The sequence below is a fragment of the Perna viridis genome, chromosome 1 (genome assembly GCF_037379345.1).
Source record: "Perna viridis isolate PV_CMFRI_1.1 ecotype Kerala chromosome 1, ASM3737934v1, whole genome shotgun sequence".
Taxonomy (NCBI): Eukaryota; Metazoa; Mollusca; class Bivalvia; order Mytilida; family Mytilidae; genus Perna; species Perna viridis.
The window spans coordinates 48,583,117-48,696,091 of record NC_142445.1 but is presented as its reverse complement, the minus strand read 5'-3'; the positions used below and the strand labels follow the sequence as shown (position 1 = coordinate 48,696,091).

The following is a 112,975-nucleotide window of genomic DNA, read 5'->3' as shown; positions in this document are numbered from 1 at the left end:
ACTTCTGTAAAATCATTCCACAAAATTAATCCAAATATATGAACAAAACGGAGATTTCAAAACCAGAAACCTTCACCTCGGTACATTAGACGTGTATTATGGTAATAAACTTATATATATAGTTGTAGCTAAAATACATTGATCAGCTGTAAAATGTTAAATATTTCCTGTTTTCAGGAAAATGTAATAAATGAAAATAACAATTTTTACCATCCTAAACACACAGCTTGAGATCTCGATGTCGATACCACAGTTTGTTTGTTTGTTGTTTGTTTTGTTTTTTTTTTTGGCGGGTGGGTGGGGGGTCGGCTTAGTAAACAATCAATATTTATTCATATGCAGGATTATTCAAGGGAACTAAGATGCCAGATTTCCATGCTGAGGTTACTGATATTATATATGTTACCAATTAAAGATAATATTATTCTAATATAGCATTATTGAGAGCCCCAACCTATAACATATTTTATTAACTGATGACTTAAAATACAATGTAAATTGCCCCTTTAATACAACAGGAGGTTTTAGCAACCATAATTTACACAGGGCAATTGCCCTGTATTAATTTAATACAGGGTACATGCCCTGTATTAATTCTGGCCCTGTATAAAAGTTAAACTTGTCCGCCATTTTGTTTGAAACAGACTATAGAGTTTTGTTTGCCAAAACTGGATCTGGAGTGTTACAGTCTTCACTAGGAAATATGTCATACTGAGCTGTATTTAAAGGTTTGTACAGATAACTCCTGTTATTTTAAGTCATCAGTTAATAAAGGGATCATAAAATGGTTATAAGCCTCGGGCCAATACAAGTGGTCGAAACCCAATACGACTGTACTTGGACATAATACAGGATTAATATGAAAATAACCATTTAATAACCCTATATTATCAATCGAAGTACAGTTAGATTTGAAAAGGATACATGACATATGAAAGCTTATCAAATTTACTTTTATATATGTATGCAAACACCGGTAGAGTTGCACATGTGAAAATTTGCTTTTTTATGTAAATTTTTGTCAAGAGAAATGACATCACACACAGAATTGTCAAATAATTTTCCTTAGCCAAATATTTCAACATTAATATGAAATAATACAAAAACATCAAGCAGCAAATGTAACCCGTCAATTACAGAACTCAGCCAGTGGCAAACCAAATACAGAGGAAACGTCGGTACATCGAAACAGATGCATACAATGTATATTGTTCTTTATATTTTTAGCATGAAAAGTTTCCTTCCTTCAAAAATTAAGTTGCAAACTTATTTTTCGACAGAATTACAAAGACAGACTTTTTGGTTGGGAGATGCATTCTTACTTAGGAATGTGTTCTGAAAGATCAGACTTTTTGTTTCATTTTTGATACTCTGACATTTATTCCATTGATATGTTTTGTTTTTAATTTGTTGTAATTTGGTGTAGCACTATGAACATTTACATACTGTAATAAACTGTAACCTTAGTGTAACTAAGTCCGTAATAATTATATTATATTATATTATATATATATATATATATATATATATATATATAGAGAGAGAGAGAGAGAGAGAGAGAGAGGAGGAGGAGGAATTACCCGACCATGTATGTATGTATTCATTTGCACTAATTGGTTCTTAACATGTAACGACAAATTAACTCAATATTAAATATGACTTTAATTTCCATTTTCTGACGTTCCAAAAACAATGAAAAATATTTCAACTACGTAAACTTTTTAAACTTTCAACTACGACCTACTTTTACTGTTAAATATACGCATGTTTGTTTTTCAAGAGGCTATAAAAAGTGTGATTATGTAAATAAACAACATTGCATTTCTAAGATTAGAGTATATACCAAAATAATTTAAAAAAGGACATGAAAATACTAATCCAACCTAAACTTAATTTATTTAAAGATTTACCTATGTTATCTAATAGTCAAATGTTTGAAAAGTGAAAGAATGGAAAACACAAAAAGCAATATGTAATGGAGTTATAAATAATGAAGACAAAATTATTTTGGGTTATCGTATATCAGCAGCGTGCCGTAATATGTCCATAAAAGGGCCGGGTAAAAAACAAGGACTAAAATGCCAACAAAATAAAACAAAACGATAAAAAACACACACAAAAAAATCCAACAAATTGTCCGATCACAGTTAGATTGGTCCTTCCAAAAAAGTCCGGAAATCAAAGTGCAATATTATTAAATAGAAGGTCGTTGCTTAACTATTGTCTTATCACTTTACAAAGAAGTACGCACAACAGACATAATCGGTAACAACAAACTTGCTGAACCGATAACATTAGACAATAAAGGACCATGATCTATCAAAGTTGTTCGGTCAATTCAAAATTCGAAAAAGTATATAAGAGATGAAATTACATTTTCTCTTATGGGGCACCATACTACATAGTCACAGCTTTATGTACTATGCTAACTTAAAAACTTTGTTTCACCATATTTTTAAGTGTTTTCTAAGACGCCGACAAACTCTCATTTCTCATTACAGAGTTTTTCTTTTTATTATTTGGAAAATACTTATCGATTTTATTACTGTTGTACAATGAATACACTAATAGTCTTCCCCACTCGTGCAGAGTTGCTCATTTGCTTTTGTTACTTTGTATGTATTATTTTAGCTACTTCTTGTTCTTTGTTGTGTATGTCTGTTTTCTATGGCTGGTCTATGTCCGTGGATTACATTCTTCTGATTACCGCTATAATATTGTTTCCCTTGATTATTCTTTCAATTAAGTTGAAGAAATGGATGTGCATACTACCATAATATGTTATAAAATAAACTCGTAAATTAATAAAAGAACAAATATGTAAATAATTTTATGATTACTCATTGCAATCAGTAATAATTGCCTACATTATTTAAGCAATACCAATTAAAAAATTTTTTTTTTCTTTTACCTTTTGTGCAGGTAAATAATTTTTTTCATCAATGAACATAATAACAACAAAATAACTTAATATAATATGAAGCAAAACAAAATCATAAGCCATAAGACATAAGAAAGTGAATATTTTCGCTGTATTTTACAGTTTATGTATTTGTATACCAAGGTTCCTGTTCTAAAAGGCAATCTCTGACGAACTTGAAACAAAACTCATCTTGCTACTGAAAGACAGAATCATTCCTCTGAGGAAAATTGAATCAAATAAAGTGAATTTGTGATTTGACAAAAATATACATACAGAAAAAAATAAAATATTACGAGTTTTTCGAGACGAAATAAAAACGTTAATGATGTTTTCTTTATGTATTACACATACCTTATTCCGTCTGAAATATGAAACAGAAATCAGTATGCCGTGATTTTGTTTTTAATTTCCTACATACAGTTCTAATGATTGACATGATTGACCCGGGAAAAAAAACCGTATTACATAAATCAAAATAACAAGGAAGCTCCCACTGATTTTAAATTTCAGAACCCCTTGCCCTGCTTTCGAATTTACAATCATTTTAAGATTTAACATTTTGTCAGAAACTAATTTTGAAAATAGGTGTCCTAGTAAGAGTAGGGACAACAATAGCTTGTTCTTAAGTTTAAGAAGAAAGAAAACGAATTTCAGAAAAAAAAATCAAACAACAAAACAAAACAAAACAAACAAAAAAGTGAACAAAAATTGGAACAAACAACAAGACAAACACCCCTAAAATAAACAGTATGCAGGGAGAGGCAATACAGTTCCCGAAACTTGTAAATTCTCGTTTTGTATCGAAACTTATGCCACATGAACATGGTCGAAAGATGATTTTTTTCACTGGTTTTAACGCAAAGTTAGTGTCATGGCGTGGTCTATGATTTTTTTTTTTTGATTTGATAGAAACATGAAAAAAAAAAACTTTTAAATATAATCACACACTTAAGTAATTGATCATGGGCGACGCTTTTGCATTTTGTTGATACAACATTTTTTTTTGTAATTAAATTCAAAATCAAATGAATAATAACTTTTAGGACAACTTTACAAAATTACAAACCTACATAGTTAGTGAAAAATTCTGGTCTGCGTATCTGCATATTTCGAACTATTTACTTCATTATCTAAATCCATTTTTTTCTAGCACCAAACTTATGGCAACATATAGCCCACATTTGCTGCATCCATTTCTATACAAAAATCGTACGTTCTGTAAATCAAATGTTGAATGTAACGTCCAATAACTTGTTTATTTATTTGTAATTGAACCTGATTTTACTGATAGATGTTTTATATGAATTACTTCCAAAAAATTAAAGATTCCTATGTAACCAAAGTGTTTAACTTGAACAAAATATTGGAATCAGCACAAAATATATAGTGAAAACAGTATATTAAGATTTCAAACATTTAAGAGGTTGTCCATTTAATCATCAGGCCAATCCTATGATATGGGAAACGTCAAAATATATATATATTGGTAGGCCCCGTAGCATTGTTGCACCGTTTATTCAAGGTTCTTTGAAAAACATATGCTTCGCAGCATGACACGACTATAGAGATCGAACACTTGTCAATTGGGACACATATGAACGATACATCTTGATAAGTCTGATATATAAAAGTTTGGGTTTGAAGGTTTGAGCCAGCACAGATTTTGAGTACTGAATAAATGTGGAAATAGAACTTAAACTCTGGAATTGGAAATTATTATTCGAAGAAAGAAATTTAAAAAAAAGGATAATACTCAGTAATATTCGGCATATCTTAAAACCCGAAAAACACATTTTCTTTTAAACACAAGTTTTGAGGTTTTAATGAAATTTTTTGTAGGTAAAAATGAATAAATTTATTTAATGAGATCTGAAATGAACCACGTATTAGTCATTATGTAGAATAAAACACAAAATGAATGAAGGTCTTGTTTATTTTCTTAAACAATTTGAAATACTTTGAGCAAGCCAACAACGAATAATCCCCAGGTTCGTGTAGTTTTTGTGCATTAAAATACTTAAGTTTGATTATTTACCCTTGCATGATACACGTCAGCTTCCGTCATGCATATTTACACATAGTGATTATAACAGTATGGAGTTTCATTAAAATATATTGAGTAGTTGAAAAGAATTTGGTTACAAGGTTTTTTTTTAACATGTAATACTCTCAAGTTGGGTAACTTGCCTTTCTAGATATCCGACAATGATATTTTCATGAATATCAAGATAGGATGACTAACATCCCTAAACAGTTTCATCAAAATCCATAAAGGAGTAGTAGCGCGCACGAGGTTTTGTACTTTTTAAGTAAGGTTACCTCCTTTCTCAAAGAACGACTTATAATTATGTTCTATCGTGTTGCTCTGCAACGGATGCCTGACCTTTATATGTTTTGTCGTCAAAACACGTTGAAAAGGGGATATTGTTATCATGTGTGGACGTATTGATAGACTGGCATTCAGACAGGGTAATTCTACTAAACACCAAAGCATAAAATCTAAAGACAAAAAGACAAAATAAAAAATGATATAAACTCATCCTACCTTAAGCTTTAGAATGACATATATGTTTTAGATATTTCATTATCTTTGTGTACACTGAACTTCTCATATATGAGAGGTGCATCGTCGTCAGGACATATTTGGGCATTCTATAATAATCGAAAATAATGTTACTTTAAAATAATTCAAAGCTAATATATCAAACAATATCAAAAGATAGTAAGTAGATAAAAAAACCTTTACTCCACATAATACATTTAGAAAACAAGTAATTAAAGATTAAATTAATTGCATTACAGGGGTAATTTTGACTGTTAATAACCACAAGTAATCATTTCATCCCAACGTAACCGAAGAAGTAATTAACTGGTGAATATGACTCCTGGTGATTAGACAATTTTAACCATTTTTCGATTCTTAAAGGACCACAAATTGTGTGCGATTGACAAAACGTTTCAATGATGTCTGATTTCAGACCGTTAATCGTTAATAACGTTAACATTATGTATAACTTTGTTTCTCCACGAGTGTTTATTCATTACCGTTGTATGAGTTAAATGTATGTAAATCAGAAATTGCATTTAACATATACATGTAACTTTGATCAAATATGATATTTCGTCTAAACGCTGCTTACAACGTTTGGACGGTCCAGTAAAACAATTAGTTCACAAACATGATCATATACCATCGTCCAAAACATCAACAACTGTAGATTCCAAAGGACACTGGGTGACAAGAAATAATCATTGTTTGAGAATCCCTATCGAAAGTATATTAGTATAAAAGCATGGAAAATCGTGAAAAAGACATGTAAAAAACTGAAGTTAATGTACAGATTGGATATATATTTTCTCATACTTGACGTCACACGTATTAAATAACATTGAAATCTAAATAAAATATATCGGTTATTACCTACTACTGCTGATTAAATTATATCGTATCATAAAACGTTTCTACATAACATTTATATGTTCAAATTCGGTACTTTCGTAGCCATCTATTACTAGCACCTGTTTTTTTGATATTGCTCGATCAGCAGTGATTCCGTACCTGAGGCTATGTAAGATTATAATGATTCTACTCATAACATACTTTACCCAAAATTATCGAGACTAAAATCGACATACAGGAAATTATAACTAATGTTTAATTGTATATTTTCAAACTCGCGGAAAAAACCTATCTGTGATCGTACAATATAAAAAAAACCACAACTGCTGTTTGTCAACAATATGGTGGTCGTAAATAAGGCTGGCGGATTTACAAATTGAATTCTAAGTAGGTATAAGATTTAAGCTATATAAACAGTAAGTATTGATTAAAGTATTTTACTCGCAGGTAATCTGAAAAAAATAACAAGAAAGACAACTCTGACTGTAGAAAAAAGGGTTAATAAAACATGGTGATTATATCAAAAAGAGACTGAACTAATTTTGCACGTAGGACATATATTCATTATACACAAACAACTAACATAACGTTTTAAATTCACTTGAACAGGATATATTATTAGAACTAATTTGTCGTGGTGTCTTACTGGTATAATGACGGCATTGATGTAGTCATTCCTGTTCCTAGCATAAGACATCAAGAAAGGTCTGTAACTATCATCTACAAAAATAATCTCATGTTTCATGGAACGCTTTCACAATCCAAAAACCTTACCATATTTTCTTACCATTGATACAGTAAAATAAAGCATGATAAAAACAAAGCTAAAATACAATTTTTTTTAAGACTATTAGCTAGCACAATTTTGGTGGCTTATACGTTTACAGTTTTCATAAGAATGCAGTCCCCATTTTTCACATAATGATGACACTGTAGAAAGAGTAATCAAGGGAACCAAGGTTATAGCGGTAATCAAAATAATGTTATTCAGGGACAAAGACCAGTCATGGAATACAAACACAACAAAAAACATAAAGTAACTAAAATCATACATACAAAATAACAAAAGCAAATGAGCAAATCGGACTCCACTAAAAACTGGGAAAATGGACCAGTTGCACCGGTAGGGTAAGCGATCTTTGCTTTTGTGGAAACACCGGCCGAGTTGCTCATAAAAAGTCAAGTCCGGGGTAGACAGACGAGGAAAGGAAAGCTATGACCCGTTGAATAAATCAGTTTTAATGGTGCAGATGGAAACACCATATGATCCACGAGTTCATGATGACGGCCATAAAACTTTTGTAGTGAGTACTGATGACTTCATTCTTGAAGCAACATAATCCTGCTCCAGAAGCCTATTTGTTAGAATTCTAGCGCGATACAAAAAGTCTGCGTAGTCTCGACAAGCTCTGGCATACCGTATGAGTGATATGAATATTCCTTACACAGGTGCTGAAGGGATGTTGCCACAGATAAAAGGAAAGTTGACAATTTTGAATGAAAAGTCATCACGTTTGTCGTAAAGTTTGGTCAATAGTTTTCCTTTACCATCGATTTCTAAGTGTAGGTCAAGATATGAGGCTGACTACAGTGTCTGTAGTATCCTTTATCTCAAGTTCTTTGGGGTAGATGTATAAAATCGGTAAATCTTCTGAACAAAATTGATTCCTTTCCTATTCTATAAGTATTTTTCTGTCTTTCCACTCTGTCTTTTTTATTGTCAAATGAAATAACGTTTGGCCATTTTTCAAGCAGCTGTTTTTAAATGCTAGTATTTATTTGTATTGATCATTTTACTGGCAAAGAAAGGGTACAATCTAAAGGCAACAATGAACAAAAGGCTCTAAAGAGCCTGAATTGCTCACATGACTAATCGAGCCACATTATATTTTTTATTGAAGCTGTGTTGTCTTACCTCTCTATTCTATTTTTTGGTAAAAACGGTGGTCAAACATTCATAACAATTTTGGTTTTAATTCGTCAAGTATTTCAGGAGAAGATTAAAAAAATAGTAACGAGGACAACGACGACGACGGACGCCAAATGATGGAAATTTCTCACATCGCCCAGGTGAGCTAAAAAGTAGAAAAACTGCAGTGAAAAGCGAGAGGAAATCAGGGAACGACAAACAAGCGGAATGATATTCAGACAACCAGTTAAAACCGAAACAAACAAAACGAATTCATGAACGAATACAACTTAGTTAAAATGATAAAACAATATGACAACAGATAGCAGGTATACGTTAATAAATACAGTAAAATATTTTTCACTTTCCAGTTTTTCTTTTTTTTTTATTGAGAACTCTGATAGTTTTTACCTGGAACTGTTTTGGTTTGATGTCAACCGTTCTTTCTCTTCAATGATTCTACAGAAATCTGACGTTGGAATGGATGAATTCAAATAACGTAATAATGTGATTAAATAAAGAATGAATTCGGGTAAAGCTAGTTTTCTTCTCAAACAAATTTCGTCCTTTAAAACCATGATAAATTTTGCACTGTTTCGTTTACCAAAATGCGGGACAATTAAAACAATTAGCTTAATAGTATTGATATTCAACAATTTAAGCGCTTCAAGAGTAATGTATAAACGAGTAATTAAGTAACATAAGTGTGTTTGTATCATTCATTCTGTCTTTTCGCATTAATTGTACATACTCCATTACATCTACCTCACCAGTTTCTTTCCCGTGTGAATAGAGGGCATCAATTGCTATAAATGTCCCAGTTCGTCCAAGTCCAGCACTTTAATTAAAGAAAATTCAAAATGACTCATAAGAATTTTTGTAAATGGCATGAAGGTCTTTAATTTCTTACCAATGCATTTTATTGTCTCAAAACGACAGTAACTCACTTTTGTACAACGTGTTGTAATTTGATATGGCCATGCGTTATCACTGATTTATGTTTACAGTATGAAATGTATTTCATTCCTTGAAACACTGTCCATACGCCGTCTCTTTTCTTTACGCTCGATATTTCGAATAAGATATATGACAAAATTAGGAATTTCCAATAATCTTTTATTTGAAAAGTCTATAAAAACTTTTAAATATTTTAAATGTTATGAATAAAGATAAGTAGTATACCTGCTATAAACAAGTAGAGGAGCATCTTCAGCGTTATTTTGTTTTTTAACCTTTCTGTAAAATGTTACTAGTTTGAGTTTTTGAGGAACGCCATGATCTGGCCATTGTGTAAAATGAAGAAGATGCACTTCTCTTTGATTAATTGTCTAGAAGTAAGTATAACATTCCTTAATATTAATTTTTATATTACTACATCACAAACAAGTCTGATGGTAAATAATTAACATACAAGAATTTTTAACCATTTTTGTATCCATTCTCTTCTTTTCTTATGTTTACGAAGAAGGAAACCCTTAATTTTGTAGTAAAATTTCAAAATGAAAAAATAAGCATCTCGAATACTCGTTATAATTGATGACAGTAGATTTAAGGACAATGACTTGTATTTACATGTGTCCCCTGTTCTTTTGTAGTTTTAGTCCAACAATTTTATTTACATAAAGGCAATTTTGATTTCAAAAATTGTTTTTTTATTTGCAGAATGTTCTCTTGTTTCCTGATTTTTCTTGTAGACACATTTTATATAGTAAGTGTTGATCTAACTCCAAACTCAAACAATCACATCAGTAGTTTATGAAGCTCGTTCTCAATGATATTACCTTTTTACTAGTTATTAAAATACATCTGTGGTCGTATACTGAATCACGTGTCTCTGATGACGTCACTAGCTTATATGAATCTAATCCCATGGATTTGTTAACTTCACTGGGCCAATACTGTTCACACTTTCCCTAAATTGAAATGTACAAGACAAAAAAAATGACTAAGTATGCAGTATCTACCTATGAATATATCAAAATATATGGTTATATACTTCAATGATGTAACGTGCGTTTTACATATAAACTGTCGATTTATAAAAAAAAAATATTTTATTATTTTTACCACACAGAAATAAAAACCAGTTATCCTGATAGACAAAGGCTTGATTATACACAAAACATTCAAGTTTAACGAATAACGTTACAGTCATTAGCAACAGTGTGTGAATAGTTGATGTACAGCGTGATCAAATATCATTATTGTCATTTTATGAATCATGAAACTAGCATATAGTTACCCTTCCTACTTCTTTTATTCATAAACAATATCATTTGAATTGTGTAACGATACGAAGGGTTAACCTAAACATGATTGTTATTTAATGTATCATATATTTACCCTCCCTCCTTCTTCTAAGTTCGTGACCATTACAATGATGCCAACACCATCTTGCCAAACCATATGCCAAAAGTCTTTTATTGTGTTCTTCTATCGTCCTTAACTACGATAAGGAAGCCATTCGAAGTAAAAGTAAAAATTCGTGATAGTTGTCTAAATGATACAATCTATTCAGTGCTTCCTTTTTATAAAACCAGGAAATCTTCCTCGGGCAGTAAAGTATTTCAGTTAAATGGTTTCAGTATCATGATCAAGTATTAAAATACGGAATTGACAAAGTTATGAACCAAAAATATAGTATGTCCCGTAATATGTTAGGTTAACGTTGCATTAAAGAGTCCATAAGAGTCATAAATTAAAATATAGCTTGTTTTATATTTCTTTAATTGCAATACAGCTCACTGGCTTATTAATGGCAATACAGCTTACTGGCTTATTAATGGCAATACAGCTTACTGGCTTATTAATGGCAATACAGCTTACTGGCTTATTAATGGCAATACAGCTTACTGGCTTATTAATTGCAACACGGCTCACTGGCTTATTAATGGCAATTTGATCGAACACGAACAAAACTAAAAATGAAACAAAAGTTAAAACAAACAAATATGTATTAATAAATGATGATTAAACACAGAACAGACAAATCAACATTCACACTGGCAAAATAAAAGTAATTGTTACTTTATTTGAAGTTTATAATAGATATCTTATATCTTAATTTAAAAAGCAACAATAACAGCAGCAATTACAACACCAATTACTCCAACATTACTGGTATCGCTCTCTTCTAGAGCTTGAGCTGGAATAGTTAACGTGTATATAATTATAATTATTAATTAGAATATCTTATACTATTTTACAAGAATGCGACTATATTTAAGCCAAAATCATAATTTGAACCAAGATGATAATCTAGTTATGACATTAATTAATGTGACATAAGATTTCCCCGGCTGCTTAAAATTCCTTCGTACCCGTATAATCAAATAACCTTTTCCCTTTTTGCCACAAAAGACGACAAACATTGCAAACAAGTTAAGACCACTTTTTTATTTCCCTAAAAATTGATAAATGATACTGAACCTAAAAACTGACAAGTTGTTCCAGTATACCCAGGTATACATCCAATAGTGTAGTTACCATCAAAAGGGTCACATATCATATTGAAATAGTTATTACAATTTTCTGTACTGACTTTGATGAAAAAATATAACATACTTCAGTATTGCATTTAAACATGTTATTACATTCCCGAAATACAAGGTGACACTGAAAGAGATAAAAGAAAAGAAAACAAAACAAAACAAAAACAAAAACAAAAGAAAAGAAAAGACGAAAAAACACTATTTTATCAAATTCAAAATACATATGTATGCAAGTAGTTAAGTTATTTACAAACAAAACTTGTTCATTAATATTTTACTTGTGTTACATGTATCTGTCCTCCGACCTTTCGCACAACCTTGTTCACATATTCCTTTTTGTTTGTTACAAGGTTTGGTTCGACAGTTGCATACCTCGGAGCAATTGTACCCAAATTTCAAGACATCACAAACTGTAATAGAACAAGACGTCAATTATGTAACAGTCATTTTTGCTAAAAAAAATGTACAATTTGTAATTGAAAATATGGAAGATGAAGATGTAATCATAACTTGTCTATGATAAAGTTCAGAACGTCAAATGATTTCTTTGTTTTTATGGAATCAAATGTTTTATCAATGTTTACTGTTATTTACCGAATGTTGGTTGCTTTTTCCAATTTTAGTTTTACTTTTGATTATTTGAACATCGTTAATCAAACTTTCAACTATCTCTTGTCAAGAGAGGCAATTTTGATTTTAAATAATACTCCAGCTTCGCCTGTATATAAGGTTTTTTACTATAGGATTACACTTTGATTTTCCGCAATTTATCGTGAACAGACCGATTTAACGCATCCATAAATTCTGGAAAAACAGTGTTAGATCCTTATAATTCCAATCTCCCACTATCTTAGATATATCAATGGTTTGTTTTTGTAGACTCTCATGCAGTGAAATTGACACCCGAATTGACATTACAAATGGGGCATTTAACCGACAATGTAACATGTTGTCAGTTTCAATATTTAAAGTATTTACGGGCTACTGATAAATGTATTCTTTCAAAAAATGTTGTTTCGAACACACTATGTCGTAATGAATAGAATAAAGCAGATAATACCGTTATAAGCCTCTAAACGAAACGGCTATATCATTTGTCGAAGCGATGGTAGCTAAGTTGTTTACGATATGTATATTGAATTTACAATGTTGTAAAAACTGTCATCGCTGAGGTACTAAAAGGTGAACAATCAATCATAATGTACGAAAAAGGCATATGTTAATTACATAGGAATTATTCCTATTCGTTTTTCGTTTTTTCGTTGTATTCGTTTAGCTAAATATAAAGGCCATTATATAAACTTCTTTAGTGTCTAACGGCTTACATTCAAGTACCTGGACAAAATCATGTTGTTCATAGATTCAAGTCGTCGCTTTGACGGTTCATAGACATCACCATGATCTCATTGATAGACATGGAGTGTCTGTTTAAATATATTTCTTGGCATTCTGGCTTCGTTTTGTCCCCGATTCATCCTAATTTAAAACTTCATCAGTATTCATTCTGACTTTATAACGTTGCTTTCTTTAATGAAACGTTTAATCCTACTCTGTCTTTTCTCTTGTCCGTAATGTATTTGACTTTTCAAATGATGGCTTTATTGAAATATTAAAAATAAATAATTCAAAAAGTAAATAATTGATATGACATTGATATCATTACATTATCTGATTATTTTTATAACAAATCTTGTTTAAATTTTGGACCGAACATATACCCAGGTTTACAGCTTGTTTTATTTGTACATAATCCATCAAATTGGTCGCACTCGTTGGATACACAGCCATCGCAGGTTTCTGAACAATTTATCCATTATCTTCCTCTAACTTGTTCTGAAATGTTGTTAATGAAATATCAGATAGAAAGGAAATCGACAAATTTTAAGTTTATTAAATAATTGATGAAAAATTGAGACCGAAAATTGAAAAAAATACAAAAGACAAAACATACAAAATATAATTTTACTTGATAATCGAAAAAAGATATTAGAACATAATACACGTAATATTTTTTTTAAATATCAATCAAACATTCAGTACATTTGAATGATCTCCAGCATTTTTTACAACCATCACAGTCCCCGTTTACATGGTGGCAGGGTAGTTTAACACAGTGTTAAAGAACACTGAAGTATACCGTTGTGGCCAAAGAAGCCAGCATTGCATGCTACAAGAAACACACAAAATAACAGTTAATGCAAATTCGATTATGTTCAGGTTATTTGGTAATTTGTATTTTCTTCCTGATGTTATTAAAAAGAAAAACAAACATATAAACGATTTCTTCTTAAATGCAAAATCAGTTCTCATGACGATCCACGAATTTATGATGAAGATCATAAAACGTATATATCTATTGTTACTGTCGAAAAAAAAAGAAATAATGCATACTATTTTGAGATATTGTGTTATTCTTTATATTTTAAAATATTATTTTTATCATTACTTGACATGAAGTTTACCTTGATCACAAAAGTCATCTTGCCAGCCATTTGTGCAGTCAATAGTGTATTTTCCACTTTCCAAGTCACAGGCGCCCTCACAATTAATAGGACATGTCATATTACAAGACCTTCCATAAATATCAGCTGCACAGCCGATTTCCGGAAAAACAGACAAAATACCATAAACTAGACAAATTGGATTGGAGAAAAGGCATGGGAAATAACCAATAAATGAGCAATCCGGACAGTACTACGACTTGAAGTCCTCTGCTTTATAGAAACGTCCGCTTATTTAATGTCAAATCTGGACTTAGAGTGAATGAAATATTGTGAACATTTCTGGTCTCCTGGTGTAAGTGGAAACATCGTAACGATCAACTATTTAACGTAAAATGATGACTTAGGAGTTAACAAAATCTTGTTCTTATATCTTATGTTTACAATGACCAAAAAATCTGTGTAAGTTCGGCGGTCTTTTTTTAACGAAAGGGCTGTAATTAAAAACTCCATTCACAAGGGCTTAGTGAATATTGCAACAGACAAATGGAAAAATGACGGTTTAAAATGATTCATGGTGATTGTTGTTCTCTAATAGTTGATCAAAACAGTCCAATGTTTGTAGTGTGCGTTATCGTAGGGCAAAATATCATTTAAGAAGCGGAAACTAATTTAAGATGAAAAGTGCTGTTTATTCTTTTGAAAAGAATCCGGTATGAAGTCTGTCTCTCAATACTGAAGTACAGGTCGCGGTGAGCAGATTGGCACAATACGTTCTCATTAGAATGCCGACCATCTGTTAAAAAAAAAACAGGATAAAAATATGTCTACCACCCTGAACAGGTATGTTTTCGGTAAGTTTTAGCATTCTTACAACATCTTTCACATATCAAATACACGTTTTAAGAGCTTATAGAAATTCTAGTAAGATGACCATCCAATATACAAAGTAAACTTTATAAAAATAAAGATGGTCTTAAAGATTTCTTTGAGTTATGCTTGATGATACAATAAAGGCCAACAATCTGACCTTATCATGAAAGTTATGGTTTCAATTTGCATAATACATGCGTTGTTAAATGCAGTATATTTTTTTCTGTTTATAAAAAACAGAAACATAAAGTGTATACGTGAACCCATTACGTTAAATGTGATAAATGCAAAAAATTGAATGAACAGCATTTGAAATCAATCGTTAATAATCGATAATAATTGTCAATCGTGTATTTTTCGTAGATTAAAACTTTTACTATCTTATCTACCGGTGCACCTGGTCCATGCTCCCAGTTTTTTAGTGGAGTCCGAGTTGCTCATTTACTTTTGTTACTTTGTATGTATGATTTTAATTACTTTATGTTCTTTGTTGTGTATGTCTGTTTTCCATGTCTGGTCTTTGTCCCTGGATTACATTCTTTTGATTACCGCTATAACCTTGGTTCCCTTGATTACTCTATGACAATCAACATTTTGTGTTATTCTGGCTGTGTTGTCTTTTACATCCTTGTAACACACCTCAAAGTGTGCTACAGCACTAGGATCATTTGTAACAGAGAGACGGAAACCGTCCTTTCTACTTGGCCCTACTAAAAATACTTGAGTACATTTCTTATCTTGGATTCATTATTCGACAAAAACCGCCACTTGAATGCAAAAGACATTTGAATTTAATGTTTGTAATTTAATTATGGATATTATATAAAACAATTCTCTTAAAATTATTTGCAGAGAAAGTTTTACTTCATATCAAAGACTTAATGTTCATTACAAATGCATTTTTATATGTAATTATGTAAAATGACAGAAGAAAGAATCATTGTAATAGGTTTGATACAACTTAATGAAGCCATTTGTTTTGTCAAAATTTAAAATTCCAAAATGTTCCGTTTATACTTAATCAATCATATGAATGGTGTTGTGGATTAAAACGTTTATTGAAACATTTTCACAAGTGCTGAACACGGTTTGGCTAAAAAGAATTAAAAACCAAAATAAAGATTTCATAGTAGTTCACTCCGTTAATATGGAGAGGATCACACACATGTTTCCATATTGGTCCTAAGAATATGTTTCAATATATTGTGAAACATATGAAAATATTTGTTGTATTTATGCTGTGGTGTATTTAAAACAAGAACGTATTAACTTTGCATAAGCTCATGTTTTCATATATTTTAATAAGGTTATTGCTTTTAGCATTATTGTTTTTTTACGTAGTGATATTAATATATCTTAAAAGTAAATTCTTATTATTCTCATTTGATATTTGTTCATATTTGTATTGAATATGATGATTGCTTTCGAGGGTTCGAATAGACTCTATTTGTGTAGATAAAATGCCATGGCTACAAGTTGTCTATATTTTACTTAAATTTTGGTGTCTGACGACTTGCTCTATATACATATATTTTGCTCTGTAGTAAATGTCTACAGACGAAATGTATACAATCCTGGGAAATTTTATTGTCCACCAATTGTAAGCGTGCCTCTCGGCTGTATGTGTGCATAATACTGTATCTCCGTTTATCCATTTGTTGCTGTTTGGCGTATTGATTCCATTTTCTGGTCCGTAACGCACTTCATTTTTTTCCATAAATTGAACTCTGTGACACTTTGCCAAATGGAGATAAATTATCTGCCAAAAAAACACCAAATATTAATATAAAGGACCTAACTGGGATAGCCTACGGATGTTTTTTTTTCAGAGGTTCTTTTTATTTGTTGAAAAATAGTATTTACACTCTTTTCTTAAAAAAAAGCCTAAATAAACAAACTGAAAAACGAACAAGACAACACATGGATCTAGACATATTATTTAGGTATAATAAACGTTGCAATTATTGAAGTACAAATCCTTCTCGATTCCTAATGTGTTAAAGACAAGCCACGAGCAGGCGGTATCAAATATTCAAAAGGCATAAGCTAAAAAAAGAACTTTAAGTCGAACTATGGAATTGGTTTCCTAATAGTTCCTCTTTTGTTTTGGGGTTCAATACAGCAGGATTTATCTGAACGTCACAAGGATGTTGGCTGATATATGAAGGTGCAAAAATGTACTTTTTTTGTTTTTGTTTTGATAGCTTTGTTTAATTAAATGCAAGCAAAGACAACCTTCATAATTCAATATAAATTACAAACAAAAAAGTTACGGTCAATATCATGCTAACCCAATAATCATAGAAAATCATTTAGACTGAATGATTTAATTGAGACTTTTAGCAAAACTAATTGTCGGAATTTGATAAGTACTCATATTGTGCCATTGATGTGCAAACTAAACTTCTTGATAAAAAGTACAAGATATGGAAATCCATTGACTTAATCGGATCAGAATTACCCTTAAAAAATGTGCATGATTTGAAAAAGAAAACAGAATAGAAAAAATAGTAGAAGCAACAATCAACGTACAATTATCAAAAGAAAAAACATTGGAGAAATGAAAAGCCCAAACTCTTAAAGACAAAACAAAAATTATAATATCAAGAAATTGCGTAACAATGTGCATCAGATTTATTTGACAATATATGATACAATGCTACGATATTCAAATTGTAACGCCCCAACAGTCTCGGGAGTTGACTATACGTTTTTGGGATCTTTATGTAGGAATTAGTGATAAAGATTGGATTGAAGTTCAATAATTTATATAAATATCATTTTTATATTCTTCATACATAGGCGCAACAACAAAATAATATTGTGATACAGATGATCATAATAACAGAAATCTTTAACACGTGTGATAGGTGAAAACTGCACTTGATGCAGTTTGGTGCAGATTCATAAACATTTTTTAAAAAAAGGGACAATTTAAAAAATATCTTTAACTTTATAAGGAAATATTTCAAGCGATAAACTGCCCCCAGCTAATGTCGGAGCAGTCTGCAGGTAATGATATAGGAACAGTATTAAAGTTTAAAATTAATCGAAAATTACCAATTTCTGGTCAGAATCAATTCGAGAAATAATTTGGTTCTACTTAGTTCAATTCATATATACAGCAGATATGCTTCTGCAACCGAATTGTCAAAGATCAAAGGGAAATGTGTGACAGTTTGGTGAAAAGTAAATAACTACTCATAATTACATATCACAAGGATTGAACCGAATTCGATGTGTAACTCTGAACACGGAGATAAATTAACAATTATACAATCAAACGATAAAATCATTTTTACAGGTATGACTTATAACAGAGAAACCAATCCTTTAGTCCAAACACCAATCGTTACAAAAGTAACGAATATATTGCATGTCATAAGACCGTTGATGGCAAAAATTAAACAAAAAAGATTATAAACAAAAATATGTCCGACACTGTATTTCACCGGGAGTAACAATATGATTATACTAAAGTCAACTTCTGTACATCAGGAAAATGCTTGTTCCTGACGCCTTGTTCTGTTTATGGAAGGACAACCTCCACAACAACAACAACAACAAAAAAGTTGCAATGAAAAAAGTCAGAACATTTTACTATGGTATGAAGTATTGGCAGTTTAAAGGAATACACAATAGTTTGAAAGTAATATCACATTTTACGTATATGATTAGATCAAACGACGGATATAAGCACGATGAGGATAATTTAAAATTACCTTCAATATTGATGTTTCCTCTCAAACACTACTGTAATGCTAAAAGATGTAGTTCCAATATTAACATGTTTATTTATATCTTTTACAATACTAATTCATTTCTTTTTTACACTGTGGTATAGTCGTTGGTTTCTCTTCTAAAACCTAAACACATGTGTATAACTTTTTCCCGGAAGTAAGAGAAGCAAGTTCGAACACATTACATGTTATATGTAAGTGTGGTAGTAAATATTTTTTTACGATTCAGTCAGTAGCAATCAACCAGTAAAATGACAACTATTTGGAAAAGTCATCGTACTTGAGTTTCTACTTCTTCATTCCACTTAATAAACTTAAATATAAAAGTTAAAAATAACGACAAAGTCTAAAGAAAAAAATAAAAACCAAAAGCAATGCAATTTATTAGCATTAAGAAAAACCTATTTGTACTATTTCAAAGAAAAACGTATCGTGGGAACATAAGAGTTAACATGGACAGATATAAAAAAAAAGGGGAATAACGAAATGCACAAAGTAAGCAAAAATAAGAATTTAGATAGGGTTTTAGTAAATATATTGACGGATTTTACTTTATTCACAGGTTTATTCGCATGCTAGGCATGAATGTTGCATATTCAGTGAAATGTTTTGATCTTGCATTTCATTATTCAGTTTGATGTTTATTTATGTTCAACAGATGACAGATGTGTGCAAAACGATTGATATATTTCTTTCCTTGATTAAGGTTGGTTATACAAGATTCAAGCAAGTTGAAAAATAAGCCCGAATTTGGAAGCCATTTTAAAAATGGCTGTGCAAAACAAATTTTCGTCATCACCATTCAACTCAGGATACTGTGTTCACCCTGAAAAAATCTTTCATCTTCATTTCTAATTCAGGAAAACAAAACAAAATACTGCAGTTTGACTCATAAATTGTATGTTGTCTTTTTGTCAGTAACAGCGGCCATGTTTTCTTTATCCAATCAAAAATCCAAGCATCAAGTTTTTGTAAGATATCCAAAAGGAACAATCTAACTAAGAAAAGAAGATTTTTAAAATAATGGCATCAAAAATAGCCACAAATGTCAAATAAGAGCAATTACTCAAAACCAGTTGTTAAGTTATCACGAAAATCGGCGCACAGGTAGCTATCATCATGCTAAACACTTTACCCCTGACAGAATTCGACTTAATCTAATGGTTTTCGAGATATTTGCAGAAAACTGTTGCTTGACCCAATGTTCTATTTTTAGTAACGCAGTCAAGTTTTTGGACGGATCAAAAGTCGAAGCATAAATTTTTTGCAAGATAATTATGTTAAGATTCAACCAAATGCATTCAGTAATTTCAGAAGGGAAGATGTATGAAAATTGTTTACGACGACAAAGACGCCGATGGACGTCAAGTCGTAACAATGTAAGCTAAACATTGAATTGACAACTTTTTTTCTGTCTTTGCGCCACTATTTTGGCACAATTAGCATTTGACTATCATTATCTATTAGGTATTGTATCTGAAATCATGAAATATATTCATAACAAATAAAAGTCATGTTGTTCAAGAACAAATATTATTACTTGTATAACACGATCAACATATTTTTTTTTTTTGATAGATAAAGTGAAACATGTAGAAAAGTAAAACGATGATACAAACCTGGTTGTAGTTTAAGAAAGAACATGGTATTTGTTTTGTTTGCTTAAAACTTTCATATATTACAATATGCAGTTTCCGATTTTTTTAGAATTTAAATCGTATTTGAGTGTTCATCCTTTTGTGTCGTATTGAGCCTACAAACTACTAAACTACAGACATTTTTTCAAACCTTATGATGGGAAAATTGTAATGTTTTTACATTTCATCATTTTAAGAGTTCCATTATTTGGTCCCATTTTAAGTCAAATTTAAACCACATACACATGTCTATTTTTCCTCACGGAAACCTTGTTTTGTTGCTTTAGGCTTGAGTAAACAAAGAGGATTTTGAATTTTTACGTTTAAGGGAACAAGAGATTCCCAGGAGCCTGAATCGCTCACCTGGTTAAATTTGTCTTTCAAGGGCAATAAATCTAACAAGAAGACTTTTTAGGACTTATCATGAGGATCATTTCAGTGATTGAAAGTTTCTTTCTATCTATAACAGTTTTCAAGATATTGGTTTAAAACTGTAAAAAAAAGTCGTTTTTTATTTTTCAAGGGCAATAACTTTTACAAAGAGTCGCCTGACAACTTTGATCTCTGAAGAATTTTGAGACTTTATTATTAGGGTCTTTTCAGCAATGAAATAATTTTGCCAAACCTAACGGTTTTGGAGACATATGCAAAAAAAAATACTGTCTGACCCCTATGTTTTATTTTTAGTTACAGCGGCCATGTTTTTCAACGGATCAAATATCCCAGTTCTATGCAGAATACCCCAAGGAACATTCATTACAAGTTTAACTTAAATTGGTCATGTGGTATCAGACGAGAAGAGTTTTGAAAAATTAATAACGACGACGACGACGGACGCCAAGTGGTGGTAATAGCTCACCTAACAGACAGTTAATTTGTAAAGTATATCGTTTGATACAAAGTAATGACTATTTTAACACCAAATAAATGAAAGACATAATTCATGGTTTGTGTGAAAATTCGACGGAGCAAAGTTACTGTATGTAGCTCTAAACAGATAAAAACACTTCCCAAAAAATGTATTATAAATTGGCATGTAAATGTACCTACAGAATGATAATCAGAGTACTCTTCATGTTGCTACAGAGTACTTTTTATGTTTCATGTTGCTACAAGATTAAAGTCATGACTACAGAAGTTTTTGGTCGTCACCGGTGCACCTGGTCCATGCTCCCAGTTTTTAATGGAGTCCGAGTTACTTATTTGCTTTTGTTACTTTGTATGTATGATTTTAGTTACTTAATGTTCTTTGTTGTGTATGTCTGTTTTCCATGTCTGGTCTTTGTCCCTGGATTACATTCTTTTGATTATCGCTATAACCTTGGTTCCCTTGATTACTCTTTCATATAATAGCATACACTTCAATTAGTTTTTCAGTTAATTATTGCATTTTACCTTCATGAATACGTTTTACTAGTTGACATTCACCACAAAAGACAAACAAAACAAAAATATCTATTCCTACTCAAAACCACCATTCCTTCAATGTAAAAATTACTTCATAAGGAAAATTTTGTCCCGTTATTAATCTTTCAACGTTTGTATCTAAAAATCAAAAGAATGTAATCCAGGGAAAAAAACAGACAATGAAACCAGACATACACAACAAAGAACATAAAGTAACTAAAATCATACATACAAACTAACAAAAGCAAATGAGCAACTCGGACTCCACTAAAAACTGGGAGCATGGATCAGGTGCACAGGTAGGGTAAGCGTCCTATACTTGCCTAGAAATACCAGTCGAGTTGCTAATAAAAGTCGTCCAGGAAAGGCCAATGAGGAAAAAAATTATGACATTTTGAACAAGTCAGATCTCATGGCGCATATGGATACACGGTAACCATATAAGGCTGACTTCCCAGTGTCTCTAGTATCCTTTATCTCAAGTTCTTTTGGGTTGATGTAATATATATAATACCCGATTGTTTCACTATAATACGTCATCTACGGAAACGTAGATTAAAGGTTTTAGCTAAACGATGTTCCTTCATCTGAATCAGATCCGATATAAAGTCAGCCTAAAACTAATGATTAAAAGAAAACGGAACAGCATTGTGTTTCCTTGAAAAAAAAACTCTCACACTGATTAATTGGAAGTTTAAGAAGTGACTGATATCAAGAATAATTGCTAATGGTCACTGCAAAGGCAAACAAGGGTCAGTTACAGAGGTATTCTGGGTCGTTCTTAAAAATTAGTATGAATAAAAGCAAAATATAAGTATGTGAAGGTGTTTTGTAAAATTTATTATTAAAAGACTATTTCTCCTATTTAGAGGTCTGAAATCTGAAATAGAATATAAATAAGTGACATAAGGGTTTTGAAGTAGAGATATTGCAATTACACTGGAGATTTTTTTTTCTTTTTTTTTCTTTTCCTTTGCATAAATGGCAAAAAATACCAGGAAGTCGTAAATACTATAGATTCTTTTATTCTAACGAGATTGCGTGACTGGTTGCTAGTATATAAATTAAATCATATAACCAACTCTCTAATAATTTGCGTGTTGTTCATTTTTACCTTCGATTAAAATGATAAGATAATTTCTTAGTTGGGTTCAAATGACTGCTTTTATTTAATTTGAAAAGATTTAAAGGTGTCGATAGTGTTGAGGGCTAGTTAGTACCGTATTGTTCTATTTTCACCGGAACTTTAGAACTAAATAAATAATTAATCAAGTTCGATCAATTTATACCTTGTCGCAAACCCATTTTAGTTATGGGTACAATGACAAACATTGTTAACGCATTGTCCACTGTGAGGGGAACAATGTGCTGCACAATCTTGGGAGCTGTGACACTGTTGCTGACGTTTACTACAAACAAATTTTGAAAGTAAGAAATATTGAAATTTGTCCGTAATACGAAAGATTGTTTAAACTTTGTTTACTTTTTGCTTAAACGCATTTGAATATGTTTGCTCTGTTGTTCACTCATGGTAAGTGGCTCTTTTGATTTTTTTATCATCCAGTTTAACTAGGATCTTTGTCACTTTATCTTTGTTGCACTACCAGGAAGCAGCCTCCAAACAACACTTTTTACGCTTACGTGTCTGTGATGTGACATTATACGTGTGTTTTATTGCATGAAATACGCAATTTTAAACTTTCAATATCAAATTAGAGTGACTTAAACTTAGAATACTACAACAAGATACAGATGGACTGAAAGGAACGTAAATTGGCTCATGTAACAAATTGATATCAGTTTTTATCTTGATTTTGGTCGAATTTATATAAATGTTATTGCAATTTATTGCAAATCATACATCCGTACGAAAATTAAAGAAAACGTCATATTCGATAAATAAAAATAATGCTTTTGGTTTAAACATGAAAATTCCACGCTCAGGAAACTGCGTTCTATTCAAGGAAAGTCGTTTATGAAAAAGGGTCACTATGGCTGGCTCACAAATACTAACCGCATTTTAAATGTATTTCGCTGCCATTTACTTCATTATTGAAAACCTTATGTTGAATCGTACTTACAACTCTTATATATAATAGCGTCAAATTGCAATGAAACAATAATAAAAAATAAAACAAAACTTTTGAAACAATAATGTAAGAAGTTCTTACCCTACACCATGATCATGAAGACATTCACAATGATGATGACTACAGTTTGGTACCTGACCATGTGGACAGGAGCAGTCATTGTCATCTTGGCATCTGTAAAACGGGATTCAGGCTAAACCCGATAATGTAACATGCATGTGGAAAATTGAAATCAACAATTCTTCAGATACTCCTAAAGTTTTGTTCTCAAAATGACCTCATGATTGTTTATTCGTTGCCTTTTTTTTATTACAACGCGTATTTAATCTTCAATCCTTTACTACAATGACTTTAATGACAATGTGTCATCGAATGTTTCATACTTTTTTCACGCTTAGATATAAATGTTTTGTTTTGTTTTTTTTATTCGATTTTTTTATCATAGAATGTGAACAACTTATGGATATGTGCGTTGGTAAATTGTGATAAACTTGTAATATCGTTCCTCCGAAGTACATGTGCAAGAAGTGTAAAGTATGTTTCTATTGATGCACTCAATGAAATCTGAAAGAAGAAGCATTATTTATGTCGAACTAAAACATATTGTAAAAATTCATAATAAAACCTAGTACACATGAATGGGATATAGAATACTTACGCCTGTCCATAGACAACGACAACTAAAAAAACAAAGGAAATATAAATAAAATGTTTGAATTCCTGTGGGATCATTTGAATTGAAATATATTAAGAATAACTTTTCATTGATACCTCCATGAAATGTGTTCCGTATTCCTACAAGGTACACAAGGTACGTGATTAATATTAGTCATGAAGTCGGGGCATTCAACTGAATATGTTCCTTTTTCTGTGTAACGTAAGTTTTGTTTCTTTTGTCAGTTATTTTTCCCCATAGAATATTGTATGAATTAATATATTTTCTCTTTACAAAACTGAATTTTTTCAAACGTACCAACAAGATTCCTTTAACTACATATGGAGCTGTCCTGAATCGTACAAGAAGCGATCAATGGATTACTGGTTTTACTTTAAATTGTTCTTAAGAATGCTTCAAAGTATTGGAATTTTTCAATGGCGTCATAAGATCCTTCTTCTAGAAGCAGAAAATGCCAATGGAATGCATTATCATTTTCTTTTAAAGGACAAGACACTATTCTGATATTCTGAAGTCCTCATAACAATGGTCAATAAGAATGAGAATGAGTCCAATTTCAGTCTGAGAGGAAGTTAATCTGTAACACCGTCTAAGGATTTTTACAACTGCATGTTTTTAACAATAACAAATATTTCTCGAATTATAGCTCAATCTTAAAATTTGTTTAATTATGAAGAAAATTAGATCAACTGTATATATCCAACGTCGTCCGCTCACGGGTTACACCTGCCTCATATATTGTTTAAATGTAGTTAAGCATTTATACATAGACAGATGTAATATATGTAATGGCAAACAGGTGTAATGTAAAGGAAGAATGGTATCCGGAACGTTTCAGTCCCCTGCCGTATTAGGTTCTCTCCTCAGCATCAGATGGCTGATTTTCAAAATACCTTATTTCGCACGAACTTTTGGAACTAAAATTGTGAGAGAATGAATCGAAATGGGTCAATTTATTTTTACCCTTTTTCCAACTACTCCATGCATCCTTTCATCCTGTGGTAGTGTCTAAGTGCCTGATATTTCATAAAACATAGTAATTGGCTGATAGTTTTGGAAAGGCATCCCTGATTTGTACTAAAACTCAGTAATATGTTTTCAGTATGTTACCATGGCTACTGGATTTTATAACAATAATCACTAAATTACTTATAGATGACTTGAACCTCCACAAACCATGGATATCAAAAATATGCACTTTTTATGACAAAACACTAGAAATTTCTCTGCAGACTGCCTCAAAACAGCTTTATTTCAGCAAAATGAGACCAAATATTCAGAAATGACTTAACTGCATTGTACTTCTTTAAGAGAAGACTTTAACAAATCAACGTCCAATCCATAAGCATAATGCTTCAAGATATTAAAATGGCAAAATATGATACTTTGTCGAACGAATCGCTTATTTCTTTTTATGGATGATTCTGGGGTAGACTGCTATTTTTATATTTGTGTAATACGATGTATATTTCTTTTATCATTACAAAAAAATAATTCTAGACTCTAATAATTCATTCATTTAAGTTTTTTTCTTATAAAAAGACTAAGTCCGAGGACAGTTCTGAATATCCTGTTGAATCGATCTAATTAGATTATTAAAGCTTATAGTACTAGTAATAACATAGTGTTAACACCATTAGAAACATATATGAAACTGCTTTTGAAATATGATAATACATAAAAAAAAATTAAAAAAAACATTCATACTTCATGGAATAAATAAGATTTGCCATCCACATATAAAAATCACTCCAAATATAAATTTATGTGACAATTTACAAGAAACTTACCCAAACAAAGCAGAATAAGTGCGCACTTCATATTTTATGTTCCTTTATCTAAGACTGAAAACACCTTTCACGTCTGTCAATTGGGTTTTTAAAGGCAAAGATAAATGTTATCTTAAACCGTCAGCTTTTTGGTCCGGTTTTATTTATGCCATAGTTCGAACTTTTGTAAATGTGAAACACAATAAACATCGAGCGCTTTGAAAATGTTAAGTTTTTTTCATGTTTAAAGGCGAACCAGCGCCAGAAGGTTTTAGCTCATAAGACAGACGTTTTGGTGTAAATTCTGGCATATATATCGATTTTCTGGGTCTTCCAGCTAACACAAGCTAAATTGGGCAGAGATGTATTGCAAATGAGTCAAAGTCGTCGCCTAAAATTGCAATGGTCGACAGCATAACCCTATGCAACACTAATCAACCTCTATTTGTTTTTTGTTCCGGTATTTGCTCTTTATATGCTGTTTTTGTTGTGTTTCTATTTCTGATTTTCTCCAGACTTATACTTTGTGCATGGTAATTATATACTTCAACAATAACTAAATACATGCAGGTGTATTCATTTAAACTTATATTACTCTTTGATACAACGTTTATAGACTTTTCATCCAGAATTGTCAACTTTCCTATCATCTGTGGCAACATCCCTTCAGCACCTGCGTATGGAGTGTTCGTATCACAACTCATACGTTATGCCAGAGCTTGCCATAACTATGCAGACTTTTTGTATCGCGCTAGAACTCTAACAAATAGGCTTCTGAAACAGGGTTATGGTGCTACAAGATTGAAGTCATCACTACAAAAGTTTTATGGTCGTCATCATGAACTCGTGGATCGTTATGGTGTATCCATATGCACCATGAAAACTGATTTATTCAACGGGCCATAGTTTACCTTTCCTCGTTTGTCTACCCCGGACTTAGCATTTTATGAGCAACTCGGCGGATGTTTCTAGAAAAGCAGAGGGCACTTACCCTACCGGTGCACCTGGTACATGCTCCCAGTTTTTAGTGGAGTCCGAGTTGCTCATTTGCTTTTGTTACTTTGTATGTATGATTTTAGTTATTATATGTTCTTTGTTGTGTATGTCTGTTTTTCATGTCTGGTCTTTGTCCCTGGATTACATTCTTTTGATTACCGCTATAACCTTGGTTCCCTTGATAACTCTTATATAAAATAAAGAGGAACAAAGTTGTTTTCCCTATTTGATTTTATAAAGAAAATACAAATAAGCTTTTTGATGAGCAGTAAGTTCAACTGAAACCCAAATTTGTCATAAAGAGATGTTAATAGTTAACTTTGCCACTATAAATCTTATCAAGAACCGTTTAATATGCATCGATATTTCTTTTATCTTGCTTTTTTTATTTTTTGGTTCGTTTAAGCAGATCTTTTAAAAGAACTACAGATGATTAAATTAATCATTAAATTGGAAGGGCTCATTTTATAGTTATATAAAGTAATATAATGAAAAATTAATACATGACCACTAAAATATCTTTGGTTTCATTTTAATTAGTAGTCTTTGTAAAAACCATGCAAAATCTGTAATATGTGATACATCCCAAAAATGCTACACATCTTGTTTCTGTTATTAAATTGCTTTATAGGTCTATATGATGAATATATAATTACTCATTCCAATCTGTCTGCTCTTAGGAAATAATTGACATTGAAAAATCCAACAGTTTCTATTGTATTTCAGTGTTATTTACCTTTGTCTCCCTTACTTTTGAATTTTACAGTACATTCTACATATTTTTTATCTCCTAAGAACAAGGGTAAACGAAAAGCCACATGTTCATATCATTTACTATAACATTTTTAAAAAGAATATCAAAAAATAAAAATATGAAGGCTTTCCAAAAATGAATAACATTTTGCTTGATTCTTATCTGGATTGCTACTAAAGTACATACCACAACTTCAGATTGTGCAACCGTTTGTACGATTTTTTGGTACACTTACTACAACATTACTATAACATTTTTAAAAAGAATATCAAAAAATAAAAATATGAAGGCTTTCCAAAAATGAATAACATTTTGCTTGATTCTTATCTGGATTGCTACTAAAGTACATACCACAACTTCAGATTGTGCAACCGTTTGTACGATTTTTTGGTACACTTACTACAAATTGTAATGCACCATTTAAACCGATGTTGATAACATGTTGTTTTACTTTTGTGTTTTTATTTTTCTACATTCTCTTTGTTATGTTGTCCTTTCTAACAGCTTGTTCAACAAAAAACGTGAAAAGATCCTTTAAAAAGATTGTTTGTCATTTCTTGCTGGCTGATTTTTGTTCCGTACATGTAATCACATATTCTACATTATATATTACTGAAAATCGCGACTTTACAGTTCCTCGCTTTTCAAATATAATTAAGAAAACTGATCCAATAAACTAAGAAAGAATTCGTGCAAACAACGGCAGACAACTAACTTTCAATAGTCAATGTTTAGATTGTAAATAGTTGTATGAGGGTTTCCTCAGTTTTTTTTGGTTTTTGTTTTTTTTTTTCTTTGGGGGGGGGGGGGGGTTGCGCAAACCATCGTCACAAACTTAAGTTAATTGAGCCACTTTTAAATATTTGGGGTAAATATTATCATGATAGTGACAAAGAATTATCGATGCATTATAGGATTGCACATTCAATAACTATAAGTCGTTGTGAGATTAATTGATCCCATGATTTTGTTATTTATTGACTTTTCCCAACTTTGAATTAAGCAATCAGGGAAAAACTTATTTGTTCCATTATTCTCCTTTTGAGAAATTTCACTATAAAGACCTTTATTTCAAAATGTCATCATTTAAAGGTAAAGTTGAAGTTTTTATACCTTCAGTCTTTATAGTATATAAACAAAATAATCAAACATCCATTTTCCAAACTTCGGACCAATCCCTACATATTATCGTGTATAAGACAAGATTTTTGTCCTATAAAAATTGGACCAAGATTTTCTTCAAGTTCAAGGTTTATTATCCTGATAATTGGTAGGCATTTTTGTTCACAATAAAATCAGTTCTCTACCTTTGTTCCGGTAGGCATATTTGTTTATCATCAATTTTAGTGATGGTTATTGGTCAATTGAAGTATTAAGATAAGGTTTTTATTTCTGAATTGTAAAGACAGTACTTAATGAATTTCAGTAGATAAATAAACTTGCACTTTTCAAAAAAAATATTCAGTTTTGCTCCTTATTTAATAAAGGAATCGTACCTAACAATTCTTAAATGAACAAACCATGCTAACAGTATCATGCATATTCAGAACAGAAAACTTCAGTCTTTATTTTTTAATACTTAGATTCGTGTTTAAAACAAAAATAATTGAAACAACCTTTATACAAGTACGTATATAGTTCTCCATGTCATTACAAACATCTAATGCACATCATGGTTAAACAGAATGGCAAAGATTTATCAAGAATTCAAGAATAATTCATTTAGTAATACACAGTCCACTTTCCACCAAAGAATTTACATACAAGTGTCATGATTTTTTCAAAAATATCTTATAAGACGGGAATGTAACCGGTCTAGGCATTACTATATTCATCGAATTATGTTGATCAAAAGTCCAATTTATACGATAAACAAAGAGAAAAAAAATCACATACACACACAACTGAAAATGAATTTCAACTTTCAAAATGTTTGGATTATCGTATAACAGTCTATAGACATGCAGGTTTAACACATGCGCAATGAGAAGCAAAACAAATAAAACGTTCAAACAGAGAGACATTCGTCGGTAAACCACCCAATTATATAAAAAAAAAGGAATACAGAAAAAAATCCTGACTCAGATAACTTAAAACAAAGGTCCGAAAATCAAGCTGCATGAAAACTAATCACTGACCGTTACTCTATTTATAATAACCTTCCCCCACAAACTTGTCCAAATTAATGATAATTTTATTTTAAGGGAGCATAATAATTAACCTCTGAGCATAATTTTAATAAAAGCAATATCATAATAATGCGATAATTTACACTGTTAGTGCAGTCATGTTATTGACATTACAAAGTGATCATTTACTCTGTCAGTACAGCCATGTTAATGACATGTCAAAGTGATTATCTACTCTGTCATAGCAGCCATGTTTTGACAGTTTACGTATTTGCATATAAAGACTTCTCCTCTAATAGTAATCTTTGATAAATGTGTAACAGAACTCATACTGTTCCTGGAAAAAAACGGTTCAAAAAGTCTGTGTAGTAACGGCAAATTCTAGCATGAGGTATGAGTTGTGATATAAAAACTCCGTACGCAGGTGATAAGGGGATTTTGCCACAGATGAAAGGATTAACAGGCTTTATGAACATTGTTTTCACAAGAGGATGCTCAGATATTTATTTATTCCTGAGCATGTTGCAGCAGTGGTTTAGTAACTTTAAATCATCTTGATTTTAAAGGGCTTTAATTTGGTAATACAGAATTATTAATTAAAATGGTGACTGTTTTAATTTGGTCTATGACTACAGATTTTGGAAATAAAAAACAATCACGATTTTAATGGACCAAATGCAATGTTTATAATTAAAGTATATCTAGAAACATTTTATCTTTTTTATATTATGCCTACCTGATTACTGCTACAGCCAACCAGGACAAAATAAAAACTACTACTACAGCAGCACTGCCACCAACTACTCAAATATAAATACCACTACTTACGTGTTTTTTGAACAAATGCTAAAATGGTTCAATGATAAAGATGAAGGTTAACAAAATCAACTACTTCGTAAAACAAAACGAAAAATTTACGTTAACGTTTTACACGGGAAAGTATTATCACAGTATGAATGACGAATGCTGTACTAGTTACTGATATACTACAATTACTATGAGAATTCAATTTAATTCCAAACCTGTCAGGGTCCAAAACAAAATTTAGATTTACCTGTGAATTGACAGGTCGATCCAGTGTATCCTTTATTTTGTTGTATTGTCACTTTTCCACATAAAATAAATATACATGATCTAATGCTTTTCCTTGAAAGTTTGCATGGCTTGGCTTCATTTCTGGCTTGGCTTCATTTTTGGCTTGGCTTGGAAATGAATGGAATAATTTGATTAAGTTATATACCATAATATTATGAATTATAAATGGAGGGTGAATGATATCTCAACTTCATACCTTATTGCATGTATATGTCTCCCAACCCTTGTCACGCCTGTTTTCACACATTCCATTTACTTTATCACAAGACTTATTTCGACACTGACACCTATCAGAGCAGTAATGTCGAATTTCACACTCTGAAGGAAAATGTATTATTTATTCGTACCGTTTTAATTTAAATGCTTAGGTTTGATATTTCTATACAATTACGATAAATTAAACACTGCTCACATACACTTTGATTTCAAAACTTTTGTTTGAGTGGCAGTTGTGTTATCAAAATTATTTATTACTATGTGTTTGAGCTAAAGACAGATTCCATATATTGAACTATACTAAATTTATGTCAAGCAAGTGCTTTTTGACATTGCAAATTATTCAGTTTAGAAATTCTAACATGGTACCTAAAGAATTTTTCATATGTCTTTACACTGTCTTTTTAAAATATACATATCACAGATTCTATCTTGTACCCTAGGGTACAGGTTGAGATATTACGACACATTCCATTTATTGAATCACAGTCATCAGGATACAATCTTTACAAGTTTTTGAACAGTTACTTCCATATCGTCCACGTTTCATGGGATATGAATACAATTTTAACTCAATATGCTACTTATAGTTCTTTTTTTTTCTAATTTAGTATGTGAAGTCAGAAGGATTGCTCTTGTGTTATAAGTTGAAAGTATCAACAATGAAACAATTTTTAAAACAGCAACTTGAACTTACATTTCCATCAAATAAAAATAAAATATCAAAAAACAGAATTACTCTAAAATACAGAAACAAAAACGAAAAAGTTAAAAGCTGTAACTTTATACATAGGATCAGAAAAATCACAAAATCTTCGGTACAACTGTTAGACATCCAGGCTTTATTACAAACGCCGTCACAAAAGCCAGTCACCTGGCTAAAGGGTGGGTTTAAACAGTTCACAGAACAATTTTAAAGACATTGATTTCCATAAAAGCCCCTTTAGCACGCCTTAATAAATTTTACATTTTAAAAAAGTGCTATGCAAATATTCGTTCTTTACACAATAAAAATAACTAAAATTAATCAAAGCAGTTTCGATTATAAATCAGAAGAAATGCATTTTGTAATATATAGTAAAGTAAAGACATATGACGATATCACTTGATAATTTACGGTAAGGTATAAAAGGGGACACTTTCTAGTCTTAAATATTAGGGTGTGTGAAATGAATCGTAGTTCCCATCATGAATCAACTTTATTGAGAATATTCATAGTTCTTACTCCATTCATAGTCAGGAAAGGAAAAATCATTTTGAACATTATTTCATATACTGCCATGGCGAGGAAAAAAATTCACTTGCCACCTTTGTGAAAATCTGTTTTTGTTTGATGCTTCAAGTTTACATGGAATTAAAATATTTCAAGAAATGTCAAAATCCTAAGAATTAATACATCATATCAGTTTCAGTCGCGTTGTCGATGACGAACAAAAGTATGTCATCAGGACATTAACAATGATGTATTTAACAAAACAAAACATTAATGGGTTTTACCCGTATCACAGACGTCGCCAATCCAACCATCTTTTCATCCAATTTCTTCACATATTTCGATCTACAGTTAGTCAATATTTTTCTTTTATTTCTGGGTTTCCCTTTAGTTCCTGAAGCGGTAACATGAAGCTCTTCCATTCTCATTACACTAAGAAGTTTATGGACTGGTCATTAACCAAACCTTTATTATCAATGTTGTTTTCATTGTTTGTTTGCTGGTTTATTTATTTAATTGATAGCATTTTATTTTGCGGAAGCTCGGTAATCATTAGGCCAACTACTTGATAAGTAAACAAATGTGCTATAATTTTTATATGCATCACTAATATTGAATGATTGATATTCGATTCAATTAAAAATTTGGTAGACACAGTTGCAAAAATTTAACAAAGCTATGAAAAGTGATGCAACATCAATTCTATAAATACTAATGTAGGCAATTTAAAAGCTCATTTTGGGCACAATAAACATTCGAAATATGATACAATTCCAATTTCCAGAACCGGAACTCGTAGAGACATGGGATAACCATCATTCAATATAAGATCATTTGACCTTAAATTTCTTACAAGGTCAAGGTTTTATAATCATGTCGAGGTCACCAAAGTAACTCTTCAAAACAATAAAATTGCAATAACTTTTAAACAGACAGTCGAACAGTTTAAACGTAAGTTAAAAATATTTTTTTGTAAATTTTATATATACTTGTGTGCATTAATAACGTCGAAATGCTATTTTCCGATTGTTCAATCCGAAATCCACGTCACTGTTTTGGATGGTGTTTTTTGTTCATTTTGCTCAGTCTCTTGTAATGTTTATAGTTGAGGAAAATAATTCCATTTTTGTACCATTTTTATACACAAAATGAACTTTTATTCACAGGTGGAAGCAAACTCTATCATAACTGCATACCTAGAATGACATTGTTTCCTTATTTTTAACGCTTGATTTCATTGCAAAGCCAATCTTTTTAATAGGAATTTTATTTTCTGTTTTACCGGTTAAAGAAAGTAAATACTATCAAATTTAATGGAAATGATGCTTTACGTCCACTTTTTCCATCATATGTAACATGGTATATAGTGGTTTTTACGTACCGAATATACATATTTAGTGAAAATGTTTTTGTAGGGTAAGGTCAACGGATAAAAAACTCGATGATGGAGAAAAATCGCAGTAAAGCGTAAATAATTTTTATATTGTAAATTAAGACATTAGTGTGAAGTATAAGCAATATAATCTGAAAATAACGATTGCAATTCTTACGAAACGTACAATATCTCACCAAATCAAATATCCTATGGCAAGTTTAACTGAGCGAAACAACTTCCTTGTTACTTCTAGAAAGCATCGGAAAGTAGGATGAACATTTTCCTTTTTGTGTAATTTTTCAGCATGAAACTCCATTTTTAGGATAGTTTAAGTATTAGGTTTAACCTTGTCTCGTCTCTCTGTTAGTTAAACATTTGGCGTTGTGTTTTTCGATGAGTCGAATAGATATAATCTTATTGAAACTATTTGTATACATTAAAAAATCTCTATTAAGCACACATTCACAAATAACATAATGTTCCTGATTCATTTCCTGTTGATATAATTACTTATATCATTACTCGTTGTTATATTTAAGTTGCTCCCATTTAAATTATGTGGAAGGTAATTTAAATATGGAATTAGTTTACTCTATTTTACAATTAACCAGGACTTAAAGGAAAATTCCACTAATCAATTCTGACGCCAGGAATTTTGTATAATGACTGAAATGTTCCCGATCAAAAAGGAATGAAAATATACTGATAAAAATATAGACCACTTTCCTTATAATAAAAATATAGCCATTCCAAAGGTAGTGAAATCGGGAGTTTTTGTTATTTCCGAATTTGATTTAGACATCTGTGATCTGGTCAAATTGTTACAAGGGCTATTACAGAATAAAGAGAAGCGTATAGTCCAGTTCTTCAATTCAGATTTCGTTATGAAGATAGTTATCTCTAAATGGTAATAATTTTAAGGATAACTTACATCTTATAAACCCAAATGAATTGAAAGTAAAGAGACAACTAATACATCTTCGAGTACTTCATAGACCTTAATTTGTATATAAGTAAAGCAGGACGTTTTGAATTGAAACTAAGCGAATTTTTTTTATTTTGAATTCCCAATGATAACTTTTCCTTTTCTTAGTAGCGATATACCAATATCTCCACCCTATGGCGTATACATTTCAAAGTTCATCCGTTTATGTCAAGCCTGTAATCTAGAAACGTACCTTCTCTGTAGAGCGCGATTATTGTCAAATAAGCTTCTGTTTTTAGAAAAGCAGAGGACGCGAACCCTACCGGTGCACCTGGTCCATGGTCCCAGTTTTTCGTGGAGTCCGATTTTACTGTCAACTTCACAATTTGATTGGCCGATATGAAGTTTCTGTCTCATGGATAAGACAAAATATTTTCAATTAGATTCCATGTCTTATCGAATTGACTATCTACCGAATTTGACCCGTACTGACTGCAGTAATATAGCTCCTTTGACATAACAGTTTCCAAACAAGTTCGGTGGAGCATAGTCATATGTTAAACTTCGGTATTCTGTCAATTACAATTGTTAAAGCACACAACCATTTTGTAAGGGTATCACACAGAGACACATTTGAATTCCTTTGATTTTTTAGCAAGATTTTAAATCCATTATTTTGTTAATCGAGTTCAAGATCAGCGTTTGATATTTTCAAGTATATAGATAATAAAGTGTCAGGTTGTATTGTGATCTTTTAAAAACTTCATCTAGTTTGTCTATTTCGGATATCTTCTACCATTGCTGCATTATTTATTTTGTTCACATCATGGTATTTTGTTGATTGTTTGTTTGTTTGTTGGGGTTTAACGTCCGAGCAGCAATATTTCAGCTATATTCAGACGATGAATATGAAATGGATAATAAAATGAACATGAAATGATGATGAAATGAAAACTGGGATGGGACACAAAGACAGTAGGGTCGACAAATTTTGATTGCCACTAGAAATAGGGAGGGATGGGTAAGGTCGGGCAATTTAGCCTCCTGTGGCGGAGCGCAGTGGTTCCTACTCTTATCGAATACCACAGCAGGGTTCTTCAACGTGCGAGAAACGTGGCATCTTTCCCAACACGGTGCACCACTATGGTTTGCGGTCAGGTTTTCCGTATTATAGCCTGACAACCCCAGCATGTAACATGCCATTCCACCACCTGGGGCACACATCCCAGTTGCTCTGTGCGCAGAGCGCCTAGCCCCCGGCTAAGTTTCTGAGCACTATTTAGTCGCCTTATACGACAAGCTTAGCGCTGCTGCAGGCCTATTCTTTTGACACCCGGACCTGCACGGGGCGTATTTTGTTGAGGTGATATGTATTGCCTTGTTGTGAATTGCCCCGTGTATGTCCGGGTGTTATAGAATAGGCCTGCAGCAGCGCTAAGCTTGTCGTAAAAGGCGACTAAATAGTGCTCAGAAGCCAAGCCGGGGACTAGGGCGCTCTGCGCACAGAGCAACACATCTTAGATTTAAGACACGAGAATGCCTTCTTGTTGTATCTTACCATTAATGAATAAGTAATGTCGAATTAACATGAACAGTATCTATACACCTGATACAAATTAAGTTTATCTTCTGATTTACAATAAAAACTGTTTTGAAATATTTTATTTGTTGTGCAAGGTAAGAATATATGTATACCACATTTGTTTGAGAATGTCAAACTTGAAAAGAGAAATGACTTCTTTCTATAAGCATGTATAAATGGCTTTTATGGGAAACAGTGTCAACAAAAATGCTCTATTAACAGTTTACATCCACCTTGTAACTGGAATTTGCGATGACGGTTGTAATAAAGGCTGGATATCTGATAATTGTACTGAAGGTATGTGATCTATCTAAAGCAATGTTTAAATTATTATCTTCTGTATCTACCTTTTTTTCTTTTTTGTCTTTAATTTTTTTTTTCTTTTTTTTTGTCTTTTTTTTTTGGGGGGGGGGATGAATATTATTAATTGTTTGTTTGTTTGTTAAAATATGCATGATTCTACAAAATAGTTCTGTTAGTTGTTTTTCAGATTGACTTTATTGAATGTTTCAAAAGAGTAATGTTTGCATTTTCAAATTGATTCAGTATTTTGTAGTGTATATATATATATATTAAGCAAATCCAAATATTTTCCAAAATAACAGGATGCTTATATGGATTCTGGTGAGTTGAGTGCAAACAAATTAGCTTTCCAAACTGTGTCGGTGGCAATTGCTTTCCGGAAAACGGCAGTTGTGTTTGGGGAGACAATTGTAGGTATCGGTAAACTCCATCAAATATATTTCTTGATGAATGAGAAAATAATTCATTGGTCCACACATCTTTATGTAGAGTCTCATCAATTTAAACATATTTAGTACTTATATTATTCCATTCGTTATTTTTTTATTGATTAAAATTTATTTGTTGTTCAATAAGATATCGTTATTTGTCCTCTTTTCGGCACGACTATATTCCATATGTTTAATATATTGTCAGTTGAAATTGAATAGGTGTTAAGGTAATCTACAATATACTTATGGTTTCATTAGTCTTATCACTGTTCACTGTTTCATTATGACGTGTATGAAGATCACAGTGTTTCATGCACACAATTAGATATAAATTAAGATGCCCAATTTTCTAGGTTATAAAGTTAAAGACACAAGGTACACGCGGTATTAATAATGGCTAAGGATGACTGTAATGGACCGAGGCAACGCCGAGGACCATTACAGCCATCCGAGGTCATTATTAATACCAAGGACATGTTACAGGGCCACTATGGAAAAGGCCATGTATAAATCATGAAGGTTTTGTTGTCTTTTTAAACTCTCCCCCCCCCCCAAAAAAAAACCCGAAAAAAACAAAAAAAAACAAAAAACTTACCTAATAATTTCTATGGAGAAATTGCTATCACCAAAAATGAATATTCATGAGCTAATTAGTCACGTGACCAGTAGTCCGATAACCGACATCTCAAATACCTTGACTTTTAAGACATCCATAATTTACGGAATGTTTGGGTTGTTTCCGTGATCGTTCTTGGTTTTATTGATACTGTCCTAGTATGTGACCCGGGAAATTAAAAAAAGGAATAAATAGTTTGGCCATTTTTACGTAAAACCGAAGATTTAAATCTCAAGATTAAACATACCTAATTATTCAATATACTTAGTCCTAGCACCATCTTTCAGAAACTTTAAATATCCTAATCTAATTAATTGAATAATTAGGTCGTTCATAATTAAAGTTAAACTCAGTGAAATACGTTGTAAAGTGGTGTAGTGGCTATTGCCTTTCTTCTTTAATTGAAGTGCTGGTGGTGGACGAACTGGAACATTTATAGCAATAGATGCCTTATATTCACACGGAAAAAAAGCTGGTGAGGTAGATGTAATGGAGTATGTACAGATCATGAGGAAAGGCAGAATGAATATGATACACAAACACACGTATGACACTCTAAAACTTATTTGCTACTTATTGATAAATATGTATGTTAAACTGAAAATGAATTTTAACTATACATTTACTTTGATGAATTGTATACAAATGAGAAATTTCCGTTTCGTAAGTTTTTTTTAGTGTGCACTAAGTGACAGAAAAAGAATCACAGTAATTTCTTATTATTTAATTTAACGAGTAGATAGTCAAAAATGTCACAGCCACATCACAAAATTTGATCTATGAGATGATGGACAATCATTTGAATCCAGTCCTGAATTATGTTACTCTGAATTTATTTTAATTTGAAATAAAATTAAATGATTCGAAATGACACGCATCTATCCCATTAAAATAATGAGAAATGTAATTTTACTTTCTTTCTTTCTTTAAGCTATAACAAGACACACTACTCCACCAGGTTTGTTGGTAAGGCCAATGATTAATGAAAGCAGTCTCCAATTAATGTCATTTATTAAAGTGACGTATAGAAAAACACAGAACATATGTACACTATTCGAGCGCTCACATTCAAATCTTGTGACTAACAATGTACAATAAACTTTCAAAATGAAAAAAAATGCAGTCAAGCTTGTTTTAAAGATGCCCAACCAAATCGTTACTCTAACGTCATGGTCAGTCTTTGAAGGGACTACACATCAGCACGTGTCTGCTTTAGATACACCCGAATGTTCATTTGAGAAGTTTGAATTTAATTGATCGTATTTTTGGAATGTTGTAAAAGTTCAAACTTGTTTGTTTGTTTTGTTTTGTTTTGTTTTGTTTTGTTTTTTGTTTTTTGTTTTTTGTTTTTTGTTTTGTTTTTTGTTTTTTGTTTTGTTTTTTGTTTGTTTTTTTTTGGGGGGGGGGGGAGATTTGAGTGTTAAATGGGTTTATTGTTTGTAGTACATCAAGTAATAATAAGGTCTAGATAGTTACAAGAAAGGTACGTGCAATATGTACGTAAATATTAACTGAAATTTTGAATAAAAACTGTACTCGCCTGCATAATTTGAAAAAAAAAACAAGCAAATTAATTACTAGTATGTACATCCAGAACAGGAATGTCCTGTCTATGTGACGATAGGCAATCTTATCGATAAAAATAGTATGTGAAATACGTGTTACAGGTGTGTTAGACTATAAATATATATAACGGTTATTGACCTTTAAACCGTATTTAATAACAGCTTTCGTTTTCCTGTCAGTCAACCAATTAAACGTCATTAAAATTGTGTGTCCACTTACTTTATAATATCCTTGAACTGAAAAAAGAACAATTAATTATTATAAAGAGAAAATACTACACACTTAAAAACGTAATTCGAAATAAGATCTCTGTAGGATGTCTTCCCTCTCTTTATTCATTGGTCTTCGCTTACTTCCCGAACTGATTTTCCCCTATAATTATGCACAGAGCAAGGCCATTATAAATTGTACCGGGAAGTCTTGTGTACAGACCAAGTGATTACAACTCGATACATATGAACATACATGTACTTGATGTGCTTAACCCGTCAATATCACGATACTGATGATATTTAGAAGTTATTCACTGTGTTTATTATTATTTCCTGTAAAATCTGTTTTTTGAATCGTTTAGGGTTTTCGCAAAGTCACTTCGTTTCTTGGAATAAATGAACACGAAAACAGAAATGTGATATGTTTCCGGAAAATGAAAAATCCCCTTTAAAAAGAAACAGGTATATCAAAGATCGAACATATCAATTAGACAGACAGACCAATGGAGGCTACGGTGAGAATTTTAAGTTAAAACTGCGAAAAGAAATGCAATTAGTTTAATTGAATTAATTCAATGACGTTTAACTTGTCTTTTTGTAATTTTTTTTTTTTTATTTTTTGTTTTTCTCTTTTTTTTCTCTGCAAATTTAGTTTAGAAAGATTTTTGTCGGACTATTAGAGACTTAGCAAGAGCTTGTTTGTTTCATGTTGTGTGATTAACTTTGATATGGCATGGGTAGAACTAAGCTGCGACACCAGCACCTTTTCAAGGAAGAAAATCGATTTTTTAACTTTACCTTCAACTTTAACGCTTTAACAAAACCGTCAAACATGATTGAACTTAAAGTTCAGTCAAAGCAGGGATTACTTTCAGGACACTTGGATAGGTTTGAGATTTTTCTTGAAGGAAATTGAAATTTAACACCACAAAGGAAAACAAAGTCCAAGGCTTGCAATCATATCAACATCGATTAAATCGAAATGTCACCACCAGATCTCATTTCAGCTTAACCAATGCAACAAACGGGTTTTTTGTTTAAATTTCAGTTAAGTTCTGAATATTATTGTTTTTTTTTTCATTTTACTCTGAAGCTATTTTCTTTTATTATTTACCTTAAGAATTGATTTGGTTATTTTTTCTAATTTCTAAGAGATTTTTTTTATCAAACCGAGCTTTAGGTAAAAAGAACATTTGAAGACAATGTAACAATGCTGTCCGTGCGAGACCTAGGAAATGTAATCAGGGACGTTAATACCCTTTCAGTCAATTTTACATGAACAACCTGGTGATTACTTCACACTTCCGTTTCAGGAGAAATTTGGTTGTGAAAAGTACCAGTGTAGTTCACTAATGGATCAAAACCGACAATTGTCAGAGTTACCGGAACCGGAAACCAGTGGAATTTTTGTCATCAAAGAAGAGGGATCCATTATATATGTAGGCCAATCAGGAGACTGTATGAGAGAAAGGATACTGAGTCATTTATCAGGTTATGACGCTCAAACAGTTGGAACCTACCTCAAAAAATTTTCCAAGGAATACAAACAAGAACATATAAGTATAGGTTGGGTGCCGATAAAAGGAGCCAAGTTTAAGGAACACCATTACTTATCATGTATAGCACAGAGACAACACGAATGGCCCAAGTGTAATCTAAAACGAGGACGGCCAACTAAAAATTCACGCAGATCGAGTTCGTAAATTCAACGTTATAGTGACAATACTTTATATATTCTCATGTGCCAATGAACCCTGTGAAAAAAAAAACACTTAACCACAAAACGAATGTTACCTCATTTTCAGTTGTTTATTAATGTTGTTGTTTTTTTTTTTTTTTTTTTTTTTTTTGTTTTGTTTTTTTTTCTAATTATATAGTTATAATAAACTCGTTTCATTTTACTTCAGACTATAGTTGTTACTGTAGAATGATATTAAAGATGCATACAGATATTTGATAGTCATTACGAAACAGGTAATTACATTCTCGGAATTTGATGTAACGCATTATACTACTTTACATTTCACAGTAGTGCATTCTATTTCCGCCATTCTAGTTTGATTTGAATTTGTATGAACAAAACGAAGCCTGATCCAATACAACAAATAATTTTAATTGTACTTTGAGTAGATTGATTTGTGGATAAGGTTTTAACGATTAGACTTTTATTTCGAATCCAAAACATCTTAGAATATTTTTAAATACTAATTTCGGTTATTATGAAATTAAGTAATCGTTTTCCTTTTCAAGACAGTCATTCAAGAACCAGAGGTTGTTTTTTCTTGAGAATTCTTTGGTCAATTTTTTGTAACCTTTCATTTATTTTACCCCAGTTCAAATATCACTCTGGACAATTAATAATCATGAAGTTCATGCCTGAATATATTTTTTTGTGAGCGGAAGCATATATTTCTGATTCACCAACAGGTGGCAAATAGTTTTTGTCAAAAGAATGATACGTGTTTATCAGCACACCAACGATAAATAAGTCAGAAAGAGAAAAGGGTTGTTGCAAATTAACTGAAAGGTTTTATTATTTATATTTTTTAGTTGTTATTGTGTATGTGGGGAAATTAGTTGTCATGTGACCACGTTCATTCCTTAAATTCGTTAAAATTAATGCATTATCACGTGATTTAATGTCGATCGGTGTTCTAGTGATTCGATTTGTAATATGCACGCTATATACAGCGTTGTATAGCCTACGGCAGCATTTGCTGAATCTTTGACCCAGCAAAATACTTTTTTGGATAAAATCAACACTTTCCAGTGCATGTAAGACTGACATTACTACATGCCAGTCAATTGATGAGAAATTTCCAAGGCCGAAAAAAATAATGTTATGTTTTCGAGCACTATTCTAAAATTTTGTAGGGTCGGTAGGTAGGAATTTTTATTGTCATTTAATATTTTTGAAATGAGATATGTCATAAAGATTCAATGAAAACCAAATATGGAAAGACTAAACACATAAAAGACTTAGTCCACAACCTAATCCCTTTTTAGGATTCGGCGCATGAATATTTGTTTTGTTTTGATGGAGCTGGTAAAAACAAAAAAAATATCTCAAGTGCCGAATTCCAAAAAGGACACTCAAGACATGTGTGTTTTCCATTTTCTTCCTTTTTTTCTGAAAGACAATCGGCAGAATTTTTACGTTATTTTTTTTTCTTCGAAATTTCAAATAAAAACTTAAAAGTAGGGGGTCTGAAGGAGGGTCGGTAGGGTGACCGGAAAATCGTCTAAATATAGTTGAAATATTGCTGCTTGGACGTTAAACCCCTACAAACAAGTGACCGGAAACATTTTTGTTAGGCCTGAATGGATGGTCTATTTATTACTCCAGTAGCCTAGAGATTGTCTGACAAACTTTTTTCTGACTTGGCTTGGGGTATGAAAGAACGGACTTACAACCTCTTACATCAATTGTCTATATATGTATACAAATAAAAATTCTAAAGTTAATGTTTTGAAGTGCTGAATGTACATACACGTTATGTAAGTTTAGAAACAAAATGATAGTGGCAGTGCCTCTTGATATATTTTATACAGCTGCAAACAAGTAAACTGTTTTTGTCCAAGAAAACATTTTTCAGGCTACAAATGTATGTGACTATTTAAAATTAGATAAAATTGTTTGATACAAGATTTAGTTGAAATATTGATTTTGAAGTGTTAATTGTGGGTCAGTACCGATGGGTTTATCATTGAAGTCCTTTATATACCGGTATTGTATTGTTGTTTCATAAGAATTTCGAATGTTTTTCGTTGAGTACAAGACTGTAAGTGGGAATTTCTTCCATTAAGCAGTTTTATTCTCATTTGCTATAGAACTGTTTAACTAGGACTAGTGTAAAAACAAAGACATTATGGATGTTAATTCTTATCAAAGCATACATTACTAATTTGGTCCTATGGTTGAAAATGGTGCTGACAGCGACGTCAACGTCGGCGGCGTCCGTGTCATCGCCGTCCATATTCACTTGATTTCGTGCGATGACTTTATGATCAATTGTTATGAAATTTTGATATGATTTTACGAACTACTAATTAATGATTGTTCCTGTTTATTTTTTTTAGTTTATGGCCCCTACCATTTTAAAATTATTAACATGACAGAGCAAGTTCAACACATTCATGCAAGTACACCTTCAAGGAAGAATATGTATATGACATGTCTTATGGCTGTGGCAAGGGTCATTGTGGAATTTGTTCCCCATTTATTGATATCAGTAGATATTTAGTAACACATGTTAATATATATTTATAAACATGTGCATAATTCAATTATTGATTTCAGTGAATGGAGGAGTTTTCTGGACAATACAAACACGTTCACCCTACCGGTGCACCTGGGCCATGCTCCCAGTTTTAAGTGGAGTCCGAGTTTTTCATTTACTTTTGTTACTTTGTATGTATTATTTTATTTAATTTATGTTCATTGTTGTGTTTGTCTGGTCTTTGTCCCTGGATTACATTCATTTGATTTCCGCTAGAATCTTGGTTCCATTGGTTACTCTTGATCAAGACAAAACGTATGTATGTTCAAATTTGCACTTTTGGCAATACCAGTCTGCGTCCATACTTGCCTCTCAGGCAATACCAGTGTGTGTCCACATTTGTTTCATGAGAATAAAATTGTCTTAAAACACAAACAGGAACTGCAAGTAGGGGGAATAACTCCAGAAACTTTGAATAAACAATATTATTTAAGTTACATCATTTTTTTTTCAGATTAATTTTTTTTAATCGTATGACTAATGAAATGAAATTCTGGAATACTTCCTATCTCAAAATTATTTATAAAGCTCAAAAATGCATGGTATAAGGTATTGAACTTAAGAATTCAATATAATAGAATTAAACCAGTCGTTAGTTGATAAAAAGTATTAAACAGTTTAATCTCAAATTAACATACTATAACATAGTGAAAAATGCTAAGTAAAGTATCACAGTTTCGTGCATAATAACTTTGGTTTCTTTTTTGAGTTCGACCTGGATGTAATTTCCTGTCCGTCCGATTCAACTATTGCTAATAAACATTTTAAATGATTATTTTGAGATTGTAATTTGTTAAGTTTAGTTTGAAGTTCAATTTCAGATCGTTTCCAGAGCACCAACAAATCTTCTTTAGATAAAGCTTCAACGGCACATTCGTCAAACACAGATGTTGAATGACGTTTAAATTGTGCAAGTGCATGTCTTCTGATGGTAGATTTTACACGGTTATCTTTTAACCGCACGGAAGAACTGTAATAACATTTTGATTTCTGAGCAGATGGTGATGTGTTTGGTTCAGTTGCTGCCCCTTGTTGTGTGAACGTCGCGCTACTCTCCTCTGTAACTATTGGTGGGGATTCTGAAGCATGAGTTAATTTGGCTACTTTTCTTTTTAGTCGTTCCTGCTTCCTTGTGATGAATGACGTATCAGAATGTGATAATTGCAGTCTTTTCTTCTTCCTGTTTTCTAATTCAGAAGGAACGGTATGCTCAGATGTCACTTCAGATTGCAGTTTTTGATCCCACAAATGATTTACCTGTACATGTTTATCAAGGAAAGTGTCGGAGTTATTACGTGGCAGTGACGACGCATTATTTCTCCGTCCTGTATCCGGAATTTCTTCCAAGGAACTTGCCTCTGGGGAATCGCTGTAAAATACATCATCTGTTTCCTGAGATTCGATTTTAAATTTAACACCACGATTAATTGTTTCCTCCTCTTCAGATATATTATACAACTTGCCAGAAGAAGAACATGAAAAGACGGCACTGTCACCGTTACAAGTCGATCTATCTTCACTCTGTGATCTGTAAGAAGTAGGAAAACGGATGATGATGATAGCTTAAAATATAAATGTGCAGTTGTTATACTGGTATTGAAAAGAGGAAAAACAGTTATATTTATTACATAAATAGCTGTTATTTATCGTATAATCCCTGCGTAAAAAATGATAATTCACACTGTGAATAAAATTCGGTATTTTCACGTTCGAACTTTCTCCCGCCAAAACGTCACAACCCGAATATTAACCCGTCGATCACAAAATTATTAAAATCAGATGATTAAAATATAAATAAAGTATAGAGGGAATATATATAATAACAGGACAATTGATAACCAAAATACGATCATTCGTGCCATAAACGCATTTGAAATTTTACTCGTGTGCGGACCGGATCAAGTTCTGCTCCTTCGTGAAATCGAGTTATTTTCGTCAATTGTGATATTTTCCCAATTGATATTGTTTTCTTTTTTTTTTCTCATTAATTTCTTCTAATTTTTGTTCCGCTTCAACAGACAAAATATGTCCAGTAGTCAGAGAAAAACAGTATAGCCATACAAAGATATACTGTTGAATAATATTAGAGTGTCACGCTTTTTCTAGTTTCTAGTTAAAACACTTTTCATTCACGGTTACACATACCTCAACAGTATATCAGTTAGATTCATGAATTTAAGACCTTTCGGATGAGATCTTTGAACTGCTTTTTGCTGAAAATGAATGAGAGAACAAAAATTAAATCCGGTAAAGCCACGATTGAAATATTCAAATGACAAAAAATCGTTAACTCAGCCTTTTTTTAAATATAAATATTTACCTGTAGATATACCTGAAAGTATGGTCCAGAGTACGCAGTTTGCTTAAGGCAACACTTCAACTCATAGGAACGGACCACTACTTTGAGAATGTTCGGCATAAGAACTATTTAAGATATTTTAGTAGAATATCTAGCAAAATTCAATAAACCATTGTGTTGCAATCAGCTCCGGAGTGCGAATTTCATATTGATAAACAAAGTTAGTTGAGATAGCTAGGGAATTCCACGAGAAAGATGTCAAGTTTAAAGTTTAAAACATAAAATTGAGAACACTGAAAACTTATTTGAAGTTGTCTGAGGTAAATCAGTATTGTATCTTCTCCTTATTACAATTCTTTTTTTTTTTTGCATTAAGGTCAATCGCGGGAGTGGAAAATACCTTCTGATTTTTTCTTCTAAATAGCTTTTGATAGACTGTTGAACAGTGTTGTAGTTTTTAAAATACAAGGTTACGATAACTGTAACATTGAAGTCAACTAAGCCTACACTAAGAACTGGGAGCATGGGCAAGGTGCTCTGTTAAACAATTCGCCCTCTGCTTTCCTGAATGGTGATTGACTCGTGTATAAGGATGTAGTCTTAGTATTTGTGTTGTTTTCATTTGTTGTATATTAAAATAGAATACCATCTAAATTAAGGACTCGCAGTATTATAAAAAAAAATACTTTCTCGGATAATATATTTACTCAATTACCACAAGTTAGGATAAAATACTGTTAGAAAGATGATTCATCATCCTTTTTATAGCATTTTAAAAATAAAATATTTTTGTTTACATTTTGCAGGGTGCATTGAAAGAAAATAACTGTCAATAGATTTTAAGACATAATATTTAGTCCTTAGTAATCTTCTTAAATGTTAAGTAACTTACAAGAATATTTTAATTCATTTACTATTATCAGCCGGATAAACCGTATGATGAGATTCGATTTTTAATGCCAATTGTTCATGATTTACATACTGATCAAGCAAAATGCATGTTCTCTTCTACTTCCGGCATTGGTAATGTATTACCTGTTCTTTTAGCTCATTTTTCTGGAACATTTTTGCAAACTGTCGATCTTTCATTATTTTCATCATTTCCCGGGCGGTTTGTTGAGGTGACACTAATGTTTCGCTCATGACCGTTCTGTATAAACGCTTTAATAAAAGAACAGAATGTTTAATATCGAAGGGTTATTGGCAGCTTTATATATGAAAAACATCATTAGTATTATCATGCAATATGCAAAGTGGGGAAAATGTCAAGAACAAACTTGAATTTACTAGTTGTAGGCGTCTTAAAAGTATTTCAATTAAGCCAGATGAATTTAAAGCGAACTATTAAAAATACAAAAATACTAATGATCACATAAACATTACAAATATCTGTATGTTGGACCCGTTTTTCACGTTTCTATTCGTCATAAAAATACGGTGACGTTTCATGTTTTTTATTACAGCCTGATAAGATAATTCATAACAAGTTTTTTCTTCGTGATATAAATTTTTGCAACGTAAAAAGTGTCTGCTCAAAAGATTTTGACATTTTTAATGTCATATTTTTACATGTTCTGTATTTTACAACAGATGTCGGCAAATGGCAAGAAATTCCCCAAAAGAATGCGCTTTCCTTGCCAGTGCATCTGATCCTTGTGGAATCCGTTAGCCATTATCTATAAATATTATACGAACAATGGTTTCTGATGGATTCCATATAGAATATTAGTATTTTTTTAAATTACAATTTTAAAACCTGTTATGAAATTCAGACTCCAAAACCGGTTAAGACAGTGTTTGAATTGATGGTTTTGATTTTTCACTTGTACTTTACATTTTTTTAATTATTTTTTTGTTTTGTTTTTGTTTTTAGTTATGTTTTTTTTTGTTTCTTTTTTTTTTTTTTTTTTTTTTTTTTGGCCTTACCTAATGAAAACACTGACTTTGTTTTAACACCCACTTTAGCCTACTTTGGTCGCAACAAAAGTAATGATAAAGCAGTTACTTTATGAAATTTATTTCATACATAGCTTTAAAAGCGGAAACATACATTCCTGTATCCAATACCTGATTAAAAAATTCTAAGGTTCTTCTAGACCTCCACCTGCTGTCTGTGGCCTGTTTTCTCAGGTATGGTACTAAATACTTAAATGCAGCATGTTCTAAAACTAAGAGAAATACTGACAATGCCAGACCACAAACCAGCATGATGAACAAGCCTCCAGTTTGTTCCAGATCGTACGGTTCTACACTGTCCATCTTTTCAACACAATTTCTTGTAGATATGTACTTTTTCGACATCGTCAATAAGGAGCCAGACTCTTCATAGTTTAAGATATGTGATGACAACATTTCCTTAATGACAACAAAAATTTAAATATTATGTTATACTACTCATGGAATTGCTCTTAATTTTAGAAATTTATATATATATATATATTTGAATTCAATAATTTACTCTCAGACAAATAATATTTAATTAGCGGTCTTTATAAATATCAGACAGGAGGTCATTTGTGCATGTCACCCAGCGAATTCACTTTTATTTCTTGTTGGAATGGTTACTAAACCACTCTTAATTTTTCATTTGGTTTGTGTGCTTTTGAGATAAAAATTATATAAGTTGTACGTGAATGTGGCACTTTACAAGAGTTATCCTTCTTGATTTTGTTTGATTTGGTTGTATTTAGTGGGAATTAGATGTCCGATTTTTTTTTCAAATCTGAATACAGAAAATATTTATGTTATGAAAAAATATAGCATCTGTAGACCGTAAAAGCAACGTTTGTTCGGTGGGTCTTTTTACATCATGAATCACTTTAGCATAGTGTCTGAATTTTATATTGACTGGTAATAGAAATAATGAGGTTGATATTGTTTGTAATATTGACATCGATCATGGTAATCGTTTACACTAACATCAGCGAAATATACAACCAGAAAAATAAAAAAAAATACAACGGTTTACAGATAAATTCGAATGGGCATCAACACATTGTGAAAAGGAACATACTCTTATGCCGTAATACATACCTCTAACCAAATAGATCTTTTAGATAAACCTATTGCGTAGAAGTTTTCTCCGAATTCATTGCCAGAGAACTTAATGGTACACTTTGAATCAACTTCAGCCAGTTTGTATTCTAAGATAGGAGTGTCGTCGATGTAAATATCGAATTTGCCATCCCTAAAAACATTGACCTTTTTTATTTTATTCTTTCTTATTGTAGAAGAAAATTTCGCACTTGTGCTTATATACTGTTATTACAATGAAAGTAATCAAGGGAACCAAGGTTATAGCGGCAATCAAAAGAATGTAATCCATGGACACAGAATAGACATGGAAAACAGACATACACAACAAAGAACATAAAGTAACTAAAATCATAAATACAAAGTAACAAAAGCAAATGAGCAACTCGGACTCTACTAACTAAAACTGGGAGCATGGACCTGGTGCACCGGTAGGGTAAGCGTCCTCTGCTTTTCTAGAAACACCCGCCAAGTTGCTCATAAAAAGTCAACATTTCAATCTTTTTGGTTTTGAACATAATATTCTTTATGTTTTATTTACGAAGAAATGATATTTTTTATTTGTTTATCTGAAAATAGTATTTAATGTAAGAGTTGATTTCAAATTATCTTTACCTTAGTCCTTGAAGACCCTCTTCTAAGCTGTCGACATAGATTGGTCTCTTCAACTTTGTTTCGATTTTCTCTAGAAAGTCTGCTACAGCACTGGCCTCAATCAACGACATTGACTTTGTCTTCAACTAAAAGCAGTAAAGAATGACAAAGATGTCATTGAAAGATACATACAATGTTTTAATACTGTTTATAAAAAGGGTAGATGTAACAAAATGTTTTTAAAGAAGTTAGTTCGGTAAGGGCAAAATATGACCTCAAAAACAAAGTCTACATGAACAAAATTTGATGTTGTTTCTCCAGACCTTTAATGTGTTTTGTAGTCGATTTGATTGGTTTATGGTAAGAATTTGAACATTTACCGTCATATATGCTCTTAAAACTTGGCTGATGGCTGAAAATATGTTAAAAAGGCTGGAAACACCTAATTTTGTGCAGCTGTTCACTCTTTTAACAATGGACACATGCGTGTTGACTCTCGTGCTTCATATATTTTGTGTAAAAAATCTTGATAAAATAAAAAGTTCCGTATGTTATTACTCAGCTATATTTAAAAAAAAATCACAAAGTACATTTTATTCGACCTATTTTTAAAATGATTACTTAAATGTACATCAATACAATGTAATCAAATTTAATGAAATATCAAAATAATTTGCAGGGCGCAGGATGATTTGATCGTAAAGGTCATACATTGAATAGTTGAGGCATGTATGAAAGCCGTTTAAGCTTCGCACAGTTCGATTGATTGCAATTAAATATATAACTCCGGGTAAAAATTGGATCAGAATTGAGGTGGCCCCTTTTGCCACCTTATTCATAAATGGTCCAAGTCAGTACTTGCTCCTCTTGTCTAAACAGCTCTTGTCACAATTCAAAAATTCAATGACGGTCTTCTTTCATTATAAAGAGATTTTTTCACCTTAAGCCAAGTTACTGTCAAAACTTAAACTCAATGAAAGCGCTGGTTTCTAGGCGCTTTTTTGGTCAGTAATTTCAAGTTAGAACTTGGTTTAATATTAAGGGATCCATTGACATATAGTTAAGTTATTGCCCAGGTGTCAAGAAAATGCTTGTTCTTGTCCCTTTTGCCCCTAACTTCAAAATGATTCAAGTCAACCCGTCCCCAGCATAAATCAAAACCTTTCTTTGGTGGTATGGCACCTAATAGTTCAATTTTAAAGAGATAAATTCACTTATAGTCAAGTTACTAGGAAAATGCTTGTTTTTGGTCTCTTTTTGGTCCCTTAATCAAACGCTGTTCAAGCCACAATTCCTTAATAAATCCTAGTATTCCTTCCGTGGTACAACATATCGGGGTACAATTTCAAACACTTATACTCAAGTTGATGCCTGGAGACGAAATGTTTACGGATGACTGCATGATATCATTATTTGACTGCAATTTGGTTTGTTTATTTTTGTTTTTGTTTTTTTTTTTTTATATAAACTTAACTGGCGCTTTTCCGAAATGTGCCTCCATATAAAGAACTATTATAGACAGTAAAACAGATGATTGACAAATATATGATATACATGATATATGCCTTTTTATCGCTTTTACTAGGGAAATCCACGATTAGATGGCTAAGAAAAAAAATTGATAATCATATTATTACCACTTCGTCTTGTATTCCTGTTATTTCTCTCGTTTCATTTACAATACCAGCAAGATAAGCAGCAAGATTTGCTGTATAGCTAGCTACAATAAATATTGCCATTGCTGCCCAAACATTCTGAAGTACTTTACTAGGCCAACCCTTTGGTGGTTTTGTAGCCACTGTATGTCCAAACCACAATGAGAATACCATTGTCAATCCTGAGCCTAAAGTATAATTTTTGGCACGTTTCCTCGCCCAAGGATTCAGTCCAAATGGACTATTCCATTCTAACAGAGCTGTAGCAATACCTGTAGCTATAGCACTAAGAACTACCATCAACCAAACAGTTTCGTCAAATGGCTTCAAGAATGCATCCATTTCGGGATTGTTGGTTTCTTTTTTCATAACTAATGAATACCCTGAGAATGAGAATGGTTTTGAATATGCAATAAATTTAGATCTCAATGAGGTCAAACTAAATGCGCCAACTATCATATCAGCTACACCGGAAATAACATCCCCAACCATTCCAGTCATTGTTTCATTTACAAGTTTTCCATAGTTTGTATCGTTTTCAAAGTAAATAATGTAGTTAAAACTGAGATCTTTGGATAGTTCGTCTAACAATTCCATAGCTATTCCGCTGCAACAATAAACTGCATCCGAAATATTCTGAAAGCAATTGTCTATGAAGGCACTTTTGGCAATCGGCTCGGTCTGGCTAACTAAACAACATGGGAATGAACTGAAACAACTATTGTGATCATAAACTGGCCCATTGATAAACACATATGGCTCTGCTGGTCGAGTTACTACTCTATATTTTGGGCTTACATTGTCCACTGGTCCAAAAATGGTATATCCAGGCCAGTATATAGTATTTAAAGTAAAAATCTTGCTACCAACATATCCAATATCCTTCCAACCCGTAAAGTAATCTTTGAATTCTTTGTTCCGAACAACATACGACATATTTGTCCGTCGTCTGTTTTCGTCAAAAGATAAACCAATATCAGATCGTCCAGAAGTTGTTATGTGTCTATAAAAAATCAAACAAAAAGAAAAAGACAGCTATAGATATAAACTGAAGAAATTTTACTATAATAAAACGCATTTAGAAAGCAAACCTTTGGAGAGAAGCATAGATTATCGTTTTCTATGCTGTCTATAAAGAGCAATATCTAATAAGAGACTGAAGATTACAGTATAAAGAATGTTTTCATGGAAAATATTTTTTTCTTAATTAGTTCGAATCAAAACCACAACAAGTAGTAAACAAATTCATCAACAATGAAATGAAATGAAAACGGAGACGCATGATATAACTCAGGTAGGTGATCAGTATAAATTGTTATACTTCTCCCTTTAAAAAAGTTTTCTTCGATTTTTTATATTCAGTTTTCATCACATCAGGTCAAGTTTTCTCAAACTAAAAATTACTGAGCGCATGTTTTTGTGATATCGGGTTTATGAAACGCTAGGACAGTGACCAGAGGGAAAGACGCGACTAACGCTGAATTACTGTTTTGATTCTCATTGTTAAAATCATCTAAAAATCGTTTTCGCATTTAGGAAATAAAATAAATCAAATGTTATTATATATCAAAATATACTTCATTTGACTGGTTTTTATGAAAATATTTCATAAAATGGAAAAGAACAAGGAAAACATGCATGGTTTAACGATATCATAATTTAAGTTATAATTTATTATTCCTTTTTTTTTTCTAAGTGAAACCCAAAGTGATCTTACCGGTTTAAACTTTTTAATTGATCACCTACAAATGCTACAAAGTAGACACGAATATAAAGGACAACCAGTTTCAAATCCTGACACTGAGATTAACAAGTTGATCTAAGCTGTTAACTGTTTTTGTAATCTAACAACAAGTAATAAATAATTACACAAAATGGTAACTTGAAATATGATGTCATTTTTATCATGATAATGATGTATTCTTCTAATAACATCTTTTGTTTTCGAATCTTCAATTTATAAAATTGATATAGTATTTCATTTTAACCCATTTTAAAGATAAACAAGAAGTAATGCTTGAAAACTAACTCCTTAAGTTTGATGAAGATTCGTATACAAAGTAAGTCCTAAGGAGAAAGCTGTTTTACTCAAGATTTCATTATACGTTTTAAGTGAAGGCCGTGGCAGTGAGGCCAATATTTCTAGACGCATATAGCCTTTAATTTGTTGGATACATACTTAATACTGAAATACATCAAATTTTGAAAAAAGTGTCAGAGAATTTATCAAAATTAAGGATACATCACAAACGAAAAACAAGATTTCACATAATTTTCCTTGACATTCGCTATAAGTAGTTAAGCCATCAAAATATTCGCCTATATGTTCCTACTATTAATCATATCATTTACTGTACCAATATTAGGGGCGGATTCAGGAATTTAGATTTGGGAGAGTCAAAATTTCTCCGAGCGGAGAGAGTCGGACAATTTTTTTAGATTAATTTTTTGAAATATTCTTCTAGAGTGGGTGCAATGTAGATATCTTTTGTTATAAAATTAGCAAGAAATTAAAGTTTCAACCTAACACCGCCTAAATCTATCCCTGAAAATCCATGCTTTAAATTTAAGAGGACACACGCCCGCCACGCCCCGCCTGAATCCGCCCCTGTAATATGAATGTAATTATTGACGATTACATATCTGTTTGATATTAGTACTACTAAGACAGTAAGAACTAAAACCAGCCTATTAGGTCTCCATAGTACAATTTTGTGATTGCCAATTCCATAAAAGCTTTATCGATTCGGTTGTTTAAGTTTAAATTTCAGTTTCAGCGAGCATATAACGGATTTGAATATATCAGACTGTATATCCCCCTGACACAATAATCACATTACTAATTAATCGGAGAGTGATCGGATCATTAGAATGTTTTATCATCACTGAACACTTCAACCTTCAGTAAATAAAAAGTGCCGATTGACTTGTTAAAGTTAAAGGTACGATGAGCGCTGCTGAATATTTTATTCATAAAGACTTTACTTAGCTCAACTGATTAATATCTTTTGCATGGGTGACCCTTGGGTACTTCAAATCAATACTAAATTTTCTAGAATGACAAGTTTATAGATACGAACAAGCTACATTTTATAGGTTAGGTATTAAAGAACTGTATCTTCTTCCAGAAATGTACCTTCCATTGCCATTGAAGCAAAATCATCATCTTGTATATGTTACAGTTAAAGTGAATAATTAGTCATTATACATGATATCTGAAACTTTTGTACATATGTATAATTACTAAACATCTTCAAATATAAATAAATTCTTAACCTGAACAGGTTTTTTAAATATTTTTTGCACAAATTTCAGGTTTTAATTTGAGTAAATTTGTACAAAATCATAAATGAATATGTGATAATGTTAAATTATTTTACTCAATATGAAGAAACATTATACTAAATTAACTGTAGTAGACAGTTTTTTCCAAAATATTTTTTTTAAATTAACTAACTGTGTTACATATTTTAAAATAAATTCATCTAGCAGATTTTTGCTTTTTTTAGAAATCTGAAGCATTTTTTCGCCAATTTGAACTATGTCTGGCACTGAAAGAAATACAAAATGTTCAATTAAAAAATTGAATATCATATCAAATTCATTTTCAAATAGGTGATGTAGAACAAATAGGTGAAAACGGTTATTACATAAAACTCATAATCCATTTCTCGTACAAACATGGTATTTTATGGACCATTTATATTAAGGAGTAATCAAGGGAACCAATGTTATAGCGGTAATCAAAAGAATGTAATCCAGGGACAAAGACCAGTTAATTTGTTGAATTTGTTTTAAATGGCGTAATGTCCTATATGCTGACTTAGGATGTACAACAAAACAGTCAAAATACAGATCGTACATGGTGATGATATATAGGACTGTTATAACTATATTGATTCAACTTTAAATGCTTCAGATACTTAATATTCTCTCTCTTGATTATGTCTGAAAACCAAAACCTCTACACAGAGTGCAATTGTGAGTATTATCTGAAAGAGATATTTAACCTGTAAAAGAGATTTTATTGTCAATGACAAATGACAGTCAGCCAAAATTGTCAACATAATGGCTTTAATTTTATCAAATCACATGTTAATCATAATTTAAATCTAGAAACCATCATATTCCAACCTGACACATTCGATGTACTATTCCTCACTTTTTTAAATCTAATGTGCTTTCTATCCAAACCCGATTCAAATGACCCATATAAAGATCTTGATCTTTAATCTATTAACACGGATATCTCTTAACTTAATGAACTAAGTTCTAAGGTTTTAGAAAAAAAAAAACGAGAAACCATGAAATTGGTTCGTACCATTCGCTTAACGTTTTAATATCGGATAGCTGTGTCCATTGATTTTCTTTCTTAGAATAATATGAATTATTTTACAATACTTTACATTTGCAGATCAAAAGAACGTAATATTGCTATACGGTGTATGATTGAGTCAATCTAAATTTACCTGATAGCAGATTCGTAGAAATCAAAGCTACTCTGAAATGGCGTGGTGTTCGACAAATTATCCATAAAACTGAAAACTGAATTTAACGACCTCTGTACGAGTTGTCCCATCCCGTCCATTTCTTTTCTTTGTATTCCGAGTAATCCTGATGGGTAGAATGTTTCTTGGGCATCAGAAGCTGGCATTGATAGTTCAGATAATATCCATGCAAATCCAGGTTCAAAGTATCCTTGACCAAGACAAATGTCAAATACTCGTTTGATTTTAAAGTTAGGAATGTGAGCAATAATAACTCTATAGCCATGCTCTTTTATTTGAGAAAGTTTAAGGCTAAGAGTCGATATATCGTCTTCATTTCTGTATATGATAACTTGTGTGTTGTTCAAATCGAAATATCCAGATTTGTTGAAGAATCCTGACAGAAACTGATCGTTGAGATAGTGATGATCAACAATGAAGCAGGTCTTGGGTAAGAATTGTTGCTCTATGATTGCAGCTGTTGATTGCCCCAGTGTCCAAGGATCACCATGAAGTGGTATTACTCCAGAAGAAAAAATCTGAAAAAGACAAACTTTTGCGATAGTATAGTATCTAATTCTTGTTAGTAAGTAGTTAGTCAGTTCTGAATTACCATATTATCATTATGAGATTTATTAATTCGGCAAAACTTTGATACTGTGAATGCTTCAACTGAAGACTAACAAGCACATCAGGAAAGCATATTTTGAATACAAATATATATATATCGTTGGGAATTTTTCTGACCCTTCTATAAGATTACGTTATCTTCCCTGTATCAATTTGATCCGATGGAGCAGTGTAGCAAATAGAGTCGTCACATTCTGAGACGTTGTATAATATTGATATGTTGTGACATGCATCATTTATTTGATCCTTTATCCTACATAATAACACCTAGATAAACTGTCCCGTACTACCATACATCGTATACCAAGTTACAGACATAGATTAATTCTACGAGGAGGAATGACCCTGTCAGCGAAAGCTATATTTTTATATAGCCTAGCTGGCCGAGTGGTCAAGGGCGCTGGTCTCATTGCAGGCAGTGTTGCCATAGATGTCACAGCGGTACGAGTTCGAGTCCCGCGGAGGGAACGACCAAAAATTTGACATTCTAACATCGTTGGGAAATTTTCAGACCTATATATATATATATATACATTTGTTATTCATATAAAATGCTACTTTGCAATATATATATATATATAGAACGTCTCAGAATGTGACGACTCTATTTGCTACACTGCTCCATCGGATCAAATTGATACAGGGAAGATATATAAACGTATAGAAAGGTCTGAAAAATTCCCAACGATGTTAGAACTGTCAAATTTGTGATGCAAATTTTTGGTCGGTCCCTCCGCGGGACTCGAACCCGTACTGCTGTGACATCTATGGCAACACCGCCTGCACAAAATCCAGTGGTCTAGGGCGCTGGACTTTGTGCAGGCGGTGTTGCCATAGATGTCACAGCAGGACGAGTTCGAGTCCCGCGGAGGGAACGACCAAAATTTTTCAGACTTTATACGTTTATATATCTTCCCTGTATCAATTTGATCCGTTGGAGCAGTATAGCAAATAGAGTCGTCACATTCTGAGACGTTGTATAATATTGATTTGTTGTGGCATGCATCATTAGTTTGATCCTCTATCCTACATATTAACATCTAAATGAACTGTCCCGTACCACCATACATCGTGTACTAAGTTACAGCCCTAGATTAATCCTACGAGGAGGAATGACCCGGCCAGGGAAAGCTATATTTTTATATAGCCTAGCTGGCCGAGTGGTCTAGTGCGCTGGACTTTGTGCAGGCGGTGTTGCCATAGATGTCACAGCAGGACGAGTTCGAGTCCCGCAGAGGGAACGACCAAAAATTTGCATCGGAAATTTGACAGTTCTAACATCGTTGGGAATTTTTCTGACCTTTCTATATATATTGCAAAGTAGCATTTTATATGAATAGCAAATGTGGTCACAAACAAATCTATAATATATTCCCCTTATTCTTAGATAACCCTTAGTTGTATTGAGTTTCATTAGTCTCAATTGCGGGGCACCCAACCTATATTTTGTTATGTAATGTTGAATATGTAAATTGACAATTATTTTATTTGTTTTCAATATGTTTATCCATACAGAAAAATGTAAAGATTTTTTTTAATGTGGAAAATAATTCGTAGACAAAGATATATTGAACATGGATATGCATGTATAAAAAATTGCAGATTTGATTTAAAATGGTTTTTTTTTTCATGTTTAATGTGAATGATATGATTGTCATACAACATATTTCTCAACTTTGGTTATGCATATACCAAATCGTTGTCAGATACCTAATAGAAATGTTCATGGTTAGCCTTTTACAGGTTAAAAAAAGAACATAAAATGATATACAATGTATAGTTTCCCAGATAATGACCATGCAGTAAGGCAGAAGTTTTAATGTTTGGTAAGGCAAAGGTCTATAATATCTTATCTATAATAATTGTCCAAAGATTTTGCTATACGACGTTTATTTGATGTACATGTATCTCTAACATCTTAACTGCCTTATCTTCGTATCATAAGAAGGTGTATGCCAATTGTCTTCTTTCTGTAATTTTATGAGACCGGATTTTATAAATAAGGCACACTAAATAAGACTTGCATGCTTACAAAGTTTAACAGATATAACGTCTATCTTAAAATACTATTGTCCTAGTCTATCTATTTGTTAGTTCGATTTGTATATCTTTTCCGGATATGAAATATTGTTACAAGAAGCCATAAAAATGTATTTAGACAGTGTAATTTTTCACCATGAGATGAACGGCAATGGTACTCAACAATCCGGAAGTATCCAATAAAAACATATACATCAAATATTCACGTACTTTTGCCAGAAAGACAATCCAAATCTCATAGATAGGTCTCAACCAAATAACTCACCAAAACAACTTTAAATCTACTAACTGATTTCAGCTATTGTTGCCTTTATAGTTTCGATATAAACTTATTTGAACTTAACCAATCAATTGACCTCTATCGATTCTGTCTGAACATTTATACAACATGTATTTCTAACGAGCAATCAACAAACATCATTAATTCTTTGCTGGGCTAATTTACAAACATAACGATGTTGACGTAATTATTAATGAGTCCAATGCTACTCTAATGGCATATTCAAAGTAATATATTGCCGCCAACAATGCATCCTGTCTGACGGATTGAAACTAATTTGAAAACATTGATATTTTAATAAACAATATAAATAAATAAAGCCATTTCAGTTTGTACTAAACCTAAAATATATTTACAAGAACTATATTTTAGAAAACCAAAATACGGCTTTAAGCAATTCAAATAATACCAAACTATTCTAGTTATATATTTAATTTTTGAACCTCTACTCCTGCCACTTTACTAAAGATAATAAAGGTGATTATCGGGGAATTGGAAACGTCAATAATATGTTTTATTTAACGAGTATTTTTTGTAGAGTTTGCAGATTGTTATCGGTACCAAGGAGAAACCGTAACTGTTTATGTATATATTAACCATATACCATAACGGGACACAAAATACTTTCCTATGAATCATTTTATTGTCTAAAGCATTTCTTAAATCGTTTTCGTTAATTGTATCATCCGTAAAATTATTCATCTTTATGTCTCCTATGTAAAATAATTTTCAGATTTAATACTTCAAAATCCATATTTGCATACGACTATGTCTTGTCAATTTATAGATGAAAAATCACTTTTGTACGCAATATATGTCAAAATCAGTTCAAACAGCATGTTAATCGGAGATATAAAGTAATACATTAATGAAATAAGTAGACAAAGTGTCCCGGAGTGATGTCTGCATGAAATATTAATTGACTGCCACCAGTAGTACACTCTTACAATGATAAATGCGTATAGACAGGGTTTGTTTTCAATGGTAAGAAATTTATAATGTTAGTGAAAACAAAACTTTTAAAAGTAATCAAGGTAGATAGGTCTGAAGAAATACTTTAAATGTCATGTTTGGTTGTAAAATTAACAACCATCTCTAAAGAATACATCTGGCCTAAACGTAAAGATTTAAGCAATGCTTAATTTGTTTGCTTTTTTTTTTTTTTTTTTTTTTTGCTATTTATATTCCCACATACGTATAAGTTGTGACGGAGGACATTGACACAGATTCCTGACCTAAACATTTCATCTTATATCTACAAGATTAAAAAATGAATATACTACTACTGTCTTTGTTGTAATTCCTGTAACGTCCGAACGAACTACCATTATTGATAATAAGTAGTGTTAAGATGACCTCACATTTCCATGTATATGATCATATTAACCTATAATTGAAGACATAAATGGCCATTCCATGAAAATTAATAAGAATTTGGATGATTAGTTCATAAACAATTATAATTCATTTATGATGATTTTTCGATTTTCAAATTACCCAAGCTGCATATTATGCAGTCAATGACCTGAAAATTATACACATCTAAAAATGAGCTTTTGACACAGGTTCTATTCAGGAAAAGTTCATTTATAATTAGACACATCTATAAACGATAAATGAACGTTTGACGAAGGTACTATTCAGGATAAGTTTGAACACCAATCCTGTTTTATGTTTACATTCAATCTATTCTATCCTCAATAGGAATCGATAGTTATTTGAATTTTCATCATGTTTATGAGCGCTATTAACTTTTCTTTACGACCATACTAAAACATTGTTTGGAGTGTACGACTTCGAGATACTATAACTGTAACATTTCCTGGACAAACATCATTACAAAGTTTTATTTGTTTTATGCGTAGTTCGGAATCAGTTAATTGAAATATAAACTGTGGCAGAAAACCAACAAAACAAAAGGTCAAGTAGAATATCTTGCGAAAATTGTATGATTGTAGAACACACATTTATAACGTTATTAATGATTCAAGAACCAAGTATAGACTATTAAACAACTCGCTCTTCTACAGAAACTACACGCATGAACCTGTTGCAACGAAAAGGAAGCAGTCTTTTGCTTCCACTGTGTTTTATCTATCATAACGATAAATCAATCTATTATCGTTGGTAAGATAGGTTGACAAGTCGAGTAGTGTGACATGAGATTTTAGATGACATCGAAGCTACGTAGTCCTTCTCTATAGATTTACTGGCACGAAGTTAAGTCCTGTGGCAATGTTCCAGATACATAAAAAAAATTGAAACTTGATATTTTCGTACGCAGGATCGGATAAAATTTTACTGAAGATTAATCGAAAAGGAAATAAAAGTCTTACATTTTTTTGTCGTAGTTTTGTAATTTATTTTCCTCTTTTGAACATTTCATGATGTGCGTGCATTCTAGATTTTAGCAGTACACGTAGAAAGAAGGTAATTAGTTGCAAAAGATGTGATTATCTAAATACAGTGTTTGCGATTTGTTAAAAACCAAATTAAGTATACATTTTACACGGAACATCTTACTCCACAGTAAGTATATATGCCTATACAATACAAAAGTAATTTTGACATCATTCAAATGAGATTACTTGAAAGCTTTCGTTAAAAAGACATGTATTTACAGAAAAGATGATAAAATATATTAGAATTTATATAATAAAATCAGATATATTGATATATTACATGACATTGAATATTTTATTTAAATCATAAGGATGGTCAAATAATGTAAAGTCAATAATGAAATAAGGAAGTCATCATAATCAAAGTATTGTTTCTATTATATTTGATAACCCGCATTTACTGATATAAGTCAATATAATTATCCTCTAAGTGTTTGCGTATTACATAATATTCATTTTCAATAATCTTTTAATTCATCATAGGGTTTTTTTTTTAAATGAATCGAGAAATAAGGGGGCGATCATTTATTTCTGTCGGATATTAAATGAAGGTTTACAAATCATCTATTTCGATTGATATCGATATATAGTTATTTGAAGTTTAACATGTTATTCTCAGCACCATGGACTTTAATATCTTTTGCTTTATCACAGCGTCATGACGTACAAACAAAGCAAGAACAAATACATTCTTGAATATGTCAAACATAATTAATTTGAACCAAAATGCTCAGTTAGCATATACAGAGGCTAAATGATTTGATACAAGATCGGGACAAATACATTTTTTTTTTCAATACAAAAGTGACGGAATCATTTATATGCTCTCACTGGTTTCAAATCCGTAGGAATAACTAAGTTTACATGTAATAGACAAAAGAAACGCTATTAACATTTATTGGAAGCTTCTATGCACCGGATCGGGTATCAGACAAACGGATCAAGGACGGTGACGTATAAGGCTAAAAACCACTAATTCCACTTTCCATAGGCTTCTATGCTAATTTCACAATATTCAATGGCTTCTCTGGACTTTACCTTAACTTTAACCTGCAGAGGACTATATATCAGCATGATTCTACATATGTCAGCTCACAATCCTCAGAATGGCATGTGGGGTTAGCAGACTTGCAGTGCAGTGTTGGTCACCGGAAGTGAAGGGTCTATAAATAGCATGGGAAACTGTTTAAATTTTTAAAATAAGATAAGAACTTTTTTCACAGCACTATGAGGAACAGGGGTAATTTCTGCGTAGGACTATTTTTGCGTAAGTTCCAAATGCTCATTGGTTGAATTGGTGGTCTGTAACCTAAAGAGTTACTTTTTGTCTTAGAAAAAATAAATAACTATACAGGTTATATGATTCTACATATGTCAGCTCACAATCCTCAGAATGGCATGTGGGGTTAGCAGACTTGCAGTGCAGTACTGGTCACCGGAAGTGAAGGGTCTATAAATAGCATGGGAAATCCCAGTGTTTTCACAAGACAGGGGTATATTTAAAAATCATTATGGAGATTAGGCTTCACATCACAAGAAGCAAAATGCACCTATAAAATGTACAGAAATGTTTTTCCTTTCAGAAACTGTTTAAATTTTTAAAATAAGATGAGAACTTTTTTCACAGCACTATGAGGAACAGGGGTAATTTCTGCGTAGGACTATTTTTGCGTACGTTCCAAATGCTCATTGGTTGAATTGGTGGTCTGTAACCTATAATGATCCGGCACTCAAAGTAAACTCCAGGTAAAATAAAATCTACGGCTTACAAGATTAGTAAATTAATAATACTGAAATGCTAATGAAAATGGGGATATCAAAGAGCGTAATTTCATGGGCAAAAACATGTTTGCGAACAGATAAATAAGGATTTAAGTAAAAGCAGCACAAACTTAATCAAAAAGTCGAGACAGAATAATGTGCTGTGGATGGGTGAGACGTTCATGTACTTTGACCTTTCTGCCACATAAAGATCGTGTCAGATAAAGAGGACGAAAATCTGTCATAAATGATATTAGTTATTCTGGTAAAAATGCCATAACGATGTACTAGGTCATGGAGACGACCGTAAAACGTTCGAAACGGTACCTTCAGGCTATGAACAACATATCATTGCACCAATAGTTTCTTTATGTGTTCTTAAGCCCTTACAAGAACATTTGCATGGTGACCAAATGTCTAACTAACGCATGAGCTGTGAAAATGAAAATGTGATAAATTGGAGCAGCTGCAATATTACCACCAACAACTGAAAAGTCATTATTATATATCAATTAAAATCAATATTATCACATTACTCGTAGAGTTTGGCTTTTTACGTTCCCTTATAGTCTGTTTCGGTATGTCTTTAATTTCAAGCTATTTGAGGAAGACCGTCCCAAACGGAGCTCAAGTTGTCTCCTTTTTCCTTTTTTTCTGTTTCAACTTTCCAACACAAATTTGTAAATTATCTAACATATCTAAGGTGTTTTTTTTTCACAAACAAAATATTTTTATGTTCTAAAAAACCATGAATCATATTTTGAGGAAGTATTGTAAGGGGGTTCAGGAGGGACCAATAGCTCATTTCAATATCCATATCCATTTTCAACATTCATTTCCTTATTCGTCATTTTAGGTCGTAGAGAGTTGGGAAGGGTCGCAATCGAATCGGGAGTGGTCGAAGACCTCATTTCAACATTTATTTCCTTTTTCGACATTTGTTTTCTTATTCGCCATTTTGGGTCGCCCAAAGTTGGGAATTGTCGCAATCGACTCGTGAGGGGTCGGATATCTCAAATCAACATTCATTTCCTTACTCGCCATTTAAGGTGTCATAGAGTTGGGAATGGTTGCAATAAACTCGGATGAGATCATCGTCGCTTTTCAACTTTCATTTTGTTATTCGCCATTTTAGATCATTATTTGATCGTTTATGTATTCATTGTGCTAGGCGAGTCAATCATGCACCAACCCACTCATCAAAACACGATGGTTTTCAGGTACATTTGTATGTCCAATTTACGAATCAATTTGTCACAATGGTATCAAGCTGCCGTCACATTTACCGTTTTTTTGTGTTAAATGCAGACTACATGCCCCATGGTACCCCTCTGGGAAATACCAACTTCCAAAGTCTACAGACATTACGGATTGGTACCAGAAAATCCAGTGTTTAACACACACTTACATATATATATACGTCTCAGAATGTGACGACTCTACACTGCTCCATCGGATCAAATTGATACAGGGAAAATATGTAAACGTATAGAACGGTCTGAAAAATTCCCAACGATGTTAGAACTCTCAGATTTGCAATGCAAATTTTCGGTCGTTCCCTCCGCGGGACTCGAACTCGTACTGCTGTGACACTAGATTAATCCTACGAGGAGGAATCACCCGGCCAGCGAAAGCTATATTTTTATATGGCCTAGCTGGCCGAGTGGTCAAGGGCGCTGAACTTTGTGCAGGCGGTGTTGCCATATATGTCACAGCAGTACGAGTTCGAGTCCCGCGGAGGGAACGACCGAAAATTCGCATTGCAAATCCGAGAGTTCTAACATCGTTGGGAATTTTTCAGACCTTTCTATACGTTTATATATCTTCCGATATAGTAGCGAATAGAGACGTCACATTCAGAGAAGTATGTATATATTATTTAAACTTAGCTATTACAAAGGTAACTTTCTTCAACATTCCTAGACTGATTGTGCATGTTGAGTGTCCAGAATTGATATTTGACCTCGTATGAAAGTCCGGTATGAATGATTGATTAATTGTGTTACTTTCATAAATATTTGCCTAAACGCATAAATTTGTAATGATATTTTACTATGCTTAATTAATAGAGTGCTCATTTGACAATTCGAGTGGACCGCTCGAAAGTAAAAGTGTAAACCGATCGCATATTGTGGTCATAAAGTAATTGTTTTAAACTATAAATACAATACTAGTAAGTGATTTGTGATACTTTGTACTTTGTAATACAGTATCATTGGGGACTATTCCTTTGACCACTTACATATGGGCCTCTTGCAACGATATGTGAGGTAAGCAAAGTGTTATATGTTCTCCTGTTTTTGCTTTGCTTATTATTTTAACTTTTAATGTTATCTTACTTTGCAATGTTATTACGCCGGAATGGAAGAGGGGAGTTTAGCGCGCTGTAAAACCTAGATTTAACCCACCATTTCGTCTGAAGTGCCTGTACCAAGTCAGGACCATTGCGGTACTAGCTGCTTCGTTGGTGTAATATCCATTTTGCCAGATTTATGTTGGACTTGACTTGATTATGAATCTGATTAGTGTTCAGTAATCTTGTCGTTACCTTTATTTGCAGGATGTTGTTATTTGTCTTGCACTGTGTATTAAATATAACTGTATTTCACAGGGCATTAATCTTTAATGGCGATAAGGCATATAGAACCCTAGAAATTAGAGTTTTTTTTAATCAACCTTGACAAGAAGGTTGTGACAAAAGCAATGTTGGGTATTATTGTTTTATTCATCAGTTCAGGCGACTATTGCTCAATTTCATGGGGTGTCATCCTGGTTTGCCCGCTTTTAATTAATGGTTTAAATAAACATAGTGGGTTGTGTTGTTTTAACAATTAAAGTTTGTTTCTGAAATGTAGGTATAATTTTACCCGATGTAACTTAAACGTTTATCAGCATTCAATTTTATTTGGCTGCAGCGCGTATGACACATTAAGATCATCAACACCTGAGTTAAGGAACGAAAGTCGTACAATACAGTAACACAAAAAGTGACGTATAAAAAGTCACAAGAAAAAAAGTCGCCGGAAATAAAGTCATGGTTTATATATAGTGGAGTATTTAGAGAAAATATCAATTGTAAATTTTAAAAATGTGTACTTCATCATACATTTTATATCATTTAATACTGAAATTAAATAATTTTATAGTATGTTTGCATATTAATGTCTGATAAGTTGAAAGTTCAATTTTCAAATAAAAAAAATCCAATTGTCACAGAAGCCATTTAGTTTCTTACTTATTGTTTGTACTTATAAAGTGGCCAGATCTACCAGAACAGTTGGAAGACAAATGAAAAGATGAAATAAAAACATTTTCTTTAGTATAGACTGTCTGGTAGTATTTTGTAAAATTTTAATAAAAAATAAGTATTATATTAAAATATGTACTTTTTTTCCTTTTTTTCTACATTTTTATGCATTAAAGAAGCAAGCAAAAATGGCTTCAAATATACATAGAAACATACATGTATGACACCTTTTTTGAAATAAACTATACAAATTCATGGTCAGTGAACCCTTTGTATAATTGGGGTAATTCGAAGTGGACAAACCAGGAGAGAACATTTCATGGTGACAATTATGAGCTATTCATAAAAAAGGGAAACTTTCGGAATATCATATTTTCGTCCATTTCAACTGTAATGGTTTTTTTTTTCAAACACCGTACTTCAAACAATATTGTGTATATCAAAATACAGTTATATGGTATCTAAGCTTTCAGATGAGCCCATTTAAAAATTATTTCAACTTTTTCAAGTCCAATTAGGTGAATAAATCCCACCCCTACCCATGGAAAAAAAATACTTCAAGATTAACCAAAATAATAAGCATAAAAACGATGTTGAAAAGACATGATCAGCATTATTATTTTAATTAATGCTATATTCAATAAACGTACTCATTTCTGGAGATTATTTCTCAGTTCCAAAGTGGCAATATTAACCTTTCCATAAAAAAAGGAAATTTTGGGAATTCATATTTTCTACCATTTAACATGTATTGGGCATGTTTTTTTCAAATATCGCATTTCAAACAAGCGTTATATAGCATCTTAACATTCCAATGAGGCAAAGTAATGTATAATTAAATTTAGTCAATGTCATTTATGGGAAAGAAATGTACCCCTTACCCCGCTAAAATCTGCATCAATATAAAAGAAAATGAACGTTTATAGCAGAGACAAATTGTACATAATTTACATGCACTCTTTGTGCATTTATGATGAAGATATCCATGACATCCCTTGCAGAATAGGCACTAAGATGTCCGCTTTCTGGTCACAGTAATTATAAATAAATATAAAGAGTGCTAAAATTTTAGTTATCACATTTGATATGTGATACATACCTATATGTCACATTTGTTGAGAATGATACGGCTTTCCCATTAGAACTCCGATTTGTCATGAAAAGTATATTTGGTTTGTTCAGACTATCAATAAAATAATCTTAAGGGAATAACTTTTTTAAATATCTTTAATATTTTTTAAGATTTCTATGTTGTTGTAGTTAAATTTAGTCATAAGATAGAATTATATAAAAAAATTTAGGAACTCTGGTGATTGATAGAAAAAAAAATGATTAAAGACAACTTTTAAAAACAGCTTACGTATGCTTTTTTGATTGACTGAATGAGAAAATAGTTTAAAAAATCATTGAAAACCCATAGATTGCGTGTTACGTTAGCATTTACGGTATGGGGTATATGTGTGTCAATCGTATCTCGTAGTTGCATTTTTATACCTAAGAGGCCGGCTATCAAAATAATGATAGCAAGTTAAACAAATTAAAACTGGAATATTTAAAACCAAAAAAAAATGCAATATACATGTACTGGTAAAATGAGTGATAATCTGTAATTCTGAAATTTCCCTTTCTTAAATATTTCATCATTTCTGATCATCTAAGCAGATAAATTAATCATACATGCTAGATAAAGTTGACGTTGGCTGAGATAAGGCCGGTACCTATCATTAACCAAAAACATATGGTTTTCAGGTATCCTTATACCTCCCAGGTATGAGGTATATGTTAACTGAAGGACCAAATCCAAGTCGAAAACGAAGAAGACGACCAGATGACCTGGATGGACGGATACTTAGAGTAATATGTAAAAATGTATATGATAAAAAAAACATTAATTATTCCATTGTGTTGTATTACATATGTTGGATCAATCGTTATCTTAATTCTAAATGACCTAAATGTGAGTGTTGTTATCCTGCAAAATGAGCGGTTGGTTTCATACTGAGATCTGTTTTATAGGGGTTGAGCTAATATTGATAATTATATTGAAAATGTTCATAGTTGAAAATTAGTTTTCCTTTGTTTCATGTTGTAGAGTATTGAAATATATATCGAAACGTCTTTGTGTTACAACAATTAGTAAAATTGATCAGTCTTTGTAGAAAAATTCGAAAATCCTACTTTCAGCAATTTTTAATAAATTACGACTTTTGCAACAAGTCATCGAAATGAGTCCAAAAGTATCAATTGTGATACTGTAACAAAACCAAAAAATACAAATAAGCCATACTTTTAGTCTAGCATAAGTATTTTCAGAGGTTTTGGCATATTGGCAAAAATATCAATTTAAGCGATTTTCAAGGTTTAAAACTGTACATTTAACTAAATAAATCGTCTGACTGAAACCTCTTGATAACAATTAGATGTGGCATAGAGCTGTCTGATGATAATCAAGGTGTTATTTGAATAACTTAATTTGTGATATCAAATGATGACCAATAGGTTTGAACAATTTCCTTTACCAGATAGTGCATGAATGTAGACTTTAACTGAAACAGAATTGTTTTGTGACAAATTCTTTCGTAAATGGGACATACAGAAGAGCATCGTGTGTTGCTGAGTCGGGTGGTACATGGTTGACTCGCCCATCCCAGTGAGTACATAAACGACAAAAGAAGTCACCTAAAATTGCAAATAAGGAAATGAATGTTAAAAAGAGATTTCTGACACCTCCCGAGTCGATTGTGACCACTCCCAACTATGTGCGATTTAAAATGGCGAATTAGGAAATGAATGTTGAAATGAGATATCTGACCCCTCCCGAATAGATTGCGACCATTCCCATCTTTGCGCAACCTGAAATGGAGAATAAGGAAATGAGGTTGAAAGTGTAAATGGATGTTCAAATGAGATCTCTGACCCCTCCGGAGTCGATTGCGACCATTCCCAACTCGTTGCGAACTTAAATGGCGAATAAGGAAATGAATGTTGAAAAGGGAAATGGATGTTGAAATGAGACCACAGACCCCTCCATCTATTGCGACTATTCCCATAACTGTACGACCTTCATGATTTGTTAGAGGTTAAAGATATTTTTTGTGAAAACACTTTTGAGATGTTTCCTATGATAATTTCCAATTATTTATTTGAATGTTGAAAAAGGAAAAAGGAGACGACTTGAGCTCCCTTTGTAGAAGGTGAAATAAAAAGTATCACCAAACCTAGGATTGTTCAGTAAAAGAACGTCAGAAAAATAGCGTATATATATAATCGCTGTCAAAAACATAGGCTCGTTTTGTCTAGAGCACAACTAAATTCATAAAAGCGAATTTCGGTCTAAACTCTAGGCATTAGAGTTTTCGGTAGTCTTTACTCATCACAAAATTATCACCAATATCGACGAGATACGATGTATTGAATAAGCCGTATAAATCATTATATATATATGATACTTTGTGGAGACAGAATTACACACACACAACCGACGCTGTTAGATGAATTAGAGGAATCTTAGTTGGTAACATTACGCTTATAATCAGTTGTCGTATTGAAACGCGTGCGAAAGAATTTCTTTTTTACACTTTATAAGCATAAGCATTGTGTGTTATTTTGATATTAATACCACAATAACTGATTATGTGTCACCTAAAATGCACGAACTGTTGTGATCTGTTATGATTAACTTTTATGATGAGCTGCTATCGCGAATTATATATTTGGCTGTAGTATTTCATCTCCCACATCGCGGAAAGATACACATGTTGCTGGATTCGATGTCAAACACAATCAATCCAATATCTTGTTATCTGTCGCAAGACGTTGTTTTTTAAATCTATTCATCTTCACTCTAAAGACTGGTTTTCAAATTCAAAAAAAGGAAAAAATGCTATTTTCCTTATTTCAACACCATAAACCATTGGATAAAGATGAAAGTAAAAAAAAATGAAAATTAATTCTTTTCTTTTCAAGACAATGGGCATTTTATTTAATTAAATTATGTTCTAGACCATAAATGGCTATTTGGGTTATAAGCGTATAGACCAAACCATTTTGGCCGAGGCCAACGAGCTGGACCTCATGAATATGTAGACCATATGCACATAATTTGACAAAAACTATGAACTAACTTAAAACTATTTCAATAGATTGAATTCATGTTGCTAAAAATGACACATGATGAAAAATTAATTTGAACAAATGAAAATATCATTATATTTCATAGATTGATATTGTAAACATTGATTACAAAACATTTAACGGCTTTGCTGCTCGACACAAGTTATTTCTAGTTTTGGTTTACAGGTTTTATTTCATTCACTATTTTTCATTCCTATTTCAGACAAATTCGTTGGAAACGATTCATATTAAGTAAAATGTTAAGGAAATGAATGTTGAGATTGATTTCCGCAATCGATCGATTGTTCAGACTCCATGCACATAGCTGGACGTTTGCATACGGGTGTTTGTGACTATGTATAACTTTTGTACCTTTCCCATGTTCATTACTTTGGTAGATGTTAAGTTGTTGTATTGTTAAATATTCTAGTGTTTTCTTTTTAGTTGCATTTTTTTATTTCGTTGTTTTTGTTTTTAAGCACGTGTTTGCTATTGATACCTGACCTCATCGTCAAAATTACTTCATTATAAGTGGTTATAAAATTGGCATGAAGAATGTAGATTTGTATATAGCTTTGGTTCAGATGCTTTTGACAGGTTGAAGTAATTCTGTGAATACGAATCTTATTCAAGAGATTAAAATAAATCTAAATAACGATTGATAAAAGTGAGAACGCCATATAAAATACTTCATGTATGAATTAAAGTTCATTAAGTTGTTTGTTTGTTTGTTTGTTGGGGTTTAACGTCCGAGCAGCAATATTTCAGCTACATTCAGACAATGAACATGAAATTGATTAATGAACATGAAATGATGATGAAATGAAAGAGGGATGGGACACAAGGACAATGGGGTCGACAAATTTTGATTACCACTAGAAATAGGGAGAGGTGGGTAGGGTCGGGCAATTTAGGGAGAATACCACAGTAGGGTTCTTTAACATGCGAGGAACGTGGCAAGTCATTAAGATGTTGGGTACAATAGTCTAATCAAACATGTAGAAGTCACACGTTGTATTAATGTTCTTGATATCTTAGCAAGGGCTGATGAATGCCTTCATCTAAATACCTTATGGAGATGTGTTTATATGTATTTAAGTAGCAGTCTTTATAAAAACCAAACAGAGGGTGATACAAACTTAGTTTTATTTCTTGGTCAAAAACTGTTTTAGATCACATATCCAGTCTTAGTTTTTCATTTGGGGGTTGCGCTTTTGAGATAAAATTTATATAGATTGTACATGAAATTTGCAAGAGTTATTGTTCTTGATTTGGTCTGATTTGGTTGATTTTAGTGGGAAGTTAAATTGTAGTTTTCTCAAAAGTACAGATTTAAATACAGAAAAGACTACTGTCACATAAAATTGTAGCATATGTAAACCAAAAAAAGCATCATTTGTTTCGTGGGGTTTTCTACACCATGAATCACCTTACCATAGGCAGTGTCTGGATTTTATATGGTCTGGTACTAAAATACGTTTCTTTGGTATGTTGTCGTTCAGTACATGTTTTAAGTGTTGCTAACTTCTGTTTATTCCATGCAAATTGTTTGATTCTTACATTTATGTATAAAGTTTAATACGACTTATTTTTAATCTTGGCTTTTCATTTGGTTCTATGGTACGTTCACAACATTTATATGATTGGTATTTTGGTTTTTATATCTATGCATGTTTCTAAATTATCTTGAGGCAAATTATTTATTAAACGTTCCTTGGTTTCCCTTGCTAAAAATATCCATGAAATTGTTTATAGTGAACAACGAAAAACTCGTGCTTCTTGCATGCAATAGCTGATAACTCTAGAGGTAATTGAAGAGTGTGTAGAAAGCATGCAGGTCCTGAGATATGGGTGCACAAAGTAAATTTTATCCCACCAATTTCTTTTATTACTATTTTTTTTATTTTTATTTTTTTTATTTTTTTATTTTTATTATTTTTTGTTTGTTGGGTTGTTTGTTTGCTTGTTAATTCCAACGCAATGCTGAACTCATTATGATGCCGGGAAAAAAAACGTATCGATAGTGGTTGACTCAGAAATCAGAAACAAATCAGCCAAATTATAAAGAGATTAAATAGTTGTTTCCCTTTATTTCATATTTCAAAATATTTTGTGCTTTCTATGTAATTAATTCTTTCCTTGCCATTTCAGTACATATTACAGACCAATATTAATTTCTTACAAAAAATAAGTTTATGATTTGTAACGGATGATTTTGTTAAACAAAATCTTGGATGCGCCACCCACTGCCTGGGTTCTTCATGGATTCAATCTTAAAATGTTTGCTTCGTTTTGCTTTTTGATATACTTAGTATAAAGATTATTGAATATCAGATACTTTTTTTTTAAAATTGGGCGATTATTTGATAATCACTTTAAAGCATGTTACTATTGCGCCAAATGTATTGTTTACTATATTCACGTATGGAGAAGACCCTTGTGAGTTGGAATAACTCGTGTCTGATCCAAATTTGTTTATTAGCAAATAAAATATGTTTAGACTAAACTAAGCATGTTATTTATCAAAATAAATATTCAGACTTTAGGGTATTTCCATTATTTAGACCAAGACATCTTTCGGACTTAAAAATCTGTTTATTTTTTTACACCAACACTACTTTCTGAATTTAGAGCATGTTAAAGAGTAAAACACCATTCTTACTTTAGAAAGAGTACTCAAGGCAACCAAGATTCTAGTGGAAATCAAAAGAACGAAATCCAGGGACAAAAACCAGACTGGAAAACAGACACACACAACAAAAAACGTAAAATAACTAGAATATGCTAAATATAGTTAAACCAAGACAACTTTCTGAATAACAGCATGTTAGATAGTTTAACCACGACAACTTTCTGACTTTAGAGCATATTAAATAGTAAGACCAAGACAACTTTCTGAGAGCATGTCAAATAATCAGACCAATAGAATTTGTTTACTTAAATCATGAACCAAGATACTAGTAATTTCCTGACTTAAAAGCATGAACATTATTAAGAAAACTTAAGTAGATGGACAAAGACTTTTCTGACTTACGAACATGTCAATTACTTAGACCAAGACAACTTTCTTACTTAACAGCATGCAAATTATTTAAAAGCATGGATAAAAAAACGTACTGAATTAGGAGCATGTCAATTATTTTTGTTGGATCGGTCTCCGTGAATTGACCGATTATTGTTGTCTCCTATGATCGGACCGATTATTGCAGTGTCGAAGAATCTGATAAAGCATTCATAAATTTGCTAATACTTCCCTTTAAAGAGACAACAATTAGCATAAACTTCAACTGTATTTTGGGTTCATTCAATAGTAACTATCATCTTCCTTGTTTATGCGATGGTATTTTCAGCACCTACTTACTTAAGCATTTCCTTCTGGCTACTCTATACCAACATCGTACGTTAATATAGAATCAAGAAGGCGTTAAGCATGATATCATTTCTAGAGTTTAATTACCAATAAAATGAGTTGCATTTACATGACAAAGTCTCGTTTTCCATTGATCTTTGAAACGATATTCACATAAGCACATACTATGGCGCAGATTAAAATTATGCATACATCTTTTTCGATGGAGAGTACATTGTTTTCACGTATTGATGGTGATATGTTATTCGCATACGACACCGTTTCTGTAATAATTCTATTGAAATATTTATAAATGCAGCAATATTGCACTTTCCTTCCTTGAGGTGATTAAGAAAATTTGTTATTTGTTCTCGAAACAATTGCATTTCTCTTTTTAAAATGGAAAAGCGTTCTTTTGAATCACCATGACAATATTTGATAAACTTGCATAATCATAACCTATCTGTACTTTCGATTTATATACTTAATAAAAGCATCAAATAAAATAGTGGCGCATGTTTTGGCAATTTCAAATTTCCTTGATTAAGTTATACATGTAGTTATCTGATGGAATGCACCTTTATAATAATTGATAATTGATATTCCGGCTTTCATGGATTGTTAACAATGTTTTTACACGGCGTCTTCTTATCTCTATGACGCAACACTTTCATCCTTTGTGTTTCCTTTGATATTTTGATATATTTTTTAACAATGCACCTCATCGTGCAAAACACCGTTACGTTTGAGCGATGTGAATTATATTCCTGTCAACGTAGACAGACTGAATTACATATAGACAATTAGACATGCTATACAAAATTGGTATACATTCGTTTACGAAACTAAAACAATGCGCCAATTTTCAATGTTCAGGTGGGTATATCATATGATGACATTGTGATTAAAAAAGTGTATGCTTGATAAAGTGTATTGTTGTCGAAGGAAAACATTAAACATTATAATTTTATTATAGCTTGCAATTTAGATCAAGATTCTTAAGCCCTAACCATGTTGATAACAACATTCATCTAAGGTATTGCCAAGAGCTCTGGTTATTGCCTTTAATTCTACGTTTTTTGTTTTTTTTTTTATTATTTTAAATTGTTGGCATATTATATATTTTGCTGGTTTAGTGATAACAAAAAGCTTGCTATATATTACTGAACGATATGCGTGTCTCTTTCTACAAAGGGTTCCCTATCTTATTAATTTATTGGTACAACTCATTATTTTTGAATTTACTAAAAATCGATAGGAACTATAAGCTTTAATTGCAATTTAAATATAGCACTTTAATAAATGTAGAAAATCTATCATCATATGAATATTTTTAAAATGCGTTAAATATTCTCCCTTCAACAAAATAAAATAGTACTTGGACTGATACAATAATCAAAAACATTCTTACAAAACGCTAAAGGAAATGAACAATATTATTATACATCATGAAAGGTTAATGAATTCTGATAGAATAGCCACGAGGTTAATAGTCGAATGTTGATGAGTATAGACTAAGACAATCCTTACAACTGAGATTCCAGAGAGTAAATAAAATATGTTTTTACTTAAGACAAATCGTAAATGAGAACTCAACATTTATATTGTTTTGAACATCAAAAACAATATCATTATAGTTTTTGTTCTGTTTTATGGGGTTTCAAGTTTGGACCCCTGGTCTAACTGCTACTTACGATATCTTTCCAGTGTGATGTATCGTACAGTAAAGTCGGAATATGATAACTTGATGCCACTGTCGCTGCGGCATTCGAGGTTGTAGCATCGCCAAAAGCAAGGAAGATATTCCAATAGTCTAAACTTGTATTAAATAAACTTAGATTTAACAGGAAATCATCTGTTCCCTTCACTGTTTCCTTTACATAGACAATGTTTTCATATTTTTTGTCGATTTTGTCAACTTCATGTCGACATGTTTGATACAGGACTTCATCACAAATTATACGTAAACGAATAGGTTTTCCATACGTCACTAAAGCGGTATGACATGATAAAATGTAAAAGACAAACACAATTAATTTACTCATTATTCACATAACCATGTCTTATAAAAAATGTTCGTGTCATATTTCCAATACTCTATATAGCTATTTACTTTTAGGAATAGCTAAAAATCCTCTAGAATTATTGTAAAACTGTTCTCTATCGCTTCTGTAAATACTGATTTTTTTAGCTTGATGGAAGCAATTAACAGGTGATTTTCACCTGTATGACAAAATAAGAATCAATAATTCCAATTGTGGTGCAAGTAGAATACCGTAACGTCCAGACTTGCAGTGCCTTAGTATGTTAATGGTCTCAGTTGATGGATGACTGATAGTGGATGAGAAACTCTATTGAACAATAGATGGCTATCAATCGACATACTCTCGCCAATCAGAAGCTGTCGATTCATCATATTATCTTCACCATTCACAAGTGACTAAAAGGTTTTACGTGGACAAAACACTGATATCGTAAAATGCAATATTTGTACAGTTCTTGTTACGCCAATCAACGCATACTTTCAGACGTTTTCCTAACGCCAACAAAGGTGTTCAATTACTGGGATAGAGGTTGTCTATCATGTTTAATGTGTCTATTTTAACATCTTTGGCTGCAAAATGTATCGCTTAGACTCTTTTTTTGAATTAAACGACTGTTCAGCAACACTTCTAAGAAAACGTATTTCCTATCAGCGTTTATTTCGATCAAGAAATGTGTTGAAGGTATCTCTGAAAAAAACCTTTGTTTAAAGCATTCAATTGTGAAAATTAATAGCATCATCTATTTTATCGACAAAGCCCTGATTAGTTGCTCCAGAGAACACCTAAATGCTATTCAGTATATATAAAAAAAATAGAGCAGATTGTTTTTGCCCAATTTTCCACAGATATAATATTCATTGATAGCAGAAAGCAATCATTACACCAACATACATCGTGTAAAGAATCAACCAGAAGCCTTGAATGATATCTTTGCACATAATAAGTTGTGACCGATAGTTGAATTTATCCAGAATTCAACTTTTTATCTTTAATTACATTTTGACTGTTCGTAACGTATTAGACTTCTCACAATTAATGAGGCTTCTGGAATTTGATTATGTTGTTACAAGATTAAAGCCATCAATACAAAAGTTTTATAGTCGTTATTATGTTTTGATTTATCCATCTACACCATGAGAACCGATTTGTACAGTGCGTCATAGTTTTTGTTTTCCTCTTGTCTACTCCGAACGACATTGTGCATCTGCCACATGCTCCAAGTTTTCAGTTGATTTACTTTTGTTTCTTTGTGCGTGTTATTTCGGTCATTTTTTATTTTCTTTGTTGTTTGTGACTATTTTCTCTGTCTAGCTTTTGTCCTTAGAATACGGTCTTTTGATTTCCGCTCATACATTGGTTCCCTTGATTATTCTTTATACAAATTAAAATGTAATTTCTTGTCGCATTCTGAATTTCACAGGTTTCATTTATTATGATACGAATGCTGCTGATGAAATCCTTTAATGATTTTTCCCACGTAAAGATTTAATCCATTAATTAGTTTCCTGGAATGTTAGCATTTCTAAGAGATGGATACCCCAGGTCTATTCCTCTTTACATCAAGCGTGCGGTTTCCATTGATCAACACATGGATAGACCGCTCCATTATAAGGAGATCATAAGAAAACATTCATGGATTTCACATCAAACCCAGTAAATTGTAAATACTAATCAATCGTTCTACCATTTGTTTATTGTTCTAACATCAAACCTACAGCAGATGATCTTTAAACTTTTAAGATTCCTATTAATTCTCTTCTCGTGCAATGTAAACATTATCTCATTCTAAAAACTGTTTTGTTTTATTTTCTCCCACAAGTAAAATTTTGTGATTTTTATTTTACTTACTGAAAGTGTACAATACATAAGTATAAACGATTATAGAAGACACTTTAAGTTTCAAGGATAACAATGCTATATGAAAAAATACTCGTGTTTTACATGACTTTTTCAATTATTCTCGACAAACAGAGCTTATGCTTCATGTGTGCTTGTTGCCGACGTTCTAAAGGACTCCATGCAAACTTTACAGAAAAGTACCAATTAACAATGATAAGCTCTGCAAAGGGTACTATAACACTGCACGAATCAATAATATATTTGACCGATTGGGTACTCCAAGAACATTACGTGTTAATTTTTAAATGTCTAGTGCAAAAGTAAGACAGGAACTGGTTTGGAAACTAAGAAATTACAATATAACAAAATCTATTACCCAATTGATTCTTGGTACACATTTTTCTACATAGGAATGAGGAATGTATCTCGGAATTTGATTCTGATAAAAAGATGTTTTTCATCATATTCGGGGCAGTCATTTGAAACAAATTATAAAAAAAACAACATACTGTTACGTTTAGGACTTTTTAATCATGAAAAACACGTGTGTATATTGGGAATCATTCTATTCTATGTATTTCACTTTTTTTTTCAAAAACGCTTATTCCACACCGCTCCTAAATGTATATTTCTATTTGATTTAGAGCATGTGAAAATACATGTTTCTTTTTTTTTCAGTGTACTATTGTACCAGTTTAAATGCAACTCCAAACTATTATGTTTAGACAAGCTCTTCTTTTCTTGTATGTGATTTTTTTAATTGGTCTTTTGTTATATAGCATTTTGCTCAAACATAGCAAGCTCACATCAACTTGTAATAAATTTTATCCCTGCATATAACAATAAACATTTAAATCATTGTAAATATTTTGGTGAAATATCTTTATTCAAAGTAAACACTGAGTCTTGGTTTATCTTTAAAGAAATGGTACAATTAAGCGATCGACGGAATTTGTGAAGTGTTTTGTTTTTCCTTATTGTTTTACCAACATCTGTTTATTTCCATGTTTGTTTTTTCAGCACCATTTTTCTCGCGAAAGGTTTACATTGTAAGTCATAAAATGGTAAAAATGTACAGACAAATAGCAGGACTAAAGCCAAACATACAACCATATGCCAGATCCTAAGATTTCAAAACTAATAATATTTCATATGCGTAATAAAGTTCTATTATTGTCTGCTACAAGTTGCTACGTGTTTTTGTTTGCATGTACGCGATTGTGCTTTTATCATTATTTCTTCTTGCTTTTCATAGACTAACCAGAACGGAGAATAAAAAACTAAGAATGTGAATGAACAATATTCTGTTCTATTACAGACAGGAGGCCATCGCTAGGATTTTTTTTTATCCAGTTCATCAATAAACCTTCAAGAATACTCTTTACGTGCATGGTAATATATTCTTTTATATTTTAAATGAAAATTTGGAAATTTCAACTGTTTTGTCCTGTACTTAATAGAAGATAGCATAGTCTTCCGTATTATTTAAACATATTTTATTGTCAAAGACAATTGGATTAGACACAAGCTGTACAACTTATCAATGCCTTCTCCTAATATATACATTTGAATAATACATACCTATGACATTTACAATAAATAGTATTATTTACGAAGTTATTATGGAGACAAACAAATATGTAGTGACCCATAAACATAGATGCATGTGGATTAAGCATGAATAAAATTAGACAGGGATATCGAAAAATATTTACTCAAATTGAATGTATTATGTTTAAATAAGTTGAATTTTTCAAGACACACATGCATCAATGTTGCAGTGGAACATGATAAAAATAAACACAAGTAGTGTTCACGATATACCCTACGAGCTGAATGTAACGACATTATATTACTCACGTGAAAACCGCCTAGTGACTCCAATGAACGTTTGAACATAACTAAAAATCAATGAGTTAAACTCGTAACTCAAATTATCATCTCCAAAAAGCAGAGTGTTGAGACAAATATGTGTTCCTAGACCAGTCAAATTTTGAAAAAGCATGTTTCGTTGCACAGTAAAATTTGGACAGACGAGAAAAAAATGTTCTGGGTCTTCTGTCAAAGCTCCACAAGAACAGCTTTTATCAAAAATAATATGTGCTCTAAATATGTCGTTTTTCAAAGCACTACACTTATTTCTAATTCGTGCATGAGTCAAATTCATGAATCGTTTACCAATGAGGTAAAATGGTGGTGGCCTCTTAATAGCATTTTTATTACGATATTTTAATTTTAAACGTAATTTAAATATATCAGAAGAAGGTGATTCTCGTAAGGAGATATCCAAATTGTTCAATGTAGCTGGCAAAAATGACTGTTGATACAATGAAAGTCTAGTTGGAGGGACGCTATAATTTCGGTTATTGCGTAAGTTATACACTGATATCTCAGATACTAATGGGGGAAGTAAATCTGATAAATATTCAGGACAATGTCCATTAATCATATTATACAACAAAAAAAGCTTCTTTTGTTCTCTTCTATTCTTTAATGTTTCCCAACCAGTCTATCGATAAAGTGAATCTCTACTAGCATATGATGTTAAACCCGTAACTATTCTGGCTGCTCCAAGTTGGATTTTCTCAATTCTATCTGAATTAACTAATCCACAATTATCCCAATCTTCGCTAGAGTATTCTAGAATCAGTCTTATGAATGTAAAGTAAATCCTCTCGAGGAATTCTCGATCCAGCTTAAATTTTAATTTACGTAATATATTGAGTTGCTTAGCTCTCTCAATTAGAATATCTATATAATTTGTCCATTTGCAATCAGAGCTATATAGAGCCGAGATGTTTATGTGATTCGACTGGTTGTATGATAGAATTATCAAATGTAAAAACAATATTAGTAGCTATGTTGCAAGTACTAAATACCATAATGTCAGTTTTATCAGGATTTAGCTTTACCAGCCATTCACTAGACCATATAGAAATATTTTCTCTAAGTCCATATTAATCATATTGACAAGTGTCTCCTCCATGACCAATAGAAGTGTCATCTGCGAATAATCTACAAAGCCCAGTCATACTATCAGATATCTCATTGACATATATAAGAAAAAGAAGAGGTCTTAATACAGATCCTTGTGGTACATCAGCATACAATGAGCCTATGGTTGATTTTCCATCCACGAGAACAACCCTTTGTCTTCTAGATTCTAAATAACTATAAAGCCACTTTAATAAATTACCCTTGATACCATATCGTTCTAATTTAAAAATCAATCCCTTAATCCAAACACGGTCAAAAGCCTTGCTAACATCGCAAAACGTAATGCAAGTTTTTTTACCAGAATCGAAAGACACCAAAATTTCATGATAAAGTTCAATCAATTGATGTACTGTAGAAAAACCAGATAAGAATCCCGACTGAATTTTATAGATAAGATTATTGAAAAATAATGGTAAAAAATAGGTTGATAAACTATCTTTTCTAAAATTTTACTTGTGCAGCTCAACAAAGCAACTGGTCTATAATTTGATACCTTTGATTAGTCTCCCTTTTTATACAGGGCAATAACATGTGCAAATTTCCAATATGACGGAAACGTATGAAATCTTAATGATTTGTTGAAGAGGATGCATAGGGGTCTTGCTAATTCATTTTTAACAGCAATAAGCATTCTGTTACTTATAGAATCTGGGCCAACTGCTTTGTTAGGATTTAAATTTGATAACACGTTAATAACATCTTGTTCGAAGATTACAATATCAGAGATGATCTCCCTTCCCCTGTCATCAAAATCGGGAAGAATTTTATTTCTGTTTTCAATATCTGTAACAGAACAAAAATATTGGTTCAATATATTACATTTATCTGAATTGTCAAAAATGAGTATGGAGTTATCGTTAGGATCGTAGTCTTCCGTATATGCTTCTTTCTGAGTTGAGACAACCGGGTGAAGACAAGTGTTCGTGTACTGCTATTCACTCAATGTTGAGACCTATTCATAGCGACTTTACCAAGACTTAACCAGTTTATCTAAATATGTTATGTTACTCCACCGCATGAAAAGTACATCAATGAGTACAAGGCAAAATCACTCCGTTTTTTACCACAGGAATAGGTGCACATGATCGTTCAAAGCTGATTAATCCATAAGTCGATTTCAATGATAAGCAAAGAACACGATTACGAACAAAATCTTCAGAGATCAGTCAAAGTGAAACAAATAAAACTAAAGATAATAATACATGTAAAAAACGGTACAGTTTTATATTAGAGTATAACCGCTAAAACAAGCAGAGCTACAAGGGAATACTTAAGAAACGAATTAGATTCATCACTATTTGCGTATTTATCTAATTTGTGTCTACATACCATGATGTCTAGAAAATATATCAATAAATACAAATATACAAAAGCAAAATAGCGATAAACATTACTAACTTGTATATTGCAAGATTATATATGTAATAACTTCTCTGAAAGTGATTAAATTACAAGTCAAAATAATTATTTTTATACCAGAATCTTTATTACGAGAAGTGGCATAAAATCGGTAGCAGGTCATCTTTCAATCAAACTAATTTGCCACTTGTTATGTTGTGTTCTACGATCAATGAATCCTAATGGCTATTTCCTATTCTTTGTATATGCCGTCTTTGGATCCTATGTTTTCTGTCTCTCTCTTGAAATCGTGTGTACATCAATATCTTGAAAATAATACACATTTCGCTAATTTGTATATATATATATGAACTTTTACGTAGACGTCTTTGTAAAAATCATGCAAATTCTGTAAAATGTGATACACCTAAAAAGGGTACGTACTTTAATTTTTGTGATTTATAAGTCTATGTGATGAAATGTATAATTGTTCATTCTCATCTACATGATTTTAGGTAGATAATCCACATGGAAAATCTAATAGTTTCTATCGTATTTTAGTGTCATTTACAGAGTTATTTCCCTTAATTTTGAATTCTACAGTACATTCTATATAATTTTATCACCTATAAACAAGGGGTATATGAAAAGCCACATGTTACTTTCTGTTTACCATGACATTTAAAAGCAAAATATCAAAAATAAAAATATGTAAGCTTTCCAACCATGAATCACATTTTGCATGATTCTTAACTGGAGTACTACTTAAGGCTTCCAATCTTCTTTTTTTTCGAACCTTAATTGGGAAAAGGGTCCCCAACCAGGGATTTTATATCGAAGATACACTCCCTGCTTAAATGAAATGGGAACACAAATTATCTTAACACTAGAAAAATATTTATCAGTGGCGGATCCAGAGTTTTCGCTAAAGAGAGCCGCCTCAAAAAAATTTCTTGAAGTATCACCGGTGATGTGATCACGAAGTGATCCGACTTTGCTAGGGGTTTGGGGGCATCTGTTTACCATGATATTTTAAACAAAATATCAAAAATAAAAATATGTAAGATTTCCAACCATGAATCACATTTTGCATGATCCTCAGCTGCAGTACTACTTCAGGCCTCCAATCTTCTTTTTTTCGAACCTGAATTGGGAAAAAGATCCCCAATGAGGGATTTTATATCGAAGAAACAATCCCTGCTGAAATGAAACACAAAGTATCTTAACACGAAAAAATATTTATCAGTAGCGGATCCAGAGTTTTAGGTATAGGGGGCCTCGAAAAAATTTCTTGACAGGATCACCGGTGAGGATCACGAAGTGATCCTAATTTGCTGGGGGGTTGGGGGCATTCCCCCAGAAAAATTTAAAATTTTAAAACCTCAAACCCTGCATTCTGAGGGTATCTTGAACAATTTTTCAACAATTTAAAAAAAAATGCAATTTTCTAAGGGGAGCCAGCGCCCCCCTCCCCCCGGATCCGCCACTGTTTATGAAATTTAAAGGTCGTGAATATCATATTGCATCTATATCTCTTCGTCTTATGATAAAACCTAACAAAATGGTACATCCAAATGCGCCTGCATTCATTCAATCATTTTTTTAAGAGCGAGTTCTCCAGAAACTGGTTCCATACAAACTTTACGTTTATCATGTTTGTTTTTTGTAATAATAACGATACCTTGCAGCCACAGGAAGTCTTACATTCGGTGAATGGCATCATAAAACATGGTAAATTGTAGAGGAAGAAGCAATTTATACTGAAGAAACTGATAGCACCTAAATTTATTCGTGTAAGTAAAACTGTGAGACTATAAACAAACGATTTGAAAGTTTGACAAAGTATCACCACTAATCACATTACTATATATACTAAGACGATGAAGGAAATTAGAATATGCATTTGGGACAATTTTGTCGAAGTGACTCCATCAGTAATTTGGCGAAACCCAATCTACAATGGAGACAACTAATTGTAAAGTAACTCGCCATCCAGAAACGTCTTCAGAGAATTCAAGTTTTCTAGAGCATCCGCTGACCATCTTATTTATCAGATAATTAATATCGTTTAATCGAATATGGTGGTTGCGCAGCGTATTTAAGATAATAGGCTATTTTATTATCTGTCATCTGGTCTGTCATTATGTCATAGCTAACGTCAACAGGGGTTCATCACCATGTCAGCAAAAATACAATAACTGCTAGTCCGGAGTAGCTAATATTTTGTCACAAAATGACAGCAATGACTAAGGAATGAGGGATGTCTGTTCATTCTGTTAATTTGATAAATGATTAACCAGAAAACGCGAAAGTAGATACAAATTTTACGATTTGGTGCAGAAATTAATTTACTAAAAGTAAAAAAAATATAATCATTCGTTTTTTTCCATAGTTATAGAGCGATTTCACATCTGCCGCATTGTACAATTTATAATAAAATCTTTAGTTTCTATACAAATTAAGCTTGTAAACCCATGTAAGTAATATATTGTCGCCAGAGACCCAGTTTAGTATCAGAAAATAATTAATATGCTTTTACCCCGACAAAGGGAGTAATCAGTTGTCCTTATTTCTTAGCTTGAGACAATTTTCGGACAAGTTTTAATCTAAATGCCATGTCTAATGTCAGCAAGAGCCAATCTAAATTTTAATCAAGAACTTCTATCGAACTAAGTCAGTATAATTCCGTTTTAATGGATAGCGAGATTATATCTAGTTTATTTTCAGATACTTCACCGATTCCAATGCGGTCTTCCATAACTTGTGGCCTTATCGCTTTCCTTTCATCTGTTTTCTTACTTTACCATATTACGACCCAGATGTATGCAAAGAAACGTTCCAAGGAAAAGCTTTGTCAATACCATTAATATAACTACTGATCAAGTTAAAGGTGCTTGATCGAAGTATTGGTCTTCCATTTGACAGATTAGTCTCAAATATTTGACAGTGTTAATTTCAGGCTAATCCACACCATTGAAGAAAATTGGTTCTTCCGAACAGATGCTTAGACATATTTCCCTATAACTACATAGACCTGTTAATAAAAATAGTGGCCTTTTCTTTCGAAGAAGATATTAAATGTTATATGTGTATATACAAAGTGGCCCAGATCTTCAACTCAAACAAGAGTTTTGACTGTTTATAAGAATGAAGAATAAGTCGAAATAAAAAACGAATTTGATCTTAAAGTTTGCGATGACGGTACAAGCGTTACAACCTGAATTACTAAGTTCTGTATTTTTCATTCAGGCTCCTAAATGTTTGTACTGACTGGAAGTTTCGAGCAAATTATCACGATACTCTTCCTTAAAAATATAGTTAACGGCCGTGTAATCTGTCGCACGGACTGGGTCAGCAATTCTAATAGTGATAATAAAATGTAATAATTAAACGAAGCACAAATTTTAATAGATTTGTCTAGTTAAAACCTGATGAAAAACCATTTTTATATACTATTTCAATATATTAAAAATATTTTATTTTTACTTCTGTATAAACCCTCTGAAATTCATAAGGTGTGTTAATATTTGAATCATCTTTTTTAATTATATACTCTTGACTGCTCATTAACTCATCTAAAGAAAAATGATTTTTGTTCAATACCTGCATTATATTTTCAACACCAAATCAATTACAGATGTACTCTTTTTCCCCAGAATATGCTTGTGTAATAATGCTTTAAGTTTACAGAAATTCCAAACAAATTAAAATTCCTGCAGATAATGCCAGAAAATTGTTTACCACTAATATTGCTTTTTACTGATAAAATAATCAAATTCTATCAGCTAAAACTTTATGAAATACACATGAAAAACTGCAATTTTGTTATGGACTCAAATATAACTAAAATTTCCAAAAAAAGAACTAGGACATCTAAAGAGCCTCATCCACATGCCTAAAAGAAATACACATCCAATACCCTTATTATTTTATCAAGCAGAACAAAAAATATGAAGTCATTTTTCATTTACAGAGGCCCATCTGGTATTCAAGAATTGAAGTAAAAATAGTTAAAATATAATTTTTAATACAACTTCAACTCAATACAGAGATTGGTAGGCCTTATCATAAGAATCATTTCATCAATATAAAGTTTCTTTCTTTTATTCCTGTTTTCAAGATGTTACTTAAGATATCCAATATCAAACCCTTAGCTTATCTCATTGAAATCATCATTCCTCAATGTATCACCTTGGATTTTTCATTTGGGCATCAAATTTGCCAATACAGCATGCTGGAACAGACAAAATTTACAACAGTACGACATAGAAATCAAACTCAGAAATACGTGCACTGTAAGCTGACACCAAATGAGTTAAAATAGAATTTCATTGAGCAGAGTAATTACATCTACATGTGAGAGTCAGCTACTGCTGTATGTAGGTATACTCTACTCATAGAATCCACTTCAATCAGAAACATAGGGGTGATAATTAGCAAACACACTCTCTTTACTTTCACAACTAACAAGTCCAAACTGTCAGCACAGTACTGATTACTAATACTCTTTTCAAAAAGGCACTATACTAAAAATGGCAAAATGTTACACTATTCAGTTTGTCTTGGCATATTATTTTCAACATGAATTAAGTTACTACTATTTAAAGGATAAACATTACAGATTTTATAACAAAGAGCTTTGCAGACCGCAACATGATGCGACCACAGTGGTCGAACCTTGAACAGTTGGGGCAAGTATGTATACAATATTCGTATTTGACACACTTAAGCATAATTGTAATTGATTATGGGCACAATGACTGTTTCGGACACAAAATAGCGCAAAACTTGAAATACAACTAAAAATTTTCTAAATCAGACCATCTTTGACCCCTTATAACTCAAAAACAATAAGAGGTATCTGAAATCTACTTGAAAAATGCAGGCAGGGATTTTCATAAGGTATCCAATGAAGAAAAATTAGAAATTAGACCAAAAAAAAAAGAATAGTGAAGTTATTGTCTGGACATTAAAGAAAAATACATGTTTCTGGCATGTCTTTTTGGCCCCATATTTCTGAAAAGTTCAAGTCTTTACAACCCCCCTAAATCAATCCAAGTCTGACCATTGTGATATAGAATATTGTTGAACAATATCATAGACATTCCTATGCATTTTTTGGAGTTATATAGTTGGCCCTTAATTCTAAAACAGTTGGAGCTATAACCCCCAAAATATATACTAATTTTCCTTTTGTGCCTTGTTATGAAATTTTATAAAGATCAACCATTTAATACTCAAGTTATGGCATAAAAACCAAGTGTCTACAGACAACACAGAGGGCAACAGCCCATACCAATACTGACCACAATTTTTTTGTTGTTGTATTAAAATGATTAACAAAATATGTATTTGGAAACATATTGTGCACTTTCCATATTTTTGCCTGAAGCAGATCGAATGTGTAATTGGCATGGAAAGATGAGAATGATTTATGTGATGAAGATGTTCCTATATCATGAATGATTGTCTATAATTTAACATCACCCACACACAGATCTGATAGCATAATGCTAGGCTCAATAATAACAAAAGATTATCAAATCATATCTTTATGTATCACCCTTGTGTAATATTTCTTTGGCAGCAAACTGAAACAATTCGAAGTTTGTAGCTTTAAGCTTTGCAATCTCCTCCTTACATTTGGCAAGTTCCTCTGTAGAATTAAGAGAATCAGATTTCTAAAAGGAGAAAGAATTCATACATGCACTACATGAATCAAAGAAATAAGCCTTCACCTGAAATGTTGCAGATTGGTTAGTACTTAAACTCATTAATATAGAGCATCAGGTAATCTCTTGGCTTTCACTTAGGTTAAGGATAAGCCTTAAACAGGTCTTGGTTTTAGAAAAAAAACCTTGTTTGCTTTACATCAATAGAACAAAATAAAATTTATACTTTCCAAATAAGAATGTTTGTTTAGAGTACCAGCTAAATAACAACAGTTGCTCACAAATAGATTATCTTGCATCAACTTGATCCGAGAGCAATAATCTTACATTCCTAGTTATTATGGTGGCTTAGTCAAAATATTCATTTTTTCTTCAATCATGGTACAGCTTAAGAGAACACTTCAAGATCTTCTTAGAAAGTTTCATTCATTTTTAAAAATACCAACCTGTGAGAAACATGATGCTAAACTATTCATCATTTCATTATCTGTTCTTTTTTCAACCTGAAAACGAAAAAAAACTTTTATTTCATTTTATAATAACTAATTATTAAACCCATTTTAAACCCACAAAATACTTCGATTTAAAAAAAAAAACACTTGCAGGGCATTTAAGGACTGACTGTTCTATTTTTTGGTCTATGAAGAAATAATCTTAATCACATGTGCACACTTAACAACCTCCTTGACAGTTTTTTCTCTTTCAAGTATGCACCATGAACATTGAGGTTATTTCAAACAGACCGAAAAAATATAACATTAATTCCTTATAATTTAATTTTGGTATCAAAATCCAACGAGTAAATCATTAAAAAAGGTTGATGACGTCATAGTCAAATAAAAAAATTTGAGATGATGGACAACATTTTTTATCCAATCTGAAAGTGTGATACTTCTGAAATTGAATTATAGCTTGATACAATCACAACCATGGAATCCTGATCAGTTCAAGCATGTATTGTCACAACATTCAAGATTGTTTGACACAGCTTAGTTTTTTATCTGAATGAGTGATAAATATTTAATTTGCTATCAGAATTCAGAAATAAGACATTTGTACAAAGTATAAAAACCTTTTTTTATGAAATCATAGTTGAAATATTTTGAAGTAAACTGACAATATTTTACTACATATTTTGTCATCAAAATGCTCCCTATAATAGAAACATTCCTGTCATGTGATCTTGTTCAGATGTTATAACTTCCATGAAGTCTATTGAATAGTTCATTAACTTTAAATTTGACTCCATTTTATATAATTACGAATTGTCTCAAAAATATCCTGAGCATTTTAATGTCAATCTAAATTCATCATAGAAAGGTGAAAAAAAGTTTAAATCAAGAATATAAAACAGTAGAACTGGTATTGTCCATGAGATCTGTATCAAAAATGTACAATAGATGGAAATATCTCATTGAAATTTAATAACAACGCTAGTGCCTGGTGTTTAAAATGCCATGTGCAGTCTTAATCATTGGCTTAGAATGAAAGAAAAATGACTCTATTCCTTTACAGTTATGTACCATTTAATTCATTGAATTATCATATTTGCATGATCCTTATTTTTTATTTGTAATTATCATGGTGAATATATGAACAAATTCTCTAATTTGGCAATAAACTGTCACCCCTTTTTTGTTGTAAAGCAGTCTGTACATTTTCTAGTTATGTTATTAAATATATTCAACTAACATTAACTTTAATAAAACGCATGGTGGGTACATCATCTTAGAAAATCCTCTGATTCCAGGGGAGTCAAGGAGATCTAGTCTATAACAAGAGGCTCCCAGGAGCTTGAATCGCTCATCTGCTTAAATTTGTCTTTCGAGGGCAATAAATGTAACATGGAGTTGTCCAAGAAGACTTCGGTAGGAATATCATAAGGATCATTACAGTGATTGAAAGTTTCTTTCTATCTAATATAGTTTTCAAGATATTGGCTGAAAACTGTAATAAAAAAATAACATTTTTCATCTTCCAAGAGCAATAACTCTTACAAGGAGTCACCTACAACTTTGATACCTGAAGACTATTGAAGGCCTTCTAAAAAGAGTCATTTCAGCAAAAGAAATGATTTTGCTAAACCTAATGGTTTTGGAGATATATATGTGAAAAACTACTGTCTGACCCTTTGTTCTATTTTTAGTAATGGAAGCCATGTTTTTCGATGGAGCAAAAATCCCTACCATAGTTCAATGCAGAATACCCCAAGAAACATTCATACCAAGTTTGGTTCCAATTGGTCAAGTTGTGTCTGAGAAGAAGAGTTTGAAAAATTGTTAACGACGACAACAAACGACGAAGACTGACGCCAAGTGATGGTAATAGCTCTCATGGTCTTTGGCCAGGTGAGCTAAATAAAAAGGCATATTTGGAACATCATCTTAAAAAATCCTATGATTCCAGGACAGTCAAGGAGATCTGGTCTATGATAAAACACATGGTGGGTACATCATCTTAGAAAATCGTGTGATTCCAGAAGTCAAAGAGATATAGTCTGTAATAAAATGCATGGTGGGTACATCATTTTAGAAAATCCTGTGATTTCAGGAGAGTCAAGGAGATCTAGTCCATGTATAAATAATAGTATATAAACCCTGACAGTTTGATTGGTGTATGTTTCTACAGTCAGTGATTAAAGATATTAAGTAGACTTAATATTGCTTATTGATACAAGGAATATAAATGGATCTATCTTCCATCAATGTAAACCAAGGCTATGAATAGCTCCTTATTCTGTGACCTTTAACCTTTATTATATCAATATATCTAATCACCTTCATATTTCCTCATCTACAACAAATATTTTCTAGTTCCAATTCAAGACTTTCTGGCATGATTAACATCAACTTTATTATGTAAATAGAACAGAGTTTGGTTCAATGATGAAAACAAATTTACTATAAATATGAATGATTTCAGACTGTTGTATAGATTTTTTTATAACAAATTAATTACTTAACAAGATCAGTTTGACTTCCATGACCTTTGTCTATTTTAATATCTTAGTACTATTATCCTAGTTAAACTGATTCTTGATGTTTGAACAAAAACCTTGGATGATTTGCAATTCCAGTTCTGTTGAAATTTTAGACATTCAAAACCAAGTTAGTGCTTTTACTCCAAAATGAAACAAAATATGTCTTCTCTATTATACTAGTACAAACTCTAACATGAAGTTCCTAGGTATACCCCATTGCTACAAAAAGAAGAAATAAGAACAGCATCCAAATATGCTTACAATGTATGCCCAATCTATGTTAAGTCACATACTAAATTTTAAATAAATCCATCCACTGGGACCCAAGATAATCGTGATAAATTCTAACAGATTGACAAGGTGATTCCAATATACCATCCACTTGCTGAGTGGGGGTATTAACAAGATATACTGGTTTCAATTCAATACATAATATCTATCTCAAATGATTGTCTATCTTCCCCTTTGAAAAATGATGTAGATCTAGTAAAATGACAATCATACATTCCTGATGTTCATTCCACTCACATGTTTTATCATTTTGATTAATAGTATCAAAACATCAGTCTGTGTTAGAAATTAAGATTATTGTCAATTTAAATTTAATTGGATAGTCCATGATTGCTAGTACATGTAAATAGAACTGTTACATGAATGGGTTACCTGAGAGAATTAGAAATTAGATTACCATATTATTTGACCAAGAAGAACAAAAAGCGATTTTCTACAGAGGTCACTCTTTATATCATTCATGCTGAAGTTGATAAAGTTTTTTGTAGGTTTAAATAGCATACTGACCAGGTACAGCCACCTACAGGACCACCTGAGCCAAGCAAATGGACTGTTTGTTAGCGGACACACAGGTATTTTTTAAGCCGAAGGATGATGGAGACAAAGAGGAAGTACAAGCTCACTTGGATCTCACCAAAGTGTGGAACACAGTCATACAGTCATGAAGACCACTAGTGAGCTTCATACTGGTAACCCAAACTCTTGCCAAGCAAGGATGTAACAAAAATTATGTAACTCATAAATAACAGGAATTTTACATGATTTTGAAGTAACTGTGGTACAGGAATTGGATCTGATTTCTTGATGAAAACATACATAATTCATTAAACCTGCCACAATTTTAATACTGATGACCAGGGTTATTGCTCAGCAGACATAGCCTTTAGGCTATAACCATTCATAAAATAGACAAATAATGTTTTATACTAAATAAAATTTTAATCCCTGTCATTACATTTATAAACAATGCTTTAAGCAACAATACTAAGTTGACTCTCTTTGTTAAATATTGATGTTACGGCATATAACATTAACTATGAAAGACCTTAAATAAGTTCAAAAGTTAAAATGTCCTTAGGATGTTCTTAAATTAGTGAGAATAAAATAATATATATGTCCATAGTTTACAAGTGCTTTTAAGTGCTATTCTCTGAAAGAATCAGGCAGTGGGTGAATCACTGTGGGAAAAAAATACAATTCATTCCATGAAATCTTATTTAAAATGTTAGCTGAAATACAAAAATGGCATTCACTTCATTTTGAAGTACCCTATTTTAAAGAAATGCACTGCAATTTCATCATTAAAGGGAGGTAACTTACTTTTCCACTATCATTCTATTGTTGATTTGACCTCATTTCTTCGCATCCTCTGACACTTCTAAGACAAACAAATTGTAAATTTGTCTTCAATAGACTATCAACTATGTGCCCACATTGTCAAATTCTTGTGTTTTTATCAGTGTGATTCATTATTTTCAATTTTGCCTGATTCTTACCGATTCTAGCACTTAAAATATTGTTACAACATCTACCTATAGCTAAAAAAGTAAATTCTTTTTTTATATATCTACAGTGGCAAAACAATAGATGACACTTTACCCAATTAGCAGTTTACAGAAGGTGTAGTCCATTGCTACTGCTTTTCATAAAATCCAATGACAAATTATATCTCTCTCACTGAATCCCATAACATGAACAAACTGTCATTCTCTATTTTTAGCATTGATGCCTAGAAGGCAATCTGCAAATTTCTACCAGAACCAAAATTTATTACAAATTGTATACATTTATATTATAATGTAATCTAAAACAAAGAGTACACTTAATGCTATAAATGTGTACAATGCTTTATGTTGGTGACAGAGAGAGAGGGCTCAGTCCTGTTTTCATACTAAATTCCTAAGTGCAAAAAAATAACGTTTCATGGTTCTTTACTCCTAATCACTAACAACGTGTTAGTTGACATTGCTTGAAAACTTGCAAGACTGTTTGATAAACTGATTGTCCAATTCATTAATTTATAATAGGAAATAAAAAATATCCTAGATTCTCATCCCCTCCCCACCAAATTTTTCTCCCTCCCTGAAAAATTTTACTTTGATTTTTCCTATTTTTGGTCAGTTTCCTTCAAATTGACAGCACTTTTCACTTAAATTGAATATGAGTAAGGTACAGCCTACAACTGAATATCACACTTATATAATTCATATGTTTGTTAAGGCATTGAAAAAGGGTCGATAGTAGAAAGGGTCAGATAGGATATGTAAACACTTGTCCATTTTTAAAAAATAATTCAGCATACCAGATTTAGTTCCTGTAAATAATTCTTCTTTATTTTTTCTTGGTTTTTGAATTGCATATTTAATTTTAATTCAATTTAGCAACTACTTTCACTTTGAATTCATTTCCCTGACCAATTTCTGCGGGCCTGTCTGATACCTTTTCCCGATTTGACTGAATGTCTATCATTAGCCTCACATGCAATGCTAGGTAAAAACAATTTTAAAAATAAAAATTGCCTTTCCGCCACTATTTTTTAAAAAAGTTGGATGAGAATCCAGGAATATTTTATGAAGGCCTAAAATAGCTCAAACTTTACAGGGAAAACAGATTGTTTATGTTTTATAATCAGTTCAACAATGTTTATACATTATTTACTTTAATTTTGAGCTATTTTTCCATTATTCTGGTCTAAGTACCATTTATATGAAATCAGTTACATTGGCAATTAAGATCTTAAATAACAATACACACTACTTTTAAAACAGTATTGTTATGTCAACTTTGCCTATGTAAAGTTTTACAAAATACAACAGAGATATTTAAGAAGATATCTCCACCATATGTTAAACTATTACTGTCAGTTGAACCCAACCTACTAAATAAAATATTCCAAACATTACTATAAGTTTCATTATGATAAAATCAATTTTTGTTAGAAAGTAATTAAAGCATGTACATGCTCTTATTATTTTCTGGTACCTTTAACATAAATGATTCTATAGTTTGTACATGAAGTAAAGTATAAAAACTTCATCAGCTGATTGACTTGGTAAACAAACAACTGTCAATCTAAAATCATTTTATATTGACATTATCAGAGTTCTCCTTAGCTGAGGTTTGGTATGAGAGAAACTAATGGAATTATTTAACTAAGAGTTACTTGAATTGAATTGCATTGTGTTCCTTGTGACAGAATGACAACTGAAATAATTTCATTCAATAATTAGCTCGTTAACTTTTCCACGATAAAAATTTTCTATCAAATTACGCCTGCACCATAGATTGCAAAAGTCTGATACGATAAAGATTTGATCCAGTTTATGCCAATTTTGTCTTGGGTTTTTGACACTTACGCAATTAAGCTAAGTGTTTGCATGTAGAAAACAACATCAATGCAAAATTAAAGCAAGAATATGGATTACGCTTTATTAAACCCTGATTAAAATAGCAATAAGTAAAACAAGCACCACAGTAAGTTCAAAGGGAACAAATTGAAAGCAATCTTGAAGTAAATTAATGCAAAATGTTTTCTCCCACATTAAAAAAAAAAAACCAACATATGTCAAACATGTAGAAATTGGATATTTTATGTAATCCTTTTACAATCCTCAAGTGAATCAAGTGTCAATCTGTACTTACATTTTTAACCCATTTAAGCAAACTAAAACTATACAGTACAAGCCTTTTTCTATATTACAGTATGAAGTAGTAGCCTTAATAAATATCACACTGAAGGTATTTCATGCATGTCAAAAAACACACCATTAATAAACCGACCAAATTCACTTGTATTTCTAATTTGGAAACAGTTACAGTCCAAACATCAGTCTTAGTCTGTTATTTGGCTGTTACACCTTTCAGACAAATAATTGTTAAGATTGTGTATAAAGTTAGTACATGTACTTTACAAGTTATGGTTAAGACTGTGTATAAAGTTAGTACATGTACTTTACAAGATTGTGTATTAAGTTAGTACATGTACTTTACACGATTGTGTATGAAGTTAGTGCATGTACTTTACAAGGTTTTTGCTTGGGTTGATTTAAGTGGGAAGGACTATCATTAGGAAGCAGCCCAAAAAACATTGTTTGTTAGGTGGGTTTTCCTACACAATGAATAACCTCTGCCAAAGACAGTGTCCAAATTTTATATGAATTGGTGCTAAACATAATTTCCTAGGAATAAATCAGCTTTAAGAACTATTAACAAAGGATGCTAAATAAAACAAGGCTGACTTTACCTATTCAAAGGATGCTAAATAAAACAAGGCTGACTTTACCTATTCGAAGAAAATTGTAATCAATAAATTTAATTCCTATTCAATCACATAAACAAAATTTCAACAAATTCTTAAAAAAACTTAAAGTCATAGTACTGTACATTCTGGACACTACATTTTTTAATCAGCACGAAAATTTTCAATTTAAACTTTTTGAAATTCTTACCGTTACTTATTACTGGGGCATTTCACACCTAATATAACAAACTTAGAAACATGCGATATTGGAGTCATCAGTGACCATGTCAATTCATTCTTCCATGTATATTGCAACCATTATTTTGTTTGTTTACTTATATTTTTAAATTAGTTTGAAGCTAGTTCTAAAAAGTATCAATTTCAATCAATGTTCAAAAATTAGAAACATTCCCTAAGTGGCATATAAAACAGATGCTATTAACACACTAAACCCATGAAATTGTTCAGAAATCATCCACTTTCCTATTGCCATTTTGTATCTTATTTTAATGCAGTAAAAAGTTGTACCATACAGATAAAAACTGCAATTAATTCATGACTCAAATGTTATCTTTTACATCAAATCATCAAATGACTATTATCTAATCATTAATATCAATAATTTTCAAGTGTTATCATCATATAAACTCCCTCAAGAGATCCCATCTTAACATTGATAATGTACAAGTGATCAGGACATATGATCCAGGACGCTAAAAATCAATTTTTTAATCTGAATATAAATCATGGCACGGAAGTAAACATTGCCAAGAGTCTGCATGAATGTTCCATAAAATCAACCTGGAATAATTGTCAGATCATTGCAAAAGAAAGTTAAATGACCCCAAGTTTGATGTTATTAAAAGGTTAATAATATCATGCAATAATCTCCTGAGATCTGCTATGAAGACAAGTCTAATAGGAATGCTATGGATTAAAATCAAAACTAATTATTTCTTCTCAAAGCATTTGACCATAATCAAGTATTACCAAAAATGCTTTGAGGGGCTCTGCTAGACACACCCACAGGGGTGAAACCCAAACAGATGGGGCAAATATGGATACAAAATTTAAGCTTAATGTGTACACGTTGAAATTTTGGAGGTGATTCAATGTTTGATTCAGAAGACTGGATACTAAAACTGTAAATTCAAAATACATAAAAATAAAAAGGAGCTGACACTCAAAGAAATAAAAAATTCAACAAAGTTGCATGAAAATTGCTTATGCTTAAATTATTGTGTAAATATGGGAAATCACTAGGAGGGTCCACCATGCACTGCACCAACACCCTCCCCCACTCATCAACTTCATGGTGACTTTCAAGTACTTTTCTACCTCCCATTACCAAATCAATTTGTCGCCAAAGAATTCTCAGATTATTTTTCAAATATAAGCCTATATTTATACCCCACTGGGTCAAAATGCCAAGATTTTTGTGACACAATTGTTCGAACAACTAAGTCTTCCTGGGACAGCATGTGTACAGACACTAAATAGATATAGGTATCATTATGGTACCAAGAAAATTGTGGTAACACCAAAAATTTTGGAGTAAAATAGAAAAAATGTTCCCCTACCAATCAAAAATTCACGTAAATTAACATATTTTTCAATGTCAAAACTGCTAGCGTATTTATGCTTCAGTAAAAAAGGCTTATTTGGTATTTTCTGTTTAGTATTATCACAATTAATACTTCTGGTGTTATTTTGGTGACTTGTGGCGATTTTCGTAGTCAGAATTTATCCAAAAAATGCAAAAAATGAGATTTACAATTTTCCCGTAAAAAGTCACGTAAATTTGACCATTCAAGTTATTGCTCAACTAAAACAGCTCAAATTTAGTATTTCGATAGATATTGAATTTTTATACATAAATTAACCACAAAAAAAATTTCCAAGAAAGAATTTTCAAAAAATGTCAAAAATACTACCCCTAGAAAACTGGTCACAGTATTAAAAAGAATTCTCATTCACAGCATACAGACACGGTAAAACTCATGTTTTAGGCATTCATAATTAAGATAATGATGAACCAAATATGTCTGATCAATTTAGATGTTAGATTTTCTTCGGGTGATAATTACAATAAAATCTAAACAAGTACTATCTTTAAAAATAAAGATAGTTGTCGCAATATACTTATAATTTTCTACATTTCATTCAGAAAATAACACATGGCATGCAATTTTAATTTTCGATACAGATTTTTTTTAACGCAACTAAGTTATCAGTATTTGGCCAATCGGGAAACAGAATTTCAATCAGGTGACTTGAGTTTCCATGGAAAAGTGTCTGTAAGGTCAAAGGGTAAAAGTGAAACAATACCAACTGTGTCAGAAAAGGAGAATTTTCAGAATTTCAGAATTTCTCCCATATCACCCTATATTGTCATTTTTCAGATCACCATATTTAAACAAGCTTTTGTGTGATACAGTACATTTAAATAGTATCTTAGCTTCCAAATTAGCCCTAGTAATAAATACCAGAACTCTTTTAAGTCAAGTTAGATGAAAAATTGCAACTCCCACCTTTAGGTCCCCACCATTTGTTGTTGACTACTAAAGAATTGGTCAAGAGAATTTATTTTCTGATCCATTTCTGATTTTAACATCAAAGCTGAAAAATGGCAAAAATCAACATTGTTGGTCATTCAAGAGCTTTTTTAAAAATAAATGTTGAATAATAAGAGAAATGTAATACAACTTTGACCCAACTGGAAACCATAGGCCTTAATATTAGGATCAGTTCATATATTGACAAATACTTCTATCTCTTATAGTTTTCAAGATAGAGGATAAAAACAACAGAATTTAGAATTTGGCTCTAAAGGAATGAATAATCATGTTAAGAACTGTCAAAAAACTTTTGACTTAGTAGGGACTTAGTAGCCCTTTTTATACTTTGACAGTTTCTTCCTACCTATAGTAGGTTTGGGATGAACGTAATAAAAAACAAGACTGATAACATGTCTGGACATGTGTCACCATATAATACAAGTCTTCATGTATCATCATCCATACATGAATTACCCTAATAGTAAAAATAAGCATGGTAGAAGATACAAAATACTACAAGTACACGACTGTCAGAAAAAAATAGCCATAATTGTCAAATTTGTCTACAATAGGAAGTGTACATCTAATATAGATATGAACACTGTGAAAAGTTTGAATAATAATGTCTCACTATTTCTAGGTAACAGATTGCATATTAATATATGTACTGTCCACAACATATATTGATGACAAATTGTTAAATTCAACATGCTTAAAATGTGGGAAAGGGATTGGCAAATTTGTCCTTGACAAGAGATGTGCAACCTCAATATGTATGTTCACAAACAGATGATTGTCAGACTGACAGACAGGCTGCTGGACCTGCTTTTACCATAAGTGACAAAGATAAAAAAAAAAAAAAGCTATTAACACCTTTAAAAGGCAATTATTTTATAAGGAGTTGTCACAAACTATGACCTAATGAAAACTTTTTAAGGCTTTATCACATATTAAAATAAAAGTTTCTTCCTATCTATAAAAACAAAAGCCAAATGAGGCAATCTTAAAGAATTGGCAAGTATGGGCAATATGAAGTTGATACAAAATGAGACACATTATACTGCAGCTGTACATCAAATTCGTTCCCATAAACTTGATCAAACCACCAACCCAATGATGTAAAATCTTACTGTTCTTTAACATTGGGATAGTTTTAGGTATCTTGGTTAACCAAAGCCTTGCAAAACTAACAACTTCAGATTATATGACTTTTTTCGCTCAGTGACCCCCTCCCCACCCCCAAATGTACTCAAATAACAACTCTGTTGATAATAAATCACCATGCCATATCAGTGGGGTATCGACCACCGGCTCTGCACCTGTAATATATATAATATTATATATACTTATTGCTAACACTCAATCACTATAATCAACTATTCCCTGCATGATTATTAAACAGACTAATACCTGGATAGGCTCATTAAACATCATGGTAACTGTGTTATCAGAGTCATCTGTTCCATCACTTGGTATATATAAATGTCTCTGGAATGGTCTTATAATGCAGTGTCTGGGTGTGTTTACTTCTTGAAGGGAGGTTGGTGGTGGCATTAGAAAAACATTGGTAAGTGGCCCTATAAAAAAAAAGATGTTCAAGTAATAACTAACAATCACAATGATGCTTATTCCCATACAAATGAAGACATTCTAGTAGTACAGAGACAACTTTTCAAAAATATATTTTTAATGACGACCTTCACTATCATCCTACTGACCTTAAAATAAGTTTCTTTTCATTTCATTCCATTTAATCTATGCAAGTTTTATTAAAATCAACCATATAGCCTGTAGGATCATGCAACAATAATTTGAAGTAGGAGTTTTGTACCTTTGTGCTCCAATGTTTTTATACACTGTCCACTGAATACATCCCAAATTTTAACATTACTGTCATCAGAGCCAGAAATTAAGTTGGTTCCATCCATAGACATACATAGGCATGTCACTTGTTTTCTGCAATTATATAATTGTGCATAATTACAACACATTTGTCCGAAAATTCTAATTTGAAAGTGGAATGATTTTCCTCAGACTTTTTTCACCTCCTTCTATATCATCAGAAAAAGGCATACATCTCTTTTCATTTAAATTCATTGAAAGACATATTATGACATATCACATGAAATAATGGCATAGTCAGAGAACTTAGATTTTTGGTTAGTTCAATTTGTCAAAGAAAATTAATCAAACTTTCTTAAAGTTATAATAAGAATTTACCTACATGTGTCCTGTAAAACTTATGACATCTTCTGATTCTTTCTGTATGTGTCGTTCTCTTCTAGTAGGCTTTAAAAGACAATAGTAAATGACTGAGAATGTTTCCCTAGCAACTACTGGTATTGATTAATTGAAGTGATATCACCTGTCCCTAAATCACGTAGATAAATTAAACAATAGTTGTTTCTTAAAAATGAATTGTACTCTATACAACCATACAATTTTTCCTCTTCCTACACCGATATAATAATAATAAATTGGCAAAGACAATAAATTAGGGGTACTTTCCATTATGTGATCATTCGACTCAAAGCACTAAATGGGTAGGACACAATGGTTCCTTTTAGATCTTGTACCATTATGAGGTAGAATACAATGGTTCCTTTTAGATCTTGTACCATTATGAGGTAGGACACAATGGTTTCTTTTAGATCTTGTACTGGATGAAACAGAAGTAGAATAATTGAAAGTAGGTTTGTAATGATTAAGGTGTACCAACCAACATGAATATGAGTGGCAAACCTGTTCATGTATCAATTCTCATCTAGAAAATAATTAAGAAAGTTACCAATGAAAACATTTCCACACAATGAATAACCCCATTACTTCCTCCAGCTAGAAGTCTGTATTCTGTAGTATCCATGGTAACAGATGTAATGCTAACATCAAAAACAAGATTGCAGAGGAGTTCTCCAGTGACAAGATCATACATCTATAATAAAAAAAAACATGTTGATATAAAATTTGTGGTAGGAATCAGCATATCAAAGAACTACAAAAATTCAAATTTAAATAAAACTATCTATAAAAATTTGTCAAGAAATAAGTGTTAACAAATTTTTGTTTCACTGTAACATTTGTCAGGATAATAAAACAAGCACAATGATTTTGGACAAATCATGTCTCAAATTCATTTGCAACTGAAACTTGTTTAAGAAATCTTATAGGCAGTTGCTATGAAATGTCTCATTTGTTATTTTTTATTTTATATATCAATCTTTGCTACTCACTTCTATTACGCAGAAAAATACAAAATTTTGCTGAACTCAGCATAATACCACCACAGCCAGTTGAACTCTGGTCACTTGTGGCAAGTGTGAACACCAAATTGGTTTTTGAAACTCTTAAACATAAGTACTCACAGTTCATTATGGATACAACTGATTTGTATAAAAAAAATGCACAATATTTTTAAATTCAAAAAGTTCTGCTTCAGAGGCTTTCATGGATCACTTTGTACTACCTTATCTCGAAAAAAGTAAATGACAGAGAAAATTTGCCAGCATACATTTTAAAGCTGTGGTAACAAGGGACAATTTACAAAAAAGTTCATAAAATGAAATGAAATTTTTAAAAATAGAGTCTTCTAAAAAATTATGTTTTTGTCCCATTTGACCCCTTGTTACTCAAAAACTGTGAGAAATATTTCAATACTGATTGAAAAATGCAGGTCTGAAATTCCAATGAATCCAATGAAAAAAAATTCAACATCAGACCAGAAATAAACAAGAGGCTCCCAGGAGCCTGAATCGCTCACCTGATTAAAGTTTGTCTTTCAAGGCCAATAAATTTGACAAGGAGTTGTCCAACAATTTTGACTCGAGAAGACTTTGATAGGACTATCATTAGGATCATTTCACTGATAGAAATTTTCTTTCTTTTAGTTTCAAAGATATTGGCTGAAAACTGCAAAAAAAAATGGTAATTTTTCATCTTTCAACAGCTATAACTCTTACAGGAGTCACCTGACAACTTTGATCCCTGACGACTTTTGAAGGCCTTATAATGAGGGTCATTTCAGCTATAGAAATAATTTTGCTAAACATAACGGCTTTGGAGGTACTTGTTAAAAACTCTTGTCTGATCCTTATGTTCTATTTTTAGTAACAGAAGCCATGTTTTTCAACAGATCAAAAATCCCCACAACATTTCTATGCAGGATACCCCAAGGAACATTCATACCAAGTTTGGTTCCAATTGGTCAGGTGGTGTCAGAGGAGAAGATTATTGAAAGAAATAACATTCAAAATAGCAACAAAATGTCGAAAAAGGGCAATAACTCCTACATGGCTTAACATATCAAAATGAAAATTTGACCAAAGATAGATCTCATCATGCTGAACACTTTTACTTTCAAAATTTGGCTAAACCTAATGATTTGGAAATATATGCCAAAAAATACTGTCTGACCCCTATGTTCTATTTTTAGCGGCAGCCATGTTTTTCGACGGATCAATCATGTCAGTTCTATGCACAATACCCCAAAGAACATTCATATCAAGTCTAGTTCCAATTGGTCAAGCGGTGTCAGAGGAGAAGAGGTTTGAAAAATTGTTAACGACAACAGACGATGACGACGACGATAGACACCAAGTGATGGCAATGGCTCATATGGCCTTCGGGCAGGAGCCCTAAAAAGTTGACTTCTAGGGTGTGGCCCCACTATGGCCCCCTTACGACTGAAAACGCCAAATGCTATTTTAAATCTAATAAACATTCTTAACACATAATTTAGCAAGAAACAAATTAAACAAGAGGCTCCCAGGAGCCTGAATCACCCACCTGGTTGAATTTTGAATAGAGCTTATCATAAGGATCATTTCAACAACTGAAAGTTTCTTTTAATCTATCATAGTTTTCATTTTTCCCCTTTAAGGGTAACAACTCTTATAAGGAGTCATCTGACAACTTTTATCCCTGAAGACTTTTGTAGTCCTAATAATAAGGATCATTTCAGCAAATGAAAGAATTTGCCTAAACCTAATGGTTTTGGAGATATATGCAAAAAACTGCTGTCTGACTCCTATGTTCTATTTTTAGTAACGGCGGCCATGTTTTACAACGAATCAAAAATTCCCAAATCAGTTCTATGCAGGCTACCCCAAGGAACATTCATAACAAATTTGGTTTCAATTGGTCATGTAGTGTCAGAGGAAAAGATTTTTGAAAGAAATAACATTAAAAATAGCAAAAATCGTTGAAAAAGGGCAATAATTCCAACATGGCTTAACAGATTAAAACCAAAATTTTACCAGAGATAGATCTCATCATGCTAAACACTTTTACTTCGTCAAAATTTAGCAAAACCTGACAGTTTTGGAGATATATGTGAAAAACTACTGTCTGACCCCTATGTTCTATTTTTAGTCATGGCGGCCATGTTTTTCAACGAATCAAAAATCCCCACATCAGTTCTATGCAGGATACCCCAAGGAACATTTATACCAAGTTTTGTTCTAATCAGTCAAGTCATTTCAGAGGAGAAGAGTTTTGTATAATTGTTAAAGACGACGATGGACGCGAAGTGATGGCAATAGCTCACATGGCCTGTGGCAAGGTAAGCTAAAAAGGGCAATGTCAAAATTGAATGAGGAATAAACCTTTTACATCAATTTTAAATAAACACCTATTTTCACCCCTTTTGTCTTTTGGCCCCTTTTTTACAGAACTATTGAGGCTAGTGACCCCATTTTAAATAGCAAGCTTCCTCTTGCAGAAAGAAATATATAAAAATTTCAAAAAATTTTGTTCACTACAACTAAAGTTATTGCAAGGAAACAAAATCATTGACAACAACAATGATGATGACAATGCCAACCACATCATAACATAATACCTCCACAATATTTGCGGTTGTATAATAATTAAAGTATTTACAAGCAAACAATACTAACTTTACAAGTTTGATCAAGAGAAGATGAGACAAATCTAGCTCTGTTTCCCCCAGTACCTATGTATAGATCTGTAACAGGAAGTGAATGATTTGACCACACATAGATAGGTTCAACTGTCTGGCTAGGGTTACCACACTCCGCTAAAACTCTGGAATTGTTTTTAAAGTTTAAAATTGGTACAATTCAGTTTTAGAAGTGACAAGATAGATAACACAACCTGAAAGAACTGTTTAATGACCTTAATAAATTATGAAAAATGAAGAAATAATGTGTAAACATATCATGTGATTGCTCTACTTCACTAATTCTATCAAATAAATATCACATTAATATACAATTTTAGAATGAAATATGGTAATAATATAAGAGAACAAATCTCTGCTAATAACTTTTCTCAGTTTTTTTTCTCTTTTTTTTGTTTTTTCATCATAAATATAGTGAAAAACTGTTGAATTTATTTTACAAAAATATTTACTTACTTTGCTAAATTCCATGCAATAACTAAGTTGTCATCTCCACCTGATACAAAATTTGTTCCATTGTCTGTACATTTTATACATCTTATCTGTTGATAATGTCGACTTAACACAACAAGGAGCTGGCCTGTACATACCTATATATCAGAAATGGATAAAAAATTTCAAACTGTCTTTCTTTAAATGAAAATTTTTCATTGTTTGAAATTAATTATCTATCAAATTATCTGTTTGAGAACCATTATAATATCATCTAAAAATACAAGGAATAACTTGTGCACTCTTTAAAAAGTTACTTCAAAGAAGATGTTACAATGTAATTTCTTACATTCATTGCTTTTTTTATTTAAAATGTTCCACAACAAAATGGTAATAAAGGTATTTTTCATCATTTTCTAGTTGTATGTAAAATCTACAAGATTATTTCAACATTTCTTTCCCCAAGTTTTAAAACAACAGTTAGCTATTCTGATTTTAAATAGTCCAAAGCTGCCAACTCTAAGTTATGGAAAATAATAAGTGGGCTAAGCGGGTCTGCTAAAGATTTTTTGTGATGTAGACATTTTTGTTAAATAAAGTTCTATGTGAGCTCGATCAAAGCCATGAGGTTCATTTTGTATTGTAAAATACAATACTGGCAATTGCCGAAAAGACAACAAAGCAGGTTTTACTAATTCTAAAACCGGAAATGGTCATGCTAATGAAAAAAATCCAGATTTCCATTTATTTCTTTATTAAAAATTAGAAGAAATAATAAGATTTCCTTCTTAATTATTCCAGCATATTACAAAGGCCAAAATCGGAAGACTTGCACTGAAATAGTAAGGGTTGACAGACCAAAAGCCAGATTTTGTTTTCAAAGTTTTGCACAAAAAGGACAAATATTAAAGCAATACATCATTGATATACACAGCATTCCATCAATACTGACCTGCCAGATGTGTATGTTTTCTGATATTGCAGCAATACAGTAGTTGCCATCTGGTGTTATTGAAAGGGCAGTAACTCTACCTGGGCACACTATTTGCATCTGTGTATTATCCTACAAATAAAGTTAAAGATGTATTACATCCGTTTGATATCTTTCTTTTTTTAGACTAATTAGATAAGAAGCATTGAGTTTAACACATACTGAACCATCTGGGTGCTTTGAAGTGTGAACATTACTACAACATTTTGTAACAAGTATTTTCTGTATGTGTTGTGGTAGTGAAATATTTATATAAAATTTAAAATAATGATAAAAAAAGTGTTAGTATTTTCATATTAGAAATTAAGAACTAAATCTGAATTAGTGCCACCAGTATGCCACTTATTGCAATAGTGTCAGTGTCTTATCATGTATAGATTTCTTACTGTTTTATGTAGCGACCACACTTGTATCACAGATTTATTAGGTGAAGCTGCAAGTAAATATTCATTGCCAAGTGTTGCTAGAGTTCTTGGTGCACTTGTACTGCCTTTGAATGTTAACAAACTAGTTCCTGCGATTGGATCCCACACACATGAATTCCACTGCTGTCCAGATGAGTCACTTGTGACTAATACCTGCAAATTATCCATTGTATAATTGTAACATGGCATGAGGAATGACATAACTAACTTTATCTAGTATGTATGGCCAAAATTACCTCTATTTTAATCTGGTAACAAATGACTTTTTAATATTCGATACACTTTTCATTCTATTACATTTTTTCCATGGGTGGTATCCATACTAAATCTTTGATAATAGTAATAGATACAAACTCTGGACAATAATGATTGGGTTTTTAATGAAAGATAGGATACAAACTATGTTAACCGTGTCCATACCTGTGCCAACTTTTCCCTACACCCCAAAACTGCTCAACTATTCATGATTATGGAACGTTATGTTCAGAAAATTGCATGAAATATCCATTCATTACTTCCTAGCCATGAAAAGATGTTTATTTTTTTTCTAATATTTCTTTTTGAGCAGTTTTCTGTTTTTTTAAACAGTACAAAATGTGTGACCAGAAGTTACAGTACCTAACTAACAATTGACTATTTACCACTCACTTTCCTGTCCAAAAGTTAAGGTACATTTAATTGCCCCCTTTTTTGAAAATTGATGTTTGAGTCAGAGCAAACATTTACTTTGCTGAACAAAAGTGTTACAATATTAAATTTAATTGTCTATATTTATAACTTAACTGTGCTGCATATTTTAGTCATAATCATAAGCTAAAAATAGCTAATTGTCTTAAATTTTAAACAACCAGGAAGTAAAATTCCTCATTCCACATAAAATACAAGTAGACACATGTAATATCTTGATATTCTGAAGCATTTTTTTTTATTTTATCAGAATTACGGAAAATTTGGTGAGTCTACAGTGGTGCAGGAATCACAAATTAAAAAAAATGATAAATTTTGTACCAAATTTTATTTATTTTCGCTAAAAAATTTCAGTTTTGAACTATGTGTATGTTTGACTTGTCAAATCCCAACAAGAACTAACTAAAAAATTCCAACATGGTTATGGTGTTGTCCTACATTAAGTCCTTAACAAAAATGCGGATTGGTGAAATTCTACTACCATGTTTGGAATTCCGCTTGGAAGGGGGCCAAAAACATCCCTTAATGTTACTCATCCTTTTAAGTTTTTCCGAAAACATTCAGAGGTTAAGTAATGGTCTTAATAGGGTATGTAAGTCTCGTCACGTGACTCCGCGTTTTCATGAGAATGGGTCCTCATCTACTATTCAAATGCATTGAGATTCGTCATTAACATTGCACGGAGTTCAACATAAAAAGCAAAATATCTTTCTGTGTAAAAATACTGTTAAAAAATGACAAATATCTATCTATACAGAATAAAAATTTTAAGAAAGGTATAAAAATAGAAGATTTTGCATTGTGATGCAGCACTTCGATTTCCCGGAAGTAAACAATAAAATGCAAGTCGCTCTTCAGATTTCAATACGTTCTACATCGAAAATTCTGGAAGGGAAACTGAAACTAGAACGAGACTTACAAACCCTATAAAAATCAGATAGGAGGTGATTCATGCATGCAAAAAAACCACAAAATTCATTTTTGTTTCTAATTCAGAAACAGTTACAGACTATATAAGTAAGTCTTATTTTGTCATTCAGATATTGGTTGCACTGCTGCCAAAAACTACTGACTGACCCTAGTGTTCTATTTTTAGAAACAGCGGCCATGGTTTTCCATGGATCAAAAACCCAACATTAGTTCTATGCAGGATACCTAAAGGAACATTCATACCAAGTTTGGTTCAAATTTATGCCAAGTATCAAAAGCCTACACCAAATGACAACGAAGTTACAGCCAGAACATGAATCTGTATTGCAAAATCATTAATGACCTTGAGGTCGAAATTCAAGATCATAGGTATCAGCAATGATCTTAAGCAGGGTTTTAGCTAGGACTTTGAGGGCTTTAGTCACTTTTGCTTAAGCACAAACAACACATTATGGGCAGCAGATTTTTGTAAATAGTCAATAGTATCATGAACTATATAAAGACATAAACATGCTTAATATATATATTTTTATTTTAAGTTTACAGATACAGACATAAAATAAATATAATAAATGTTACAATAAAATAACTGTTATTTTCTATAAGAAAACATGTGTGTTACATAATAAAATAAAATAATTACTGTTAGAAAAAAATGTTTTCTTACATCATGACAAAGCTTTGATGCATTAAGTCTAGAAATAGTTACTATTTGACAAAAGCTACTATTATGGTATGAGAAAATCCTCCTGTCCTTTCCCAAACACCACACCTCAAAAGCCCTCTTCAACCTAAAACTCCTCAAATCAGAAGGATGGAGACAGATCTTTATAAGAGAATAGACTGATGAAACCTTGAGTCAGTTCCCAAGATACATGTAGGTCTTGATCAGATTGTACCTACTAAATCCCCTCTCACGGTCACCAGATGATTAAGTTGAAACTAGACAGAAAAGATAGAAAGGAGCTTGGCCATATTGGCAAAGTCATTTTGAACTCTGTAAGCGGTTGCTCCGTGATGTCTTACTGCTGGGTGGTAATTTTTAAGTAACCTTTGACCCCGGATCATGAGGCGAATTGACGAAGTCCGTAATCATTGTGATTTCGTTTCAAGAAGACAGAGAATCGTAAAATAAATATTTATTGTTGATTAATACTTCCTAACTGTCCGCCATTGCGTTAAAATTAATTGAAATCCATTAGATGACCAGTCACACATCGGACACACTGTTTTTATAGTGTGTGCATTTAAAGTTCTAAAAATAGATAGCTATATATAAGCGAGGTTCGTGAAGGGTTTGTTCTTACATGGGAATAAATATCGGTCGTCATCCACTAAAGATCGAAATCGTTTAACACGACTAATCCTTAAATTAATTATATATAAATAAGTTATATTTTAAACATACTTAAAATCTGAAATGTCTCGAGTCATCTCAAAGCTTTTTTCGGCGGTCGAAAACCATCGGCTGAAGACGAGTGAGAATCCCGGGATTATCTTTTGTGCTCTTAATGATCAAAAGATTGATAAATTAATTGTTGTTATTTTGAAGGATTATTAATGATGCACATGAGGCTTGCCAGGTTAACAACAATAGAATGTATTTCACACCTGGTTGACCCGGTAATTACCAAGCACGGCCACGGGGTCATAAACTTGTCAAAGTGTTAGGCCAGGTGAAATTATGTAACTTTCGTTTGACAGTTTTTAACAACTTTTATATTTAAGGTGACGAAATTGTCGAAAATTTATCTGAAATACTTTTTAAATGGAATTTTTTTATACACTTTTCAAATTTTAAGTGACGAAAACGATCTAAAATATTTTCGTCATCTATGAATTCCTTTTGTAAATGGCGAAAATGATGAGCGCTAGCTAAATCAGTCTTATGCTGATCTAATCTCATGCCTAATATCCACGTGCTAATATCAAATGCTTACACCCAATGGCAACAAAGTTACAGCCGCGACAAGATTTGTTAGTGCTGGACGGACAGACGGACAGTGATTAATATATAATAATAAAAAAATAGTAAAGTTAGTATTCGGGTATGGGAATATTGTTGATATGGGTACAGGTGTGGGTTACATATTTTAGTTCGTATCAAAAAGAAGCAGTACAAGCCAAATAAATTTCATTACTTAAAAAAAACAAATAAAAAAACATACTAATAACATGAGCCATGATGAGGGTTACAGTATGCCATGAATAAAATATTTTCTAAAAAGATGACTCATGAATCGTAGCATTATATTTGCATAAACTTTGCACGGTTTATGACAGTTGTTTTCTAAAAATGAGAAATTACTTACTTCATTGGCAGTTGTCATTATATGGAGATTGTGTACAAATTACCGGAAACACATGGAACATATATAAATGGTACAACATTCCGGTTATTTCCGGATTTGTACAGATCCGATTCCATTTTTCCAAATGTAGTCATGTGAACTGATTTGAAATTAAAGAACAAAAGTCCCAGTTTTTTTAGCTTCATTGTTACTTATTCAATATATGAACTCTTTAGCAAAAGTGGTATTTACTTTGGGCTATTCCAGTTCACTGTAATAAATAGGAAAAACGACTCGATGGTTCGAAACTTGTAGAAATCAAGGAGAAATCAGGGTGTCGTGATGGTTGAAGGAATCATGTCCTGGCCCCGGGTTAATCCCTTTTGGGATTCGGCGCTGGAGATTATTTTTTTTTGTTTTGACCACCTCTCCAGCGCCGAATCCCAAAACGGATTAGACCCCGGGTATGTGTGTTGAGGACACCCCCAGATTGTTCAATCGAAAATGAAAAACCAAGCCAAATCAAACAAGGAAAAAAAACGTCTCTAAAAAATGACTAACCACAAAAAGAAAAATGTTCGCGGAGGGGGCCAATTCACGTTTATAAATAAAAAGGGGGAAATCCGGCTCTTAACTACCATTTGTTCATTTCTTTCCAAATTATGCACAAATTTAACAACATTTTCATATCGAAGTAGGATTCCAACACCTAGCTAGCACCATCCATGTATCCGCCACAGTTTGTGTAATGTCGTGTACATATTTAAAGAAAATTGAATTATAGGAAAATTTTGGGGGTACCCCAGGTCTACTACCTTAAGGTTAATACAACTCAGAATTTCGATTGTGACAGAAAGAATGTTACCCACTCTTGGTCCCTGGTTTCCTTAAACAGGTTAAGTCGCAATCCACGCCTTCAGTAACATTGCACTTTATGGTACTTTTTTCAAGTTATCAATTTTCTAATACTCAATTTTTTTTCCAGATATCAGGAAAGGTTGAAAATCAAAAATTGGAAACTGGCATTATCCAAGTACTAATACCCCGTGACCTCCAGAAACAACTATCAAAGTGTTTGTAAGATTTGCATTTTTTAAGATATTAATTGATCAAGTTTAGTTGAAATGCACTAGGTAAAAATGGCGGGAAAATTTTCCAGGGCTCTTTCACTATGACAGTAGTCAAACAATGTCTACGTCATAGATGCTTCAGAATGAATTTAAATAGCTTTTCGGTTGTATTCTAGATATATAGATGTATTGAATAAATTTGAGACGAAAATGACAAAATTGAGAATTATGATGTGCCACCCACTGCCCAATTCTTACACAGAATTAATTCACTATCACAAAAATATGTGTCCTGACCAAGTGCATGGATTTTTTGTTTACATTCAAATAGCTGTTCCAACATTCAAACAGAAAAAAATTTTTATATATAAAAATTGTGAATTTCTTTGGTCTGTGGAAATAAAATTCTGAAATTTTTTTTCAGAGTTCGTATGCACTATAGAAAATCAAACGCAGTTGAAAAATAATTTTTTTTTCAGATTTATAAATATCAGACTATAATCAGCGGCAGATCAAGAGGGTGCAGGGGCTTGGAACCCTCTTTTTTTATTGAAAAAATTGTCATTTACATGTGTAAAATTGACATTAACTGGCAAATTATGTCCTAACCCCTTTTTTCTGAGGAACCTAGGCTAGCTAGCCCTTTCCGAAGTGTCTGGATCCGGCCCTGCTATAATGGTGATATATGGAAACTTAGTCAAGTTGCTAATAGGCTTGGTTTGCATTGAAGTTCATGAAGGCGTGTCTTAACTATTGTCATTTAGCAAACAACAAACTCTTAACCAGCCCCATAATGGACATACGGACACAAAGGCTTGCTCCCCTGTGATAAGGATAAAAAATGCCATACTTGCGTAGCATTTTTCACTGCTATACAATCATTCGAAGACTGCAAAAACATATTCTCTTACATTTCATGGTGATAAAAAAGGCCACACTTGCCATAGCATTTTTTCTCTGCTATACAATCAAAGCCTGCAAGCACATATTCCCCGACAAATCCAGATTTTTTTTTAAAAAAAGAACTATCGTCTCTTATACAAGTTATGCTGTCATGATAGAAAATAGCCGATACCACTTGTTTTAGCTCACCTGGCCCGAAGGGCTTAGTGAGCTATTGCCATCACTTGGCGTCTGTCATTGTGAAAAAATCAAACTCGATTTCCCTGATATTACTGGACCAATTACAACCAAATGGTATGGATGTTCTTCAGGGTATTTTCAAGTAAATCTCCAAAACCAACTGGTTTAGTAAAATTCTTACAGGATAGATGTGTTCAGCATAATGAGAGCTGTGTGTACATGTTTATCTGTTAAGTCATGTTGGGAGTTGCTGCTCTTTTTTTTACATCTTGTTCGCTATTTTTGATGTTATTTCTTTCAAAAATCATCTCCTCAAACACGAACAGACCAATTAGAATCTAACTTGGTATGAATGTCTATTAGAGTATTCTGCATAGGACTGCAGTGAGGACTTTTGATCCATTGCCAAACATGTCTGCCTTTACTAAAAATAGAACACAGGGATCAGACAAGTTTCTTTGCATAGATCTCCTAAACTGGTAGTTTTAGCCACATTCTGACATGGAGTAGACGAGATCTATCCATGGTCAATTTTTTTGTAAATCTGGGAAGCCATGTTGGTATTGTTGCCCTTATCCAGTATCTTTTGCAATTTTAATTTTATTTTGAACAATTTTCTCCTCAGAAACTACTGCATAGAGTTCAATGAAAATTGATATGACTGTACCTTAAGTATGAGCATAAGGAATTTTCATCAAAGAAAAAACATGGCTACTTTTACAAAAATAAAAATGTTGCTTATCAGTGAGTTCACAAGTCATCAATTTAGGCTCTTTAGAGCCTCCAGTTTTCAGTAACTAAATATATAACCATGCTTACAATTTATTAAACGACATAAATTGAATATATCTCAAAACTCGAGAAGAGTATTTACTTAGTACCAAAAACAGTTACCTTAGACCAAAATGACATTATTTTAAAAAAGACTTTCCCAATCTTCAGGAGACATCATACTTCTTCTAATAAACTTTGAACACTAACTTACCAATGTAAATGTTTAGATGTATATATTGACTGTTTAATGCATTGCAATTTGGGGTGTATTTTTTAAAATTATTATTTAAAACTTATTTATTCATCGGGTCATAGTTTTCCTTTCCTCGTTTGTCTACCCCGGACTTGACTTTTTATGAGCAACTCGGCAGGTGTTTCTCGAAAAGCAGAGGACGCTTACCCTACCGGTGCATCTGGTCCATGCTCCCAGTTTTTAGTGGAGTCCGAGTTGCTCATTTACTTTTGTTACTTTGTAT

The 112,975-nt window shown here is 32.0% G+C and overlaps 5 protein-coding genes across 16 annotated transcripts; 1 reads left to right on the top strand and 4 right to left on the bottom strand.

Annotated features, from left to right (window-relative positions):
* Window positions 1–2,911: 2,911 nt before the first annotated feature.
* On the bottom strand, window positions 2,912–12,310 carry LOC148629122 (tyrosine-protein phosphatase 4-like). 2 transcript variants are annotated; one of them, XM_088544563.1, is made up of 10 exons: window positions 12,002–12,310; window positions 10,576–11,150; window positions 10,014–10,145; window positions 9,415–9,560; window positions 8,998–9,070; window positions 8,644–8,701; window positions 6,970–7,043; window positions 5,469–5,575; window positions 3,994–4,119; window positions 2,912–3,119 (listed from the first exon to the last, which is right to left on the bottom strand). In XM_088544563.1, exons 2-6 carry the CDS (start codon window positions 10,636–10,638, stop codon window positions 8,666–8,668), a joined length of 450 nt encoding a protein of 149 aa, XP_088400689.1. In that variant the 5' UTR covers window positions 10,639–11,150; window positions 12,002–12,310; the 3' UTR covers window positions 2,912–3,119; window positions 3,994–4,119; window positions 5,469–5,575; window positions 6,970–7,043; window positions 8,644–8,665. The 2 variants fall into 2 exon arrangements, with proteins under 2 accessions (XP_088400689.1, XP_088400681.1); XM_088544555.1 differs by having other exon boundaries at window positions 8,644–9,070.
* A 10,330-nt stretch (window positions 12,311–22,640) lies between these two features.
* LOC148629121 (uncharacterized) lies at window positions 22,641–36,247 on the bottom strand. Of its 8 annotated transcripts, none has more exons than XR_015915046.1 (8): window positions 34,329–36,247; window positions 33,044–33,191; window positions 31,290–31,648; window positions 26,378–31,081; window positions 24,570–24,591; window positions 23,993–24,085; window positions 23,111–23,230; window positions 22,641–22,701 (listed from the first exon to the last, which is right to left on the bottom strand). XR_015915046.1 is itself a non-coding variant. In XM_088544590.1 (5 exons), exons 1-4 carry the CDS (start codon window positions 26,406–26,408, stop codon window positions 23,128–23,130), a joined length of 249 nt encoding a protein of 82 aa, XP_088400716.1. In that variant the 5' UTR covers window positions 26,409–26,514; the 3' UTR covers window positions 22,641–22,701; window positions 23,111–23,127. The 8 variants fall into 8 exon arrangements, 1 of the variants encoding a protein (XP_088400716.1); XR_015915047.1 differs by having other exon boundaries at window positions 26,378–30,572; XR_015915045.1 differs by having other exon boundaries at window positions 26,378–31,648.
* A 1,916-nt stretch (window positions 36,248–38,163) lies between these two features.
* On the top strand, window positions 38,164–41,670 carry LOC148629120 (uncharacterized). Of its 2 annotated transcripts, XM_088544311.1 has the most exons (4): window positions 38,164–38,536; window positions 38,923–38,957; window positions 40,132–40,284; window positions 41,083–41,670. In XM_088544311.1, the coding sequence occupies exons 3-4, from the start codon at window positions 40,273–40,275 to the stop codon at window positions 41,470–41,472; spliced, it is 402 nt and encodes a 133-aa protein (XP_088400437.1). In that variant the 5' UTR covers window positions 38,164–38,536; window positions 38,923–38,957; window positions 40,132–40,272; the 3' UTR covers window positions 41,473–41,670. The 2 variants fall into 2 exon arrangements, with proteins under 2 accessions (XP_088400437.1, XP_088400431.1); XM_088544305.1 differs by lacking the exons at window positions 38,164–38,536; window positions 38,923–38,957 and having other exon boundaries at window positions 39,433–40,284.
* Window positions 41,671–44,649: 2,979 nt separating this feature from the next.
* Window positions 44,650–76,498, bottom strand: LOC148629119 (glutamate receptor ionotropic, NMDA 1-like). Its single transcript, XM_088544293.1, has 9 exons — window positions 75,634–76,498; window positions 56,100–56,656; window positions 51,613–52,633; window positions 49,997–50,121; window positions 49,382–49,535; window positions 48,416–48,703; window positions 47,384–47,509; window positions 46,195–46,262; window positions 44,650–45,577 (listed from the first exon to the last, which is right to left on the bottom strand). The coding sequence occupies exons 1-9, from the start codon at window positions 75,982–75,984 to the stop codon at window positions 44,719–44,721; spliced, it is 3,549 nt and encodes a 1,182-aa protein (XP_088400419.1). The 5' UTR covers window positions 75,985–76,498; the 3' UTR covers window positions 44,650–44,718.
* Window positions 76,499–82,306: 5,808 nt separating this feature from the next.
* LOC148629118 (WD repeat-containing protein 18-like) lies at window positions 82,307–109,695 on the bottom strand. 3 transcript variants are annotated; one of them, XM_088544265.1, is made up of 12 exons: window positions 109,594–109,695; window positions 105,626–105,817; window positions 105,201–105,311; window positions 104,273–104,406; window positions 103,794–103,941; window positions 100,688–100,831; window positions 100,124–100,188; window positions 99,731–99,855; window positions 99,310–99,476; window positions 88,277–88,333; window positions 87,722–87,839; window positions 82,307–82,484 (listed from the first exon to the last, which is right to left on the bottom strand). In XM_088544265.1, exons 1-12 carry the CDS (start codon window positions 109,609–109,611, stop codon window positions 82,441–82,443), a joined length of 1,323 nt encoding a protein of 440 aa, XP_088400391.1. In that variant the 5' UTR covers window positions 109,612–109,695; the 3' UTR covers window positions 82,307–82,440. The 3 variants fall into 3 exon arrangements, with proteins under 3 accessions (XP_088400391.1, XP_088400399.1, XP_088400408.1); XM_088544273.1 differs by lacking the exon at window positions 82,307–82,484 and adding an exon at window positions 82,905–82,954; XM_088544282.1 differs by lacking the exon at window positions 82,307–82,484 and adding an exon at window positions 83,259–83,302.
* Between the last annotated feature and the right edge of the window lie 3,280 nt (window positions 109,696–112,975).

Excerpts from the sequence above, each read along its gene's own strand:
- LOC148629121 (XM_088544590.1), bottom strand. The coding sequence starts at position 26,408 with ATGAAGTGCGCACTTATTCTGCTTTGTTTGG. Across the intron at positions 24,592-26,377 it reads ACTTATTCTGCTTTGTTTGG|TTGTCGTTGTCTATGGACAG; the intron begins GTAAGTTTCTTG and ends TTGTTTTTTTAG. Across the intron at positions 23,231-23,992 it reads CTTCATGATCATGGTGTAGG|TAAACGTCAGCAACAGTGTC; the intron begins GTAAGAACTTCT and ends ATTTGTTTGTAG.
- LOC148629118 (XM_088544265.1), bottom strand. Across the intron at positions 99,477-99,730 it reads AAAAACATTGGAGCACAAAG|GGCCACTTACCAATGTTTTT; the intron begins GTACAAAACTCC and ends TTTTTTTTATAG. Across the intron at positions 87,840-88,276 it reads TAGCATCATGTTTCTCACAG|AAATCTGATTCTCTTAATTC; the intron begins GTTGGTATTTTT and ends TTCTCCTTTTAG.
- LOC148629119 (XM_088544293.1), bottom strand. The coding sequence starts at position 75,984 with ATGAGTAAATTAATTGTGTTTGTCTTTTACATTTTATCATGTCATACC. Across the intron at positions 56,657-75,633 it reads CATCACACTGGAAAGATATC|ATTTTTTCTTCTGGAGTAAT; the intron begins GTAAGTAGCAGT and ends TGTCTTTTTCAG. Across the intron at positions 49,536-49,996 it reads GAGGGTCTTCAAGGACTAAG|GGATGGCAAATTCGATATTT; the intron begins GTAAAGATAATT and ends CAATGTTTTTAG.
- LOC148629122 (XM_088544555.1), bottom strand. The coding sequence starts at position 10,638 with ATGGTTTGGCAAGATGGTGTTGGCATCATTGTAATGGTCACGAACTTA. Across the intron at positions 10,146-10,575 it reads ACTTAGAAGAAGGAGGGAGG|GGAAAGTGTGAACAGTATTG; the intron begins GTAAATATATGA and ends ATTTCAATTTAG. Across the intron at positions 9,071-9,414 it reads CCTCTACTTGTTTATAGCAG|TGCTGGACTTGGACGAACTG; the intron begins GTATACTACTTA and ends CTTTAATTAAAG.